General features: G+C 42.4%; 9 protein-coding genes across 15 annotated transcripts; 2 read left to right on the top strand and 7 right to left on the bottom strand.

The window, feature by feature from the left end:
• The first annotated feature begins 28,620 nt into the window (after positions 1-28,620).
• On the top strand, positions 28,621-30,826 carry LOC111216797 (inner ear-specific collagen-like). The gene is made up of 4 exons (XM_022738412.1): positions 28,621-28,954; positions 29,571-29,651; positions 29,738-29,818; positions 29,895-30,826. Exons 1-4 carry the CDS (start codon positions 28,621-28,623, stop codon positions 30,824-30,826), a joined length of 1,428 nt encoding a protein of 475 aa, XP_022594133.1.
• A 3,639-nt stretch (positions 30,827-34,465) lies between these two features.
• Positions 34,466-44,314, bottom strand: LOC111216843 (S-arrestin-like). The gene is made up of 16 exons (XM_022738468.1): positions 44,275-44,314; positions 43,932-43,991; positions 43,374-43,434; positions 42,529-42,573; positions 40,970-41,169; positions 40,554-40,613; positions 40,057-40,124; positions 39,823-39,958; positions 39,338-39,422; positions 39,146-39,218; positions 38,737-38,874; positions 38,514-38,591; positions 37,234-37,248; positions 37,042-37,094; positions 36,275-36,284; positions 34,466-35,438 (listed from the first exon to the last, which is right to left on the bottom strand). Exons 2-16 carry the CDS (start codon positions 43,977-43,979, stop codon positions 35,345-35,347), a joined length of 1,164 nt encoding a protein of 387 aa, XP_022594189.1. The 5' UTR covers positions 43,980-43,991; positions 44,275-44,314; the 3' UTR covers positions 34,466-35,344.
• A 2,204-nt stretch (positions 44,315-46,518) lies between these two features.
• atg16l1 (autophagy related 16 like 1) lies at positions 46,519-66,615 on the bottom strand. Of its 3 annotated transcripts, XM_022738454.1 has the most exons (21): positions 66,454-66,615; positions 64,659-64,770; positions 64,040-64,133; positions 63,340-63,445; positions 59,095-59,168; positions 58,897-58,966; positions 57,130-57,311; positions 56,983-57,048; positions 56,817-56,903; positions 56,091-56,150; positions 55,923-55,967; positions 52,610-52,712; positions 51,688-51,793; positions 50,797-50,867; positions 50,588-50,659; positions 48,777-48,897; positions 48,510-48,615; positions 47,830-47,979; positions 47,566-47,613; positions 47,344-47,445; positions 46,519-46,812 (listed from the first exon to the last, which is right to left on the bottom strand). In XM_022738454.1, the coding sequence occupies exons 2-21, from the start codon at positions 64,762-64,764 to the stop codon at positions 46,719-46,721; spliced, it is 1,863 nt and encodes a 620-aa protein (XP_022594175.1). In that variant the 5' UTR covers positions 64,765-64,770; positions 66,454-66,615; the 3' UTR covers positions 46,519-46,718. The 3 variants fall into 3 exon arrangements, with proteins under 3 accessions (XP_022594175.1, XP_022594177.1, XP_022594178.1); XM_022738456.1 differs by lacking the exon at positions 55,923-55,967 and having other exon boundaries at positions 52,610-52,715; XM_022738457.1 differs by lacking the exon at positions 55,923-55,967.
• Positions 66,616-67,500: 885 nt separating this feature from the next.
• LOC111216841 (papilin-like) lies at positions 67,501-84,867 on the bottom strand. The gene is made up of 11 exons (XM_022738465.1): positions 84,260-84,867; positions 75,915-76,085; positions 72,847-72,906; positions 72,297-72,371; positions 71,249-71,272; positions 70,041-70,202; positions 69,823-69,876; positions 69,509-69,676; positions 69,381-69,422; positions 68,484-68,592; positions 67,501-68,289 (listed from the first exon to the last, which is right to left on the bottom strand). The coding sequence occupies exons 1-11, from the start codon at positions 84,681-84,683 to the stop codon at positions 68,199-68,201; spliced, it is 1,380 nt and encodes a 459-aa protein (XP_022594186.1). The 5' UTR covers positions 84,684-84,867; the 3' UTR covers positions 67,501-68,198.
• Positions 84,868-85,396: 529 nt separating this feature from the next.
• LOC111216851 lies at positions 85,397-87,856 on the bottom strand. Of its 3 annotated transcripts, none has more exons than XR_002664935.1 (3): positions 86,906-87,160; positions 86,449-86,731; positions 85,397-86,232 (listed from the first exon to the last, which is right to left on the bottom strand). XR_002664935.1 is itself a non-coding variant. In XM_022738477.1 (3 exons), exons 1-3 carry the CDS (start codon positions 87,049-87,051, stop codon positions 86,226-86,228), a joined length of 426 nt encoding a protein of 141 aa, XP_022594198.1. In that variant the 5' UTR covers positions 87,052-87,160; the 3' UTR covers positions 85,397-86,225. The 3 variants fall into 3 exon arrangements, 2 of the variants coding, with proteins under 2 accessions (XP_022594198.1, XP_022594197.1); XM_022738477.1 differs by having other exon boundaries at positions 86,459-86,731; XM_022738476.1 differs by lacking the exons at positions 86,449-86,731; positions 86,906-87,160 and adding an exon at positions 87,587-87,856.
• A 1,438-nt stretch (positions 87,857-89,294) lies between these two features.
• Positions 89,295-98,012, top strand: ppp1r14a (protein phosphatase 1 regulatory inhibitor subunit 14A). The gene is made up of 4 exons (XM_022738483.1): positions 89,295-89,649; positions 96,998-97,078; positions 97,157-97,189; positions 97,723-98,012. Exons 1-4 carry the CDS (start codon positions 89,443-89,445, stop codon positions 97,858-97,860), a joined length of 459 nt encoding a protein of 152 aa, XP_022594204.1. The 5' UTR covers positions 89,295-89,442; the 3' UTR covers positions 97,861-98,012.
• A 3,130-nt stretch (positions 98,013-101,142) lies between these two features.
• Positions 101,143-104,968, bottom strand: LOC111216796 (transmembrane 4 L6 family member 1-like). The gene is made up of 8 exons (XM_022738411.1): positions 104,925-104,968; positions 104,191-104,362; positions 104,026-104,073; positions 103,099-103,275; positions 102,871-102,939; positions 101,528-101,682; positions 101,246-101,438; positions 101,143-101,184 (listed from the first exon to the last, which is right to left on the bottom strand). The coding sequence occupies exons 1-8, from the start codon at positions 104,966-104,968 to the stop codon at positions 101,143-101,145; spliced, it is 900 nt and encodes a 299-aa protein (XP_022594132.1).
• A 7,905-nt stretch (positions 104,969-112,873) lies between these two features.
• rnf168 (ring finger protein 168) lies at positions 112,874-125,448 on the bottom strand. 3 transcript variants are annotated; one of them, XM_022738462.1, is made up of 8 exons: positions 125,190-125,448; positions 121,600-121,788; positions 120,297-120,492; positions 119,874-119,944; positions 119,431-119,586; positions 118,360-118,451; positions 114,822-114,891; positions 112,874-114,472 (listed from the first exon to the last, which is right to left on the bottom strand). In XM_022738462.1, the coding sequence occupies exons 2-8, from the start codon at positions 121,762-121,764 to the stop codon at positions 113,837-113,839; spliced, it is 1,386 nt and encodes a 461-aa protein (XP_022594183.1). In that variant the 5' UTR covers positions 121,765-121,788; positions 125,190-125,448; the 3' UTR covers positions 112,874-113,836. The 3 variants fall into 3 exon arrangements, with proteins under 3 accessions (XP_022594183.1, XP_022594184.1, XP_022594185.1); XM_022738463.1 differs by having other exon boundaries at positions 125,370-125,448; XM_022738464.1 differs by lacking the exon at positions 125,190-125,448 and adding an exon at positions 121,946-121,992.
• Positions 125,449-126,084: 636 nt separating this feature from the next.
• LOC111216828 (zinc finger protein 708-like) lies at positions 126,085-140,457 on the bottom strand. The gene is made up of 6 exons (XM_022738443.1): positions 140,165-140,457; positions 138,256-138,457; positions 137,145-137,629; positions 132,370-132,433; positions 129,148-129,913; positions 126,085-127,890 (listed from the first exon to the last, which is right to left on the bottom strand). The coding sequence occupies exons 1-6, from the start codon at positions 140,285-140,287 to the stop codon at positions 127,101-127,103; spliced, it is 2,430 nt and encodes an 809-aa protein (XP_022594164.1). The 5' UTR covers positions 140,288-140,457; the 3' UTR covers positions 126,085-127,100.
• Positions 140,458-141,575: the final 1,118 nt, after the last annotated feature.

Below are 141,575 nucleotides of genomic sequence, written 5' to 3'. Positions count from 1 at the left end.
TGACAGCAAGCATCAAGGAAATCTGGGCTTCCATAACTCCCAGGCAATGCCACAGGCTGATTGCCTCAATGCCACGTCGCATCGAGGCAGTGATTAAGGCAAAGGGATTCCCAACCAAGTATTGAAGATTGACATATTGTTTTGAAAGTACCATATTTTGATTGATTTGATGTGATCCTAATTTCTTTCTTTTTTTTCTGCAAAAACTGAGAAGTAAATGGTGATTTCTTCACAGTATTCTAATTTTTTGAATTCCTGTTTTCGTGGGTTTTATGAGCTGGAAGCCCAAATTATGTAAAAATAAACAAATAAATACTTGAAATCGTTTAAATTGTGGGCCCTGAATCTATAATCTATGAAAGTTTAACTTTTTGAATGGAATTATGGAAATTAAACAACTTTTCCATGATATTCTAATTTTTTGGAAAGGGTCTGTATATGCTCAAAATTTAATGTAGGATATAAACAAAAATAAGCTGCAATGACAGGGAAGCTGTTGCTTGTGTTAGAGGAGTAATCAAATCAAAATCATCATTAGGCTGTCAGGCAATGAGTGACGTCTGCCGACAGGTATGATGGGATGACTGACAGCCGCACGTCACGACAGTGAGGAGAATAACGGTAGTGTGAGTTATGGTATTACAGATATCCTTAATTCGATTATTCTTAGTCAAAATGAACATTTCAGATATCCACAACTTCATTCTTCCTAGGACAAAAGACGTCACTTTTTTTCCATTCATGTGTATGGGGTTTCTCATTACAGATGTCTTTAATTCAATTGTAGATAGCCACAATGTCAAATGTGGATATCTGCAACTAAATAATGCAGTCGTAATTACATTTTGACTACTCAAAATGACAGTTAAAGTTATCTGTAATTCAGTTTTTACTTGTCAAAATGGAATTACAGATATCTGCAATGACGTCACTGAAATACATCCGACTCGTCACACATCTATAAAGACAATTCAGTCTGTAATTTAGTTTTAACTAAGTGTCGCTGCGTCGAGCAGTGGGTCACACCAATCCAAATTCTATTTTAATTGCCTGACAACGCCACCTTGGGAATTTCACCCGAGGAATTATTCCCCATTAACAATAATGGGACACAGGTTCGTTATACTTCAGGCAAGAGACATGAGTCCAAGTACTTACAACAAAAAGTATACTTTATTTCAAAAATACTCTAAAAGACTTTAAAATCCAACCATACAAAAAAACAAGACAAAAAAAAGGGAATATGATTCAGGAGCTGAGGCCTATGGGTGTGGGCAGGAGCTAGTGAGAGGAGTGGGGAGTCTACCAAATACAAAATAGTATTAAGGTGAAAATAATCAGACACTCAAACACACGTGGCAAGCACACACACAATGTGAAATCAACCAAAATCCCAGGACATGGCACACAGAAGGAAGGGACACCACCACCCGGGTCACCAGCACCACCACCGGCCTGCAGCAACTGAAAAAGAATAACAAATTACTACAAAAATAATCACAAAATAAACATACAAAATGAGAAAAATGGGCAGGTAACAACTAAACTAAAACTGCCCGAAATGAAATAAACAATATAAAAAAAACACTCGACACCATATTGCCACAGTCCTATGCACAACCCAATAGCTGTGTAAGGCAGCTGTCAGTCACCGCAGCCCCAGCAGCAAGCACCGCACAGCAGTAAGAGCGGGAGGGAGAGCGTGGAGCGGCCGACCAACCAAGGCCGAGCCGGTAACTGAGCGAAGATGGAGAGAGCGGAGCAGTCGACCAACCAAGGCCGAGCCGGTAACTGAGCGAAGATGGAGAGAGCGGAGCAGTCGACCAACCAAGGCCGAGCCGGTAACTGAGCGAGGATGGAGAGGCCTGCAGCAGCGCAGACAAACAGCAGCAAACACAGCAAAGGAGCAAGCCAGCGAGCAGCTGTGAACACGGAACAGGACACAAAGCAAGCAAGCAGGAGACGAAACAGCAGCGGCTCAAGTCAGCTGGTGGTGACGTCACACCACCGGTGGATTCTGCCAGCTGATGAGACTTCTTAATATTTTTAAAAAAACTAAATTAGCATCGCTAAGCTAAAATTGAAGAATTGTGGGAAGCAGCAATAACAAATGCTTACCTTTTTAGAGTTCACACAGGCATATGGAGAGTGAGGGAGAGACGAGACCCGCATGGCTACCGGCATTCACCTGTAACCACACCAGCATTTAGCCAGCAGAGACGACAGCAATGGCAGAGAGAGAGAAGGACAAGAAGAAATCAGCTCAGCAACATCTAAGCTACTCGAGACATCTTGTGAGCCAGTAGCGGCCCCACCCAAACTGTGGCTCTGCAGTTCGGTGGGCACTAGTTTTCCGACACCGAAGCAGAACGAGGTCGCCTACCAGCATTAGATGGGGGCTGTAAAGGGAATTGCAAGCGAGGAGGAGCACGCACTCCATCACAATCCCTCGCAATGTGACCAGGCTGATTGCAGCGCCGGCATATTATGGGGCCAGTACGAGGTGGACGACTGCGCTGCTGGAAATTCTGCAACTGAGCAATGCTTTCAGTTAGTTGACTGAGCTGCTCTTGCTGACGCTTTAGCATCTCTCTCATGTCATCCATCTCAGACACTGGGAGTCAAGAGACAGCACACTGGGGGCCACCTTTAACACCATACTGGACACCAAACACTGAGGGGACTGAATTACTGCGGCTCCTCGCACCACCAGGTAAACCCTCATGCTCCCACCGGATTGCCTCTGCCCTGACATCAAGCAAGGTGCTATCAGGCTGCCTACGCACTAACTGCTTCATAAGCAGAATTAAAGTTAATGATATTGCAAACATCATTTTGACTCATCAGAATTGTTGTGCATGACGTCGCTCATGCGAGGCTTCCCATTAATGGAGCAAATGAACTGGAGGAAATGAGAAGAGGCTTTCCAATGGATATTTTCCCAGCAAACAAATCATTTGAACAGTGTTAGCAGAAGAAATGGCGGTTGTTCTTGTGGATAAGATAATTAGAAAATGCCATGAAATAGAAGGAGCTCATAATCAAGGAATTTGTGGGGAACGAGAGCTTTGTTCACTTCAGAGTTGTTCTAGAAATTGATGTCTTATTTAACATGTATTGTCTCCAGACACCCGCCTACGGCAAGCCCCTCCTCCTACTTGCCATAACTTCTGACATAATTGCAAAATCGTTTTGACTAATTAAAACATAATTTATGATATCTAAAAAGGACAATATAGATATCTTTAATTGATGGGAATCCAAGACGCCAACTCTGAGAATTAAATTGTAGATATCTCACACTGGAAATATGGTTAGTCAAAATTTTGTTGTTGATATCTGTAATGTTGATTCCGGGTTGTCAAATTTAGCCATTAAATGTTAAAACGGCTTGCCGTGTTGACTGCGATGTCGTAGACCTCCTATGCTGTTAAATATTTAACACAGTAACATTACTTTAGGATTGTTTTTACGATGATTGTATTAAGTTTAGTGTGTAGTCATTTTATACGCCTATGATGTGAAGTTTGCTTTATAAATAAAACGTATTATTATTATTATTAGGCCTAATATTATTATTATTAGTAGTATTAGTGGTATAGCAGTGGCCTATTCATACAGAACTATGAATTTTGAATGATCAATGTGTTAAGAAAGATTGTCCTATTCTCTCTCCTATTGTATTTTGTATATGTATTTTGTGGTTAGTTGACAACTCTGCTGACTTAGTTGCAGTCTTTGCCACATTTATTACATTATTTATTGTGACAATGTAGTTTGTATTCTTTTTATTTAAAAGAACCATAATAACACTAATTAAAGTCAATTTAATTTATGCTATACTGTATATGACTATGCTAGTTCTGCCCTCAGTAAGAGCACAAGGTAAGACTATATCATCAGTTAGATACGAGTTGTCCACTTTGTAATACCCTGCACATATAGGTTAAAATATTCCTTCTATATCATATAGTGCTTATCACTAAATTACCATCGTTTTTGTAATGGCAGGAGTGCGCCAAGGAGTGGCGCTGTGGGACTGTGGAGTCAGTGTGTGTTCAGTAATGTTAAGCTGATGAGGGTGTTAATAAAAGTTACAGAGATAACAGCACGTCGTTGTTCTTGAGTTATAGTAATAGAGACCAACAATACATGGTGTCAGAAGTGCTACACCCATGACGGATTGAGTCTGATAAGCCCGTGAGGACCAGTTTGACCACTTTGCAGAAGTTTGGTGAACGAAGGTGCGTCACGTCAAGGCTAAAAACAAGAGGCTAATCCACGGCCGGACAGTGTTAGCTGACAAGCTAAACTAATCCACCGTCAAATCTGCAGTGCCACTATGGAGCAACTAGTGACTTTTTCCCCGCCAGAAGCGTTTGATTTTGAACCCAGCTCGTGGCAAACATGGATCAGAAGGTTTGAACGCTTCAGGACAGCGTCTGGTCTGACGATATCTTGAGTTCCCTACCTCTAACCCCGGTGCAACTGAAAGACTATGAGGCGGTTAAAAAAGCTTTTGATAACCACTTTGTCGGAGTACATAATGTCATATATGAGCGGGCAAAATTTAACAAAAGAAGCCAGGAGGTCGGAGAGAGTGCAGAGCACTTTATTACGGATGTCCATAAGATGGCAGAACACTGCAACTATGGGGATTTACGTGAAGAAATGATCCGTGATAGGATTGTTGTGGGGATGCGCGATGCTGGTTTGTCGGAGAGACTACAATTAAATGCCAAATTGGATCTGGCCACAGCAGTCGCACAAGTGAGACAGCACGAAGAGGTGAAAAAGCAGCAAACTGTTTTGCGATCAGCTGATTCTCCCGCCCACATGGATACAGTAATGCATAATAAATACAAGAAAAATAACTACAAGCAGAAAACAAATCAATATCATGCCCAAACCTCACACCAGTCTACCTCTGCCCAAGTTAAACCCTGTGGAAAATGTGGAAGAGCCACAAAGCATTCATGGAGTAAGTGCCCAGCAAGGGATGTCGAATGCAGAAAATGCCACAAAAAGGGACATTTTGCAGTTGTGTGCAGGTCAGCTCAGACCCTCCATTCTGTAGAGGTAGGGTCGGATGCAGCAGAGGCAGTATATTTGGGGACAGTGGCTGCGCAGTGTCCACAGAAAAGACCTAGATGGAAAGAAAATCTGATAATAAACGGGGAGTCTGTGTGTTTCAAGATAGACACAGGGGCAGATGTCACGTATGCCACGTCAGATGCCTTTGTATGGCCCTAATAACTTGCCACTGGACACCATAGGACAGGTGGATGCAGTTATAGAGAGGGGAGACAGAAAAATTGAGGAGACAGTTTTTGTTGCTAGTGACCTAACCATGCCACTGCTCGGCTACCCAGCAATTGTGAGACTAAACATGATTCCCCATCTGAACAGCATTGAAGATGCAGAGACATTTTTCCGCTCAGCTTACCCGGAGGTGTTTTTGGGGTTGGGACAACTAAAAGGGGACTACAAAATAAAACTTAAAGAATGAGCACAGCCCTTTGCCCTCTCTGTCCCTCGACGGGTGGCTCTTCCTCTAAGGAGCAAAGTCAAGGAGGAGCTCGATCGGATGGAGGAGATGGGGGTCATAGCACGTGTAGAGGAACCTACTGAGTGGTGTGCAGGTATGGTTCCTCTTGTTAAACCGACAGGAAAACTGCGCATCTGTGTGGATATGACACATCTCAATGACAGTGTGGAAAGGGAACAGCTCATCCTGCCTGCAATGGATGAGACGCTGGCAAGATTGGAAGGAGCCACAGTCTTCACAAACCTTGATGCTACATCAGGTTTTTGGCAAGTACCCCTACACAAAGACTCACAACTGCTCACAACTTTTATCACTCCGGAGGGCAGGTACTACTTCAAAAGGCTGCCTTTTGGAATAACATCAGCCCCAGAACACTTTCAAAAGAGAATCTCTCGGCTAGGGATCGACCGATTATCGACCGGGCCGATTATCGGCGCCGATATTCAGCATTTTGACGCATATCGGCATCAGCCTTTTTTTAAATTCGACGGCCGATAAGAGATCAATTTAAAACTGGATTATTTTGGCTCTGATGCAGCCGCGCCTCTCTGTCTGCTGTCACTGCTCTGTCTCCAGCATTGTCCCACCCACAGCACCATCTGATTGGTTACAAGCAGAGCCACGGTAACAGCCAATCAGCAGTGAAAGCTGTGCATGCACAGTGCTTACACACACGGTGGAGAAGGTCCGGAGAGCAGATACTTGTTTTGAAGGTAAGTTAAGGCAGCAGAGTTTCCCGAAATTGTAATAAACATCCCAGTCCTCTACAACTGACAACTACTAGTAACATTACTGTGAGCCCATTAACGTTATATAAACATAAGCGGCAGCTCTGCTCGCTCGCAGTCCCTCCAAACGTGCCTGTTAATCACTTGAAACAAGGTTGCTGATAATATCGATATGGAAATAGTCTGTGATAGTAGAAGTCTCTGTGTGTGTGTGTGAGTGAGAGAGTAAAAACCTAATGAACTCAATTCAGTCCAGTTTTATTGCAGGGAAGCTCGTCGAGGTGAAGGCTGGTTAGCTTTTAGCGCAACGTTAGCCCACCGGTCTGCTTTCTCCTTCTCTGGCTCTAGATGCTCAGCAGACTGTAGCAATGGGGAGAATGTCTGTTATGGTGGAGAATAGTGTGTGTTTGTGTGGAAGTCACATGAGAAACTCTACAACTCACGACTACTAACGTTACTGTGAGGCCCAATACGTTAGCGGCAGCTGTCTGTGCCTGCGATAAACACTGATTATTAAAGTGAAGATGCTGTAGGCTATTTAGTGTTTTTAATGTTTTAATCACTTGAAACAAGGTTACTGATAATATTGATACTGAAATAGTTATAAAAGTAAGAAGTGTGTGTGTGTGAGAGAGAGAGAGAGAAAAAATCAGTTTTATTGCAGGGAAGCACGTTGAGGGGATGGCTAGTGAATAGTGTGTGTGTGTGTGTTTGTTTGTGTAAGCCACATGAGAAGCTGCAGAAACTGACAGCAAGTACCGTCTGTCTGAGAGAAAACTGTAGGGTAATAATGGCTGTTTAACTACCAAGTACTTTACCTTTTTCTGTGTTGATTGAGAGATCCCAAGCAGCAGAAAATGACATATTGTTAGATGAAGTGTGTCCTGAAGCTGTCTTTGATAGTTTCTTGTAGAGAGGAGCAGGATATTGCTGTTCAAGACTTAAGACATAATGTAACTGCATCATAAAGCCTACATGAACTGCATGGTGTTCAGGGATGAAGAGTCTCTCTTATTGCTATTGTACTATTTTTTCAGCTATAGTTACATTAATCGTTAGTAATGTAGCAGCCTAGTTTTGAATGGCAGGGTCCCTGGTATCACATGTTGTTAAAATATAACATTTACATAATAGAAATCAACTACAGGCTTCCCAAATGCTGTTATAAATTAAACATGATGAGTTGAGCATATGTCAGCATGTGGCCCCACTTTTAACTCTCTCTCTTTTTTTCAAACCCTTATTGCAGATGGATAGACTTAAGTTTAAAAGTGCAGTATGGAAGTATTACACTCAACCAACACCAGGGAAGGCAGTCTGTAAGACATGCAATGAAGGTGTCAGCATGGGAGCAACAACGGGGAAGTTTGTATTATTCAAAATTTTCACGCCAATATTTTCCCTTTTACTGCAAATAAATATCGGCTCCAAATATCGGTTATCGGCCCACTAATAATCGGTATCGGCCCTGAAGAAACCATATCGGTCGATCTCTACTCTCAGCTCGTTGATGGCATTGATGGAGTCCTCTGTCACGCTGATGACATACTCGTGACAGGAGGAGACCGTGCTGAACATGATGACAGGCTGCACAAGGTGCTGACAAAATTCAGAGAGGCGGGGCTGACTCTGAATGACAAGTGCAAGTTTGTCATGAATGAAATCAAGTTCCTCGGGCACGTTGTCAATGCACAAGGTATCAGAGCAGATCTGGAGAAAATCAAAGCAATCTGGGATATGCCAGAACCAAAGAATGTGGCAGATATTCGCCGCTTTATGGGCATGGTCAACTTTGTGGGGAAATTTTCTCTACGTCTCCCTGAACTGACAAAACCACTCCGAGATCTGGAGAAGAGCGACGCCAGTAGGACATGGGAGGCGCCTCAAAGAAAAGCTTTCATGGACATAAAGAAAGAACTCAGCTCGGACACTGTGTTGGCTCAGTATAGCCCGGCACGGGAGACAAAGGTGTCAGCAGATGCTTCCTCCTACGGGCTGGGGGGAGTGTTGAAACAGAAACAACCAGATGGCTCCTGGAGGCCGGTTGCATGCATCTCACGGAGCCTGAGTGCAGCAGAATCAAGGTATGCTCAAATAGAGAAGGAGGCCCTTGCAGTGACCTGGGCATGTGAGTGGCTGTGTGGATATTTGTATGGCCTGGACTTCACAATACGCACAGACCACAAGCCCCTTATCACACTCCTCAAGTCAAGAGCATTGGATGACCCAGGATACTCAGATTCCGGCTGAGACTGCTCAGGTTGAAATATGACATAATACATATGCCAGGCAAGGATCTGATAACCGCTGACACATTGTCGAGAGCACCACTGCCAACAATGCTCACCAAGGCAGAAGAGGACCTGGAAAAAGAATGTAAGGTGTACGTTGACAGTGTGATAGCCCAGCTTCCAGCAACAACTACAAAACTGGATCAAATCAAAGAGGCTCAAAACAAGGATGATACATGCAGACGCCTCAGTGGCCTCATAAAAAGGGGATGGCCAAATCACAGGCGACAAGTCCATGAACTGTTACTTCCCTATTGGCCAGAGCACTCAGATCTGCATGAGGCTGAAGGACTGATTATGAAAGGTGAGAGACTGCTTATTCCAGACCACATTAGACAGGATGTACTGCAGAAACTTCACCAAGGGCATCAAGGAATCAAAAAATGCCTCGCCAGGGCAAGAGAATCGGTCTGGTGGCCAAGTATCACATCACAAATAAAGCAGATGGTGGAACGATGTGAGACCTGTGCCATGGAAACCCCAACACCAGTTCAACCACTTATCACAACAAACTTACCAAGCAGACCATGGCAGAGAGTGGGAGCTGACCTCTTTCAGTGGAGAAATGGAGATTATCTGGTCTTAGTTGACTATTTCTCCAGATACATAGAGGTGTGCAACTTGACCAGCAGCACATCAGCCAAACAAGTGATTGACAGGTGCAAAGCTGTCTTCGCGAGGTTCGGGTGCCCAGAAGTTCTGATCTCAGATAATGGCCCACAATTCTCCAGCCATGAGTTTGCTCAGTTTTCAATCGACTTTGACTTCAAGTACGTGACAAGTAGCCCCAGGTATCCACGCAGCAATGGAGAAGCTGAAAGGGCTGTAAAGAATATTAAGTTACCTCTCAGCAAGGAAGGGGACTTTCACAAGGCTTTGCTGTCGTACAGGGCTACGCCCCTCGCTCAAGGGAGCTCCCCAGCACAACTCATGATGGGGAGGAGGATCCGAACCCCAGTTCCCATCTCAGCTGGACAGCTACAGCCACAGTGGCCAGATCTGCAGTCATTTAGGGAAAAGGATGCAGCCCTGAAAACACAGCAGCAGCAAGCCTTCAACCAGCGACACCGTGCACAGACTCTGCCCACTCTGACTCCTGGGCAGAAGGTTTGGATCATGCCTTCAAAGACGCAAGGTACGGTTGTGTACAACACACACACACCACGCTCTTATGTGGTGGATACACCTGGGGGACAATTGCGTCGCAACCGATCTCATCTGAGGGTGGTGCTGACGTCACAGGTCACCCGGTCAGGGAGAGTGGTTAACCCTCCAAATAGACTGGACATTTGAAAAAAAAAAGAGAAAAAAAAAGAAAAGAGGGAGAATAACAGTGTTTCTTTTTATGTTCTGAATAATTCATGCTCCTAGCTGAAAATGCAGTTCTTATAAGTAATTGTGCAACAGGTTCTATTTGAGTTATCAGAGGAGTGAAACCCTTAGCTAAAAGGGGGAGATGTAATGGCAGGAGTGCGCCAAGGAGTGGCGCTGTGGGACTGTGGAGTCAGTGTGTGTTCAGTAATGTTAAGCTGACGAGGGTGTTAATAAAAGTTACAGAGATAACAGCACGTTGTTGTTCTTGAGTTATAGTAATAGAGACCAACAATATAGTTTTTATTACTCTAAAGAGTATAATGTGCAGATGAAAGCAGAAAAAGGCTGAAAGTGATAAAAGTGATGATTCATGTTTGAGAACTTTGTTCTCAAAATTTAAAATAAACATTTTTGAGGAAAATCTGTTGCATTTATTGACATTGTTTACCTTTTATTATCATTCTCTGTAGGTTTTGATTGCTGGGTACACTTGAGATGTTTAATTTGAATTTGAGAGTTTTTCATGAATCAAGCCTGTTTTCCTCTTCAAGTGTAACACATTGATGCATCTCCTTGGATCATCTTACTTGGATCATCTTAAAGGGCTTGAATTCCCCCCATCGTAGTTTGACAAAATAGGGGCCCCCCAAACAGCATCTTGCATAGGGTCCCCAAAAAGCTAGAAATGGCCCTGATTATTCAGGTTAAACACTTTATGTAATAAAACATTTTAAAAGCATTTTGGGTGCAGATCCATCTGCCATACTCACAGGCCTCCAAATGCTAATATGAACCACTAAGATGGAATGTGTGATCTCATTGATAACTGTTTATGCTGGGCGGAGGGAGGTGGTGTGGGGATCCTGATGCTGAATCCTGAAATATTAGATCTGGGTTTAATCAACTTTAATGACAGACTTCACAGACACAGTTACAGTGTAGTTAGGACTGGGATGTTTGGTTTGAAGACAGAAACCAGTTATTATAGAGCTTCATTCATTGACTTTAACTGTTCTGTCTTTGTTCCTGACTCTGTTCTGGGTATACAGAAGTTTGTTCCCTTGAATCCTGAACATCGTCATGGAAAGAATGACAGTTAAATCTGAATGTGAATGTTATAGTGTCACAGTGTGTTCAGGGTTGGAGATGCTGCCCTAAACTTTTCACCTCCTCCCTCTGTTGAGCAGATAAGACTCAGAGGATCTGACAGAGTCTCATAGGGTGTACTGGTTTCACTAGAGGCTGAGATGGTCTCAGGTGGCCTCACAGGAGGCTCAGGTGTGAGGTGACAGCAGGATGTTGCTGAGGGTCAACGTAAGTCAGAGAGCAGTGAGGTTAATATCTTGGGAGAGAAGAAGTCAGTACATTGTCCTCTTATGTACAGAAAAACTGTGTGTGTGTGTGTGTGTTCAGAAACAGGTCAGGAGAGGGGTGTAGGTGTCCAGTTTTGTTTCTCTTTACTGGGATCTATTTTCAAAGCCAGGAAGGAAGCAGGGAAAGTAGTAACACACACATACACACATACACACACTGACACACACTTGGTCTGTCTCCTGAGCTGCTGTGACAGTTTCTTTTCCTCTGGGATCAGTACAGTCACATCTCAAAACCTTATCTTACATAACAGAGCAGCAAGGCTGTGAGAAGCTTATGAAAGAGTTGTAAATTGTGTTGAGTTCAGCCTCATCAGGAAACACTGATGTTGTTGGTGAGTTCTGATCATCTGATCATCACCTCTGTGCAGTTTGTCTCAAGTGACAGTGACTGGGCGTTTTTATTTTGAAAAACAGTTCATTGACATTCCCATTTTAATTTTGTACAAACCACATACAGAATAGGTGCCCAGGTATTTCCGCTGGTTCCCCATGAATTATGGTCACAGTCATTCCCACTCCACAAACATCACCTTGGTCTTAGTCAGATTCAGCTCTGAGCAAGAGCCATCTGAGAGTAGAGAGCGCAGCACAGGATCGTTCTCTTCCTGACCAGCACCGTCTGTGTTCTCAGGGCGAGGACCTCCATCATTAACAGGATTAACTTGTGAACGTTGAAGCACTTCAAAAGTTTTTAGCCATACTCTGAGGGTGTTGAAGTCAGATGAGAAAACCATGAACAGGAGCCAGGGTCATGTGTTTGGGCCCTCAAGGTGTTCATGGGCAGTGTTCAGTACGACAAGTTTGGTATCATCAACACCTCTCGTGGGATACACAAACTAAAGAGGGTCCATGCAGCTGTGGCGTTGGTGATGTGGCTCAATCCTCTCAGAGGTCTTCATGATGAGAGAGGTCTGAGGACTGAGGTCTGTGGTCATTCAGGACCTGGGGGCTGCTCTTCTTAGGGAGGGGATGATTGTGTTTCCATTAGTGTAGGACTGCAGCAGTATCTATCTGCTGATGGCGTCTGCCGTTTGTGATTGATGATCTTTGTCGAAGCTTGTGTAGAAGTAGTTTAAATCAGTGGTTCTTAAAGTGGGGTGCAGGGGCCCACAGGGGTCCTTGAGGGGGTTCCTGAGCAAAAAGGGGAATAATTTATTTTCACTATATTTCCGTCCATAAATAACACAATGACAGAATGTGTGATTATTCAGGTCAAACACTTTATGTAATAAAACATTTTAAAAGCATTTTCACCTGCCACACTCACGGGCTTCCAAATGCTAATATGAAACACTAAGATGGAATGTGTGATCTCATTGATAACTGTTTATGCTGGGTGATTTGAACATCAATTACCTCTCCACAAATTGCCATTTGAGGAAAAAGCTTCTTGCAGTAGCAAATACTTGCAACATAACCCAAATTGTGAGCCAGTCATATCGTTTTTGTACCCATTTTTCAGAAAGGTACCCTGTATGGTACTAGTATGATCCTTAGGCTGATAACTGTGGACCTTTGTTTCATTTTAAAGGTAAAATCATTGCGGACAGCAAAGGGTACATAATTGTACTTTTAACAAGATGAAGGTACAGGCAGGTAATGCTGCAAGTCACTGATCACAAAATCTTGATTTAAATAGAGAGTTGGGTTTGTTGTAATAAAACAGGTGACAATTTCCATTCTATTCTTGGTCTTGGAATAATCTTATCAACTTCATTAACAACATAGCTGGGTGTGCATTTCAGTGATTTCAGTTGAGTTCAGTCTTTACATTGTTATAATGGTTTTAATAATGTTGTAGGGTAATGAGGCAGACTTATAAAGCCAGTTTTAAAACACTGAATGAACTGAATCTAATACAGTATGTTATGAATTAGCATTTTGTAAGTGTACTTTTACTGAACTTTGTTCTTGCTCTGTGTTTTAAACCAAAATGAAATTTTGCTTGGTTGCACTCAGTGATTTGAGAATGGCCTGTTAGGTCTTATGCTTCAGCTTAATATTGAAAAGCTTCATGTGCCAGTTCTATCAGAGCAATACGTTAAAATGCACTGAAAATTGATTAGTTTACATGTTGAATTTTTTAAAAGATGTAAACTGATTGCCAGTTTTTTAAAATAAAATTTGGTCAATAACTGTAAATGATTTTGTCTCTGAATTTAGGGGTATGTTTTTGCCTCAGAAAGGTACAAAATGACATGTCGCTCAAACTGTACCTTACAAGTTACTGATTCTGGGGGCACCTTGGTGGCTCACCTGGTAGGCCGCATACCACATGGGTTTAGTCCTCACTGCAGCGGCCATGGGTCCTATCAAAACAAAGGCAAAGATGCCAAAAAAAAACTTAAATCAATCAAAAATATCAAAACAAATTACCAATTCTGCACTGTTGGGTCTGAGCTCTACCTCATGAGCTGGACACCAAATATGTTGGATTTCGGTTGTCTATCAATTTATTGGCTATCATAAATTAAGAAAATATTAATATTAAAAATATTAATAGTAAATAACACCTTTAAAATTAATTAAAGCCCTCGGGGCTCCAGCCTAAACTAATAGGCAAAATAGCCAATATGGTTTTAGTCTCAATTTATTACCATTAATCTGGAATTCTGATTAACCATTAGCTTACTATAACCAAATTACCATATCAACAGTAAGTTAAAGTTGAAGGATTGGAATTCCACTTGTATCAAAGGCTTTTATTTTGAAGGCATGTTTAGGGGGCTCCTTCTTCCTGTTGCAATCACCCATGTAATAGCCTAGTTAGCCATATCGCCTACAGCCAAGCAGACAGACCTTTGATACCTTGGTACACCTGTGAGAACCCCCTTTTGTATTTCGCCTGGGATTAAGGTTGTTTTTGGTTGAACCTGCTGTTATTGGGACACTCCGAGTGTTAAGTGGATGCACAACGTGAGTACGGTTCTATGTATATTGCGTGTTTTTTACGACGCACCTCGTTAACTCCTATAGGTGTATTTCTCCGTTGAGATGTGACTGATGTCTGTCTTGTTTAGTCCTGTGCAGGAGTATAAGGTAACTTCTGTTGGTTTGGACAGTTTGTGTACTGTTAGTTAACGGTATGTAACATCACCGCACTTCAGGTGGTTAATTGCTTGGCGCTCCGTGTGAGTGTTTATTCTATATTTGTCTTAACCAGTAGAGGATACTATTGGACCGGCTAACTCAGTATTATGGTTAAATATATTACTGTTGATTGGTTTATGTTAGTATTGTTGCTGTGTATGTACAGGAGAGTATTGTGTATATTTTTCTGTTTATGTGAAACATTAGATTATTATTAAGATGATGATGTATAATATGATTTATTACTGTTATTTCAGAACTGTGACAACACTGAGTGTCCAATAAATCCTCGCAGACATCAGATCTGCCAGCAAAGACGTGATCTCCTGTCATCATTCCTGTGTCCTGACCGACACCGCATCTTGTCTGCTCTATAACCCTAAACGAGCTAGCATTAATCCTTACCTCTCAAACATTGGTCCTTCGAGCCGGATACAGCCTTCAAGATGCAGTCAGATGAATACCTCCTTGCTGATGTGAGACCCAAGCATCAGACACGTCTACCTGCCAGACCCCAGGATTACGATGTGGACTACATGAGAGATCGCCCTCAAGACTCATCACGGTGGAGACCACCACTCTCTCCCCCTCCTCCAGAGCTGGTTGCCCCCCCCCCCAGTATGGTCCAGCTAATCCGAGTCACCTTTACTCACCTCAGCCTCCCTTTGGTGGCCCCCCTAGGGATGCTGCTCTCTACGAGACACCTCAGCTAGCCCCAGGTTGCCCCCAGAGGAGAAGCCCAGCTACAGAGATCCTACCTGGAGCTCCCACCTCGGCCCAGTGGAGCTCTTACAGAGACCCCGCCCTCTATCCTGATATCAGAGCCATCCAGGAAGAGAACGCAAAGCTGCTACAGACCCAACGCGTTTTCCAGTCCACCATGAAGGAACTCCACGAGGCACGGAGCGAAATGAAGGAGCTGATTGATGTAGCCTGCTCATTGAGAGAGGATATGGAACGGCCTATTCGCTCAGCTTCAAGTCACAGCAGCTACAGACCTCTAGGAGCCAGTGCTGCAACATCCCAGCCCAATCTCATCTTACTACAGCCTGAGGAAGAAGCTGAGGAGGACTGGCCTGCTCCTCCACCCTGGCCTGAACCTGAGGATAACCTGCTGACGGATATGAGTGGTCTCAACCTGGGGCAACAAGACACACAACGGAATCCCCCTCCTCACAGTTCGCCAGATTAAGCGCAGTCGACCTATAAGCCCCCTATGTTCGCCTCAGTACATTATCAGTCCACCCATCCTACCCCTTCTGACCAGGCCCTGCCTCATCCCCTGGTGCAGCCCTCTCAGTTACCCTCGCACCCTGCTCCTGTTTACACAGGCTCAAGACCCCCAGTACTGCCACAAGCAGTCCCTCCCCCAACAGCCACCAGGGCGACGCCCAGCTCTCTCCCCAATAACCACCCTGTACAGGCTCCTGTGTCAGAACTAGTGTATCGAGGCCCCAAACCTACAATCCCCAAGCTCATTCAGCCAGACCCCAGTGAGTTCGCTAGACTCCGCCTTGCCTTGGAGAATCTACTCCCCCCAGACTCAACTGAACTCTTCAGGTACCAGATCCTTGTGGATCACTTGAAGTTGGAAGAAGCTATGCTAATAGCTGACACTTATCTCAATTCACCAACCCCCTACACTGACACAATGAGAGCTCTGTACGACAGATATGGCCAGCCTCATCAGCTAACTTTAAAGAAGATAGCTAGTGTCCTAGAAGCTCCTGAAATCAGACGTGGTGACTCTGCAGCATTTCAGAGGTTCTCTCTTCAGATTCAATCCTTAGTGGGCTTACTCAAGACCTTAGGCCCAGAGGGAGAGATTGAACTCAACTGTGGCTCCCATGTAGCCCGTCTCCTGACCAAGCTTCCAGCGGAACAGAGAGCTGATTTCCGTCGCCATCAGTTCAAGCAGCCTGGGACCTCGCACACCCTGCACGATCTTTCAGAATGGCTCAGCTACGAGTCCTGGTGCATGAGCTTTAACAGCCCAGTCAGCGCAAGAACCAACAGAGAAAGACAGCCTCCCAGGTCTGATACTTGTTCTGGGAAACACACGATTCCCAGGCGGTGACGGTCCTACACGGTCTTGGAGAGCCGGCTGAGGACGTCTCTGCGTCCAACCCAGTGAAGAAAATACCTCTGAGGAAAGCTTATTGTGCCTACTGTCAGAGTGGTGAACATTACCTCAGTCAGTGCAATGAAGTTGCCAAACTCTCTAAAGAGCAGCTCAAGGAGTGGATTTAAGTTAACAAGCGGTGCTGGCGCTGTGCGCGGAACCACCAAGCAGCTCAGTGCACGCTGAAGAAACCGTGCAGCATTTGCCAAGGACAACCCCTCCTAGCTCTTCATGAGATAAACCTGAGGCCCGAGAGAAGCAACAAGGAGGCTCTAAGGAAGGAAGAGAGTTGCCTGACTAGCTCTGCCTCTGACTCACTCTACCTCGACCGACCTGTAGTCAGCAATCGGGTCATGTTAAAGGTCGTTCCGGTGCTTCTACGTTACGAAGGGCGTAGTCTCAGCACCTTTGCTCTGCTGGATGATGGTTCAGAGTGGTCCATGCTGTTACCAGCTGCAGCCAAATCAGTGGGAATGAAAGGGGCCCCAGAAGATCTTCCTCTGCGGACGGTCTGGCAGGACATTCAGGTACTCCATGGACATAAGATATCCTTCCATTTTTCTCCAGCTGCCAACCCTAAGGTTAGCTATAAGATCGATGGTGCCTTCACAGCTAGCCGACTCAGCTTAGCCCAGCATACTTACCCCATAGAACAACTTCAGAAGAAGTATAAACCCCTCCGTGGTCTCCCCATACCTGCCTTGAAGGACGCCAGGCCATCACTCCTTCTCGGCTCTGATCAGTCGCATCTCATCACACCAGTTGAACCAGTCAGACTTGGAGCGCCTGGTGGCCCTGCAGCCGTTCACACCCGGTTGGGATGGACCCTCCAAGGTCCTGTCCGTTCCATGGGGCGGCCAGCTGACTCGGTACAGTGTCTCTTTACCTCCCTCCCACCACAGATGGATGAGTTGTACTGCCATGTCGAGAGGCTCTGGCAGATGGACACTGTACCTCACCGACCAGAAAGAGAAGTGACTAGGTCAAAACAGGACCAAAAAGCGGTTGCATTGTTGGACGCCAAGACAGTCCATATTGAGGTCGATGGAGTGAGGAGGTATGCTGCACCACTGCTTCGTCATGCAGCCATGCCTCCCTTGAAAGCACCTAAGGAGTCAGTCATGGTTCTTCTGCGGAGTACGGAGCGGCGACTCCTGAGAGATCCTGAGCGAGCCGTGATCTACAGAGCAGAAATGCAGAAGCTCATTGAAGCAGGTGCTATTCAGGAGGTCACCCAAGAGAAACCACCTGAAGAGTGTTGGTACATTCCCCATCACCTAGTCGCTCACAATGGGAAGAATCGGCTCGTCTTTAACTGCTCTCACCAATACCTCGGGCAAACTCTAAACCAGTACTTACTGCCTGGCCCCACCCTTGGAGCTTCCTTGGTGGGCGTCTTACTGAGGTTCCGGGAGCATCCCATCACAGTGAGTGGAGACATCAAGGGGATGTTTCATCAGGTCCGCCTCCTTTCTGAGGATCGCCCTCTACTGAGGTTCCTGTGGCGTGACCTGAAAGTGGATGAGCCCCCAAGAGTATTTGAGTGGCAGGTCCTGCCCTTCGGGACAACCTGTAGCCCCTGTTGTGCTACGTATGCAGTGCAGCGCCATATTACCAATCATTGCCGGCCTGAAAACATCCTGAGGTTCTCTGTCGACCACTGCTTCTACGTTGATAACTGCCTACAGAGTGTGCATACTCCAGAGGAAGCCAAACAGTTGATTGATCACCTTAGAGATCTTCTGTCTTCAGCAGGCTTCGAGCTGCGGCAGTGGGCCTGCAATGAGCCGAGCGTCCTGGATCACCTGCCACAAGAGGCCCGATCACAGAGCCTAGACCTGTGGTTGACACAAGACAAGGCCAATCCTCAAGAGTCGACCCTGGGTCTCAGTTGGAACTGGGAGAGGGACTCCCTGAGCTACAAGCACCGGCCGGTGTCCTATGATGTTCCAACCCTGAGGAACATCTATAAGGTCCTAGCTTCGCAGTATGACCCCTTAGGTTACCTGTTGCCTTTCTCCACCAGGGCAAAGCTCATCATCCGGCAGCTGTGGGATAAGCAGCAAGGTTGGGATGACTCAAACTTACCTGCAGCTCTGCTTCAAGCCTGGTCCAACTGGGAGGATGAGCTCCAGTTCTTACCTCCCCTCACCTTTCCTCGAGTATATGTGCCCGGCGACTTTGGCCTTGAGGCTGTCACTCGTGAAGTGCACATTTTTGCAGACGCTTCAGAACAAATTTATGGCGCCGTAGCCTACCTGAGGACAGCGACCAAGGGGGGCCAGATTCACCTTTCTTTCATGCTTGCTCGTTCCAGAGTAGCCTCCAAACGCGTACATTCCATCCCACGCCTGGAACTGTGTGCCGCTCTTGTAGTAGCACAACTCACCAGTCTCCTCACCAAAGAACTCACCTTGGAAGTGGCTCACACCACCCTGTGGTCTGATTCTACCACAGTACTTACCTGGCTCCATTCTCAGTCCTGTTGCTTCAAAGTGTTTGTCGGGGCAAGAGTGGCCGAGATACAGGATCTGACGGAGAACTGTACCTGGCGCTATGTGGACTCAGACCAAAATCACGCAGATGACCTGACAAGAGGTAAAACTCTGCAAGAGCTTAAGGAGTCAAACAGGTGGTCTCAGGGACCTCCCTTCCTGCTACGGAGCCCAGACAGCTGGCCAGAGAGGCCCAACACTGAACCCCTAGAGGGTCACGCAGAGCTTCGAAAGACTGCCTTTTGCGGAGCTACAGTCACCTTGTCTACTGACGGTGGGCCAGATGATAAAAGATACAGTTCCTGGCAAGGACTCATGGACGACACTGTCAAGGAGCTACAGGGAGCGACCCCCTCTATTACCCCGACCACAGCTGAGGATTATCAGCGAGCAGAAACCAAAATTCTGCTGAGATCTCAGAAGCAGTCCTTTCCTGAGGACTACAAACTCCTGGCTGGAGGGAAACCAGTGTCATCTTCAAGTCGCCTACTCACCCTAGCACCGGTCCTCGATCCAACCTCTGGCCTAGTAAGAGTTGGTGGTTGGCTCAGACGGTTGGAAGAGGTTGATGTTCCCCCACATCCTGTTGTCCTTGATGCCACTCATCCAGTGATACATCTGCTCATCCAGAAGTATGACAGTGATCTGCATCACCCAGTCCCGAGCGAGTTTTTTCAGAGCTGCGGAGATCATTCTGGATCATCAGAGGGCGAGAGGCAGTCCGTAAGCAACAATGGGCCTGCGCTGAGTGTCAACGTTGGAGGGGCCAGCCCTCTATTCCAAGGATGGCTGACCTTCCAGAGGCTCGCCTCAGATTACACAAACCCCCCTTTTACTCCACTGGCGTGGATTGTTTTGGGCCCATGATGGTGAAAGTAGGCAGAAGCCAAGAGAAACGCTGGGGAATCATCTTTAAGTGTTTGACGACCAGAGCTGTACATCTGGATCTCCTTAAGAACATGGATTCCGACGCCTATCTGATGGCATTGAGGCGGTTCATTGCCAGAAGAGGGACTCCTGCTGAAGTGTGGTCAGACCAAGGGACCAATTTCAAAGGAGCCCAACGAGAGCTCAGAGAAGCCTTCAAGAACATGGTCCCAGCTTTGCAGTAGCAGCTTGCCCATCAAAAGATCAAGCTCCACTTTAACCCTCCTGCTACTCCCCATTTCGGTGGAGTATGGGAGCGGGAAATTCGGTCAGTCAAGTCAGCACTTCTTCCTGTTGCAATCACCCATGTAATAGCCTAGTTAGCCATATCGCCTACAGCCAAGCAGACAGACCTTTGATACCTTGGTACACCTGTGAGAACCCCCTTTTGTATTTCGCCTGGGATTAAGGTTGTTTTTGGTTGAACCTGCCATTATTGGGACACTCCAAGTGTTAAGTGGATGCACAACGTGAGTACGGTTCCATGTATATTGCGTGTTTTTTACGACGCACTTCGTTAACTCCTATAGGTGTATTTCTCCGTTGAGATGCGACTGATGTCTGTCTTGTTTAGTCGTGTGCAGGAGTATAAGGTAACTTCTGTTGGTTTGGACAGTTTGTGTACTGTTAGTTAACGGTATGTAACATCACCGCACTTCAGGTGGTTAATTGCTTGGCGCGCCGTGTGAGTGTTTATTCTATATTTGTCTTAACCAGTAGAGGATACTATTGGACCGGCTAACTCAGTATTATGGTTAAATATATTACTGTTGATTGGTTTATGTTAGTATTGTTGCTGTGTATGTACAGGAGAGTATTGTGTATATTTTTCTGTTTATGTGAAACATTAGATTATTATTAAGATGATGATGTATAATATGATTTATTACTGTTATTTCAGAACTGTGACAACACTGAGTGTCAATAAAGTGTCAATAAATCCTCGCAGACATCAGATCTGCCAGCAAAGACGTGATCTCCTGTCATCATTCCTGTGTCCTGACCGACACCGCATCTTGTCTGCTGTATAACCCTAAACAAACTATCATTAATCCTTACCTCACAAACAATACTTAAAGGCATTTATTTACAATGGAGCAGAATAAAACACAATGTCTAATCTAGTATATACAGGTGTGTGTATGTGTGTGTGTAGGTGTATGTGTGTGTGTCTGTGGGGACACAGACAAAGGCAAGATGGCCGATTCAAAGTGATCACTGTGACCACATGACCTGAACAACAAAGACTACTCAAGATGGCGGTAAACAAAGAAACTACTCAAAATGCCCGCTGAGACCTGGGGTGTGTGAGAGGGAAGGTGTGAGTTTCTTTGTTAGCCTAGCTCATATAATCTAAAGGTACCAGGTAAGACGGAGGAGGTTAGCTTCATGCAGGTTCTAGAACTGAGACATACTACTATGTGTGTGAACATACGAGTGCCTGATTAACTGTATTACTGACCACAACCTAAGCAAACATTACAACAACCAGACATCAATCAACAAGTACATTAACAGAGTTAAGACTTCTGCTGCTTAGCTATGCTGTGCTGTGCTATGCTGTGTTGGGAAAGGTTAGGCCCAGTCAGTTAACGTTACCCAGTCCTTGGAACAAACAAAAGGTCCTTTCCAGTGTTGTTGTAAAGTCCAGTGAGTTGGGAGGCTTCCTGGTGGAGTAAAGTCCTGTCTGGCTGTGTTGCTTTGCTGTTATCTCCTTTGTTCTCCTCACAGAGTTAGCTGTTCCCCGCTAACTCTGCTATGACTCCTGTTCCTTGGAAAATCAGCTGGCCTTGTGTCGTAGCTGCTGATTCTGAAGAGAATTTGGTTCACTCTCAGTTAATCCGAAGCAGGTCGCTGCTGTTGAGAAGAGTGTTGCAGGCTGCTGTGAGCAGGCCGGGCGAGAGAGCTGGTTTCTCAGGTAGCAGAGCTGACCTGGGCTGGGGCCTTGTTGCCCTTTGAAGAGCCGAGAGCAGAAGCTGCTCTCCAGAGCAAGCCAAGAAAGAAGAGAGAGAGAAGAGGGCCAGAGATCTGGTTTTGTTTGGTGACACCCTAGGGGGTCACATGTCACACGCTGACCCACACTGGCTGGCCAGTAAGGTCCGTGCGGGGAAGGGTCGTCCCCAGGTGTGAACGGTGAGGAACTGTGGAGTGTGAGTTCCTTTGTCCAGTGGAGCAAAGAAACATCTGGTCTCTTGAATGATGAGTCCCAACAGCACCTTTCCAGTGGGTATATTTTTGTACCAGGACATAAAGGTAAATTTTTCACTAGGGGTACAGAAATTTTCTTTTAGAGGTCCCAGATAAAAAGGTACAAAAATGTATCAATGTTCAAAGGTACAGTGCTGTACCCTGCTAGGGCTAGCTGGAGCAACAAAGCCTTTGTATATTTTTAGGTCCATTCCTGTACTTTCATTTCTTATGCAGAGTGTTAACAAATAAGTCTGGTGCAAAGTTAGCACTGTTCAAAAACTGCGTCTTCCGCCATAGGTTGCAGTGATCACAACTTGGTTGCCATGAAAAAAAACACCTAAAACTGGAAATAGGATCACACTCCATCTGTCTTTTAAGAGGTTTAATCAAGACCTGTATGTGATGGATGTTAAAGATGAGCAAGATCAATCAGGCTGCTTGAACGATAGGGAAATATATCGTAAATTGAGGAATAAGGTTATCAAATTGAATAACAATATGAGAAGAGAATATTAGAAACAGAAATCAGTAATGCAAGAAATGACAACAGGAAAATCTGGAAGACCTCAATGAAATCAAATATGTATGCCACTTATGTAGATTATGAGGGTGTTTATGTTACAAAGACTCAAATAAATGATAATAGAAAAACTATTTTACCAACTTTTTCATTAACAAGGTGGAAAAATTAAGAGATTTCATGATTCCATTGCAGACCTCTATATCATATGACTTGGTAAGGAACAATATGATGAAGGAGAAAAATTTGAGCTCAAACAAGTGCAGGTTGAAATTTTGTTAAACCTTTCTGATGATACATCTCCAGGTATTGCCAATATGGAGGGTCAATTACTTAAGGTTTGTCTGTCCCTATATGTCGTACTTTTAACAGATGTTTGATCAATTCTGTGTTCCCTGTACTATGGAAATAATCCAATGCATACAGGGCTGGTCACTTAACCAACTCTGCTCTGGTTCACATAATGGATAACTGGTTAAAGGAAATAGCCAAAAAAAAAATGGTTGAGTCTGTGATGCTTGATTTCAGTACTACTTTTGATGTTATAGACCATGAGCTGCTGATAACCAAATGACGGGGCTATGGTTTCTTACCAACTGTTCTATCTTGGATGGAGGGTAATCTGTCCACTCTTATTTTCATTTTTCACCAACCATTTGTTGTATGCATTAAAACAGGCAAAAATAGTACTGTGTAACGAACTAAATGAAACATTAAGCAATTAATTAAATTCTGTGTCTGATTGGGAAGGGGAAAATAAGATGATTTCAAATGTAGCCAAGACAAAGGGCATTGTCTTTGGCACAAGAAGAAATCTGGCTAGGGACTCCCAAATAGATTTACTAAATAGATACTAATGCAGCAGGTTAGGAATATTTAATTACCTGGCGAAATAATTGATCACAGCTTAACATGGTCAGACCATATTAATGCAATTACTGTAAAAATAGGGAAGGGTAATGCTAAGACGCGTAAATGCTCCCTCTATGTAACACCATCAGTTATGAATCAGGTGACACAGGCACTTGTTCTCTTACATTTAGGGTACTGCTTTGTTCCAGCTCCAGTAAAAATGTTTCAGAACCACTGGTTTAGATCAGGGAGGTCTTCCTCAGTCTTCCAAGCAGCACAGACAGATGTGAGGTCTCTCAGGAAGTTAGCTGCTGCCATGGTCCTGATCCCCTGCCAGGTGACCTGCAGGATACATGTTCATCTCCCTCCTCAGGTGTTTTTTCTCTAACGTGGATCCAGTGAAGAACAATCAGGTGTTCTGTGACCCCTGTTTATTGTTTGGTGAGAATGACGTTTTCTACACATAGGATACATAGGATGAGACAGTACTAACCTGTTCATTTAAAATACGTCCCAGTTTGTACATTCAAAACACCTCCTCAGCGTGTCCACTGGGTTATATATACACCACTCTGTTCTCTGTACAATTGGTCTATAGTCAGAGTCCCTGGAATAGAACCATGTGTTGATGTCATCACGTCATTGGTTTTTCATGGAGCAGTTGTTAAAGTCAGCTCCAGTCTATTCACTTGGCTTTGAGAAAAATGTAAATGAGAATAAAAAATAACTGCTGGATAAAAAGGATGGAGTGACTCAGACTAATTAATTAACTCAGGACTAAACAGGAGTTTAAAGCAGCAACGTCTCTGCTGCACCTGCACAGGTTGACAAGACAAAAGGTTGAGGATGATGTGTCATAAATTCTTAACTCATCAATGTTTAATGTTTAAGATCTGAATCTGAACTGTAACATGTACAATACTATACTATGTAAAGTACAGCAACAGGAAATGGAAGTAGTTCAATAAAGTACAAGTTGCATGCAAGTTACATGCACTTGCCTCTTCCAATGTATAGGCTCCATCCGTGTCCTGTTTTGTCCTCGAAAATATCCCAGGTGGAGCGGAATTACAACATGGGTAATCAGTCAACTTGGCGTTGGAGTGGAGACACTGGTTAGATGGGGCGGAGCAGCCTTTTCTGGTATGGACTGACCACAAGAACCTGGAATACATTCAGACAGCCAAGAGACTGAATTCCCAACAAGCCAGCTGGGCTCTGTTTTTTTAATCAGTTTAACTTTGCTCTGTCATATCGTGCTGGGTCCAAGAATGTTAAACCAGATGCTATGTCCCATCAGTTCGAAGTGGACCCCTCTAGTGACTCTCAATTCCACATTCTGTCCCCTTCTTGACTGGTGGGGGCAGTCACGTGGAACATTGAAGAAAAGGTCTGCTCTGAGCAGCTGAGCATACGTAACAAGAGGCAAGCTGACCGCTGTCTGACCCCAGCTACTGCTTACAGTGCTGGACAGAGGGTTTTGCTGTCAGCTCAAGACCTTCCTCTTCGGGTGGAGTCTCGTAAGCTGGCTCCTTGGTTTGTGGGTCCCTTCTCCAAGGTTAACCCGACGGTGGTCTTAAGCTTCCCAGGCCCTGGAGAATCCACCCCATGTTCCATATTTCCTGTGTCAAGCCGGTCAAGGAAAGCACCCTGTTTCGCTCCTCCAGAACCACTACATTGATGGGGCTCCTGACTTTACGTTGAAGCGCCTGCTGGCAGCGCGTCGCCAGGGTTGCGGTCGGTGGTACCTGGTGGACTGGGAGGGGTATGGTCCAAAGGAGAAGTCTTGTGTTCCCTCTAGGGACATTCTGGACCGTACCCTCCTCGATGATTCCTGACATCCTGATTTAAGTTATGTTTTCTGTTTCTTGTCAATTTTGGTTTTTCACTACTTGTTTTATTTTGGCGTGTGTCAAACCTCACCTCTTGTTCTCCGTGCTCTACCTACTGTATTTTTGACCAGTTTACTTTTTTGACCAAGAGTTTAGCCTTAGCCCATTGGATTTGTCTGCCTGTTCTGATTGATTACCCGTGTACCGACCTTGCCTGAATTAAAGACCCTGCCTCTGATCATTTGTTTCTGAGTCGTGCATTGTGAGTCTTAATCCTTCTGTTCTGTCAGTACTGAAGTACTGAACTACACTTTAGTAAATGTACTGAGTTATTTCTGAGGGTAATATGAGTTTTATTTTGCTCTGTGGGTCAACATCAAAACAAAGGTCAGAGCTGCAGTTACAATTTGACAGTAACAAACATCTGTCTCACCTGGTTCAGGCTCCACCTCAGTTATGTGTTCATACAGTTTGTGATGTGTTACATGTGACACAACATGAAGCAGTTAATACGTTTATTATTAAGAGGAGTTTACAGTGTGAGACGTGAGGTCTGGTTTAAACTGCAGCTCACAGATCAGTCACCATGTAAGTCACCTTGCTCAGGTGACTTACATGACCACACTATTCCACAGGTGACCTACATGAATCTTCCCATCCTAATTCCCAGGACTCAGCACAAATAAAGTCACACCTACAGACTGTGTCTCTGTGCAGTCGGCCCAGTGGATCCATACACAGAGGGATCACAGTTACAGCTGTGCATTATCAGGTCCTTGAAATCCTAACCAGGTCATCTGAGACCTGAAAGAGACGCTGCACAGACAACAAAGACCAGCAGGATCCTGTTCAAGACTTGCAGAGGACTCACAGGAACATTATAGCGCGTGTGTGTGTGTGTGTGTGTGTGTGTGTGTGTGTGTGTGTGTGTGTGTGTGTGTGTGTGTGTGTGTGTGTGTGTGTGTGTGTGTGTGTGTGAGAGAGAGTGTGAATCACTGCTGTTCAGAAATAAAACAGTGAGAGAGCTGTCGTTATCTTCGTCTCTCTATGTCCTTCACCTCATCCACTGAACAGGGGACAGACAGGTGTGTTGAGATGGTTCACCAGTGATTAAAGGAATAAACCACGACCCCCCAGCCTTAGGTTCAGGGGGTAGAGCAGGTCGTCCACTGATCAGAGGTTCAGTGGTTCGAATACCAGCTCCTCCAGTCCACATGTTGTCCCTGGGCAGGACACTGAACCATGATGTGCCCCAACTGCTTCACATGAGAAACGTCTTAAACACAAATGTAAAATGTCTTAAAACCATATGTGCCCCGAATGGTTCACATGTGAAACATCTAAAAAGCACATGTGAAATGTTTGAAAACCACATGTGCCCCAAATGATTCACATGTGAAATGTCTGAAAACCACATGTGAAATGTTTAAAACCACGTGAAATATCCAAAACCACATGTAAAACGTCTGAAAACCACATGTGCACCGAATGCTTCAAATGTGAAAAGTCCAAAAAACAACATGTGCCCAGAATGCTTCACATTTGAAAAGTCCAAAAACCACATCTGAAATGTCCGAAAACCAAATGTGACATGTCCAAAACTCACATGGGACACGTCCAACAACCACATGTGAAATGTCCAAAAACTACATGTGAAATGTTTGTAAACCACATGTGCCCCCAAATGCTTCGGATGTGACTTAAGGGATCATTGGTGTGTGAGTGATAAAAACATGCAGTATGAAATGTGAATGTGTGAATGTATAAATGTATGAATGTGTGAATGCTCATACATGTGTTAATGTATGAATGTGTGAATGTATTAAAGTGCAAATGCATGAATGTGTGAATGTATAAATGTGTGCTTGAATGGGTGAATGTGAATGTGGGAAGTGAAAAGCTCTGTCTGTCAAACAGTGATGATGATGATGATGATGATGGTGATGGTAATGGCAATGATGATGATTATGATGATGATGATGATGATGATGATCGTCAGTGTCACACATGATATGAGAGTATGAGAATGGTATGTGTCGGTGTGTGTGTGTATGTATGTGTGCATGTATGTGTACACTGTGATGTGACACCTGTGTGTACTATTGTAATGAGGTCACAGTATGCAGTAAAGACAAAAGACAAAACAGGCCTACTTTTTACTCAACAAAGACACACACAAACCTACATGTGTGGGTGGGTCAACAGGTGTTGAGGTGGGTGGAGTTTGTGTGTTTTATTAGCAGCTGTGAGTGTGACAGGTGAGATCAGCTGCAGGTGAGAGCAGAGACGAAAGACAGATTGAAGGATCCACCGCTTGGTGAGTAACTGAGACATCTTTAAAAAAATATTTAACGTTGGAAAAAAGGAAAAATTCTTTTTAATAAACAGGAAAAATGGGTGAAAATCTGAGACTTAAATAAATTACATTAAGATGAGCGAATGGAAAATTTACTATGTTTATTATCAGAATGTGTGTCACGAGCAGTAATAATAGTGTAATGTTGATAATATCAATATGTTCATTATATTCGTGGAAAAAGTGTAAAAACAGAAAATCTCTTATAAATATAAAATATTCTCTGATTGTTTGAATTCATCATTGTCATTTGATCAAATTAATCATGATAATAAATGATGAGCATAAGAATACTGAAGCTTTAGCGTCATCTCTCATCCGTCAGGAAATATGTGAATATTTTTAATTGTTTAGACATCAACCTGTGACATGAACATTTCCTTAGTGGAGTTTCCAACAGGTTGAATCACTTTACATATTTTAATATATTGATTGATTATAACTTATTGATTGATTATAACTTAAATGCTGAAATGATCAGAGCTAAGGTCTTTTTATTTCTTTGTGGAAATGTTAACAAGTAAAATAAATTAGTTGTACTTATCCTTTAAAAAAGAAGCACTGTCCCTTTAAGAACAGCAGTAAATGGAATAAAACTGTTAGACTGTTAAACTGTTGTTAAATCAATATGTTCTGGTCAACTTCAATGATAAATTGCATCTTAAATATATTTCATAGATTACATATTTCTGAATAAAATCATTTGCTTTTGCAGCAGTGCTAGGACACATAGACAGTGTGGTGTGTTTAAAATATACATCAGTAAATAGAGTAAATGTTTGGTGTGAGAACATTCAGACCTGGTTTAGAACATGATCCAGTCTCTGAGCGGTTTGGTTTTTAATCAGGACTAGGTCTATGTTCATCACACAATGATGATGATGAAAATTTTTCTAAATCAGCTGACATTCACTGAACTGAGGTTATGGAAGGAAAGTAGGGTGAGTTAATGGTCCTTTAACATCTCTGCAGACTGACCATGCCGACCTTTCCTCTTCACTTCCTGTTGATGGTGGTGTCCCTCCCCATTGTCGTGGCGATGCCTGAGCCCATCTCCCTGGACAGCTGGGAGCCCCCCGTCCATCCTCCTCCTACGGTCTCCTACCCACCCATGGATGGCCCCGGACGCAGTTTTCATGCTCAGGGAGACAATATAACGGAGCCGCCAGCCGGGGCCATGGAAGCCTACTGTCAGATGCTGCTGCAGGGCCCGGTGCCCGTCCCCTCAGACCAGATCCCCTGGTTCTGCCTCTGCACACGCTGCCAGAGCACCCAGGGGCCCAAAGGAGACCGCGGAGACCGGGGACTGCCAGGTAAAGACAAAATAATACACAACTCTGCCGATACATTTTGCTGTGTTAGAGATTTAATTCATATTAATCCAGGGGCTCAGCAGGGGGTGGGTCCTTCCCCAGCTCCTCATGATCTCATGATGAGGACGGTCCTTAAGCAACACACTGAATCCCCCAACAAGGCTGCTGCTGCTCCCAATGGTCAGGCCTTTGATGGTCCCGCTCCCACTGGCACTTTGGATAAAAGCAGCTATAGAACAACAAGCCCTGTTAACAGGATCTGCTTCTCACCTCTGACTGGAGGTCTCTGATTCTTTGATGCAGATTCTGACCATCAGTGATTTAGGTCCCAGGAGGTGGTTCTGATCCCGGACCAGGATATGAAGTATAAAATAAGTGTAATATACCTTAAGTCCATTGGTGGCAGCCCTGAGCTTTTTGGTGCTTAACACTCTGGCAGTCAGAGTGATTTGTGTTGTTTATTACTTTACACTTGATCCTGATCCAGGACTGCTATCTAGTGTGATGGTTCTGGATCAGGATCTTGATAAATGAATAATCATTTACGGGAACATGACATGAACCCTCTGTGCTTACAAAAATTTCAGAGTTAATCTCTGTCCCTCTTTCCCATCAGGTAGTCCTGGTAGTCCTGGAAGAAGGGGGTTGACAGGGTTCAGAGGCCCTCCAGGTTATGTGGGCAGACCAGGGATAAAAGGTAAATGGCTTCCTGGTTCCTCATTCTACATATTCTGTTTCTACTGCAAATATCACTTTGACTTTTTCTGTGTGTTTGACCCTCAGGACAGAAAGGAGATGAGGGTGAGAAGGGACAGCGAGGACCCCCGGGACTGGTGGGACCCAAAGGAGGCCAAGGGTTCAAAGGTGAAGCGAGTACCTTCATGTTACTGGTTTCTCATTTTCAGGTCCAGTTCCTGACCTGGTTTTTCTTGACCTGCAGGTGACAAAGGTGATCAAGGTATGGAGGGTCGCCCAGGGTCTCAGGGTCCTAAAGGAGATGACGGAGTCTGTCCAGAAGCCTGTGAGTCCAGCCAGGGCCCACCAGGAATCCCAGGTCTACCTGGCCCTGCAGGACTCAGAGGTCTGCCTGGTACTTCAGGGATGTCAGGGCCGAAAGGCACTAAGGGTGATATGGGTGATCTGGGTCACCCTGGTACCCCTGGATCTGTAGGTGAGAAGGGGGAACCAGGGCCCCAGGGGGAGTGTAACTGTACAGATGGAGTAGATGGGAGTTCAGGGCAGAAAGGAGACAAGGGGGACAAGGGGGACCAGGGAAAGACAGGGCCTGCAGGGCAAAGGGGCCTACAGGGGGATATGGGAGACCCCGGGCCAATTGGGATAATGGGTCCTCCTGGTCCCTGCATGCCCAGTATCCAGTCAGCATTTTCTGCAGGGCTGGCAGCCAGTTACCCCCCACCCAACACCCCCGTGGTCTTTTCCTATGTTCTCTACAATGTCCAGGGGAGTTACGACCCCACCACTGGTCTCTACACTGCCCCAATCAACGGCACCTACGTCTTCAGCTACCACCTCACCGTCCATGAACGGGTCCTCAAAGTTGGCCTCTTTCATAATTTCGTGCCAGTTGTTAAAACCACAGACCCCAAAGTGTTAGGGACCACCTCGCATTCAGTCATCCTTTACCTGGCCCGAGGGGACAGGGTGTGGATTCAGGTGAAGGATTCAGTCACTAATGGCATGTACGCCGGTACTGAGGCCAGCAGCACCTTCTCTGGCTTCTTGCTCCACCCAGATACATGTGATATGGCCTTAGTTAGAGCCTCCATGCCCCAAATGACGCTACCTGAGGGCGGGTACACTTGGGGAGACATACCTGAGTCCACCTCACCTGCTGGTGGAGGATCCAACTAATGATCAATAAATGACCCATGGTCACCTAGAAGCTGCAAAAAAAAAGATCTTCAAACACCATTATGTGCTCTTCACACATCACAGCAATCACACAACAGACTGACAAGTAAATCATCACAGGCCACCATCAGATGAGTGAACTATGAAACTATGAAAACCAACCAACAGACTTTATCCCTGAGTATGGAACTGACCCAAACTGAGATGAACCACCAACCAACAAAAAGCAGGGCCAATGTCCCAGACATCAGAACTTAGACCCCATTACACGGAGGCAGAGAACCCATGCTTATGTTGGTTTAAGTTGTGATGATGAGGGTACGATTGAACACAGGTGACTCAGTCTGCTTCAAATAGACTAGTTTGTACAACATGCTATTAAACTACATCTACAGTCAGTGCTACTGACTGTAGATGTAGACTGTAGATGTAGACTGTAGATGTAGACTGTAGATACTGTTATGTTTCTGTGAGAGGTGTAAGAAGAAGTGATGCTGCAGACGGGGATGCCTCAGATTCCAGGAGACACACAGCAGCTTTTTTGCTACAGTTACTGAATTGCAAAGGTTTCCAGATGTGGGCATGAGATTCTGATTCTGACACAAGGATCAGGTCTCATTCAGACATGGTGGTTTCTGCTCGGTTCAGATTTGCAGGTGTGTTGATGTTGATGTTAAAGCACCTCCAGTCACATGAACCCATCTTTAAACTCTGGTCCCCTTCATGATTTTATTCGAGCCACTCTGATAACCCAGTCACTGCACTGGAATCATCAGTCATGGTCTCTGGTTCAGTCAGACGAAGATTAAACTCCTCAGTCAAAATTCAAGTGTCAACGTCCTGTTCAAGAGAGATGAAAAATATGGCCAATTAAATTAGCTTCAGCTGAATCATTTGTGTTGTGATTTTTGAATCTGTATCTTATTTTATTTTTGACAGTAGGTTCATGTTTAAACTTCTCGCTGTTTGTTTCATTGTGGCTTTTTTGTTTTTTATTTGGTCCTTTAAGACTCTGTTCCTTTGTATTGTCTTTGTGTTACATTGGAGTCATTACAGAGCCTGGTTCATGTTAAGTCTAACAGAGACTGAGTTGTTGATCAGGAGAACCTCCATACCTCTGCGGTTATAACACCCTGTGATGTTTTGTGTGAATCCTTTATCTCCCATCTTGTCTCTGTCTTTATATGTAAACTGCTGGGATTCCCAGCCTGTGTTGGAGCTTTACAGGCAGCAAGTCTTCTGAGGATCCCCTGACAGTGATCCTACAGTGCCAGTGTAAAGTGATATACCACCTCGCTTTAGATCCACCTGGCCTCTGCTGGGTGGGGTTTCCCTGAGGTATCTCTGTTCTCAAACAATGAAACAAAGAGACTGCAGAGTCCATCACGCCCTAATGAGTCAGTCACAGATGTTTCATAGAGAGGATCCAGCCTTAAACAGCTACTGCACATCTGATGTCTTGGTGTCCGTCTACTCACCTGGCATCCAAGGACAAAACTCAATTCAGGGCGTCCAAAGATTTTGATGGAGCTTCGTAGAAAGTTGATCAGAACCTCATCTTTTTGACCTTTGGAGACTCCGTAGGTTTCTCCTCTCATGGTGAAGAGCTTGTTCGTTTACACAGGAGCAGTGACTTTATGAACAGCAGCTCCTGCTCTGAACAGTGGAGCCTCTGATTGACTGGAGACAGACTGTAGGATCTGGCACTGTAACACCTCCAACAATACAAATGCCATTTAATTCAGAAACTTTAGTCAGCAGAAAGTTTTTGTTTTTGTTTGTGGTGGTTTTCTAACTCATGATTACTTGTTCTCTCTAAGAATAAATCTTCAATAAAACAGTGAAAGAAACCCTCTGGTGTGTGTATCACTGAAGGTACAGCAGGTCTGAACCAATAACATAACGACACACACTGATCTACAGCATGCTTTGTTTTCACCATCCACACCACGACACAGTGTAGAGCAGACTATGTTCCTTTGTCAGTCTACATCATTGACGACATGATGTGCTTATGTAGACCAGTGGTCCGAGGTTGTCATATCCTCACATTGCGTTAACATGTCAGTGTCAGCAGATGTCTGGTCATAGTTATTATCATATCTAGATTTGAAAGAACATAGAAATATAGTAATCATTATAATGTCTACAGTCATCAAACAGTTCTGACAATATTTGATTAGTTACTCCCTCAGTTATTAGTAATTAGTTATTAGTTATCAGTATATTAGTACCCCATAGTGGCACACTGTGGGAAGTGAAGTGAGTGTGGGTGTCATGGTTGTCATGGTGTACAGTTTTATTCTTGAGTTTGTTTGGATTTTGCCACTTCCTGATTTATTTTGTAGTGGTTTCCTTGTGTCTCAATTATGTACTTCCTGTCTTTGTCCTGTTTCCCTGCTTGTTGATTGTCTTTACCTCATATGGTTAAATTCAAGCTAATGGTTATAATTCTTAGAGTGGGAACTGGCTGATAAAGGATGCCCTCACTTATAGTTTGCCTGATTTAGCGGTTACTACACCTGTTGTCTGCTCTGTAGAGCATTATTACCTTGCAATTCAAGGCACAATGCTGTACATGTAATGTTGATTGTTCAAAATCTCAAGCTAACATGTCAGACTGGGTGGGTGGAGATTCACCTGTCAGAGGACAGGGGAGAAAATGGGGAGTTCCCAAAAGCACTGGGTGTGTACAACCAAAATCCCTTTCAGACCATGCTGCCATACCAGTAAGTTGTTGGAGACCAATGTCCTTTGTTTGATATTATTTATTGTTTATTTCTTTCAAATTATGTTCCTTCAATGAATCTTAATTTTTGAGTTCATGTCACCTGAAAATTGGTTGTTAGTGAGTCAAATTGTTTTAATCTAGAAGCAGAAGTAGTTAAGTTGTATCCTGTATTTAATTATGTTTTTTGTTAACAGGATAAGCAGAACCCTGGTGAATGAAGGAGAGATTCCTTTTTTTCCTTTTGGATGCATTAATAATGTGAGGTGGTTTAGTTACCCTTTCTTTATTATTCTGTGGTATTTACTTTTTGTTTGCTGTACAGAAGATACACCATCCATCCTACCATCATTTCCTGAATTTCCTGAATAAATAAATGGTTAAACAGCTCTTGGTGTTTAATGTGCTTACCAGTCAGACGTTATATGTTCCAGTTGGGTCATAAAGCATGGGTTCTTTGCACTCTTTTCACATTGGTGCAAGCATGTAGCGGTGAGCTAGCTAGTATAAGGATATTTAATATCTTCTTTATCCCTATAATTTTGTTTTATACATATTTGTACATTCCACTACTGTCTTATTTCATTATTCCAGAAATTACACACATACACACACACAAGACTGCTGTTCATTCTTGCTGGTGGTACAAGAAAGACAGTTTGTTGAGTTCAGCTCCTGGATTGCCAGTGTTTTCATTCTGACCAAGGAAGAATCAAATATTACACAAACCCATCAGTACTTGATGCAACCGTGCTTTACACTCAGACTCGGTCAGACTCAGTCAGACATAGACTTACAGTCTGGCTTTTTCAGATTTACACTGACATCAAAGGAAGTCATGGATTCTTCTACCAAAACAAACACATTTATAATACACAGAAAAACACATGATGTTGAAACTGGTAGTACATTTTAATTAATAGTTATTAATATGACATTTAGTTTGTTTCAATCTGTGAAACAAAGAAAACACACATTTCTCTACAACAGAGTTTGTTTTATTCTCAGACAGGAAGCTGATTACTATCAGTTTAAACTAGACAAACTTCTTCTGTTGACCTGTGACCTCTGACCTGTAATAAATGGAGACACGATCAAATACTGTTGTAAAGCAAGTAAAAATGGGTTTCACTACAGAGTCCTTCACATCTGTTCTACCCACTACTCTGTTTTAAGGTCAGAATGAGGTCAACAGATTGACTCGAAAAAACAGGATCATTTACACTGTTGTTCTACTGCAGCAGTTACTTCACCACAGGGCTCATTAACAGTAAAGGAACTAGACATCCGAATCGTTTCTGTTGATCAGAGACTCCCTGCTCTGTTTGCTTCGTATCAACATGCTGTGATGGAGCTAGAGCCTCAGGTCAGACACAGTTTGGTCAGTGACATGTTGCTTTAACAGTCAGTGAATATGAGTGACAGACCAGGACAGGACCAGGACCAGGACTAGGGTTTCTGTTCTGGATGGAGGCTGAACATCAGAGACCCTGTGGTTCTGAACAGAAACACAGCAGCAGCTTGTCAGGATACGACACTGTGTGTCTCTCTCCGATGTTGTCTGTAAAACATGACTGGTGCGTCCCACAGCACCACAGAGCCCCCTACAGGCAGACTGCACTACAGTCACACTACGACATATCAAACATCATCCTGACGATTTAACTGAGGGGAGTGCTAGAGGAAACCTTGCTAACATTACAAACCATCAAGTCTTTGGACTAAACTGTGTTTGTCTTCAGCTCTGGACAGTGATGGACAGCAGGGACAGGGTCTGAGCGGTGGAGGTTTCAGGCCTCGGTGGGAGATTCATCGTCGTCTCCGTAGACCACACCCTTCAGGTAGGCTCGTTTAAACTCCTCAAAGACCATGTCGTCTGATTCACTGTGGCACAGAGAGACAGACAGGCAGAGAGACACACAGACAAACAGACAGAGAGAGAGAGACAGACAGACAGGCAGAGAGACACACAGCCAAACAGACAGAGAGAGAGAGAGACAGACAGACAGGCAGAGAGACACACAGCCAGAGAGACAGACAGCCAGAGAGAGACAAACAAACAGAGAGACATACAGGCAGAGAGACACATAGGCAGAGAGACAGACAGAGAGCGAGACAAAGAGACAGACAGCTCATTAATCACTCTTATCAACAGACAGGCTAAAGCTCTAACACAAGACTTTACTTAGAGTTTTCTAACACAGCTTCACACACACACACACACACACACACACACACACACACACACACGCTTTTATGCTCAGTGACGCATTTCAGTTCAATGTTAAAACAAAATGCTGCTAAGTAGCAGAGTACATTTACCCAGTTACTGTACTGTACTGAGGACAGACAGTGTGTTTGAGTTACTTGTACTGTAGCTGAGTATTTTCTTTTCATACAGTTACGAACAATCGACTGATGTATTAAACAGTGTCTTCACAGTCAGACCTCCAGTTGTAAATTGTAAGTAGCAGGTGTAAAACCTTAAACCATGACCCTAACAAACAGTAAAGTAGGTTCAGTGTTTGTTAGGATCATGGTTGATTATCTTGATTTTTTCCACGTGACAAATGACTTGTTATTTGTTAAAGCCTGTTGTCAGGTGATAATGACTGAATAAAGAATTATACTGCCCCCTGCTGATCTGAAAATCTGACCCACAGACAAACAGGAATCTAGTCTGGAGTCAAACACTGCCAGTAAAGTAAAAGTGACCTTACCCCTCCTTGGCTGAAGACACAGTTCACACAGGATGTGAGCAAAAGTGATGGAGAGATAGAAAACAGGTTATTGATCCGGATCAATTACAGATTTTCTATTAATAAAATCTGACTGATGTCTCAGCCTGGAAATACTATTCAGTGATCTTTTCATATCTGGAGAGTGATGAGTGTGTCTCCACACACACACACTGGTGTCTCACTTAAGGCAAGAGCGTGTGTCTGTGCGTATGTGTGTGTGTGTGTGTGTGTGTGTGTGTTAAGCAACTTGTTGTGTATAGCTGACAGCAGTTTATCATCTAAACAAAGAGTTGCGTCAAATCCTCAAGATTAACATCCACATAACTGCTGATCAATACAGATTATCTACACACACACACACACACACACACACACACACACACACACACACACACACACACACACACACACACACTTGTACCCTGTGAATGTTTATGGTCTCATCTTACTGATGTTTGTAATGCATTCAAAGACTCTCCAGCATCAGAAGACAACAAGTTCTTTGATGGCAAACTGTCCTTGAACCCATTAGCAGTGACAGCAAATTAGAATATTCCTGTTTAGCTGTAAAAGCAGACCCAGGTCAGCTTCTGATAGGACATTTTGAAGTGAAAGGAGAGGAGGACGATGAATGATGTCACGACTGTCCACCTGACTTGGTGGTTGATGTGTGATGAAGTTGAAAACTGCTGATTGTAAAAACTCTCACAGGACCTGAAAACAGCCTTAATAAGGGTGAGGTGTACCTGGTTCAGGTTTAGGATGCATCAGTCTGAAAGGAACCTCCAGAGACACCTCACTGTAAGACACACACACACACACACACACACACACATGATTGAGACATTTCCACGTGGAAATAGATAGATAGACAGACAGAGAGACAGACAGACAGACAGACAGACAGAGAGATAGACAGGAGCAACAGGCAGATGTACCTGGATCCAATGGTCCTGTTGTCACCAGATACAGAGAAAAGAAAAGAAAAGAAAAGAAAGTTTCAGACTCTTTGAACAGTTTGTTTGAAATGATTTCATTTGATTAAAATGTTTCTACAGTTGTATTGCTGAACAGACATCTACTGAGTGAACTCACAGTGATGGCATAGTGAGGTAAAGATGTAAATGTATACCAATAATCATCTGTTCGAACAATTTCAGTCTGGATTTCGCCCACTTCATAGCACAGAGACAGCCTTGGTCAAAATCACCAATGACCTGCTGAAAGCAGCTGATTCTGGGCTGTTAACCATACTTGTGCTGCTTGATCTGAGCTCAGCCTTTGATATCATTCTCATAATATTCTTCTAGACAGGTTATCATCCATTGGCATCACTAGCACCCCTCATACCTGGTTTAAATTCAAAGAATTTGGTTCCACCAGTGTTCCCCAAGGCTCTGTCTTAGGCCCCCTTCTATTCATAGGCAGATTTAGATACGGGCAACATGGACAGACGCCCTGTGCTGCCCACAGCACTGCTATTCTTGTACATTTCTTAGTCACATCTCACATTGATTACTGTAACTCTATCCTTTCTGGTCTTAGGAGCAAGAGATCCCACAAACTCAAACTCCTCCATAAACTCCAACAGGTTCAGAATGCAGCAGCTCGAATCATTACCAGAAACCCTTCAATAGAACATATTACTCCTGTTCTCCAGCAACTGCACTGGCTTCCTGTTAAACACCATATTGACTTCAAGATTCTGCTTCTCACTTTTAGTCACTTCACAATGTAGCACTGCCGTATCACTCTGATCTACTCCACAGCTGCACACCTGCCTGTACTCTTTGTTCTTCCTCCTCCAGTATCTCTCTGTACCTCCTGCCCGTCTCACCACCATGTGGTTTAGAGCCTTCAGCCATGTTGCCCCTCGACTCTGGAACTCTCTTCCACAAGACACCCGTAAAAATTGATTCTCTTCCTGTTTTCAAATCCCATCTCACCTTTATCCTTTTACTGTGTATTGTAAGATGTCCCTGAGTGCCTTGAAAGGCACCTATTAATAAAAAATATTATCATTATTATTATTATTATTATTACAGCACTCATGTTTGCTGTGAACCTACAGATTCCTGTCACTGAGACTCTTCTGAAGAACAGCAGCTGAACCTGTGACCTCTGACCTCTCACTGAGACCATTAACATACAACCAAAGCAGCTGAGGGAACGTCACATCATTGACTGTGTTTACACTGACCGACTGCTACGGACTCACCCAGTCGCCATCATCCGAACCACCACCTTATAGGAGACTAGTATCCCCTGGACCTCCTTCAGGACCTCCTGCTTCACACTGAGACAGAGACAGAGAGACAAAGAGAAAGACAGAGAGACAACGAGACAGAGAAATTTCTGTCAGATTAATGTAATCGTCATCAGATCAGTGTGTCTCTGTTTGTCTCAGTGTATGTCTGTGTGCGTGTGTGTGTGTGTCTCACATGCTGGATGAAGCCAGGTTTGTGTCCTCATGTTTGAGTCGTCCGTCCAGAGCGAGTCCTCTCCTGTCTTTGTTATGGGCCAGCAGAGGGTGTAGGATATAGTCCTTCTTCAGAGTGGTACCAGAGGGAACTGAGTCACTGCAGACACACACACACACACACACACACACACACACACACACACACACACACACTTTACATTTTCACTAACACACTTCACTTCTGCTCAGTGTCCTTAAGTTACATTTCCTGTCAAGTTTCCTGTTTTCTTTTAAATTCTTTTTTCAGAATAAACACAAACAGACAGTGTGTGTGTGTGTGTGTGTGTGTGTGCGTGCATGCGTGCGCTATGGTCGATAGGCTATGATGTGTTTACTGCTAAAATTTCAAAAATAAGTGTCAGACTCACTCTGTCTCCTCTTTGGCCACTGACTTCACGTATTTGTCATTTGAGTAAAGAACAATGTTGGTCACCTGCTCCACTAAACACACAGAAAACATGCTCATCAAAGGTAACATAATATTCTCAGGTGTAACCTGTATGAGCACTCATGTGACACCACTGAACACACGTCTCAGAAAACAACACGTATGACCTTACCTGACACACTGATGTCTTTGATGTTCCTGCTGGATGAGTTGGTAATCTCAACGTTCGCTTTTATCGGCTCACCGTGGTAAAACGTCTGCAGACAGGTGACACAGGTGAGACAGGCAGACAGGTAACAAGAAGTACAGGCCGGTACACACAGGTACACAGAGATAAAGACACGTACAGACAAGTAAAGACGGGTACATACATGTACACACAGGTACAGACAGGTACACACAAGATATAGACAGACAGGTATTTCAGCCTGAGTTCAGCAGGTTTAGAGACTGACGGTTTAACTGACTCCACCTGTGGATGATCTGGGTCTTAGACCACAGGGGTCTCTGATCCAGCCACCATGAAGCTGCTGTGAAGGATTCAGGGTAACCAGTCTGAGTCAGCGGAGCTGCTTTTGTGGTCTGCAGACTGGTAACAGCAGCCATGTGATGGAACTTATCTTACTGATAAACTGACTGATCTGAGGACAGTCTCACCTCTTTGGACAGACTCAGCTTGATGTGCAGAGGTTTCTCAGACATCAGGAACTCAAAGGTGGTATCTGCAACTGGAACCAGTTTACTGTTCTCTGGACTGAACTGGATCTTACGGATGCTGAGACGAACTGAGCTCCTGCAGAGAAGATAACATTCATGAATCAACACAAACTGACTCCTTTACACTTTTGACTTGGATTCATTTAATAATGCTTGACTCTTCTCTTGACTCACTCTTTGTCAATCTTCTCATCCTGGTTTTCACCACAGAAAGCTTTCACCTCAAATTCCACCGCACATTTCTGTCACAAACAGACATGAAACACCCCAGTTATCTGGAGGACCCAGAGCAGATCTTTCACATCAGTATCCAGGTTCTGGATCTGAGGTTGTTCAAGGTTTTACTGAGCAAGGTTGAACTGTCTGTGAAAAGACCTGATGTCTGTCTGTCCATTGAGATTGTTTCTTGATTATATGATTAGCTCAAGATGACTAATGATGCTCATATTTAACTATGCTGAGGCAATGACAAAGGTTCTTCACTCAAAGCTCTTTTAACTGGAGCCACGAGGTAAAGGAGAACATGAGCACCTTGAAAGAAGATGTAATGACGTTGTCAGAAAATGTTGGGTCTAAAACTGCAGCAGTACCTCAGTCTCTCACTGGAAGTGATAAAGCTTTGATTTGAAACAGCTGATGCTTTAAACAGACTGAATATGAAGACAAGTTACCTTCCCTACATCAGATGGTCCAGGCTGCAGAGCCACAGAACACGGCAGGTTGTCTGGAAACTGAGACACAAACATAAACATCTATTAAAATACTCATTGATAGTGTTGGAGCATTTTGCTGACCGCGCCCTGCTTGCATGAGGTCGACTGAGGATGGAGCTGAGTCTGAAGGTGAACTTATGGAGGTTGTATGGATAAGTGGTTTTGAGCTTTGGCAGGAGTTTCCTTGGCAGAGTGTCTCACAGACCAGGTCAGGAGCCCAGATGAGAACAACTGCTCCTTATGTTGAAGGGAATCACTTAAGGTGGTCCAGCATCTGGACAGGATACCAACTAGACTCGCTGCAGCCCCTCTCAGAAGGAGCTGAATGTCTGGGCTGCCATGACAGATGCGTGTCCTGATGTTGAGTTCCTCACCTCAAAGAAGAAGGGGAAGGCGTTGTCTCCCAGCTTCCGCAGCAGTTTCTGCTGGATCTTGGTGTGAGTCAGTTTCTCCTTGTCCTGCAGCTCGGGGTAAACCTGCCGGGTCACCAGGAACAGGTCCCTCCTGAAGGCCACCCCCATCACATCCATGTCCTGACGGCCGTACCGAAACGTGCACGACAGTATCACGTACACTACAGACACATAAAGGGGTCTTATTAAGGTGTGCACCACCACAAATCTCAGACTCTGTTTATCCCTACTGTGACAACCCTCTCCACACACTACTTTTCTCTTGAAAGACCCGGTTGATAAAACAATCTTTTTGTTTTAGTAGTTTATTCACTTTCATGAGTGTTTGTGTTTAAAGACAAGAACAAAGAGAAACTCCTTCCAATGTCTGATAAACTAATCATTCCAGCTCTTCTGTGAACATGAGTCAACTGCTTGATGGAGATGAGCAGCTGGTGGAGCTGATTCTCCAGTCGCTGCCATTAGACCACAGAAGAAGAAGATAAGCTCATTAATAGAGTCAAAGCCCAGGTGATGAAACCATGTGGAGAACATGATGGAGATCTGATGTTTCTGTTTGTTTACTGTGTTAAAGTGAGGATGGTTCAGCCTCCTCATCAACTCCCCACACACAGCTGATGTAACTGTGGATGAACACGGGTCATTCTTTCTGCTTTCACAATTCACAATCTAAATGTCCACAAATCATTTTTATCATCTGAAAGTTCAGGTTGTCTGATGACAGTAGAGGATCCTGAATCTGCAGAAACCAGTTGAACCTAAACTCTGTAATAGTATGAGAGTCTGTGTTTTGTTGAGCTCACAGTAATTTAATAATTAGAGTGAGGATCTAAAACCATGATGTAGTTATTTTTTAAAAAATCTGACCATGAGGAGTAGGAGTCAGAGCTGAGCCTGGACGTCACAGGACAAAGACACGATGATGACCACAGTGAAAGAGTTATTTAAGATAAGCTGGAGGGTTAAACCAGGGGATCAACTTGAGTCTGGTGACTTTACTGAAAAATGAAGTTGTGCATCATCTGCACACAATGACAGACGAACCCCAGTTGTGAGTATTGACAAAGTAATTAATCTGCTGACAGAACAGCAACATTAACCGTGCAGATTGAAGGGTCAGTTTGTAAAAAAATTATCTATGAGAATGTAATTGACCTAAAAACCTAGACTAGACATGACTCCTCTTTTCAGTTTTTATAGACAAGGTCACTTTGAGATCTTCATCATGTTGTTGTAGGAGGTCACCTCCTCTCCTAACACCCTAACACCCTAACACGTATAACTAGCTCTTTACCTGCACTTCTTTACCTGAGCTCCTTCATTTATTTAACACATGTAGTACTTAGTCCTTAGACCAAGGTCTCCTACTGCACTGAAGCTTCAGTGATGTCGCTCACTGTAAGTCTATTTGGATAGAAGTGTCTGACAGATGAGTAAAGGTAAAAGTGCTTCAAGCTACACAACAGATCAGGATGCTTCAGCAGAGAATAAAGGCAGGTCAAAGGTCAAAACGCACTGACCTTTCTTTCCTTTGAGCTGCACCGGGTCAATCATGATCACTCCATCTGAAGAAAAATAAAGAGACACTGTAGAGGCCTGATCACAACATCTGTCTTCAGCTGGAGCCGCATCTACTGTTCCCAAGATTCACACCATCACATTTAAAGAAACCACTTAATGCTCTGCAACTAAGGAAAACACACGCAAAAACAGAAATGTGCTGCAAGTAGCACAGATGAAAACACACTTGTTCAATTCTTTTAACTGTAAAAGTCACAAAGAATTGAACAAATGCGTTCCAATCAGGTAAATCACTTTTTAGCATCCCCTGGAAATACTTCTGTTGTCATCTGTGCTACTTGCAATGCGTTTGTGTATTTGCATGTGTTGTGAGTATTCGCAGCACATGTGTTGTCAAGGTGATGAATCTGTTTTCTGAAGTTGTTTGTGTTTTGTCTATTTTCATGTGTTTTGTTGCAGTGCATTGAGCTCTCAGGGCCACCTTACAAAAGCCACATTTGTTGATTTGAATTTAGGGCTCTGGTTTCACTTTATAAACTAAATTAACCACATTATCAGAAACAAAAACTGACAGGGTAACTGTTACCCTAGCTTAGCATAAAGGCTGGAAGGAGGGGGAAACTGTTACCCTAGCTTAGCATAAAGGCTGGAAGCAGGGGAAAACTATTTGCCTATCTTCATTAAAAAGAGAAAAAAACACCATCCAGCAGCTCCAGGTCTGACTGACTGACGTGTTGTGCTGTCGGCTAATGAACTAATCGCAGATCCCTCCCACAGCCAGAGTAAAAGTGATCTCCATCTTCAGGAGGATTTTCAGGTTCAGTTTGTTTCTGTCAGAACTCACCAACTGGATCCACAAAGTCACAGTGATCCACAAAGTCTCTCTTGGCCATGTAGACGGCCACCTGGGGAGGGAGGAGGGGGTCAGAGAAGGTGTGGTGCCTGGCTCAAAGGTACTTCAGTGGTAGAAACATCTGTTTTATTCTGCTGGTCTGGGACCTGAACCAGAATCTTCTGCTCAGTTTTCAACATTGTCACTACCTGAAGACCTTTCCCAGTTTTTTGTTTGGCTGTTACCAGATCCTTAAAACATGCGTAATGTGTAGTCCACGTACACATAACAACACACACTGTATGTTCGCAAAAGACATAAAATGACATCAGTGAAAAATAAATAAAGATAAAATAAAGGACTTGAGTAGTTCAACTGTTTTGCAAAGTTTATCAAGAAAATAATCCAGCTGCTGTGATCTGGAGAATATGGGAGTTTAAACCAGTAAATACAACATGTTGTTGGGTTGATAAAAAGATTCAGCATCACTCAGTAACAATGTGGAACAAGAAGGTGGACTCCCAGTCCAACACCACACCCCACCACACAGACTGTTTCTGCTGGACTCACCGACTTGTCACGGGAAACTTTCTTGAAGACAACGTGTTTAGGACTCATGGTTATCAGGACCTGCAGCACACAATTATTCAGACATGAACTCATGTGGTTTCTCATTATCAAGTTCACATCAGTCTGTTTTATTAACCGACCAGCTCTGGACAGTTTTATGAAAACAAAATCTTCATCAATGCAGCAAGACCAGAATGATCCGGAGCTAAATGTACCTACAGGTGGTCTAAAAGTCTGAGACCACTTCTGACCCACTGTATGAGCATGCGTGTTATTTCAAGACAGACTTGAAAAAATGTGAACTGCTCCTTTAATATTTGTCAGACAGAAAACAGAGACTGACCTGTTGCAGGAGTGATGATGATGTTCAGAAGCAGCAGGTTTCAGCTGATCAGACTGACTGAGCTGCATTTATAATCTACACACACACAGCCTGGTCAGCATGCTGGTAATTACTGACTTAACACACACACACACACAGATAATCCTGCAGCAAGACACAGAGTAGGACGATCTCAGACTGTAGTGCAGTTTCACTGTGGACATGTAAAACACGATGAGAACTGAAAGATGTCTGACACTAAACCCTCCATCTGGTCTCTGAGCTGCAGAGTCACGTTTCCAAGGAAATGCAGTTGACAACTAAGCCACTACATCTGCAGATGAAGACCATGTGATACTGTCAAAAGCAAATAAGCAGGTAAGTGGGCGTTGAGTTGAGTTTTTTTTTTTTTACTCTGGGATGAATGTCAGGAACCAGTGACTTAACTATAAAATCCTGAGGAAAACTAACAGTCCTCAGTTGTGTCAGTGCCCCCTACAGGCGACAGTGCTCATGACAGACACACAGTTCATAGCTACAGCTCTCCACAGATGTAGACATCTGCTCGATGGGCCAATGAAAAAGGCTAAACCATATCTTTACAGTGTTGACTTTTCAATTAATGTCATTTTCCCACTGAAATAAACTAAGCTAACACTACTGCAGCGCAGTCCTTTGACCTCGTTGCTCTTAGTCACATGATTTCATCACTCATGTTGTTCATGTTGTCAGCAGTAAATGAAACATGGGAATCATGATTACAATATAAAGACCAACTGTTCTGTTCTTTGTGGCAGATGTTTTGAAAGGCAGATACTGCTGACCCTTTCCATCACTTCCACTGCTTTACTTTCACTTTATCCCATTCCCATTCCCTTTGTGTGAAAATGTGATATGCTTTAGTTCTCATCTTCTCTTCAGTTAAACTCTTACTTTTGGCTGCACACAAGTATTTTTTTCTTAGGAAGGTTCCTAACTCAGTGAAATGACCTGGACGTAGAAGAGCTGAGTAAAGGAGCTTCAGTGCTTCCTTTCATATTTCCTTTAGCAGAGGAATTTTCTCTACTTAAATGCTTAAAAATGTAAAAAGCACATATGTGAGGAAACCATATACATATGTGAATATAACTTATTTTGATCACTTGCTCAGTTCCTTACTTTCATTTAATGATTTTAATATCTCAGCTTTCTCAATTTGTAATTTCCTTTCATGTCATTTTATTTCAACATATCAATCCTGTTTGCTTTATTTTGTGGTTAGTAAAGGAGGATTTATCTTCCATGTGTTATAAAGTTAGTCAAAAAAAGTGTGAGTGCAGTCAGATTCTCGCATCATGATTGTCCTTTTCTAAGTCCTTATAATTTCTCCTTTACATCTCTCCTTTGCCTCATGTTTTCCGTCAAGGAGAAGAGGTTAGAGAGATTATTTTGACTTTTCAACCGCAGCCATCGTCTCCTCTCTGGTTGTTGCTGGTGGTATTCTGACATGTGACCGTTCTATCACATGATCAGAAGGAAGACAGTCTCTGCTGAGCTGATAAGTTCCCATTAGTCAGACTCAGCAGTCTGTCTGCTGATATCAGCAGTTTACACACCTCAGCGCAGGTGTGTGTGTGTGGGGGGGTCTGATCAGAATCTCACTGATCTCTACAGATAAAAGCTGGTCTGGTCTCATTAATGTGTCTGAGACAAACATTTCAACCTCAGGGCAATTCTGACGTCTCTCTGGAGGAGGTGGTAAAGAAAGGAAAGTCAGTTAAAACTAAACAATGTAAAACAAATAAGGGTGGGTGGGGTAGAAGCAATGAGCCGAATGAATGTGGACAAGTGAAGCACATACATGTCTTTATTTTCACCTTTTCTACTCTGAACATCTCAGTGGTTTTCTTCATCAAAGTGCTGCAGGACATGAATTAAACTCTGTACCTGCTGAATGAACACACTCCTCTGTCACTGAGCTCCAGCAGCTGAAGATGTCTGACACCTGCTGGACAGGTTAGTGTTTTTCTGCATCAAACACACAGACACACACACACACACTGGTGAGGATGGGTCAGGTGAAATGTTTTCCTTTGTGTTTTAACTGCAGACGTCCTGCTCACCATCAGCTGTTACAGAAGACTTTATTTAAATCCTCTTTCACATCAGCAGGTTGACGTTTGTGTCTCAGTAAACTGTGTAAGGGCAGTTTGTTTCTCACTGTCAGAGAAGTAAAACACTGAAGAACCTTAAAATGTCTGAACCCAAATAGAGAACAGGTAAACATGTGATTCAAGCCGTTTTTATGTTCAACATGAAGGCAGACAAGAGAGCAGCAGCTCTCAGCGTCTCATTTCTTCTGACTGACACATCTGTCCACAGCTGCAAGCTCCAAACATTTCATCATCCAGCTGCTGATAAACCATCCTCTCACTGGACAGAGTCTCTGTCTCCATTGGTGTCCAGCTGGAACACAGTTCAGCCAATCACATGTCGGACCACAGGATGGCCTTGCTGCCCTTCTCCACACTGGCCACGTAGGCTCCTGAAGGGGACCAGGACACTGAGTTGATGGCAGAGCTGCAGACAGAAGAGGACAGATTCAACATTTGTTTCATTTCCAGCCTTTAAGTTTAGTTTAAACAGACACCATCATTAAGCACCGATACACTGTACAAGCATCACGGTTCATATACTTACCTGTGAGCACCTGGAGGATTAAACACTGGGGGCAGATCAGGGCTGAATTCTCTCAGGTTTAAACATAAACAGAACTGAACAGATCTACAGCCGAGGATGGATGGATGGATAGGACTGTACCCCTTCAGTAAAGAACTATCACATCATCAGTTTAAAAGACAACCTGCTGATTCTTTAGTCTACTGACAGAAGTGAAATCAAACAGCTGTTTTAGAATGAGATGTGTACAGAGGTCAGAGCTCACAAACTGTTCTCGTCCTTTATGTTGAGTTTCCTGAACCTCAAGAAAATATAGAGCAGGTCTCTATTATTTACATTTCTTACCATGTGAACTCATTCATTCCCTCTGTGACTCCCTGTTGTGTTCTGTGTGGTAATAGCAGACTGTTCTGGAATTAGTTTTTTTCTTACTTGTGGTTCCGGTCAAGAGTTTTGTCCACTTTCCCCGTCAGGACGTTCCAGATATACAGAGCTCCATCAGCTGATCCTCCAGCCAAGTAGCAGCCGTCCGGGCTGAAAGCAAACAGAGGTCAGTGACGTGTCACTTGAGTTCAGTTCCAGACTCCACAGTCAGCATTTAAAAAGGTAGACAGTTTAAGTGTCTCAGTGTTCAGTGTTGAGTGTTGAACCCACCTGAAGGTCACTCTGGTCCAGTCAGCTCCACACTTGAAGCCCTGAGCACTGAACACACAAACACACAGTTAGTACACCTGAACCACACCTCATTGGCTCGTTAAATAGGCTGACCATCACTCTCTTATATCAAGGTCTCAGACTGAATGTTTCCCTGCAGGAGGAGGACACATGGGCAGGTGTGATCTGAGAGGATCCACTTGCTGGAACATGACAAATCAGGACGAACACACCTGAACGGCTGACAGGTCAGGACGAACACACCTAAATGTCTGTCTGATAGAGTTGGTGCGCAGGTCAATGATCTTGATCAGGTCGTCTCTGGAACAGGTGAGCAGCTCGGTTCGGTCGTGGTTCAGGTCCAGAGACGTCACTCTGCCCAGCAGCTCCAGCTCCCGCACTATGCTCTCCGCTCTGACCCACAACATGACACAATGACACAACACACAGGAGAGAGACAGAACCACACCGTCAGTACTGAGAGGATCTGTGTCAGTACAGGGTCAAAGGTCAGCACAGACGTTCCACATGTGCCTGCAAACGATGACAAGAGATTTTATCATTACCAACGTTTATATTTTCCACATATATTTTACTATGAAATATTTATTAAATATCAATATGTATAGTTATTTAATTATTTGTTATTTGATATTTATGAAAAATTAATATTTACTAAATCCAAACCATTAACATTAATGACAGAATGAAATCTAAAATTCATCATCTCAGAAAATTATTGTCATGTGTCTAAATTTTCATATTTCACATGAGCAAACCCGATTCTCACCACTGAAGACAATCAGTTGAAAGCTATGGAGAAGTCAAGTGGACCCTCAGTGTATTAGTATACACAGTAAAGAAGTTGTTTCCTGTTGTTTCGGCTGAATTTAAACTGTCAATGTAATTCTCCTCTCTCGTCAGCAGTCCGTAGAAACTCTTACCTGATGTCCCAGAATCGAACTTTCTTATCAAAGTGTCCACTCATGACGCACTGCTCCGTACAGACGATGTCGTTACAGCTGGAACCAGCGAAAACCGTCTTCATACCTGCACAGGTGACACAGTAGGTGACTGAGCAGTCAACAGTAAGTGAGGTCACTCAGACCATCTCTGCTGCACAGTCATTGACAGAGGCTTAGAGTCAGCTCTGTCAGACTGGATCCATAGAAACCAGTAAAAAACATCGCACAAACCAACCAATCACGTACAGACTTTGCTGCGGAGGTCCCACAGTTTGAGCGTTCTGTCATAGCTCCCAGAGACGATTCGAGCATTGTCCAATAGGAAACGAGCCGACAGCACCTTCCCACTGTGACCTGTCAGAGTGTGCTGTAGGGGAGACACACACACACACACACACACACACACACACACACACACACACACACACACACACACACACACACACACACACACACACGATTGTGACACTGGGATACCATCTGTAGAGAACATGAGGTAATTCTTCCTGCCTCCAAAATAAAAGCCCCAAGTCTAAACAGAGGAAATCAGTGAGGTCACAGGTCACTGCATGCAACAATAATATCGAGACCGTTAGTAAAAGACAACCACAGACTGAAACTAGTTACAACTATTGACTAGCAGGTAAATTAAATGTATTGATCTCTCCCAATCATCTATGTTGGTTCACTGATCTCTCTCCCACTTTGCCATCAGAATTACTGATTAAGGTTAGGTCACCAAACACTCTCTGTACTTGTTCTGAAACCAGTATTCTTCCTATACTGCCTGTTGATATTCACATGATGTCATCATAAACCCATGTATCATATTGAGCTGTGTTTATATTTTAAATTGTTCTGCCTCCTGATAAATTCCTGATCCAGTAATCTGGTCAATTATTATTAGAAAACCAACAGATGAAATCAGGAGATGTTCTGATGTTTTTATCATCAGAGTTTAAAGCACAAGTTTAGTGTCTTACTCACCTCATTTTTTTATATAGATATATCTGTTTTTTGTGTGAGGACAGGTGTGTTACTTTTGTGAAAACATGTAAAAACTTGATGCTGGTTTCTGTCCGACAATGTTTACATTCAGTCACTTTCTCTGGTCTCAGTAGCAGAGTGAGATCATCTCTCGAACCCCACCCCATCAGCCTGACACTCCGTGCTGATTGTTTCTGTTGGATGTCAGTCACGCTGAGCCTATTGGATCTTTGTATAGACTCGCTATGACATGACGTCTTGTCTCTGTCAGCAGCTGCTGTGACCACCTTTGCACCACTAGAGCATGATGGGGGCAGAGAGCAGCGGCTGGTTACTAAGGGGGAGGAGCTGAGATTCAGACCTTTTACATCACATCACTGACCAGCAGATGGTCGCTGGTTGCACGACCCCACACACACACACACACACACACACACACACACACACACTTTCTGATCAACAGCAGACTATGGAAAAGTTCGGGTGTCTTGTTTATTATTGATCTTAGTCTTTTCCCTCCTCTCTGATCAGGGGACTTCACTTCAGGGGCATCAATGATTAATCTGATCTGAAATATTTTTTATTGAAAAAGGTTTTAGAAAACTTCTACAAACTTTACCCTTCACGTGTTATTTTTGGTTCTCACTTGTTCTGGATTAAAAGTAATGAGTCTTAATGAGATGGCTGTTTTTCGTTTCTCGATTTACATCTTTTTATTTTGTGGTGTGTACACATGATGACACTCCGATGTGCATGTCCACAGACATTAATGCTGTGTCCTGTTGATCCTGTGACTATGAGATCAGCAGAAGCACAAATAAACCACTACCACAGTGGGGGAAGGTGCTGTGGTCTGACCAGTGTGTAGTGACCTCCTCCATCGTCACCAGTTTAGTTGTAGCCACGCCACAGTGTTGTAGTGGCTGACCACTCTGAGAGCAACCCTGCTTCATGTTTATGTTGAGTGAAGACGTCCTGTTATGATGATCTGACCACAAGCTCATACACGTGGCGCTCTACCTGGACATGTGAATGTAGTAAAAGGTCAGCAGTCAGGTGTTCACACTCACCCTCAGTCTGTAGTCGTCCACAGTCCAGATCCGACTGGCAAAGTCATTAGAGGCAGCAAGCAGGTACGAACCCTGAAGACATAGGTACAAAAACATAATAAAGCAACAGGTCGGAGTGTTAAAACAGACACAATGATACAATAAACACATCCTACACACAACAACACAAATAAACAGTAAAACCATTTGAAGTGCAGCTGCAGACTCACAGCGCTGTCGAACTCAATGCTGGTGATTCCTGCGTTACTGCCGGTCAGAGCTCCTTTAGGCTCACAGTGACCTATACACACACACACACACAGAAAAATAGTCAGAGGTCAAAGTGTTGCTCAGAGGTATAAGGACAACCTGAGACACAGGCTGTCTGTACCAGTTACATCATGTTTATTAACATAGTCCTGAACCAGGAGAAAATCTCTGCACAAATGTAAAGACACAGACCCTAGAAATGTAGATTTGTGTCAATGCTGCAGGATTTAAATGTTGATATGTTCTGAATGTACATTTACTATATACACTGCATTTATTTATTTATTTTTTAAATGGATAATGATGATGCCTTTGTGAGTGGTGCAGGTTTACACATGTCGTTTTAAAAGAAAGAGTCCATGTGTCATGTTGTTGACATGGAAAATGAAATCCTTGGTAACAACATGACAAAGTTTTAAAACCAGGAGGTGAGGAGGTTACAGTTCAGCTGATCGTGTGACTTTACACAGTTTCTCACAGGTTGAATGTTGAAGAATGTTGAAGAAATTTAAGTTCCAGGATAAATTTTGATATAACTGAATCAGATCAAATCCTCAGACCAGTGTTGAGACCCAGTGAGCTCTAAAAAACCCACACTGCTGCACTGAGGCCACTCCAGTTGACAGGGTCCACCCATTTCAAACTGAGTCAGTCTCATACAACAGTGACTGATAGAAACAGTCTCATTAAGGACGTCCCTGGATTACGTTACACTGTGTTTTACAGGTGTAGGCCACCTGACCTCACATTCATGAGACATAGTCTATATGAGTCAGTTTCATGTGCTGTGATTTTCTAAAGAAAACTTTCCGATGTGTGAACACAGCTCGCTGTTGTCATGGAGACTTTACCTGCAACAACCTCCCACAGCTTCACCCTGCGGTCCATCCCTCCTGTAGCCAGGAGACGAGAGCCAGGGCTGAACCTCACTGCATTCACTTCACCGTCATGGGCTTCCTGAACGAGAACACGCACGCGCGCACACACACACACACACACACACACACACACACACACACACACACACACACACACACACACACACACACAGAGTTTAACACTGAGGTGGTATTAAAACATCGCAGTGAAGAGTTTCTCTTGGTCTCAGGTTGAAAACTTGAGATCAGCTCCCTCCTCCTCCTCAGCCTGACGCTCCGTGCTGATTGGTTCTGTTGGATGTCAGCCATCACACTGAGCCTATAGGATCTATGTATAGACACTGTGATGTGACTTCCTGTCTGTCAGCAGCTTCTAGGACCACCACTGCACCACTAGAGCATGATGGGAACAGAAAGAGTGAAGGGGCTGCTGGGAGCCAGGGGGCAGCAGGAGAGGATTGTGGGAAATCAGACCTTTTACTGTTCATCACTGACCTTTGACCTGAGTTCAGTCCCTGTTCTAATAGCTGGGAAACAGCACGTCACTGAACAGACCTTTCACAGTTTAACAACCATCAGCAGCAGGAACTAAACAGCGCACCCTACCGTTTCTGCTGTTTCTGTTCCATGAGACTACAGCTTTAGTGTGAGGTTGTGTGTGGGTGTAAGTTGTGTGTGGGTGGAGGTTGTGTGTGGGTGGAGTCCATGTGTGTTGAAGGAGATTCATGAAACCACTGACAGCACAGTAATACTGATCAGAAAACAAATCTGTTTCTGTTATCAGGGATCAGTACACCAGTCCAGAGGTCATGTGTTTCCCAGCTGATCGTTCTGAACTGTTCTCCCAGTCAAACCATCATGTCTGTTCCACTGGTGAAGAAGCTGAGGTACTTACAAACACGTGCAGAGCTGTGGACGGGACTCGAACCTCTGCACACCCTCCTGACGGGGCCTCTGTGTTTTCAGGTGAAGTGCTGAAAGAGTTGGCGGTTCGACGCCTGCTGGGAGAGAGACCACAGTCACCGACAGTCACTGACAGACCATGATGTCAGAGGTCACTGAGCTGGCCTCTGACATCTGGAGGTAACATCAGCCATAACATCTGTAGGAGCTGAATGATGACTGCAGCTCTGAAGAGGACTGGTGTGATTATAAACTGCATACATCAATACATGTGTGTGTCACATGCTCTGACTGTTGACGTATCACAGACTGACTTGATGTGTCACAGACCTACTGTTGACGTATCAGTTAACACCAACATTATTACACTTTAAGCTTCAGGAAAATGAGCGGAGCAGCAGAGCAGTGAGCAGACTCTCAGTATCTACATTGGTCACAACACATTCAACTCAGGTCACAGCAGAAAACTTGTTTTCCCTTTTCTCTTCAGGAGGTAAACAAATCTTCATCTTGTGAGAAAGATTAGATGTAACTACAGATGTAAAGAAATATGTCTGTCAGAAGCATGTCATGTAATATCCAGATGTGTTTGACAGTTTACCACCTACACTAACCAATCTGCTGAAACACTCAATGAGTGAATGCTTTCAATATGATACAAAAAATATCAGCAATACAAGTCCCATGTTAATTATTCACTTGGTTCAACCTCAGTTCTTAAAGGGGACCTATTATGCTTTTCTGAGTTTTCCCTTTCTTATAGTGTGTTATATAGGTTTTTCTGCATGTCAATGGTCTACAGAATCCCAAGGATCAAAGTTTACACCATAGGGAGAAACTCTGTCAGGGCAAAACCCAAATTTCTCCTTTGTATGAAACGCCGGGGTCCAGACATTACTTCATAGTCCTACTGACATCAATAATTCTCTTGGTGCTGCACATGTGCGCGCTGGACACCCCCTGCAAGCTTGGCACGCCCCCACACAAGGCACATAAGTACTTATAATGAAGAGTTTTCTTTAGTTTTGTAGCTATGCTGAAAAGACACAGTGTTCTCAGTTGCCTGGAGGAATCTACTTCATTTTTTCTACGGTTCGCCACTGCTCCGAACATTATAGTGTGAGCCCGCACTGCAAGGAAGACTGCTTCCGAAACCACGCACAGTAGCAAAGATAAAAATGCTTAAATGTTTGTCAGTATTGACATGTTATACCTCGTTAGCTCGGATAAATTATCCATATTTTAACTGTGCATTAACTTTGCACACTAAAGTTTAATTCATTCAGATTTACTGACCAGACCTGACCAATCAGAGCCCCGTGTGTGTGCCCCGTAATTGGTCAGCTTCAGAGGGGGGAGGGGGGCCTTAAGAGCCCTGAGCTCTGAAAGAGCGTTTCATACAGAGGATGAATAGAGTACAGTAAAAAGTGTACAGAAGAAGAACAATTGTCTTTTCAAAACACTGAAGCATGTAAATCTATTTCAGTTGACACCAAGAATGAAATAATGAACAATAATAATGGCCATTATAGGTCCTCTTTAACAAACTGAATGTTCATGATGTGACATCTGATGTTGGTGTGACACACTAATGTTTAAATCAAGACAAGTTCAACAAGCTCTCCAGCAAGGATGTTCAATAAGCTCCAGTTAATATGGACCAAGACCTGGACTCAGCTAGGTTCATGCTGTGCACACATCAGAAGCTCTGCAGCAGCTATCTAACTATAAACAACCAGCGATGTTTGGATCTGACCCCAGTCCACTTCAGTTTTCAGTCCATGTGCAGTCCAGTGTGAGAACGGATGATTAAAGTGAGACCTGGTCCCAGACTGAGGGGAACTCTACCAGTAGCTGACAACACTGAGTCCTCAAGGACGGTTTGTCTCAAAGGAAACCTGAATCTAATGACACCTGGCTCCAGATAAATCCTCCTTCAGTTTGTTTAAACTCAGGTTACAAACACAGTCGGAGCTTCAATATCAGCTGATCACAGTGTTGCACTTCATAATCTACAATCTAAAATCTAGTCTGGTTTTTAGTTAAACGAATCAACATCAGCACACCACAGTTTGTGTGAGCCAGATTAAACTGTGATTTTATCAAGTTAAAACCCAGGCTCAAATGTTCACCTATCAGTACTGATCAGTGAACAGAGCTGTTCAGGTGCAAATCACTGCCGTGAAATGGACTTTTCAAACATCTGATACTCTGTTTGTCAAACTCACCCAGGAAGAAACAAACAGGTTCTAACTTCAGTTCAGACACAACATTGGAACAATGTGAATCTTTGTTCACACTGTTAGAGAACTGAATGTGAATCTCATAACTCCTAAACCTGCAGTAACTGTTTGGTCTGTAAACACCTGAGCTGAGAAAAATACCTGGTTCTTCAGCTGTGATACTTTTAAATTCAGTCAAAGTCAAGTAAAGTCAGTGGCTGCTGCACAGACGTCTGCCTACAGGGCTAGAGCTGTGGACCTCGAGGGCCCAGATCGTGACGGTCCAGCTGTGGCCTGTGAGGGCCCAGATGTGGTCTGTGAGGATCAACAGGACCATGAAAATTACATCATGTTGTTACGGGGGTTAAATCAGAACAAAAGCAGGAACAACAACACCAAACTACAGCCTCTTAAAAACTGGTTATTGATTTAGTCTTGGGATTATTGCCAAGAACAATCACTTCACTACAAACGTCACTGTGTTCACACTGCCAGCAGAATGATGAACGGTCAGCAGATGTTCTATTCAGAGCTGAATGTCTGACACGGGTCACATGGTTAACAAGGTGAACTGTTCCCTGTGCTGTCCGCCAATCACAGGAGAGCTTACTGAAGGATTAACACTGGACTTTACAACCAGAACAGAATGCAGACACATTCAGAGGCCCGTGATGCAGCTAGAAAGTGGGACTGCTTTAATGAACCATCACTGTTGATGAGTTCAAGGAAAATAGGATGTCTCACTGATGGACACAACTACCAAAGACCAGAGCTGTGTAAAACTAATGTCCTTAAACATTTTCCCAGTCTGTCTGAATACAACACTCGCATGTCCAAACTGACCCTTTCTAGTGTAACTCGAGGGTCCAAAACCAGCCGGACTCAATCTCTCTCTCTCACACACACACACACACACACACACACACACACACACACACACACACACACACAAGCACATGTGAGCATTGTGTTGATATGGACTTGGAGAAAAAAAAATGGCTGCACCCACAGTCAGTGACCTGTAAATCAAAAACTGGCAGTGTGAACAGGTGAACACACAGGTGAACACACACAGTCCTTCACCTGGAGTGTGGTGGGAGGAGTCCAGGCTGAACACACTCAGACACTCTGCAGACAGACACAGACAGACAGACAGGAAGATAGACAGGCGGTCAATCACAACATGGACAGTCCAGACCCCCCCAGAGACCAAGACAGAGACAGAGACCAGATGACTTTATAGCTACATACCCAAATATGTTGGAAATGGAGTCGAGCAGACCACCAGGAGGAGGCTGGGAGATTTTCTTACTGCAGAAACAGAAAAGTAAAGTAAACTTGGTCAGTGTCCAAGTCCACTGATGTCTGTAAATGTCTCCGTCGTCTGTCCAAAACCCAAAGACATTTAGTCACTGTCAGAGACAACCTGAGACAACAGATTGTAGCATCAGCTGGTCAGCCGGCTCGGCCGCTGTGTTCATCATGGAGAGGTGAGTCTGTAGAGGGAAAACCTGACCTCAAGGGTCAGTACTGACAACAGAAAGAAGCTGACGTTTGTCTCTAGATTTGTCACCAGGTGTTTTAATGGCTTTAATAACGACAACTGAAGGTGGCTGAAGAGTCAGTTAATGTAGAGACAAAGTAACCAGTTGTCAACAGTGCAGTCTGTAAATGCCCCTTGATGACATAACAGCAACTGTATGTGCCCAATTTTTTTTTTTGTTTTTTTTTTTTTTAAACAGACCAATGGCCAATAGTAAAACTCAGCAAAACACTCAGTCGACCAGTGGTGTGATGGTCTCGTCTACAGGACTGTTGCTGTTCAGCCAAAAAACTCTGGTGATGTGTTGATAGTTTCACTGTCTGAAGGACATTCAATGGGTCAAATGAAAAAGAAAAGTGAGTCTGAAAAATTAAAACATTTCTAGATCAGTGAAGAAAAACGCAGCAGTGAAACAGAACAGGTACTGGTCTCACCTGGGAGTTCTGCTGAGTGGTCTGTTTGGTGAGGTCTCTCCTCCCCCCTTCCCTCCATCCTCAGCCAGAACCTCGATGTCGTCGTCCCTGAGGAGAGAAACACCTGGTCAGAACCGACTCACCTCAGACATGATACAAACACAAGCCGGAGGTTGAATCTACTGACGGGTCAATGGGCAGAGGCTCTTTGGCAGCATCAGCCAGCTCCTTCTGCAACTTGGCCTGTCTGCGTCTGAAATCAGATAGATCAGTCAGAGGAGTGAGATCAGTCAGGGGGGTAGACACCTCCTCCTCCTTCAGGTGTTCACTCTACCTGCTGTCCTTCTCGTTCTCAGCGTTCAGCCTGTTGGCCTCCTGAGCTTTCTCTGCCATCCATCGAGACACCAGCTCCTGGTTGTCCTCTGTTGTTTTCCTCAGTTTCTCCTCCAGAGCAGAGAAAGTGATCTGCAGGGCATCATACTCATCCTTTAGCGTCTGGTTTGCCCTCTCCAGGTCCTGCAGGACACAGGAAGATGGACACAACTCTGGGTTCCTGAAGAACATAAACCTGACTGGGAGTGACAGAACGCACATACTAAGGTTCAGTCAGATCATTATACACTTTACCATGATATATGTACTGTCACTGTACTGTCAACACCTGATGGTCTGAAGTGGTCTGGACTGGTCTAAACTGACTTCATGTTCATGTTCTGATCAGATGAAGGTCTCAGGTTGAAAACTTGAGATCAGCTCCCTCCTCCTCCTCAGCCTGACGCTCCGTGCTGATTGGTTCTGTTGGATGTCAGCCATCACACTGAGCCTATTGGATCTCTTTACAGACTCACACTGTGATGGCACTTCCTGTCTGTCAGCAGCTCCTGAGACCACCACTGCACAACTAGAGCATGATGGGAGGAGAGAGCAGGGGCTGCTGGGAGCCAGAAGGCAGCAGGAGAGGATTGTGGGAAATCAGACCTTTTACTGTTCATCATTGACCTTTATCAAATTCCTTGACCATCATCTTCATCAATGAGCTTAACGCATATTTTATTATGAGTCTCTGAACACTGAACAAGATAGATAACTGCTCTGTAGTTGTTCAATCCCTCGAGGAGGGAGTGCTGTCTGCCTTGTATTCATTTACTAAAAAAAGTCTCTCGGACAGGAGCCGGCTCCCATTGTTCACTTAAAAGTCAACACATCACTAATACGTACCTTCACTGCTCTGCTGACCGGCAGCGTAGAGCGTCAAACACATGGCACTCCTGATATTTAATGCCGTAATATGTCAACAAATGTTTCAGCATGTTGCTGGTGTTTACACCATTGCTTGAAATCTTAGTGCCACAGACACTGCACGTTTTGCTGTTAGCGTCATTTTGTGTGAAATTAAGCCACAATTCCTCGACTCCTTCGTTGTTGTTCGCGCTGACTGCCTCTCGCAAAAGTGTGATGTCATTGTTCTGCAAGGCACATGGAACTAAGTGGAAGGCATCGATAGATCGATCGATCGATGAACCTCTCTGTTCTGCAGCACAGTGAGATGAGACGTTTGCTGCAGCTGCTTCTCTGTCCTGCCAGAATGTTGTGGAGAGGATGGTTGGTATTGTCTAAGATGGCCTCCATCTTACATTGCATGCGTCTCTCCACAACAGTCATGAGTGAGTCCAGACTCCTGCCAAGCACAGACCCAGCCTTTTTTACCAGCTTGTCCAGTCTCTTTGTGTTCATGTCAGACATGCTGCTGCCCCAGCAGACTGCAGCATAAAAGAGTACACTGGCCACCACTCCTCAGTGAAGAGGAAACATGAAGAGGAAACATGATGCCCTTGGGGTGCGCCTACACTCCTGTGAGAAAACTGGATGTGATCCTAAGTCTGAACTGGATCTGATCCTGAGTCTGAACAGATTCCAGATCAGGTGAGCTGACTGACCCTCCACCTGCCAACTCCATCTACTTCAGTTACTTTCATTAAAGTAAAACTGTATTCCTGCATTTCCCAAAATGCTTTGAGCAGCCGCCTGACAAGTGGATGCCTCCTGTTTTCAACTTAAGAATCCCTGAGGCATGCGATTTGTCCAGGTGATATATTCCTACCTGCAGGTAGTTCCTCAGCTCCCGACAGTCTCCCTCCAGGTTGGTGATCTGCTGCTGATACTCCAACATTCTGAAAACACACAACAATAAACTTTATTCAGGTTCCTAAGCGAGGACACCTGCTGCAGGTGAACTGACCTCTTCTCAGGTGTCACACATACACACGTACAAATAGAGTGTGTGTTTATAGACACTGACTTGGCCTCGTTGCTCTGGATCTCTTTGTCTTTCTGTTGAATCTGGTTGTTCAGTTCGATCACACTCTGAGCCAGCTGCGGGACAAAAACAGTCAGTGATTTACATGTTTCCAGGACTTTCCAGGACCATGACCCAGCATTTCCATGACCTGAAACTTCTTCACCACCTTCTGCAGATTAGAAATGTGTAAAACAACAGAAGTAAAAATACTCTGATGACATTTATTGTGAAAACAAATAATAAGCTGCTGCCTAACAATCAACCACACAGTAGCTGATATTCTGAGTTTTAGTCAAACAAGTTTTGATTGGTTGGTTGATTGCAAACAATAAATAAATAGCTCAAACTGCACAGGAAGTGGCAACACTGAGTCACAGACATTGTTTACACAACTGGTCTCTGTGGATATTAGATGGTTATGTAGGGAATCCAGAGTGTGGATCACTGAGAGGCTACAGACGTGACTTTCATTTGAAATCTGAGTGTTTATTGTGGCCGCTCGCCCTCATGTTATATAATCCGATAACACACATTTATCTGGGCTAAGTGTTAAGGTGAACTGAGGAAGATAAATTACTTCACTTACTATATGTTACTTCTACTGGTGTCACTTTGAGCACGAGCTTATAAAATGTGTATTTTTAAAAGGCTCATTATTAAGATTTTGTATTTCTCTGCAATGTAGCTCAGTGTTAGCAAGCTACCTATAAAATTTTCTCCGCCCTGGACTCAAACAATTTTCTGATGCTCCCACAAATTTACATTTAACTAATTAAATTAATTTCATAAAATGTGCAACGACCATTATCTTGGATTTTATTCCAAAACAAAACCTCATGTGTCAGTCAGGAAATTAGTTTCTCCTGAGGACGTAGGTGTTTGTTGGACTGACCAGAAAGTTCTCAAAAAATAACAATCACTGAGGAGGTTTAATTCCCAAAGTCATTCAAACATTATACAGTGGCAAGAAAAAGTATGTGAACCCTTTGGAAAGAACTGGTTTTCTGCATCAACTGAGTCAAAATGTAGACAAACACAGTGTCCCTAAATTATAATCTTTTGTGTCTTTAGTGAACACGGCCATTAAACGTTCACAGTGCTGGTGGAGAAAGTAAGTGAACCCTTGGATTTAATAACTGGTTGACCCTCATTTGGCACCAATAACCTCCAACAAGAGCTTCCAGTAGCTGCTGATCAGACCTGCTCAATGTTCAAGGGGAGATTGGATCATTCTTCCTTAAAGAACTGCTTCAGTCCAGACAGATTCTTAGGATGTCTGCTTTGCACGTTTCTCTTCAGCTCATTGCACAGCATCTCTGCTAGATTAAGGTGTGGGCTCTGACTGGACCAATCCAGAAGGTGGAATTTCTTTGAAGCCATTCTGTAGTAGATTTACTTTGATGTTTAGGGTCATTGTCCTGTAGCGTCACCCAGCTTCTCCTGAGCTTCAGCAGCTGGACAGTCACCCTGACATTATCCTTGATGAACTTGAGAATTCATTTTCCTCTCTGATGTGGAGCTGTCCAGGTCCAGAGGCAGAAAATTAGCCCCAAATCATGACGCTCCCTCCACCTGCTTCACCTCTGGGATGATGATGGGATGTTAGTATGCAGTGGTTTTCTACACCACACACATGGTGCATGTTTTTTCCCCAAACAAGTCAACCTTGGTGTCATCAGTCCATAACACATTTCCCCAGTAGCACAGTGGAGTGTAAAGCTGCTCTTTATAAATTCAGGGGCATAACAACCATGCACCATGATGTGTGTGTGGTGGACTCATGAACAGAGATGTGAACCAGCTGCCTTCAGCTGTGACTCTGAGCTCCTTTGTTAACCTTACAGAGCTACTGTGTTCTGCCTTTGGAGTCATCTCAGGTGGACGTCCACTTCTAGACAGAGTAGCCACAGAACTAAATCATCTTCATCTATAGACAGTGTGACTGTGGACTGATGAAGATCTAAACTCTTTGAGATGACTCTGTGACCCTTTCAGCTTCATGCTGATCAACAATTCTTGATCCCAAGTTTTCTGAGATCTTTTTTGAGGCCTGGTTCACGTCATCTGATGCTTGTTGTGAACAGCAAACTCAAAATGTTTGAGAGTTTTTTATGAGCCAAAGTCTCTAACCCACACCTCCAATCTTGTTTCATTGACTGGACTCCAGGTTTGATAACTCCTGACTCCACTTAGCTTCTGTTGATGCCATCAGTCAAGAGTTCACATACTTTTTCCAGCTACAATGTGGTAGTTTAAATGATTTAGATTTGAATGACTTCTGGACAAGGACAAAACAATGACTTCTTTTAAATGATTGATAATTTTAACTTGGATGAAGATCAGGGCCCGTATTCACAAAGCATCTTTGGGCTAAAAGTAGCTCCTAACTTGCCGATTTAGGAGAAAATATAATAATAAAAAAAAAATGGGCGCCTCAGTCCTAACTTTAGGACAAGATAGTCCTAACTTTTTTTTTTTTTTTTTACTAAGAACTATTCACAAAGCCACTTAGCGCTAAAAGTAGCACCTAAGTCTGGGAGAAGTTAGAAGTAGTGGAGAGGACTCCTAACTCACTAAGACCAAATCACAAAGGATCGTAAAAAGGAAACGATGCTGAATTATTTAAAAGATACCGACTCAATCACAAGAGAATGATGGTCGTTGTGAAGTTAGTTACAGATGCAATAACATCTCCTACCAACCGAAAACCGATTAGTGTGGAAATTAAGTGTTTGTCAACGCTGCAGTGGTTGGAAACAGAGAAAAGCAGATCTATTCAAACAATAAATGTGCTCTGACCCTGACATTATAGGATATTTCATACGAAACAGGAAAACAAAATCTCACCATCAACACACAGGTTGTATTGATGCTGCCTGTACAGTTGTAGACATTGTTGTACAGTGTCCAGGATCTACACACGAGTCATGGATCTGAGTGGAGAGTGACCTGATCAGCTGTTTGAAAGGATCATATTCCAGCTGGATTTTGCCTGATGGGACACCAGGGGAAATCTTCTCACACCTCAACCCACAGCCGGGACCACAGGGACATTACAACACTACGCTACAACAGACTGTGGCCAATGGGCTGCCACTTAGGTTGGGTTAGGTCATCTAGGACAGGTTTTTTTTTGGAGAGAATTGAATGTTTTCATAGTAGAATTAAATTCTCCAGGGTGGACACAAACCTTATTAAACAGATGTATTTTGGAGAATGCACTACTTTTGTAAACGGCACCGAATCCGTTATTATTTCATTTGTATTATTTTATTTCTGTATTCTTTTTTTTTATTATCATTGCGGGATGTTGAGCATGCGTTTTCACTGGCACAGAAAGCCTTTCATCAAACAATTGCTGTGGTTCCTGCAAGGGAGCTAATCCATGAAAATTGACTTCAGCCATAGCAACAGAGTTGAACTCTTAGCTCAGGAGTTTTTGCTTTTTCTTACTAAAAGTTGGTCTCAGCAGCACTGAAGAGGATTTGGGAGAAAACTCTCAGTTAAAAACTTTTAGCGTGACACTAAGTATTCTTAGTGGTGAGATAAAATGCTTTGTGAATATGGGCCCTGATCACACTTTTGGACAAAATTATACATAAATGGAAGCAATTCCAAAGGGTTCACTTACTTTTTCTTGCCACTGTATATTATAATATATGATTTTATGTGAACTGAGTGTTTCTGTGGACTTTGAAACCACATGCAATGATTTAATAACCTGTTGGGACAATTATCTAAATACATGAATTTACTGACGTTAACAGGACAGTTCTTCCCAGCTGTATTTATCAATAATTCATAGAAATATAATTGAGCAATAAACATGACCTGGTCTCAGATAAACAGCAGAGAATAGACGGATGGATTAATCAGTGAAAAATCAATGAAGCTGACTTAATACCCTACACTTAAACTTAAGAATAACTGAAGTTGATGGCTCTGACTTAAACTCCCCCTGCAGCACAATGTCTACCTGATGAGACAGTTTACAGCAGGAAGCAGAGATACTCAAACCTCTGTCACATCAACATCACTTAAAAACATTCAGCTGCAAAGATTCACTGTTAACTGAACTCCTGTCTGTCAAGTTTCAATACACACATGTTCCAGGAGGACAGGTGTCAATGACATGTTTCAGTGGGACAGGTGTTAATGACATGTTTCAGGATAGGTGTTAATGACATGTTGTTTCAGGACAGGTGTTAATGACATGTCTTCATGTGTGGACTGAAAGTGACTGACCTCTCCTCTCTTCTTGTGCAGCTCTGTCAGCTCCTCCTGGTGTTTAATTCTCATCTGAGCCATTTCCTGCTGCAGAGCTTCGCTGCGATTCGAGTCTGCACCCGAACTGAAACACAGGACAAGGACAGGTGAGGGGACATGATACGTGAAGTGCCCACCCTTTTGTCATGTCAGACGTGTTTGACATTTACATTTTTATGCAGACTAACTGACTGGAGGAGAGTAGGTAGATACAGGAATGTATCACTATCATCAGGTAAAATGGTCGTCAATATCCAGTGTGTAGACTGGGGGATTAGAAGTTAGATAGGTCACATGTATGTGCATAAAACATATAACCTCTTTATTCATCATCCCACCACACCAACAATTGTCCAGAGTTGATAACAGGAGAAAGAGTGAATACAGAAACAGACGGCGCTCTCAGCAGGTAGAGTCCTCTTACACTGTCTGGTCCTGCTGAGAGCCGAAGACCAAGTTCAGTTAAAAATCACTGACAGGAAACCTGCAGCACAGACTGCAGCCCGCTCATTTGTTCAATTATTATTCAGTTGTTTTTTCCCCCCGATCACTTCCATTATGCCCAGTACAGGTGATATAGGACAGACAAGGTGGAGGTGAGTCCATTATTGACTTCATGTGGACACTTTGGAGTCCCTTCTGTCTCCCGTACCTTGAGCTCTGCCTCAGAATGTCTCACCTGGCTTCGTGTCCTCTCTGGACGTCATATTTGTCAGTCTGGTATCTCTCTGACAGAACAGTCTGCAGGTCTGACTTCTCCAGCAGACGGTTATCTGAAACCAACAGAGCTTAGCTGTTAATTTGTTTGAATTGAGAGTTTACACTGGAGCCTGACTACAGCTGTGTTTCTAACAGGCTGTGACCAGTCTGACCAGCTACACCCAGCATGACTCATCACTTTACACCAGTAACTCTCTTAATTCATTTCCTAGAAATGTTCCTAAAACTCAGCTGCACTTCAGGTGTTAATGACTTTGGTCCTAATTAGAAAGGACTTGAAGACAATGTCAGCTGTTTACACAGTAGGATGTTATGATGAACAAATGTATCAAATTCTTACAGTGAATCAAAGAACAGTCTCCACAACCCCACCTGTGTCCACTGTCACCTTCACTTTCTCTATCAAGTAACATGTAACTGTTTCTGTGGAGTGATTATCCCTAAATCCAAACTGCACTGCATGTAGCTGGGAAGAGCTGTTGTTGAGATGATTGCTAATTTATGTCTGACAGTCTGATTGTACATGTGACAGTATATCTGACAGTACATGTGAGGGGTGTGTGATGTGATGGACTCACACTGGTGGATGATCTCCTCGAAGGCTTGTCTCTGCACTTGGTCTCTGAGCTTCAGCTGCTCTGAGATGTGTCTCTTCCATGTACACTCCACCCGCCGCTCCGCCATCACCACCTTACACCACACACACACACACACACACACACACACACACACACACACACACACACACACACACACACACACACACACACACACACACACACACACACACACACACAAACCAGTGTTAAGGTTGTAGTTTGTGCTGCTGCTCAAAATACTTTATCCAAACTGCTTATATGACTTAGGGTGGACAAAATATTAGGAACACCGCTGACAGTACAGCCTCTGTAATGACTGCCCAGGTGAACCAACAACTATAAAAGTCTAAAGAGAATCGTGAGAAGGAGGATTGATTACAGGACTGTAGACTAGACCGACTCTGAGCTGGGTGGACCTGGACTGGACAGAGTGCAGTTTTGTTGTTGTCAACGATGATTAAGTCACAAAAAGAGTCTGCAAATATGTTCAGAGCAGCAGGAAGTTGCTGTTTATAAGTTTAATTATATTTTTTCAGCTTCAGCTTCTGTAATGAGAAAAAAGAATGAAGATTTATTCATTTTTAGTCACTCTACACCTTTTCATATCAGCTTTTCTTTTTATGATCACACTGTAGTCTTTAAGTTTGTCCTGATGTTTCCAGTGTTTATGGCCTGTTGGATCATCCTTCTCTTACAGCAACAAACTCACCTGGTATTGAAAAATATTAATCATCTTTTAAACTGGGGTCATTCAGACCCAAATTCAACAGGAGATAATGAGGCCTGTGATTTCAGTGTGCACGTCTGTAGCACTGAAGGATAAACTACACAAAAATCATAAGTCAGTTTTATATAGTGAGAAAAGGCCACAGAACTATACCTTGGAGGCTCCATATACACAGTAGAGTACAGCGGAGCAGAGTAGAGTACAGAAAAGCTGTAACATCCCAGCGGGGCAAATTGTGTTACAGGCAGCAGTCAACAATAGTAGATACACAGAAAACAACACTCAGTAAACTCAAATACACACAGGTTTTAACAGCAGCAATGGATTAGAATTTTTACCGGGCTGTAGGTGCACAGTTAACAGTTTGTTATACAGTGGCAGAGACACCACCAGCTCTCATCCTTACTAACTCACAATGAATGGTTTGCACAACTGAATTATTGTTTTACTCATTTCAAATACATCAAGTGAAGGTTGTCTGTTTCCAGCCTCTGAATTATTTTGTCATAAATCACAGTGACTGAGGGTTTGATTGTTGGACAGAACCAGACAGGTAATCTACAGGCACAGTCAACTGATTGTCTATTAATTATCAGCAGATTACCAATGTAAATGATCATGTATATTAAGTTTAAACCTCGACACTGAGAGTCCGCTGCTCAGACTGACGGAAGTCAGGATCATTAAGGTGAGTAACCCCGGTAATGTGGGACAGGTAAACCCACGAGGCAAATAAAAACATCTTCGGTTACAGTGGTGTTAGCATCTGTTAGCATTAGCTACTAAAGAAACAGCGACACAGACAGAAGACCCTGGGCTAACAAGGTAACGGGCTGAAAGAAGAAGGTGGTTTCTGATTCGACTCTGTCTAAATTAACTCGGTTACATGTGAATCATCGTGTCTGCTCCGCTGAGTCTCTGTGTCACGGTTCTAGTGAGGTGTTACCGGACAGTTTCCCGGGACACAAACACCCGTGACTCGACATGTTAGCATGCTAACGGAGCGGCTAGCTGCAGTGCTTTAAATGAGATAACAATAAAACTTACACCAACCAACGGAATCCCGGGTTGTGGCTCGTTTCCTCAGACGCCTCTCCGTTAACCTTGGTGCTGCTGTTTCGGCGCTGTCGGTGTTAAACGGTTCCGTTTGTCTTGCTAACCGACATCAGCTTCTTCCGCTAATTCGCTCCAACTTAGCGCCATCTTGGCTCCAACGGCTCACTTCCGGGAGGGCTGCACGAAAATACGGTCGGGTTTAAATAAAAGCCAGTAATTCAGTTCTGTTTAAATGGCAATTTCAGTTTATTGAGATTCCAGATTTTTACAGGTATTTATATTCCGATGTTTTACCGCTTAAACACGAAGACTCGTGTGTTTTTAAAAGTATTTTTTATTCGTTTCATCAGCCAGTTAATTAATGACTCTGCTGAGTAAAAAAAATAACTTTATTTTTATAGTGATATATATTAACTTTACATGGAACAACCCTGTTTAATGCTCGCATCCAAACATGATGGAGGAACATGTACTCATCAAAGCCAAGACATTTTGGAATAGCGATCAAAAACATTTGCAGAAATTCCTGGTTATTCAATTTGCTTTTACAGTCTCAGTGTCGTTTAAGTAAACAATTAAACTATCAATAGACCTTTTATTAAACCTGGTGTTGTCTTTTACGGAGTGACTGTATGTTATGGTAGTTCAGGACCAATAGGGGGCACCAGTACTATTGGTATCGTAGATACTAACGAGTGATGAGAAGTTGTTCCCCCACGTTGGCCAGCATGTAATGTTTCTGCAAAGCTTTAGGCAATAAAGCCAGTTCAACTGAACACGAGTCTCTGCCTCTGATAATTGATATCTGAAGATATCACGGTATCAGTAATAAAATAATTATTTAAGTACAGTCTGAGATTATTTAAGATTCGAGTATTAACATGATAACTGGTCTATGATAGAGTAGCTGATGAGTGGTAACGCACCGACCGTCCAATCAGAGACTGTTAATGTAGCTGAGGCTCAGGCTGAGCTGCAGGTACAAACACCTGAGACTGACTGTCTCAGCTGCTATATGACTGATGCACGTTAAAACCATTAGAGATAGAAGAGTTTTATTTGATAAATGTGAGTACACTCAACAGGTGAGACAGTTTAACCTCAGACTCGGGTACAAATCACAGCCCAAATCTAAAACCAGCATTACACATTGTATTATTAATGAATCACATTACACTCAAAGTCAAACTGGATAGACATTTTAAAAACCGCTTCATTATGTGAACATTTAATCATTTTTAGGTCTGTAAAACAGAAATACAACAGTCACTTTCTTTCTCTGACATTCTTTACACGTATCAGCTGTTAAAAAAGTTTTAACTCCACCTTTCAGTTCAAATCCAAAAAGGTTTGTCCTGTTTGTTTCATATTTCATCCCATAGGCTGAATAAAATAAAAGTAAAAACACTTCCTGTCACATCTGGCACTCTCCAGGTGCAGTATGGGAAACTTCGGCTCCAGTGTTTCTTGTAACTTAGTTGTGTTGCTAAAATCTTCCCCCTTTCTTTACACATTTAGGATTTTATTAAGAGGCAGTTTGATAAAATATTTAATTGTTTCATTCATAAAATATAATAAAATGTCAAACTACAATCATGATAATCAGAGTTACACCTTCATGTTATTGGTTTATCCAAAGATATTCAATTTACTGTGACATTTAGTCCTATATATATATATATATATATAACTGTCTCCAGACCCTCTGCCCGCCCAGGTGAATCCAGGGTCTCTCCTCAGGCCTTGTCAGGTCTGGGACTCTCTGGGACAGTCAGAGACTCCACAGAAGACTGCTCATCTGGATCTGGAAGGAGCTCCTCCTTATCACTGAAGAAACAAATACAAGAAACACTTTATAGAAAATATCAGTGTTGCTGTCTCAGTACAGCTGAATAGACCCACACAGAGAGAGTGGAGGCCACACAGTCCTGCCAGATGTTTCATGTCGTTTATTACTGATATGCTTTACCAGCAGGTATCAGGTCTGAGGCAGGTGTTACACACCAACAGGTTAACCTTACCTGATGGAAGACGGACGGCGGGACAGACGGTGACGTCTCAGCGAGATGAAGACGAGCGTCACCAGGAGCAGAGCTGAGATGGCCGCAAGGGTGATGAGGAGGAAAAGGGCTGGAGGAGAAAAGATGAAGGTCAGAGGGCTGTTTCATACAGGAGGCACTTATTGTGAAAAGCCTGTCTGAAACAAAATGAACCAGAATCAGTCTGAGTCAAGTCAGGGACACTGTTTTCTTCATATAATCTGAGCTGAGAATTAATCAGTGAATGACTGTAATTGTAACATAATGTGAAAGATCGGTCTTTTGTTTTATAGTAAGGAAATGCTATCAGCAGTTACCTGGGTTACCTGAGGTAACCGCCTCAACAATGTTCATAAGTTTTATTTCAATAATATTAAAAGGTGCAAATACACACTGACTGGAATCCTGTACAAGTACTTTAGACTAATCCTAACCCAATCTGATCTGAGGACAGATTTTAATGATGATAAAATGACAAATAATGTCAGAGTAATCTGACTACTGCTCACAGATCAGCAGGAAAGAAGAACTTCACACAGGGGCTTTTCTCCGGGAGGCCAAGGGAAGCCAGGCTTCCCCTGTTTTATAGATTTTAGTTGACATTTTAATAAAAATGCTCTGCCTCTGTAAATATTTTGTGCTGTAGTTGCCATTCCTTCTCTTCCCCGTTCTCATTTAGGTAAACAGTGCCCCTCTAACTGATGTGTTAATTTGTGGTGAAATGGTGGCTGTGAGCTATAAATGCCTTCTGTAAACTAGAGAGCATGTGTAGGTAAACCCAAGTGAAAGCTAGTAGCCTATAAACATGCGTGTGCAAGTCCTGCATCTGTATGATACAATTTTGTGTAAAATGATAACATCAGTTCATCTGAAACCCACCTGGAGCTGAGTTACGAGTTTTACCACGACTGTCCAAGGAGCCTGAAAGAGAAGAACAACATCAGCACAGATGTTACATCAGAGTCAACATGCTACTGGAAATCAAATTAGGAAAGTTTCTTCTTCACCGTCTCTGCTACAGCGGCTCATACACTCCTCCACAGTGCCGTAACTGTTCTGATTTCCACGGCAACCACCATACATGAATGACTGACAAGTGCCTGTGTTGTGGTCGTAATAGAACTTTGGAAAGGCAGCACGGCAGGGACCGGGGTCAGGGGTCGCCATACACTTATCTGAGACAGAGGTACAGAGACGCATTGATACAAAGACACAGAGACAGACATTATTAATTAGTCATTAACTGGAGTTTGTCCCATCTGATGCATTCATATACTTCTAGTCAGAACTTCAGATGTTAATGTATTGAACAGTTTCTCACCTTTGTATTCGTCATCATCAGCTGATGACTTCTTAGAAGATGGCAGGACCGACACTGACAGAGGAGAGAGTCAACATCTCTAATTAGTACTAAACTCTTGACTCTGTACAGTTACAGACAGGTGTATGTGCCTTACCTGTACAAGTATAGACAGGTATAGATAGGTGTGTTAGTTACCTGTACAGGTATAGACAGGTACAGACGGGTGTGTTAGTTACCTGTACATGTAGCCATGCAGTTCTCCTTGCTGATGTAGTTGTTCTTGTTTCCTCTGCAGCCTCCGTAGATGAATGGCTCACAGTTACTTGTCCGACTATTGTAGTACCAGTGCTGAAACGCTGCCCTGCAGGGACCTGCCTGAGGCTCCACCTTGCAGTGCTCTGATTGGACAAGAGGACGCAGACAGGTGTGTTACATTTGTCCAGACAGTATCTTGTACTCACTTCCTTGTTATGTTTTCATACAGCTGCTGACAAAACATCTGGAATCTTTCTCAGACCACTGGTTAAAATATATCAACACATTTTCTACAGTTTGTGAATGTGATGAAACATCATCCAGTTAAAAGGAAACAAGACAATCTCACTGCACATCTGCACATCGTCACTATAAACACAGGTGCAGGCAGGTCATCAGGTTTGATGATGAAAATCAAGGTTTAGTTGTGAATCCGTTTCTGTTACTGAAAACTGAAGGAGGAACGATGGACAAACAAGTCAAAGCTGAAATGTAGATCCAGCATTCAACCATTGTGAAATGACCCCATCTTCATGTCTTCATACTTTTTGGAACTGCTCCAAGCTAGCAATTTACTGTACTTCTGTGTTTAATATACTTTCAGAGGTCCTTCAATTCACTATAGACTGCTGTTCTATTATAGGTCTCTTTGGAGGACCCTATAATGTCTACTCTTTGAACGAGCCTGTGACTTCTTGGCTTCTTGACTCTGTATGCTGCTTGCCTGTCGTCTAATTGTACTGAATTGTAATTCCTCCAAATCATACAGTGGATCAAGAATATCTTACATGAGGCTAAAAAATGAGGCTCACCAGGTAAATCCTGTAATATCTGGAGACCTTTTCTGAGATATGTAGCAGGGGAGCTAAAGTTCCATGAGAACCTTGAGTGCAAATGATTATAGGATAACAGTGTCTGTATATCAAATGTCCTGCTCTGATGGACCCTGAGAACTAGGATAGTCTCTCTTGAACTTAATTCTCTATTTCTTTTTCTTGTCCTTTCAATTATTTATTTTTTTATATTTTAAAATATATTGTACTTGTTAACTTGCTGTATTTATTTGTCTACTTACTTTGTATGTGGGTGGATGTGTGTGTGTGGGTGTGTGTGTGTGTGTGTGTGTGTGTGTGGGGGGGTATTTTTGTATGCTCATCATTTAAAAAAGAAAAAAAAAGCTGAAACGTACCATCGTATTCACCAGCAGACATTCCTGTAGGAGAGAGTAAAATGTCAGTGTGACCACATTCATCATGTGACCTCGTTCTCATACTCCTTTCTCCCCTTCATTCTTTCCCTCTTTGAACATAACTGGCCCCCTCCTGAGCTGTTATTTATACTGATTTCCTTTTTATTCTTATTCATATATTGTTTTCACTTCGTATACAGTTTATTATTACTATCATTCAGCCTCTGTTCTGTCGTTGTCTCTCCTCTCCTGTCCCTTTGTCTAGTCTTCAGACACCTGGGCTCTGTGTAATATAAAAGCTCAGGTACAAACTGCAGAGACAAACTCATCTGGAAACAGTTCTGTCATTAAACTGATGATGGATTTATTTCTGCAGGTCACCGGAGCTGAATGAAAAGAAGCTAGTAGTGAGTTTAGTGATATATAATATTCATTAGTATCAGTGTGTCACAAATAAACACTAAAAGAGAAAAGTAGGCCTGCACAATGAGGAAATTTTTGGATTTGAGGATGGCACTGTTCAATATTGTGATTACGATGTGACTTGCGATCAATAAAAAAATATTGTGGTGTGCATGTACAGTTTTGCTGAGTGAAGCTGAATGAAGACCACAGACAAAGGTCACTATCGGTCATCTCATCCGTTTTCCTACCTCTGCTGCAGGTATCGTTGGGCTGCCGTTTTAAGTTAACAAAAGTTTGTGGTAAATGAAGCTGCAGTCTACACACAAAGTTTTCCTTTTACCTTGTTCATATTAGCTTAACGTTAGCGTTCTGCGCTCGTGTAAAATAAACCGCGGTGGATGGGAGAAGTGGGAAATATAGCTTTTCTTCGTGTTTAAATCTTGGAAACCTTGGAAACCCGATGTGACCACATGACGTGTGTAAATACCATTATCTTTTTATTGCACATGTTCATATCGCGATGATGATGAAAATGAGATTAATCGGTCAGCACTAGAGAAAAGTCTTATTATCATAATCCCTAAAAAATTTGTGTCTGATACAGTAACGTTGTTTGTGAAGGTGTGTCCAGGTGTGATGTTACCTGTCTCCTGAGGGTGAACAGACTCTGTAGCTGCAGGTTCAGACTCAACTGGACCTTCAGCATCTTCAGACTTATCTGGACCAGGAAGGACAAGACACAGGAAGTGATGAGGTGAAGTAAAGCTACAACAACTTTAAGGCATCAGAATATAGAGATTTAATAATTGGTTTATTGACCTGTGTAATCAGTGACTGGTGTATTGATCTGTATAATCAATAAACTGTTTATTGATTTGTATAATCAATAACAGATTTACTGATCAGTATAATCGGTATATAAACCATATCCTTATACACTGATAATACAGATAAACTATGACAACTATCAGCTGTACAACAGTAGTGAAGCAGTGAAACACACTGAAGCACAGTGAAGTACAGGGAAGTACAGTGAAGTACAGGGAAGTACAGGGAAGTACAGGGAAGTACAGGGAAGTACAGGGAAGTACAGGGAAGCACAGGGAAGCACAGGGAAGTACAGGGAAGTACAGGGAAGCACAATGAAGCACATCAGTTCCACTACAGCGGTTCACAGTAAAAACAAAATTTACTTGTATCGAAGGAGAGAGCCATTTGAGGAGCAGGAGTCGAGTCGTCAGGGAGAACTGAACCTAAACACACACACACACACACACACACACACACACACATATATACACAGGGTTATATAAATGCAGTATCTTCTCTCTTGTTGTTTTTTTCTCTAAATAATAATAAAGATGTTGAACTGAAAGATTTTTAGCACATTTGTGGTGTGTGTGTGTGTGTGTGTGTGTGTGTGTTTTACTCCCAGCTGTTCTCAGATTCCTGTGAAAGAATCCATCAACACACACACCAACAGAGCTGTCACTGCACAACACTGACACACACACAGACAGAGAGAGAGACACACACTGAACACACACACAGGTCATCCTGCATCAGGAAACACAAACAGGAAGTGATGACAGTAAAATGTCTGAACTGATCAGTCTGTTCCAGGAACTTTTGGGATGAAACACTGAATGTGTGTGTTTGTGGTTCAGTGTGTATTTGGTGTGTGTGGTTCAGTGTATGTTCAGTGTGTGATTGTGTGTGTTCAATGTGTGCGGTGTCAGGTTGCTGTGGCCAGACCGGTTCAGTGCAGTTTGATCCTGAAGACAAACAATTACACCTGAACACACCTGTACAGGACCTCAATGAAAAAAATCCTGATTTTATTTACATTTGTGGTGTGTGTGTGTGTGTGTGTGTGTGTGTGTGTGTGTGTGTGTGTGCATGAGTGAAAGAGAGTGAGCGAGAAAGAAAGAAAGAGAGAGAGAGTGGGGCACGGAAGGGTTAAGCAAATTGTTGTGATGTGCAGGGATGTGTCTTATAATGAAATAAACTTTTATCCATTTTGAAACTGTGGGACTTATCAGACTGTGTCAGAGGACGTCAGTAGAGTAGGCGATCCTTCAGTGTGACCAGGACACATTCATGTTCACACTGCTAAAAGAATGTGGCCACATGTGGCCCAGACCACCTCATACTGTGGTCTGAGTGATTGAATCTCAAATGCGTCCTCAATGCATTTTGGGTGCTGAACTGGATCACCCAAGACGGATTTTAATACCAGGTCTGAACAGAGCCAGAGTGTCTGAAAAAAGCATCATATTGTCATTAATAATGAAAAAGGCCTTTGATGAAAGGAAACAATACACAGATTAATCAACTGTGATGATAAGTTGTTTTATCACTAAAAGACACAGGAAGTCTTTTAGACAGTCTCTCTGTCTGTCTGTTTTTTTCTTTACATGCTCCATCAGGCATTTCTTACTTGGATGAGCCAGGTGGTTACATGAGGATTATGTTTGATTTCTCAAGTGCATTTAAAACCATCCAACCCCCCATTCTTTAAGACAAGCTGGAAGGGATGGGGGTGGATCGCTGCTTCACGTCCTGGATTGTGGATTACTTGACAAGACGACCACAGTACGTCAGGCTGGGTAACTGTGTCTCAGTCCAACAACTGAGTCCAACAACTCTGAGTCCTGCCACATCCAGAAATACTCAGATGAAACAGTATTGTGGCGCTTATCAGGAACGGCAGGAAGAGGAGTACAGGGATCTGATGATGGCCTTCAGTGAATGGAGCGACAAGAACTGTCTCCTTCTGAACACCTCCAAGACCAAGGAGATGGTCATGGACTTTGGGAGGTCTAGGCCCACCCTTCAGCCAGTCAACATTCGAGGGAAGAACATTGAGGTGGTGCACACTTATAAATACCTAGGTGTGCACCTGGACAGTAAAATGGACTGGTCTCTGAACACAGATGTCATCTACCTCAAGGGTCAGAGCCGGCTCTTTTTCCTCAGGAAGGTCAGGTCCTTTGACGTCTGCAGTGAAATGCTGCACATGTTTTATCAGTCAGTGGTGGCCAGTGTACTCTTTTATGCTACAGTCTGATGGGGCAGCAGCATGTCAGACATGCTGGTAAAAAAGACTGGGTCTGGCTTGGCAGGAGTCTGGACTCACTCAGGACTGTTGTGGAGAGACGCATGCAATGTAAGATGGAAGCCATCTTGGACAATACCAACCACTCTCTCCACAAGATTCTGGCAGGACAGAGAAGCAGCTACAGAAGCAAACATCTCATCTCACTGCGCTGCAGAACAGAGAGGTTCAGGAGATCCTTTGTTCCCACTGCCATCAGGCTACACAACACCTCAGCCAAAGGAAGTGAACTAATTTAATTATTGTTGTTTATTTATCATTAACTTTTATTATTATTATTATTTTTACCACCAATGAGCTACTGGACAAATGGGTTTCTACTAGGAGATAAATAAAGTGTCTATCTATCTATCTATCTATCTATCTATCAGTATTAAAATTCTTTACTTGGGAATCTAAAAAATTCTTCTAAGGTTTGTGTGGAAGAGGAAGAAGACTGGAGTTTGTGTAGAAGAAGAAGAAAATGAGGTTTGTGTAGAAGAGGATGAAAGGAGATGTCCGTGTGTCTATTTTAATACATTTTAATTAATTCCTCGTGCAGCCCTGCTGGCAGCATCAGGCTCTGTGGTGCAATGGGTAGTGCATTTAGCTTCTAGTTAGCACTGAAGAGTGATTCAAAGGTTGTGGGTTCAAGTCCCACCAAAGTCGATGCTTTGGTGTTAAGGTGAGGACAACTGACAGACTCTGAGCTGCAGGCAGTTCCTTCCTCCTCATGGTTTCTGCTCTGATCTGCATTGTCAGCTGTGAGACCTTATATAGACAGGTGTGTGTCCAATCAGCTGACTTTACCACAGGTGGACTCCAATCAAGGTGTAGAAACATCTCAGAGATGATCCAGAGAAATGTGGGAACCTGGGCTCAACTCCAAGTGTCATAGTAAAGTGTCTGAATACTTATGTCAATGTGATATTTTTGTTTTTGCAAAAATGTCTAAACTTCAGTTTTCTCTTCATCATTATCAGTCAAGTGTTGACTGATGTAGACTGTTAGAACTATTGTAGGACTGATACCACATCTAAACAGCTGCTGATTTATTTGTTGTCAATTGACCAGTTTATTCATTCACTAATTGTTGCAGCTTTAATGAATGAGTCCTTCACAGGTCAAACTGCTGTGTGTTCAGTGAGACCTGACGACTGTTACCTGTTACTCCGCTGCAGGTGGCCTCACACTCCTCCTGAGAGTCAAAGTTGTTTGCGTTGGCCTCACAGCCACCGTAGACGAAGCTGCGACAGCTCTGATTCATCACATTATAGTAAAACTTTGGGAATGCCGCCCGACATGAGCCCACTTTCTTCGGCAGACGACAGCGAACTGAGAAGAGACAGAGACAGAGGGAGCGTTAACACCACCTGATCCTGGACCAGTGACTGCAGTGGTGAAACTGATCCTGGACCAGTAACTGCAGTGGTGAAACTGATCCTGGACCAGGTCTGTGTTGCGTATAGGGTATTTAAATTTGCCCACTCACTTGCATCTGTTTTATTTTATAAATAATAGGCACTTTATTTCTTATCTTTACAGATACAATTGAAAAAATGCATTCAATTGAAAGCATTTTTTATTTTTTTTATTTGTGTGCCCTCATAGTTTATTTCCTTATTTTGTTGCATTGTGCTTTTTTACTGTATATTGTTGGTGGACATTGGGGTAATGGCATATTTTTGGATGCAACCATCAGTAACCCTAATGTAGTTCCTCAATGATTTAAGATGTTATTTTAGTAATCTGTGTGATCTAAGCCGTGAAAACACATTAACCAGGAGTGTAGGGACTGTGATGATTGGTGGTGCTGGTTAATTAGTGTGAATGCTGTAGCATTGTTATTCAAATCTTTATTATCATTATTATTATTATTATTATACTTCTGCCTTTTTGCAGTCTCTAACTACACCTTCATACTTTGTCCTACAGAAACCGTTCAACTATCAAAACGTTCGGCTTTTTCTGGAGATTATCGGATGCATTCAACCTTTCAGCTATTAAGCTTGTATTCATCTTTTTGATATCCTCAACAGTTTTTGAATCATCAGTTTTAGTTTTATGCTTTTTTTCTGATCATTTTTGAGTTTAAATTGGTGTGTATTGCACTGAATGTTCAGAGCTAGAGTGGATGACATCATCGCTAGAGTGGGAGAAGCTCTAAAATGTATCTGGAAAAAAATGTGTGTAACTTGTCCTTACGGCCACATACTTCAGTCTTCATGGATAATCTCTTCCTTAATTGTACACAAATTTTTCCTGTTTCATACAAAGTGTATACCTTATCACAGAGACTAACAGAATTTGAACTAGGAGGCTCAAGGTGATGGGAGTCCCCTCCAACTGTCCCATAGACTGTAATACAAATTCAGGAGCTGATTTCAGGAGAAACCCAACAGACAGTAAAACAGTAACTTGCTCCTGTTTCCACATTTTTGGCTCTAGAGACACAAAAACCACATGGACGTGTTCAGGAGAGTCTTGTGGCTCTTGTTGTTAATTTCAGTTTGTCATTCTAACTGATACAGAAAAACACATAAATACAGACAAGCGGATAGGCACACAGACAGAAAGACAGGTAGACAGACAGATGGGTAGATAGATAGACACACACACACACACACACAGACACACATACACACACACAGACAGAAAGCTGTTTACAAGTTAGCACTCATTGAGGTTGACAACAGTTCAGATTGGACAGAACAACAGTAAATATAGCAGGAGACATATTGAATTTAACCTGCTCCACTGGTGTTATACTTGAGATCTTCCTTTTACTTTATTTTGGTTGTTAACTACTCCTGCATACTTTGTGTTACATAAACCGTTCAACTATCAAAACGTTCAGCTTCTTCAGGAGATGTATTCTTTCCTTAAGCTTTTTGATAGTATTCATAACCTTTTCTGCAAAATCTTTGAAATCCAACATACTTCAGGCATACTTTCAGATACAGGACTTGATTCAAACTTTAAACTGTTCACAAGACTTTCAGCTATTAAGTGATTATTCAGCTTATTGATATATTAAAGTTTCTACTGTTTAGGATGCAGTCCATCTTTCTGTTCAAATCCTTGAAAACTTCAGCCTCTTTGAACTTTAACTACTTCAGCATACTTTCAGCTAAAGACTTCATTCAAACTTTAAATTATCCACAAGACTTTGAGCTATTTAACTATTATTCAACTTTTTGATATCTTATACAGTTTGTCATTCATCACAGTTTTAGTTTTAAGCTTTCTTCTGATCATTTTTGAGTTTATAATGGTGTGTATTGCACGGAATGTTCAGAGCTAGAGTGGATGACATCATCGGTAGAGTGGGAGAAGCTCTAGAACTCCTCTAAATTCTGTTTAACTTGTCCTCACGGCCACATATTTCAGTCTTCACACATCACAGGCTTCCTAAATAGTAGACAAATTTGTCCTGTTTCATAGACCTTACAGAATTCAGATCTCTGTGATGTTTACAAACACAGCCACACAGACACACACACACACACAAAGCTGTTTACAAATTAGTGCTCATACAGAGAGATTACAGTTTAGACTGGACAGTACAACAGTAAATACAGCAGCAGAAACTGAATTTACTTTGAGCTACAACAACTGTTCAACCATCATAGTAGCTCTCCAACATACTGCAATATCACCACACCACACACACACACACACACGACAATCACCACCCCCACCCCTCACCCCCAGCACCCCATTTTTGTCACTGAAGGTAGGCTAAATAACAGAAACACCTCTGTATAATTTAATATACATTACATCCTCCACAAAGATCAAGTGAATCAACAACTGTCTAAAACTATTTTAATAATAAATTGCCAACTGAGTATATTAGTAATTATCAGGTGCACACACAGGCTCCAAAGTGCATAACTACAATTAATTGGTTGATTTTGTTGCTGTTCTCACCAGGGAACTGATATATCAGGTAACCTTTAAGATGTTCTTTAATTTTATAGTTATATCATATATTATTATTATCACCCTATAACATGTTTTACCCCTCCATCCCCATTTTCAAATGTGACACAGTAACACATTTACTCAAACATTTTAACTGACTTACTTTGTTGTTTTATCTGAGAACATGTTTACAGTGATTTACTTCTACTGTTGTCTTTTCACTAATAGTAGTGACGCCGTTCACGTGGTGACGTGCTGACATCAGTGTGGTGTCCCATCTCCAGTCAGTTTCAGTTACTGGTAGAGTTTAGTGCTGCTCTGTCTGAACACAGTTAATGTTACCGTTTTCTTCATCACAGTGTCTAACTACCTGCTGTACATTTAAACTTACACTAGTTCTGCTCCAGCACCCAGAGCTCTCTGCTCCTTTTAGAGCTCAGTTGTTGTTTACATGCTATTCAGATCTGCTAGCTACTTTAGCTTAGCAGTTAACACTAGCTTCTCTCTCTCTCTCTCTCCCTCTCTCACTCGCTCGCTCGGTGTGATGGTGTTGCAACTTCAGTGTAGAGGATTGTAAAAATGTATTACATCTTCAGCGATGTCTGCTGTCTTTAGGCACAGCTCCACTCGCTAACCGGAGCTACTGTAACTGCAAACTCTAACTGCATCCTTGAAAATGTTCCTCAAAAAAAGTCAGACAGGCTCTTTTAAATCCCACAATTTCGAACCTTCACTGCAGCCCTCTTTAAAAACACACAATCACCGACCGAAGTGTCTCACACGGAGGCTCAGCAACTACAGCTCAATATCTCTACTGCGTCTGTGTGTGCGCTCTGTGGTCATGTGACATCGCTCTGAACAGGAAGGTAAACTTGTCTGACAGTGTAAGAGGAGTCAATCGCCTTAGTGGTCCTACTCATTTTTAAAAAACCCGCTTATACCTAACCTTGGTGTTTTTAGAAGCTGAAAAATGACTACAGCAGTGCTGTCACTGCCGTATGCCATGTTTTGACTGAGACATAACAAACCAACATTGCTCGCCACACATGCGTCTGGGAGACTGTTGCTGGTTGATGCCATACAGAACCTATGTGAGTTAAATTAACCACAGTTATCGGCCACTGTTATAGTGATAATTAAAATTTAAATGGTAATACTAACCGCCTGGCATTTCTACCATGATATAGCGTGAAACCGGCAACCGTTTCATCTCTATTAACTAAATTCTGATAAAAAGTCAAAAAAAAGTCTCAAAAAAACATATTTGGCTCCCACACACAGGCTCCTAATTGTTAATGGCAGGCTGACATAACAATTAAAACAAAATAAACAAAAAAAGGAGCCAAAAAATGTTGATACACCAAATTACAGCCAAGTACAGTACAGACAAAAATCAAACAAAGTTTTGTCACCGGCCTTTCAATGATGTTGGCTTTAGTCTGTAATCTCACAGAACTCACAAGCCTGTGTTTATCTGGGAAAACCTCCAGAATCATGCCAAGTAGCCAAGAACCACTAGGAGCTGAAGAATCCATGATCACCACAATGTCTCCAGCTATCAAATTCCTTTTTCTGGTTCCATCTTTGCCTCTCTTGAAGCAAGGCCAAGTCCTCCTGTACCCATCTCTTCCACAAAACATCTGCGATATACTGCACTTGTCTGCATCTCCTTCTCACATACTGATCATGAGGCTCGAACACTCCAGGTGGCAGAGCTGGTTTAAACTTTAAGAGAAGAAGATGTTTAGACGTGAGAGGGTCCAGATCATTGATGTCATCTGACGTCAACTCCTTGAATCCTATCATGATTCAAAGCAGCAAGAGCCTCCTTCAGTTCCCTTTCCGCCCCGATTAAATTGGTACCATTGTCTAATGTTAGGTATGCCACTTGTTCTCTCCTGCATATAAAACGCAGCAGAGCATTAATGCATACGTCTGTGGCCAATGAAACTTCTTCCTTCAGATGGACGGCCCTGCTTGCCCTACAGGTAAATATAACTCTGTATCGCTTACATGTTGTTCTTCCTCTCCTCACTTCAACTGATATAAAGTAATCTACTCCGCTGTTGGCAATGGTAGGAGATCAGGAAGGATTCTCACCTTTGGAAGATCAGCCATTTTTTGTTCCACTGTTCTTCCATTATAGTGTCTACAAAAGCTGCATTCAGCCATGATCTTCCTGACAACTGAATTAGCGTTGGTGATTCAAAACCTCTTCCTCACTTTGGATAGTATGAGAGTCTGTCCACCATGGCCCAGATTTTGGTGTACATGCTTGAGAATAAGCATAGAAACATTCTGCACCTTGGAGAGAATGAGAGGATGCTCAGCTTCCTCAGTCATTGCTCCTCTGCGCAATCTTCCTCTAATTCTCAAGAGTCCATCCTCCAAAGTTGGGTCCAGTCAATATATGACTCACTGTTGCTGCCATGGATGACAACGCAGAATTTTCTTCACTGCGTTTCTGTGACTAACAATAGCAAATGATGGTAGCCTCTGCTCCCAGTAAATCATCTAGCGCTAAAGTACTGGAAGCCACTGTGACCCTTTGTCAGCCTGCCTCTAACTGTTGTGACTGGTTTACTTTGGTTGGTTATCCACAGAAGCCTCCAACTGTTTTCTCAGGCGACTCTGGTCCAACAACATAAACTTTAACCTGAGAAACCAGGCAACTGCTGTCTTAAGCCTCCTCCAGTCCGAAAAGTAGGTAATGAGCTGGTCAGTAGGACTAGACACGTCGGACACACTAATGGCATTTACTGTTGCCTCTGTTCTGGCCTCTTGGTCATTAGAGTCCACTGAGAATTCCAACACAGTTGTAGGCCAATCCTCCTCATGCTTCCAAAGAAATGCAGGACCTTCAAGCCACCTGTTGTTCTTCAAAAAGTCAGAGATCTTCATTCCCCTCGATGAATCATCATCTTGATTGTCTTTGGAACAGACATGTCTCCACTGTGAGGGTTCAGATGTTACTCTGATGGTTGAGATTCCCTTTGCCACAAACATGTGAAAGCACCTGTCCTCATTATTAAGGACCAAAATACTGATTCCTTCAATGGTTCCAGCTGTTCCAGCTGTTCCAGAGCTGTTTGCCTTATGATATGAATGAGTTTCTGTTGATTAAACAAACAAATCAAACTATCTTTAGCACAACATAGGGCTGGGCAATTAATCGAATTTTACTTTCGATTACGATTTTGGCCTCCAACAATTATAAAAACAAGATAAGAGAGAAAAACGATTGTTGTGCCAGATTCTGTTTCACAACAAATTTCATCCCCGCTACAAAATCCATCCAACGTCATTGGCTCCGCTCTCGTTACTGAAGAAATTAGGAAAATAGATTTTGGATTTGTTATTGCAACATAAAAGGCAGCGCTCTCTATCAGTTTTCTACCGACTAGCTCGTAGCTCATCCGTCGTTGCGTCAGGTGTTTTGTATGCTGCAGCCTGGAGCCCACACACAGAGCTAACTACATCATACGAACATGGGTTAATGATGAAAACTGACCATTATCCAGCTGCTGGTTCTGGATGTGTTCTTAAATTCAATTTGAAATGGACAGGGCTCAGATATATTTAACTTATATTGTGTATAACAGGAAATACTACATCGCTTTTTGTTTTGAAATGAGAAATCGTACTGAATAATCGTGATCTCAATATTGATCATAATAATCGTCATTATGATTTTTGCCATAATCGAGCAACCCTAGAGCAACAGTGCTCAAAAACTGTTTGCCCTTCTGGGCCAAACACCTGACGACAACAGGTGCATTTTCTAACTATAGACCTGAACCCCCCATATAATAACACAGTGACGCCCAATGCACACAAAGTGAATAACAACTAAAGTCTGGTCATTCTAAACAACATATATGGCTCCTACAATCATCGATCTCTTTCAATAAATTCCTTCTTTGTTTTAAACTCCAGATTTTGTTGTTTTTTTTGTTTTGTTTTGTTTATTGTTTGACCAACTGTATTTTTCCTTCAGCTACATTTAATGTATGTGTTTATCTTTATTTTGAAGGTTGTATGTGTGAATAAACAAACTAAATTAAACTGAACGTGTTATTACATTTTACTCTGAATGATTCAACAGTAAAATTAGTTTTGTTCAGTTAACTCATGTAGTGAGAGTCTTCATGTGTTCTCAGTTGTTTTCCTCTCAAGTGTCATGTTCACAGGTAGAAACCAGTCTGACCAGTCTGACCTGAAGCGCTCAGCCCTGAACACAACTAAAGCAAAGGTTGTATTTTTTCTGCAAATACCTAAGAAAGGTGCGTTTCCTTATACCTTTGTCATGACTCATGATCTACCTGGACAAGTGTATTCTAGGTGGGAAATGGTTTAGAACAGTGACATGTGACTGTATTTGTGCTCTGACTTTCAGAGAACAGTCACCTGCATGGCCACAGCTCACACAGTACACTGTCTTTCATGTCAACAGTTACTGATTATTAATCAGCAGCATCACTTCCATCTGGCAGTGAAGCTCAGCACTTCCTGCAGGTGTTTCACATTAAAAGCTTTCAAAGCGATTGGTCTGACACAGCAGCTAAAAGCCATTAAAATCAAACCAGGAAAAGAACAGACCACGTCCTTGGAGCTCCTGGAAGGCTGCTTTTAAAGACCTGTTCCTCATAAGGACCTGGTTCTCATTAGGACTCTAACGAGGATCTCCGTGGAGGCAAATTAATTTTATGATTCATGTTCCGGTCATTTGTCTTTTGCATTTTGCTTTTAGAGATGAAAACAACCAATGAGCTGAAAGATCAAATAGCCATAGATTAATCAATACATTCAAATAGGGCTGGGGAATAATTACATTTAATTAATGAAGACAGCAATAATGTCAATGAAGTTATAATTCAGTTGTCCCCTCTGTGATGTCTTCACACTTCACAACACATTCTTGTTCTGTCAACTGAAAACTAATCATTAATGACAATGACATGAACAGTGGGGGTCAGCAGGGGCCCCGGGGCCCCTCAGGAGGTGAATCCAGACCTGACTTATATGAAACCTGAAAACCAGTCAGTCACTGATGATGAAATAAAACATGTTCCTGTTTCTCTTCAGCATTGTCTACATAATGAGATAATTCATCAGTTCATCTTTAATGAAAACATCACGTCGTGTCACGTGACTCCTCCAGACTTGCTTCAGACAATATGTCAGACAATATCAGAGGGAAAGCTACAAGAAGCCTTGGACAGAAGTTAACTACAATTACCCCCCCACCCCACACACACACACACACACACACACACACACACACACACACACACACACACACACACCTCCTCCTCCTCCCCCCACCTCCCCTCTTCAGTTTCTGTACCCTGCAGAGTCCAGTCTTAAGTCTCTGTCCTAATGCCCTCTGACATGAACCACGTGATTTAAATGATCACACAGGTTCTCACTACAAGGATGAAGTCTGATGAGAAATTGTGTGTCTTATCTCTGATGATATGATTATCTGATGATCCGACTCGGCCAATAATCAATAATCATACCTGTTAACGTACACACTGAATGATTCACACAACAGTTAATGAGTAGGGTCCGGGTCTTACTGTTGTTGGTCTCGTTGGTCCGTGGTTCCCAGGAGCCGTGGAGCGGGACGATGTGCGGCTTCTCCCCGCGGGCTTCCCTCTTCACCCTCCTGCGGTAAACCTTGAACTGGGAGCTGGGCTGGAGGACACACACGTCCCGCCCCTGGCTCTCACAGCTCACCAGCAGGCACTGTGGCCCACTGTCCTGCGGGTAACCCACCAGGGCCAGGTCACAGTTCGGTTCGTTGCAGCACGCCGCACGGCAGCTCTCCGGGTCCGTCACCTCCACCAGCTGGCCAAGTTGGAGCACTTTGACGCCGGGAGACGCCAGGTCCAGACCCTGATCCGGATCAATGCTCTGGTCCCAGTCACAGTCTAGAGCAACGCCAGACCAGACCAGGAAATAGAGCGCCAGTACACTGAGTCTCAACCTGTATTTGTTCATCTTTCTCCTCTAATATGGATCTGAAACTGGATGTAGATATAGTTCCAGTTCAAGTGTCGGACGCTGTATTTCCTGGTTTTAACTTTATGTCGCGTCAAACTGCGTCTGCTCCGCGGGAACGACGAACCACTTCTGTATTAGGTGGCTTTTTGTTGTCGCAGGTAAAATTACCTGAGCGACAGGTGCAGCCACGCCCACCCGCTTACGTCACACACACACACGCACTCTCTCTCTCTCTCTCTCTCTCTCTCTCTCTCTCTCTCTCTCTCTCTCTCTCTCTCTCTCTCTCTCTCTCTCTCTCTCCAGTATTACAGTTTTTCTCAGTCGCTTTGGTACATTTCTCGAATCATCCTCGACATTTGCAAAACAGTAAGTGAATTTCTCAAAACAATTCGTACAGATAGAAAACACCATGGATTACCTGCAAAAGCCAGTCTCTCAAAATCCTTAGTTCATCTCTCAAAAGTAAATATCTATGTCAATGAACATGTCACCGCCATCAGAATGACAAGTCCTTGTGTTATTGTGTACGGATAAGACAATCAAATTGCTTAGTCATGTTGTCAATATAACAGTGTACTCTGGAGGGATGTTCTGATGTAAACTATGGCTAAAGTTTTGATGACAATTATTGTAAATTGTAAGTTACACCTTAGTGTATGTGGGAGATTGATTGCAAGAGACTGGACAAGATTCACATTTACACTTTTACTGTTTGTACTGTAATTTGTTGACAGACCATGTCATTGCGATACAGAAAAGAAAAAGACAGCACTACATAGCACAAAGAAAAAAAGAAAAAAACAAAAGTAGAAATGTGAACATAGGACAATCTCCTTAGGGAAAACTGTACATGCAGTGCTGTAGGAATTACAGTGCAGTCTTCCTACACCTCCTGACGTTCCTGTCTGTTGGGCCACAAATTCTCATCCACATCACAACGAATATCTTCTCTTGCGATGCAGCGTGGAAAGAATCTTTTAGAGTGTCTTATCCAGCCTCTGCAGGCATCTGCTGTGATGTCATCACACGCTGTATCCATGGCAGCCAGAGGGGTCATCTGTGTATGTGGCTGGCGATCATATACTTTCCATCTCCATGCTGAGAAAAATTCCTCAATGGGGTTAAGGAATGGGGAGTAGGGTGAGAGGAACTCCATCAGCATCCTGTTGTGGGTCGCAAACCATTGCCTGATGATGTTGGAGTGATGGAAACTGACATTGTCCCAAACTATTACGTACTTTGGCAAGTCATCTCCAATCTGACCCCTCTCTTGTTCAGGGATGAGATCCCTGTAGAGAGTGTCTAAAAAGGTGACAAGACGCTCTGTTTTGTATGGCCCAATAATGGGAATATGCGTTAGCACACCATTCTCAGAGATAGCAGCACCCATGGTTATGTTCCCGCCCCGTTGGCCTGGCACATCAACTGTAGCTCTGTGGCCGATGATATTTCGACCACGCCTTCTGCGTTTCGTTAGGTTGAAGCCAGCCTCATCCATGTAGATGAAGTTGTGCGGTGGTTCACTTGCTTCCAGTTCCATTATACGCTATATCCAGAAGACACAAAATGAGTTTTATGAATTACATGCATTTTCATTTTGGACAAGATACAGTTACATCAAATGTATACAGCACATGTTGCATCTTCTTTTCTACAGCCATAGCAAATGTGTAAAGGTCACACTTACTGTACTGTATATCACTATACGATGTTGTGCTGTTTACTGTGAGGTACAGTTACTGCATGCTCATACATGTTTTACCTATACATACTGGTAGCGCAGCTCCTTCACTCTTTCACCATTTCTTTCAAATGGAACAGTGTACAGCTGCTTCATATTCATTTGGTGTCTTTTCAGCACCCTGTCAATGGTTGAGTTGCTGACTGTTTGGATGTTTTCAAAGATGTTGTTGTCCTCTATAATGGCACTCTTTATCTCCCTTAGTCTTATGGCATTGTTTTCTACAACCATGGTGCAAATAGCCTCCTCCTGTCCAGGTGTGAGAAGGGGCCCTCTGCCACCCCTGTGAAGTTGTATTGCAGTCCTATGTGGAAAAAATATAGTAATGCAAAACACAAAATTGAGTAAGATAAAATGTCACTGTATAAAATATACTTACTGTATATTGTAAAATGCGAGTGGAATACTGTAATATTGTATGAAGCATTATAGAAAGTATACAGCATTACAGTACAGTTCCTATTGTTAGATTACATACCTGTTCTGTCGACGAAAAGTCTGAATGATTGAGGACACAGCTGTTCTCCCAACATTTGGCTGCACCCTTCGACCAGCCTCGGCCATTGTAAGCCCATGATTGAGAACGTGGTCTACAAGTGTGGCTCTTATCTCATCAGGACACATGTCCTCAGCCTCTTCTGCCTCTTCCTCTGTTTTGCCTCCCAACTCCTCCGCCACGCAGCCTCACTCCTCTTCCTCTTCTTCTTCTCTCTGGCTGTTGACCCCGTCCAATTCTTTGTCCTTCCATTGTCAGACATTGTAACATTGTGTTGTGCTCCGGCTATATATATATATATATATATACTTGCCAGTTGATGGTTCATGAGATGCACCTTTGAGCTATTTCAAAAAACTGGTTGATCATTTGTTGATCTAATGCTTCACACATTTCCCTTCTTTAGAGAAAGTCAAGATTCACCTTCAACAGAGACCCATTATAATCCATTTTGATCAACATGACATAAGCAGTTGATAATGTAGGAAACAGCAGAGAATTGTACATAATCATTTGCATGGATGTACCAAAGCATTTGCAACTTGTTCAAAGAAATGAGAAACTGATGTGAAGATTGAACAAGTAGTTTTGAGAATTTCAATTCTGATCTGAGAAATGTACCAAAGCGACAGAGAAGAACTGTAAAAAAAAATCTTCAGTCACCATGAATGTTTCCAAATGCATCAGGGTGGAGTTATATATCTGTCACGTGTCTGTAGTCGCAGCCATGAAGTCTGCGTCAGGGATTCTTCCAGGGTCACCTTGGCTTCTCTCTTGGCCCTGGCTCTCTGAGTCCTGTGTGGAAAACAATTTTTCTCACTTTCTGAAAGAAGTTTCTCAGTTCAGGTGATTTTTATTTTGTGATATTGGCTCAGAGGAGACAGATGAGTCAGCTGAGATGACCAGCCGCACATCAGTGATAATCCTTCATGCTCACATACGGCTGATCAGACATGATGACATCACTGTTACATCATCATTGCTCTGCTCAGGCTCAGACGCAGTCACATGCTGACCTCATCTGCCAGGTGACCAAACAGAGATAATAACAAGTGTCAAATGTTGAACATAACTCTCGCTCAGGAGGTCATGTTTTCACCTCTGTCTGTTTGTCTGTCTGTCTGTCTGTCTGTCTGTCTGTCTGTCTGTCTGTCTGTCTGTCAGCAGGATTTTGTAAACAGTCCTGAACGGAAATTTGCACTGTACGTGGTGGAGAGAAGGATTAGGGCTCAGAGAATAACTCAGATATGAATCATTTACTGTGAATCTGGATTTTTTTTCTGGAGTCTGGTGGGTGTTGTCTGCTCTTGGTGGAGGTCTGCGCTCTAAATGAATGTGGATTGTGCTCTCTGGGAGGTTCACTAGTGATGTCTCTGTTTTCATTGCAGCTTTAGCACGGACACACCTACAGCTCACCTGTTTACCACCAGGTGCCGCAGCTGCTTCACTCTGTCAGCTCTTACATGTGTTCTGGAAACAGGAGCGCTAGGACCCTGCAGTCCTCTCATGCTGCATTCATGTCTACTTGTAAACTTGTACATCACATAAAAAACGTTTGCTGCTGCTTAAAAACCACTTTTGGTTTTAACTGTATTTATTTCACAGTGTAACGAAGTGGGGCTTCACATGGCTGCTGATGTAAAATAATCAGTGTGTTTTTTCACTTTTTCATCCTCTTTTCACTTATAAAATCGAAGGAACAGAAAACCAGTTGTTATCTCAGTCATTGTCTTACTGTGTCCATCACTTTAATCTGTTATTATCAGTTATTATTGATTATTATTTTTAACAGTCAGAATCATCCACAAAACAACAAACAACAGTAGCTGATTTGAGATTTGTGATGTGCAGTTTTCTCTAACAGACATGGTGACGTCATACAGGAAAGAAGCCGAGGCCAAGTTGAAACACCTCAGATCTAAAATATAAATGTTTGCAAAAAATGTTTTATTGCAGAACAGGAATTAACAGTGTGATGCCTCTGAGGTGACTGGTGGTCACCACAGGACTCGCTGCTGTTTAAATCAAAGACGGTGCACACGGTTCATCTGTCCCAATCTCTGTCTGGATATAATAAATCCCGACAGCACGTGAACGCAGCAGCAATAGCCCTGCTCCGTTTCTGTCGGTTTCAGTCTGCACGCGACACAGCGACTGTCGTCTGGTTTGCAGACAAGCCTCTGTTTTTCTACTAGTTTTTTCTCTGCGTCTGTGGATTCTTTATTGTTCTAATCTAAAACAAAATTTTACGCGATTTTTAAAGGAATAAAATGGGATTTTACTATCATTATTATTGTTATAATAAGTAATAATAATTATAATAATTATATTTATTGTTTTTTATTATAATTGTTAGTCTTTCTCTCTGACTGCAGCAGATTTCCTTTTATCCTCTTGATTTTTTTTGTCTTTCATTAAAAACAGATTTTTTTCTTAAATCAGTCTTTTGAATATTTTTTTTATTTTTGGATTTTTTCGGGGTCTCTTTGTTGGTCTCTGTCCGGGTCTGTTAGGCCCAGATGGCGGCTCACCGGGTGGGTCGTAGGGTGAATAAGGTGTGCAGTAATCAGTCACCAAGTCATGCCAGCGGCGGGCGGGACCCGGGTCAGAGTCTGCAGCGGCGGCAGGCCCGGGTCACCGTCAAATACAACCGCAAAGAGCTGCAGAGGAGGCTGGATGTGGAGAAGTGGATCGACTGTGGACTGGACGAGCTCTACAGTGGGAGGGTGAGTAGTACAGTTGGCTACAACTGCAAAATACTATGCCACCAGTAGTTCGTGGTACTGAATTACTGCAGTACTACAGCATATTATACAAGAATAATACTACTAATATTCCAATATTACTCCTAACACTAGAGTAAGTACTACTGAAAGTACCCCACTGCTGCTGCTTGTGGTACTGAAGTACTGATTGAAGGATACTGTAACTTTATACTTCTACTGGTGCTTGTAACTGACCCAGGATCAGAGTTTTCATGATTAATGTGACTCATTATAATTTAACACAATTAAATCAACATGTTAGCTGAGCAGAGGTCAGGACATGGATGGATTATGAGAACATGTGCCCCAGTGTACAGACAGGTAAAAGTCCCCCCACCCTTTCAACTGTAGGATCCCAGAACAGGAGAGACACAAAACACCTGCATGGAGTGTAGTTTTTTTTCTCTTCGAACATATAGCAATATTAATATACATAGGAACATTAAACATTGAAAGGCTATAGAGTGCCATGTCTTTAACCCAGATTAGCATCCTGCAGTATACTGAGTGTTAACTGAATGTTAGCATGATGCAGTAACCTGAATGTTAGCTAAATGTTAGCATCCTGCAGTAAACAGTTTTACTAGCGTAGGGACTGTATTGTCAAACTCTGGTTAAGTGCTACACTTTCATGCACACACCATTTCATCAGGATGGAAGACAATTGTTTCAGAGCTAAGCACACCTAATGAACACACCTTTTTACACCATGGATGCCATGAACGCAGCATTTTTGTTGCAGGGAAGGAGTCAGCCTCATGGAGCTCTTCAACATACAGCTAACTGTTAGCAAATCATGATGTAATAATGAGTGGGACAGAAGTAAGTGCTGAAAACACATGCAATATTATGATTATAATTTTAATTATGGTGAAAATCAGGACAATTTGGTTGAAAACTGAACGTTAGCTGAATGTTACCATCCTGCAATTAACTGAATATTGGCTACAGGTTAGCCTGCTGCAGTAAACTGAATGTAAGCTAAAGGTTAGCATCCTGCAGTAAACTGAATGTTAACTAAAGGTTAGCATCCTGCAGTAAATTGAATGTTAGCGGAATTTTAGCTGAATGTTAGCGTGCTGCTATAAACTGAATGTTAGCTAAAGTTTAGCATCCTGTAGCCAACTTATTGTTAGCTGAATTTTAGCTGAATGTTAGCATCTTACAGTAAAGTGAAGGTGAGCTGAGTGTTGGCGTCCTGCAGTAAACTGAATGTTAGCTGAATGTTAGCATCCTCCAGTAAACTGAATGTTAACCTAACGTAGCTTGCTGCTGTAAACTAAATGTTAGCTAAAGGTTAGCATCCTTCAGTAAACTACATGGTTAGTTAAAGGCTAGCTAGCTGCAGTGATTCACTCTGATGTGTAACCACTCTGAGTTGATCTGAGGTGAGATCATCGTGGTGTGAAAACATTTAAAAACATTAACATCACAGAAACAGAAGTATAGCGCATCAAGATTTTAAGTTCTTGTTACCTAAACTAAACCAGGGTTTAACAAGACTTATTTTTTAGAATCATCTTCTAAAAATGTCACTTAAGACTTCATAAACTGTCATAATATAAAATAAAATAGTCCATAACAGCTGTATATTTTCCCTCTGGGAGTAGGCAGACAGATACTTTGGTTTTTAGAAACCCTTTTAATACCAACACCAACAAACAGAAATAATCTGTTGCCAGGCACCATGACATTAATATCACAAACATTCTGAATTAGGGCAGACAGATTATTATTAGATTATTTCAGATGAATGTTGGAATGATAAAATAAAATAAGATAAGACAAGATAAGGTAAGATAAAATAAGATAAGAAGATAAGATTAGATGTACCTTTATTGTTCCCCTGTAGAGGAAATTAAAATTTGACACAGCAGCACAAAAGAAAAACAGTGCAAGGGAAAAATGAAATTAGAAAGAGAGAGTCTCAGCAGGGCCTTCACAACTATGTTGTTGTTTATCAGACAAAAATGACCATACTAGGTCTGACATGCGGTTACTGGGAAGTTTGCTGGGCAGAAGTGATTCCTCCCAGTATCTGTTTGTTGGACTGTGACACAGAGGAGATTATTTTGAGGCTCAGTGGAAACAGCCAGAGCTATTCAACTGGAGATTTAAAGGTAAAGCAGAGGAAGAGTTAAAAGTCATAACAAGAGCTGACAGCATGAACACTGCTGCGGGGGAAAGAGTGTGTGTCTCTGTGTTACTCTGAGTGTGTGTTTATGTTTGTGTGTAACTAGTACAGCTCAGCCATGCAGATGCATGTGCGTGTGCACGTATTATCTAAACTCCCACCGAGAAGAACCAAGCGAAGCAGCTGTTTATCTAAATATGGACACATTACAGTCAAGTGTGATTCATTGATGTTGTTTTAATTGCTATGTTTTTGTGTAGGTGATTTTCCATCAGGTCGTTACTATGACAAGGATTTGGTGAAACAGTTAAAATGATTATATCGGGCCCATGCTATCTTAGCAATAATTCTGATGTATCTCATCCCGAACATGGACACAGTTTTGTTACACAACAGCATTTGCACTGCTGTGTGTTTCAAGGACAAAACATGAGACGCTATGTTGATAAAAAGAAGGTTGGAAAAGATCCTGTGGCGTAGCGCTCTTTCTGCCTATGAGACCATCTGCATTGTGATCGAGCAGAGGGCACTCTAAAACTTCACTGTCAGCCTGACCTATGTGGTTGACATCATTAAACTACACAGATAGTAACGTTACCTTGGGTTTTTTTTAATTGGAGGACACTATCAAAGCCGTCCTGAGCAGACAATCACAACACCAAACCATCTGAGAAGTAGAGTGTGGAAGTACGATTTTACACCATGGATGTTTGTGGACTTTGGACAAAGCAGCTGTCTTACAGTACAACAACAACAAATGTGTGGACTCATCCCAGGTGAAGCACCATGATGATGAGCAAAGTTTGACTGCCGACTATACACACTCAGCTTAAGAATATTGAATAGAATATACAGAATATTTTCAGCTCTTTATCTTCCCGTCAAAACAAACTGAAGTTTACATTTAAACATTTAAGCGGGTATTGGATTGTTTCAGTGGGAATATTTAAGGTGTCCAAAACACGCTTTTTCTGCTGGTCCTGGTGCACAGCAGCTCATCCCTCTGCTAGTGTTTCCTGCTACCTCTACTAAATGGCAGTGCTGATCTAATATACTGCAGGTAATACACTGCATGCATGACTACCTCACACAACCCCATGTCATATAACCCCAACTATCCCTTTAAAAAGCAGAGTATCTGGTGATAACGAACTGTGTGTGTACTAGTCAGTTATAACTGACCGTGTGTGTATATGTCCTTGTAGTTAAACTGCAGCCTGTCTCTGGTTCTTTTCAATGAAGGTAAATACAGTGATGTACATGTGTAGTGGCACTGCACTCTGTCAAGGCTCTTCTCAGAGGCTGCAGATTAACAACATGTTAGTCATGCTGCCTTCAGAGGCTACAGGGATTGACTGAACTGAAGAAGCAGCTTTTCATACAGTATAAAACAGCTATGGAAGAAGATACTGGAAGAATCACCCATGTAGTACATGCTCAGGTCTCAGTTTACTGATATTTCTCAAGTGGAAAAAACAAGATCTGGTCAGCTGTTTAACAAGGGTGTTGAATAATGATCAAATAAATTACCAGCAGAGGGATCTTGCGGGCAGCCTTTTCTGTAGCAGCCGTTAGAGCCCCTGTCTCATCAGCAGTGAGCTGTCACAAACTTTCCACTGTCCAATCCCTAAAGTGTTAGTCTAGGAGCTTAGGCGCTTCTTTGAGCCTCTGTAGGTTTGAATGAGAAATATAGTTGGATATCATCTGTAAATAAATTATATTAAATCTGTTTATAAGCTGTCCCAACATCAGAAAATATAAAGTGAATAGCAGGGGCCCCAGACTTGAGCCCTGCAGGACCTCACAAGTCAGTGGAGAGGAATCAGTTACAAAGTCTCTGATACCCTTTTTCATCAAAATTAGCAGTTATAAGCAGGTTTTTTTTTTTTTTAAAAACTCGGGTTAACCAGCTAATACAAGCCAATTGACCTCTTTTCCACTGCCAGTTGAGTTTGCTTTTCTCTTCTGTTCAGACTGAGGACACACAACTGCAAGGAGTGATGTCATCACATGCCCTTACAGAGCACACACACAGAGGTAGTGTGAGCGTCTAGCCGCCATGTAAACTGGTAAAATAGATCTTTTACATCTCGTCCCCGGGTTATTGCTCATGTAAGAGTGTTGGAGCCTCCATATGAGATGCTTCAATCACTCAGTCTTCCATCCCCGGAGCTGGAGCTGATAAATACCTGCTTTTACTGCAGAGTCATTTGACCCGGGTGTGAATGCTGATTGAATGATTTTGACCAGTGGAAAAGGGGGTTGATAGAGACAGTGAAACTTCTGTCAGCGAGATAAGATGTTAACCAGTCTAATGATAGACTTGATACACCCACACAGTCAAGTAGCCTCTTAATATAATGGTTTACTGTGTCAAACAGAACAATCAACTGCACCAGTGGAAATTTAAATATCATCAGAAATCAGCAGTGAGCTGTTTGAACATGTCTGATAAAGATGGAGGAGCAGGATTTAGGTCAGGTCTCTTTAAAATGGGCTGGATAGTCACAGTAATGAGTCACATGATCAGACTGTTTACATGAGCTCCACCTCTTACACACACACACACACACACACACACACACACACACACACACACACACACACACACACAGTAACATTGTGTATGAGATGGATCAGGTTACACACACTCTCCATCACAGTGTTTCATTATCACCATCTCCCTTTAAAATAAAAAAAACCTGGTTGGTTGTGTTACTGTAGTTTTTATCAAACTCACACAGGAGGAAATAGTGCGTTCATCAAGGACTAGTTTCAGTGGCAAATTGATCCAAATGTGTTGAACCAATGACCAGAGCATCCTGTTTCCTGTCATTTAGAGAACATGGTCTGTTCTCATTCAAACATCATCTCTGAGGAGTTCAAGTGTTCATTACTGTAAGTCGTCATCAGGAGGAACATTTACTGTGGGAGCAGCTCTCAGATCTGTTCACATTATTAATCACATGCATTATCATGCACATTTTTTATCTTACATCTGCAGGGATGTGTCATTCTACTATCTTTGTGTAATTTAAATATATAATTAATATATATGATATTTATAACAATCATGTGTGTTTTATGTGTATGAGGATGAAATGATAGGAAATTTAAATGAAAACAAAATGACTGGAACAGGAAATAAATTCAGCTGCTGGAAGAAACTGAAAATATATAAAACTGAGGCTTTAATGTCAGATAGTCAAAGATACATGGGAAGTGATTAAATAGCAGCTTTATTCCTGTTTTTTAAAACCACTGAAACAAACAGAAAAATGTTGGAACATTATATCTAATGTTTAGATCAAATGCAAATAACAGGCAAATCCTAGTCTCAGCGATAGACATAGTTTCAGTGTTATTGATCAGAACTAGTCATGTTGTCTTGGTGCTCAGAGGTAACAATCATTTTACTGAAGCAACACATTCATGAACAGCAGCAGAGTCACAGTCTGGAGGAGATGGTCCAGGTTGCTGGAGGACTCGAGTTCAGGGCTGAGAGTCCTGTCTGGGTCAGACAACAACAGCTCCCTGGTTCAGGTCAGTTGAAGATGGTGGTTTAGGTTCAATGTAAATATCATAAAGTGAACTGTTTCTGTATTAAACCAGACCAGGATCTTTAACCTTAACCAGGTTCTGTGAGGGTCTGAACAGTACCATCACTACAGGTTGTTCTGTCAGATCAGATATTCAGGTGGAAAACAAACAAATATTAACGTGTCTGTGACAAACAGATGAATTAACAACACTTCCTTACGATGATACAGAACAACACTACAACAGTAAGGGAGGTGATGTTTGTGTAGAGTGTAGTACAGTGTAGAGTGGTTACTGCTGTAACTCTGATCCTCAGCTCCCCTTATCAGAAAACATTTCATCCCTCCTCCCTGCATCCATCCATTCATCCATTCATTTATTCATCCATCTGACTCGTGAAGTGTTTTAAAACCCACTTGATTTATTAACCCGAAGCTCCAAGGAGGGTGGAGTTATTGACATGTCAGAGACACTGCATTAGAGGAAGGTTGATGATGAAGGGGGAGGGACTGGTTTGTCTTTGTGTTTAGGTTCAAACATACAGACACACACACAAACACACACACACACACACACACCCACACACACACACACACCAGCCACGCCCTCCCTGAAACACACACACAGTCATTATACTTGATTAATATCAGGAGACAAATATTATTATTACTTTCCTTCTCCTCCCCCTTAGAACAGTCTAATGTACGTCAATGCAGTGTGTGTGTGTGTGTGTGTCTGATCAAGGCGTGGTTGATGTGTGTGCTTGGTGATAAATAAATAATCAGATCTACCTCTTTGGTTCATTTCCTGTCACAGGCCCCATCTGGACACATACACACTTACACACACATACACACACACACACTGTATTGTTCCCATGTCCCTGTGTTGTTCCTATGTCCCAGTATTGTTTCCATGTCCCTGTGTTGTTCCTATGTCCCTGTATTGTTCCCATGTTCCTGTATTGTTCCCATGTCCCTGTATTGTTCCCATGTCCCTGTGTTGTTCCTATGTCCCTGTATTGTTCCCATGTTCCTGTATTGTTCCCATGTCCCTGTATTGTTCCCATGTCCCTGTATTGTTCCCATGTCCCCTTATTTCTTCCATGTTCTTGTGTTGTTCCCATGTCCCTGTATTGTCTCCATCTCCCTTTGTTGTCCTCATGTCCCTGTGTTGTTCCAATGTCCCTGTACTTTTCTGAAGCCAATCCCATCTGAGACTGAGCGAGGGCGGGGTACACCCTGGACAGGGCACCAGTCCATCACAGGGCTAACATATAGAAACAAACAACCACTGACTATGCAGCCAACAGGGGGTGCTGCTGTGACAGGCCGTTACACTCATTTCCAGCTCCAGGGCAAAACTAATGGCAGGAAAGTGCATCAGTGTCACATGTTCATGTTTTTTGACATAATTTTCATACTTTTCCTCCAGTGTTTTATCCTGATTCTCAGATTCCAACACATGTGACATGTGATGCACTTTCCTGCCATTAGTTTTGCCCTAGAGCTGGAAATGAGGGTAACGGCCTGTCATGGCAGCACCCCCTGCAGGCTGCATGGTGTATTACAATCCCTGCAGCTGGTCCTGGAGACTTAACAGCAGCAGTAACTGATATTGTCTGATGTTGTTTAGGAGGAGGAGATGCCAGAGGAGGTGAACATCGATGAACTGCTGGACCTGAAGACAGATGAGGAGAAGACACACAGACTGCAGGTAACTCTATTATTAATGATAGGTGAATATGTATGTCGTCCTCTCTGTGTCTCATGTGTTTGCTCTCTGTGTTCACAGAACATCCTTCACTCCTGTAACAACAGCACAGAGGTAAGAACCCCAGAGCGGCTGCTTCCACTTCTCAACTACAGCTCTCATTTAACTTCACTGATGCAGCACGTTCTGTTCAATCTGCTTTTCGCTCTGACAACCAATCACAGTTCTGTGGTCAGGGTTAAATGAGGGGACGTCACCCTGTGTCACACTTCATCCAGCCTGAGCATGAAATGCATTTTAGAGGAAACATGAGACTCATGACTCAGTCCCACACACACCATCCTGCTGCTGCAAATACTCAATACAGTACCAAAAAGTGAATTAATCCACCTCTGAAAATAGTCCTAACCCTAACCCATCCCACTAGCTGTTTTAGGAAATTACTGAGCCTTTTTAAAACATTAAATAGATATTGATGAGGTGTTTATAAAGATTTCTATCTTCAGTAGGATGCAGGAGGTTTGGAACTGAGAGCCACAGACCCTGACTGTTGGTTTGAGTCTCAATTTTCAGAAAGCTGCTGGTGTTTAAGTGTGTGAGTGTTGATAATAGCCAGACTCAAAAGCATGTATGTCTCCACCTGGCAGGTGTTCATCAATGAGCTGGTGTTCAAACTTCAGGGTTTACAAAAGCAGGAGGATCTGCACAATGATGGCATCGACCTCCCTCAGCTCCACATCTACCCCAGCCACTCTGGATCAGGTGACAGGGAGGTGCTGCACTGAGACAGCTGGTTCTCTTTCTCCTGGTTCCTGGTTGTCCTGGTTCTCTCTCTCCTGATCCCTGAGGTTCTCCTGTTTTGTACATTTGTAGCTATCATTTACACATCCTGTATTGTTTGTACATCATATGGAATAAATCGCAGTATTTGAAATGACTTCTGTTCTTGAAGGATCGTTCTGATTTATTTTCTCTTCTTATTCTGTGAGTCACAATGTTCTCGCCACAGTAACAGCTAAGATCTGAAATGGTAAATTTGAGAACCCATCAGTTTTCAGGCTCAATCACAGCCACCACTCAGCTGCAATACTTTCTTGTTGCCTCTGGACCACACCACAAGACTAGAATCCAAACCCTGCACAGATCATGCATGAGGTTTCAGACCTGTTGTTCCTAACCCTAGTGTAACCCCTTCCCAGATTCCAGTCTTTATTCATCAGTTTTTGTTATGTTTTTAATAAATCATCATTAAGGAGCTCCAGGGAACCAGTGGTCTAAACTCACCCAGCTGGTGTGCTGGACCTACTGGTCCTGCCCCTCTGAGGGGGTAACTTATCTTAGGGCTGCAGCTCACTCTCAGCTGAGGGTGTAACCGCATTGTTTCTGGTTTAACAGCTGGACATGTGTGTTTGCAGTGTCTATTCTGAAAGAGGTCACAGCATGAGGATAGTTACATCAATGCTGATCGGAGGTGGAGCTTAAAACAATCGTGTCATGTGACCTCAGAGCCAATGACAATTGTACCCTATCACTCTGACAAGAGAAGCCAGATGTTAACAGATGTTAGCAGGATTTTGCCCAGTATAAAAGATAGAAAGATAGATAGATTGAGCTCATTGTTGATAATAATAATAACAGTTAATAATAAATAAACAATAATAATTAAATTAGTCCACTTCCTCTAAGGATCCCCTGAACCTCTCTGTTCTGCAGCGTAGTGAGAGACAAGACGCGCGAGAGAGAGACATTGGCTGTGCTTAGACCTCCGAAAGTCCATGACCATCTCCTTGGTCTTGGAGGTGTTCAGAAGGAGGCAGCTCTTGTTGTTCCATTCACTGAAGGCCATCATCAGATCCTTGTACTCCTCTTCCTGCCCGTTCCTGATACATGCCACAACAGCTGTGTCATGCAAGTCTTTCTGGATGTGGGAAGACTCAGAGTTGTATTTGAAGTCGACCGTATACAGGGTGAACAGGAACAGAGCCAGATCAGTCCCCCATGGAGCCCTAATGCTCATCACTGTCTCATCAAGAGTCAAGAGGCCCCAGAAGTGAAAAGTGTGTATTTCAAACCTCACTTACTATCCACATTAAGTTTATTGTCGATGTATGTGAAAAACATTGTCATTACACAAGTACGCCTCAGAGCTGCAGGGTCAGGGTCTCATATTCAAAAGGAACAAATTCACCCAAACCTAAAATAAGAAGCAAGGACCAGGCGAGTCTCCAAAACGTCCTTCAGTAAAGAACTGAGATCACACTGAAACTTTAGTTTTTTATTATACGCATATCCATGTATATATCTATATCTATTTTAAAACATTGTGCATGAATAAATATGAATAAATAAACAGTACAGAGGAATGACTGAATGAATGTGAGGTTTTCTGTTTATACTGTTGATATATTGATCACACTGAGCCAGGCAACAATATCTGAGCTCATCAGATATCTGATGAATCTGTGAATAATAGGTTGAGTCTTATCAATAACTCTGACTGAACAGTTTTTCATTATAATTACTTCTTTTCCTAACACTCACATGGTACTTATGCTGCTTAGTAAATCATTGATTAATTAATTAATTAATTAATAATTCATAATTAATTAATTCTGAAAATAGTACCTATTAGTTACTGGATAAATTAAGAAATGAATGTTCAGAGCTAGAGTGGATGACATCATCGGTAGAGTGGGAGAAGCTCTAGAACTCCTCTGAAAAAATTCTGTTTAACTTGTCCTGCTGGCCACATATTTCAGTCTACACACATCATGGCTTCCTCAATAGTAGACAAATTTGTCCTGTTTCATAGAATGTGTCTACCTAAGCACAGAGACTTCCAGAATTTGAACACGTGCCTCAAAACGATGGGAGTACCCTCCACCTCTCCCATTAACTGCAATACAAATTCAGGAGCTGATTTCCAAAAAAAGCAGAAGTGACATTTTTCTGTAACTTGCTCCTGTGTCCACATTTTTAGCTCGAACCAGCTCATTAATAGACTCTTTGATCTCTGTGATGTTTACAAACACAACCACACACACACACACAGACACACACACACACACACACACACACACACACACACACACACACACACACACACACAGAAAGCTGTTTACAAATTAGTGCTCATAGAGAGAGATTACAGTTCAGACTGGACAGTAAATTCAGTAGCAGACATTGAATTTACTTTCAGCTTTCAGCTACAACAGCAGGTCTCAGGTCTCAGCAGGTGCTACTAACGCAGTACCCGAGCAGATATGGACAAAGCTGATTCTTATTGGCTAATTGGAAATTAGGTTGTGAAGCCATCAGTGTGAGGTTATTTTGGCCAGTCGTGACAGCTTCAAAAGGCTTTGTGAGGGACACCTGCAGTGACTGAGGTCAGTGTCAGGATTAGTCTCTACGACATGAATGAAACTGAAAGTAACGTCCTTTGTACAGATTGAAACGTGAGGAGTGAAGTACACGCACCAAGCATCAGGCACATTCAAAATTTCTCCAGGAATTTTTAAAGTTATTGTTTAAAGTGCATCAGTGCTTTTTAAACTGAAACGTTTCAGCTTTAATAATTAGACCCTCAGAGGAACCCGCCAAAAAAAAAAGATTTTATGAAGTTTCTGTCACAGCTGATGTCCGTATTCAGGATCCATCACTCGGTGTGTTAAACTTAAACTGGACTGACCTGTAACACACACACACACACACACACACACACACACACACACACACACACACACACACACAAGATATTCAGTGGGTATTTCTAAACAACATCTCGATACATAGCAACACAACGTCTGTAACATTTGACAGAACATCTGGGTACACAGACAAACACTGACAAAATTAAATAAGAATAACAAGATATCTTTACACTAACATAAATGTGACCTTTGTTCTGACATATGAACAAATTAAGGTTTTTTCTCCATAACATAATGAAAACAAGAGCACACACGCTGAGGACCCTCACTGTCCTAGACCTAACTCTAATCTGGACCCCAATCTGAACCCTAGACCTAACTCTAATATGGACCCTAATCTAGACCTTAATCTGAACTCTAATCTGAACCATAAAACCTCATCTGGACCCTCATAGAGACCTTTGAAGGACAGAACACAATAACTATCCATACAGAGACAAACGTGTATTAGCTCACAGACCTTGTTGTGGCAGAATCCTTGACCAACGATCAGTCCCAGCAGTGAGTTGAGGATGTTGGCTGCACAGAGGACAGTCTGCAGTGCACTGGTGCCCCCCATCACACTGAACAGAACTACATTCCATTCAACTACAGCTCGTGGCTGCAGACATACTCCAGACCACAGAGTCCTGTTGTACAGATACCCTGAGTGACTGAAACACCAACAGAGACCAGGGACAGAGATTCAGCAGGGACTCAAAACAGCTGGATGATTAATAATCTGTGTGTTTGTGTGTCTCACCTGTCAGCCAAGGGTTTCAGTGGGACCCCCCAGGTTGTACCAGTGGTGGTGTTGTAGAGACAAAGGGGGCCCTGAACAAGACCAGTGGCACTGACCAAACAACAGCTACCAGCAGCCAGCAGACACACACAGGAGTATGCCACATGAGACAACATCTGTATACAAAGAAATCCGCTGTAACACCTGACACATCTCGATGCACAGAAAACAGCTGTAACACCTGACACAACATCTCGATGCACAGAAAACAGCTGTAACACCTGACACAACATCTGGATACACAGAAAACATCTGTAACACCTTAGAAAACAGGTGTAAAACCTGACACAACATTGCAAAAACTGGCACACCTGTAACACCTGACACAACATCTGTGACACCTGACACAGCATCTGGATACACAGAAAACAGCTGTAACACCTTAGAAAACAGGTGTAAAACCTGACACAACATTGTAAAAACTGGCACACCTGTAAAACCTGAGACAACATCTGGATATGTAGAAAATAAATAACACCTGAAACAACATCTGGATACACAGAAAAAACATCTGTAACACCTGACAACATCTGTCACAAATGCTGTGACAAATGACACACCATATGGATACACATGAGACATCTGTATCACCTGACAAACAACTGTAACACCTTATTTATCTGTAACACCTGACTCCATATCTGGATTCAGAGAGAAACATCTGTAACACCTGGCAAACCATCTGGATACAGACAGACATATATTACACTTGACACAACATCTGGATACAGTGAGAAAGAGCTTTAACCCTAATATCTGCCAACAAAGAGAGAGAAACATCTGTGACAACTGATGTAGCAGAGTCAATGATTTGACTTTCCATTACTTTACTATTCAATTTTTGTTAACATTTAATGATGTATTATTATTCATTAATTTCAATGACTAATTTCCTATGGGCCTGGTTTGTTGTGTATAACATGAGCCCCCACTGCTGGGCACCTGCAGACTGGAGCAGGATGCCCCACATGTTACATAATTTGTTGAGCTCATTATGTTATTGATGACTTTGCTATATTGATTGTAGTTTAATATGTTTTTATTTTTTTTAGTTTAATATTAACTCTCTTGTTATCAGAATAAATGGCTGGTTGGCATCTTAAACAATGATGATTGTGCCTGATTCATCACACAATGCAAGAGAGAGTACACAACTGCAACACTGACACAACATCTGTACCATTTGTAACATAATTCACCAGCTGCTGCGATTTAATAAACCAATCACATTTTCCACCATCCGAGGTGAAACAACAGTCTGAATAAAGCAACTGTAACAAAAGTAGGGTGCACCCTCAACTCACCTGACTCCTGAAAGCACAGCAACCTCTGGTTCTACTGCTCTGAACAAACACTCGAGCTCCCAGTAAAACCTGAAACCAGACATGAAGTCAGTAGTGACAGCAGCAGTTCAGCTTTAATCTGACTCAACCTCAGAAGAAAACAACATGTACATGTGACAACACACAAATACAGTGTGAAGGATGTATGAGGAACATAAGTCACATCACATGACACAGACATGTATGTACCAGGAAGCCTGACCCCCACAGGCCTGTGGCCCAGGTGGCCTCTCTAGTCACGTGACCCTCCAACAGGAAGTGGATGTTAAGTTCAGGAATCAGCAGAAGGATGTTAGACAGCATGCAAACTATCGCCATTGGAACCAGAGACATGCCGACACACAGCAGACATCTCGACACACACATCTGTCAGACATCGAAGAGTTAAACAGGTTAACTAGGAATAGGAGTCTCATCTTCATAAATGCTTGTAAAATCATTGGTATTGATAGAATATTTCCGTATAGATGATTCTGTGATTCTGCCTGTTACTTAAGAGCCAGAAACCGACCAATTAGCTTATAAAGTGTTTAAGTTTCACAAGTGATCAAACAGACACAGCGTTAACAACACAGAGCTATAACATTAATACTGTTGGAGTTCCTATGGGCTCTGTTGTTGGTCCTTTATATTTCTAATATACATGTTAGTTTGAAACATCCTGATTTATTTTTCCATTAACCATCCCAGCTGTTCACACAGACTGTCCTTCCTAAAACACGACTTCCCATACTTTGTTTGTGTAGTGTTTACCTGTGTGCTTGTATGGATTTTCTAATCTGACGTCTCTATGTTTATGGGTTAGTTCAGTTTAGATTAACAGAATAATTTGGTTAAAGCTGCATTCATTAAACGTTCTGGCTGCTTTGCGCCAAACACAATTTGGAATTAATCCCTGTATGAATGTTCATAATGTTATGAGTTAAAATCTCATTAATCAGCAGCTGAAAATAACATAAAGTAGAATCTTTGAACCTTAACTAGCTCCTGAGGGAAATATCTGGCTCTTTAGGTGCTAAATGCTAAATATTTTGTCTTGTCTTGAGTGTCTCTGTGCGTGAATCATTGTCACATGCTGGTCTGGAGAATGAGCAATAATAAAAAGAGTTCACTCACCATGAAGAGCTGCTGCTGAACACACTGATGATCCAGTTCAGACTCAGTCTGAGGAACAAATGTTTATAAACTTCTCAACAGAGGCACAGACACGCCTACACCCATATATGGAAACAAGAACCACCCTGAGGTAACAAACAAACCTAATCAAAACTCAGCAAATACACACATACTCTGCAGGTAGGTCAGGTGTGTGGGTTTCTGCAGCACTGGTCGGGCCTCGGGGTCCAGGTGTTCCCTCACGAACCAGATCTGTGTAAAGATCAGTATAGTAAGAGACAGATGATGTAAAAGATAAAGGCAGTGCATCAGCTGCTCAAACTCATTCAGGCTTATTCTGAAGAAAGGGTTTTTCAGCAGAGAAGAAGAACAGACAACAACAAATAAAATAATAAACTGTCTCCCAGTGAGTAAACTAAGTCTCTGTGGAGAAGCTTCAGTGAAACCAGACCTGTGTGTACTCTCACAGCTCAGTTTGTTGCTGAAGTTCGGTTCAGGATTTATCTGGATCCATTCTCCTCCTGAGTGGATCCTCTGACCGTGGTGAAAAGTCACCATTTTAAATCCCTGTACAGGTTTTATGGGCATGAATCCTTTAGAGTTTGAACTGGTACAATGCTCCAGTACAAGAGCCAGAATGCCTCAGATCAGCAACAGGTAAGGAGGTCATAGGTCAATGAGGCAGTAAACAGTGGCTGTGTCCAAATACATCCTCAATCCTATACACTATGGCTATACAGCTAATGATGCTACATCTACGAATGATATTTGATGATTAAATATTACTATATTTCGACATCAACCCAGTCACGAGCAGAGTGTTAAGACCGGCCTACTGTGAGTTGCGCTGTAGCTGAGGACCTTGGTTTAAACCCAAGCAGCTGATATTGCCTGCTAACCTGACGACGCAGCTCTGAGTGGGACCTCTTGGAGGCAACGTCATCATTCCCAGGATAGCAAGCTCTGCCGATGTATCTCAGCTCTGGTGGAGTTTGCCAACAGACTTTCTGTCTTGGGCACTCTTGATCTCTAAATAGGCTTCTTTGCAGGCAGTCATGGGCAGATGTGTTATCTGCCAGCTTCTCTCACGGGTTGATGCAAAATAACCTCTAATGCACTTCACTTGCTGGATAAATTTAGAGGAGGCTGGTGTAGGCCACATGACTCTAAAACTGTCAGAAATCTTCAAAAAGGAAAACATGGTGATAATTAAAAGTCACAAAAATGACTCTCAGCAACTCTGCTGTTTTGGTTCAGTTGGTTTTGACTTTGATTATAAAAAATTCACGTGTGGACAAAGAGAATGTTACTTGGAGCGCATGGAACAGAAAGAACAAAGGAGCAGACGAACGATAAAGTGCAATATGGCTAAAGCAGTGGCTAAAAGCCGATAGCTAAGAGCTTGTAGCTAAGAGCAGATGGCAAAGATCAATGTGTGAAGTGATCACAACTGTTTTATCCCCTGGGGGCTGGTGCACGTTTCAGGGTCGTTTCCCATCTTCTCCTTCGTTTCAACTTGGAGAAGAGAGTCATTTTCCATGGAACTTTTTAATTGTTTAATTCTAGAGTTTATCTATAAAACTCGCACTTTCGTCTTAAAAGTGGTAAACTGATAAAACAACATAGTAAACATTTCCTAAAGCTAATAATAAATGAGGATTACACAGCAGTTCTTTGAATTAACCCTTTGACTATAATAGTACTAATAAAGACGGATGTGATGTAGTGTGTGTCACCTTGTGTGAAGGGTGATGACAGTATGGTCACATGAAGGACATTGTCTTAAACCTACATGTTACATTTCAACCATTCTTGAGGATTCAAATCTGGGATTTACCTATTACATGGAAACATCACATAGGTTACAGAACAGTTAGATATTTCATTTTCTATTTTTCTCAGATCTGTGTCTGTGAAGAGAGTTCTGCTGGTCACTGCTCAGGATTGGAATGTGGGTTGCAGTTTAAGACTCTTATCTAGAGAAGGACAGAGGGAAAGGGGGAAAGACTAGTTTGTGTGTGTGTGTGTGTATTCATGCATGCATGTTTCAAATTGGAGATTTTAATTGTTTTCTCGAATTTGCCTGGTCATCCATTCATTGATCCTCTGGAGCTGACCCTTTGACCCTTGGTCTGGTTGTGCATCTCTCTGACATGCTAAAAGCATGGTCTGTTTGTGAGAGAAGGGTCCTTTGTCTTGATGGTGGGAAGAGTAACAAAGTGTCAAATTTGGGTCCATAACTCATGTCCTTGAATTGAACACAATGAAATTATTTTGACTGTTGCCAGACCAGGTATGTCCGCTACAGTAGTGAACAACCGATGGTCACTAACCAAGCAATATATACAGTACAATACACTATAATCATAGGATGATGATGAGAAAGCAGTGCCCCTCTGACTCTGGACTGACTCAGTCTGAACTGTTTGTTCACTTCATCTTTTTCTCTATTTTCAGTTCTTCTAAAATCACTTCTCTTATTTTAGATCATCTGTGAGTCACTCGGTTGGCATTTGGACAGCCAACACTTATGGGAAACATGCTCATGTCATCCAAACACCCAAGTGCTGCTCATGGTGAGAACTGTTTGTTTCTCTCTTTAGTATTCTAAGGTCTTAACCTGACTCTGTAAAGAGCCTTGAGATGAGGTTTGTTTTGATTTGGCGCTAAATTGAATTGACTAGAAGCAGCTTGTTTAGTCCACACCAGAATCTAATCAGTAGTAAGCTGAGACCTCCATCCCCGACTGAACTTGGGCTGAGACCGTCTGAAAAGGTTTTTGTCTGTACCAGAGTTTGCATCAAGGATGCCTGAGATCTGTTGATTGACCAACATAAACAAATCACAGAGGAGTTTGTTTCCTCTGAATCTCACAACAATGAGACCGTTACAGACATTTAACATGAACAGTCTATAACAAACCACAGTCCAAAACCCAGAGTCACAGGATGTCTCATAAACCATAACACAGTGGGGACAATTACACCAGATCCACGCGGATGGTGGTTTGATGAGCTTCAGGCATAAGCATCAGTCACATGACCACAGAGAAACCACAGAAACCTGAGCGTGATGAACCTTCCTCTGTGCTGTTTATCCACATTTATCATCATTATTGTTATTACTCGCTGCTAACTCCTCCCATGTCTTATTTACTCATATTTGATTAACGATTGGGTTAGTGAGCTGCAGGTGTCTCATTCAGCTCAACATGGACATTGTATTTTATCTTGTTGTTGTTGTAATGTGTGTCTCCATGTCTTTATAAGGTTTTTTAGTTTAGTTTATTTTGAACATGTGCGAGTAACACAACAAAGTAAACTGAAAAACAAACAAATCCAATAACAATAGTCAAAACAAAAATAATAATGTTAACCCAACATGTCCGAAAAGGAGTAGGATGAAGCATATGCTTATTTAAACCTACCCCTTCTCCACTACTTATTTTAACATGGTTTTGCATGGGCTTGCCACACCACCTTTGAATTAATTCAATAAACTGACAGTGGCATTGGAACTACAGAGACCATTAGAGGGGGCTGTTAGATGCACCACATTTGGACAAACTGTCAGTAAAGGGAAGTAAATATTTGATTGACTAACCAATTACAATAAGGGAGTGTCCTACATATCCCACCTTTAAGACACACCTCACACATTAAGTCAAACCAGATTTGTAATCATATTTGAGAAATAAATAAAAATAATACACAATTAACAGATAAATAAATGTCTGAACAGTGGACCTCGCTTCTGTATCACTGCACTCGTGTTTCTGTTTCCTGTCTGGGTCTGAGAAGCTGAAAATGATCCAGCTGATTAACACAATCATCTACAGAGAATAGAATAAAAACTTTGAGGTACTGGACTGTTCAGAGCTTCACTCTGGAGTCAGATGTTGGGATTTTCAAATTAAAATTAAATAACAGAAGAAGCCAATATTTAAACCTTGAAGCTGTATGAAGTGTAGCGGACTGAACATCTTTAAAGGTGTAATGTGTAAGGTCGTGCTACTTGCTCCACCTCCATAGGGGGCAGCATTTCACCTGTTCGCCCGCGTCCAGTTAATCATGTTGTTTTCCCCAAGTTCCTTATAATTAATTTGTGTGCATTTATTGTTGACATTTTTGAACTTGTTGATAGCACTGAAGCAAATTATGAATACTTGTAATACAAACAGTATGTTTTTATTTACCTATAAAAATATGAAGGCAAGGGGATACTGCATGACACATGGGTGTCAGGTAGCAGCATAAGGAAGGGATGATGACATCATCACAAAGGCAGAATCAGAAAATAAGGTTTACTGCAAGATAGTTATTTTACTTACAAGATATTTGGCTTGGTGTAGTATGCAATAAATGTATTTATAGGAAATAATAAAAAGGTAAAATACTGCAACAATCAAAAAGATAAATATACATAGATAACAGTGTTAATGAAAATGATACTACACAAAAATTCTATACCTATGTAAAAAAGTGCTGACAAAAATCCTGCTGAGCAGGATGTGCAAAAGATCACAGTATAGACAATATCTGTTATGTGCAGGGATAATACTCCAAGGTGTTACTGTAGTGTGGTTGTTGATGATTGATGAGGCCAGGCGGAGAAGAAATCTCACCCAGTGAACCAGCACCTTGTCTGGACTGGAATTCTGTTCCTGATACAGAAAAACATGTGATAGGACAATTTGTTTAGCTCATACAAGTTCTTTACATTCAAACATGTTAGGTCTGTTGTGTGTGTATAATAAATTGTGAGGATAGATGTGAATATGCAAAAATAAACACAGTATGAATATTATGACATGNCAGCACCTTGTCTGGACTGGAATTCTGTTCCTGATACAGAAAAACATGTGATAGGACAATTTGTTTAGCTCATACAAGTTCTTTACATTCAAACATGTTAGGTCTGTTGTGTGTATAATAAATAGTAAGGATAGATATGAATTCCAAAAATACAGTATGAATAATGGCATGAACATGCTGAAATATACTATATACACACACACTAGATAGATACTTTTATTCCCTAGGGGATATTCATGTGTCCATTAGCTCTTTGTTGATAATGATAATAATAAAAACTGTTAATAAATAAACAATAATAATTAGATTAGTCCACTTCCATTGGCTGAGATGTTGTATAGCCTGATGGCAGTAGGAACGAAGGATCTCCTGAACCTCTCTGTTCTGCAGCGCAGTGAGATGAGATGTTTGCTTCTGTGGCTGCTTCTCTGTCCTGCCAGAATGTTGTGGAGAGGATGGTTGGTATTGTCCAAGAAGGCCTCCATTTTACATTGCACGCATCTCTCCACAACAGTCATGAGTGAGTCCAGACTCCTGCCAAGCACAGACCCAGCCTTTTTTTTTTTTTTTTTTTTTTTTTTTTTTTTTTTTNTTTTTTTTTTTTTTTTTTTTTTTAAAACCAGCTTGTCCGATCTCTTTGTGTTCATGTCAGACATGCTGCTGCCCCAGCAGACTGCAGCATAAAAAAAGTACACTGGCCACCACTGATGATAAAACATGTGCAGCATTTCACTTCAAATGTCAAAGGACCTGAGCTTCCTGAGGAAAAAGAGCCAGCTCTGCCCCTTCAGGTAGATGGCATCTGTGTTCAGGGACCAGTCCAGTTTACTGTCCAGGTGCACACACCTAGGTATTTAAAAGTGTGCACCACCTTAATGTCCTTCCTTCAAATGTTGACTGGCTGGTGTTCAGAAGGAGGCAGTTCTTGTCATCCCATTCACTCAAGGCCATCGTCAGATCCCTGTGTTCCTCTTCCTGCCCATTCCTGATAAACGCCACAATAGCTGTGTCATCCCAGTATTTCTGGCTGTGGCAGGACTCAGTTGTATTTAAAGTCCGCCGTGTACAGGGTGAACAGGAACGGAGCCAGAACAGTCCCCTGTGGAGCCCCAGTGCTGCTCACCATTGTCCCTGAGACAATTACCCAGCCTGACGTACTGTGGTCGTCTTGTCAGGTAATCCACAATCCAGGACGTGAAGCAGGGATCCACCCCCATCCCTTCCAGCTTGTCTTTAAGGATGGGGGGTTGGATGGTGTTAAATGCACTTGAAAAATCAAAGAACATAGTCCTCATGTAACTACCTGGCTCATCCATCCAAGTAAGAATGGGCCCGGTGGAGCATGTGAAGGACGGCATCATCCACTCCAATATGTTCCTTGTGGGCTGCTCCAAGGTATTCATTGTATGCGATGTGAGGGCCACCGGTCTAATCAGACTAGTAACAGTATGTACCAGTAACAGTATGAATATTATGAAATGTAAATGCAAGGAAATGAAGAGTAAACAACTAGAAGTACGATAAAAATTCAATGTATGGATATACTGTGAAATACATAACCAATATAGGCAGTGGTATAATTGCATTATAAATATTAATTATGAATCAGCAGTATGAACATGTATACACTGTGGAATGGAAATAATCAGTGGTAAGTGGTGCAGATTGGAGCAGGGTGAAAGTTGAGGGGAAGAAGCAGATCCTGAACTAACTCACCTAGACCTTCACTGTGTCTGTACAATCTCTGCCGTTGGTGTTTGTGGAACAGGGGGAGGCGGTGTCTGTACCAGCTAAGGTCCTGATAAAGAGAGGTTTACTGAAATCTCAGAAATTTCAAGGCCTAGTGAACGTTCAATCCTGCCTGATCTCATTAGAGTAATGTAACATGGTGAACTAATCGACGTGCATTCACTTGGTCTACTGGATCCATATGTGCTGAGGGTCACTAAGGGGAGAATTGAGGGAAAGCCAAACAACGCCACCTGGGGAATAGCACCCCAGGAAATACTACTGCAACCTTCAATACTAGTTGAAAAATGGATAGAAAGGCACAAATTCATTACTGAGGAGGCAGAGAAGTGTTTTCAAAAGTAAACCAGGGGTTTTATTTGTAATAATCTAAATAATCAATGTAATCAAACAGGCAGGGACAGGAGCTGCTGAAAGAAAAAGAAATGAAATTTCTTAAAACCAGTAAAGTGGATAAAATTATTACAATTAACATTAAAAAGGCCTCAATATCAATTCTAAAAAATGACAGTGTATTCTAAGTATAAAATCTAGTCCAAAGTAAACTAAGCACAAGAACTAAGGCGAGGCCACTTGTGGGGAGGCAGACTACACTGAGGAGTGTCCAGGGGTGCAACCACTACTCACCTTAGGCGCAATACAGCAAATCCTCACAGCAAAATGGTGCATTCTATATTGTGTCCCCGTGCAATTACTCACATGCAAATATGTGAAGGGACCTCAATACGGATGCCTAGCCTCCCAACAAGAGGGCACTCTGCTTCTAAAAGAAAAGAACTAAACACAAAAATAAAAAAAAAATAAAAATAACAATGTAACCCAGTTGGCTTAACAAATGCAAAATATCTCAAAATAACTCAAGGAAAATATGTCAGAATCAAACAACTTAAACAAAACAAACCATGTGACTAAAGAAATACAGGACAGGCAAAATAAATCACAAAAGGCCAACAAAAAAGGGCAAAAATAATAGACTATGGCAAATCAAACCATAACTAAATTAACACTAAGCTAAAGGCTGACTAAGGGCAAAACAGCAGTGGTTATGTGGCAGGGGAACCTGGAAAGGGGGGAAAACTACAATCAGCCAGGTTAGCCATACTGTGTATCAAAAATGCACTTTAAAACCACAAACCAACTCACCACCTCTGGTATGGGGCATTAACACAAACCACTGGTTATTCTGGGCAGGGGGCAAAAACGGACTTCTACACACGTTGAACCAATTCTTCAAACAAAGGTAAGCAACTATAAGACGCAGTTAAGGTAGAAACGTGCATACAGAACTGTTTTTTCCACATACCGGGGACACCAAACACCATCAGCCACAGCAGGGACAGATCAGGAGGCAGAGGGAACACAGGTGCATTATATAGCCTAGCCCTGATTAGGGGAGTGGCCAGGGGAGGAGTCAGGCCAAGGCTGCATTCACTCACCCTACACGTCCAACACTACACATTTACCTGCACTTAGGGGAATATTCCCCACCACACATACAATCTCAATGTACAGTCAAGCCTAAAGTTACTGACTTAACTAGCTGAACAGCTGGCAGGAACACCCTAAAGTCTACTAAACCGCTCTAACTGCTGTCGACAACATCAATATCATACATTCATGCCACTTGAAATGTTTGTCGGTATGGTTTGTCATTTTTTGCACTAATGATACTTTTTGGCCAACATTAGATGTTACTCACCAGTCTAAAAGAAAAGTTGTGAGCTCAGCATCAGACCACATCTCTTTACTCACCCAGAGCTGTCTCCAGCATTGGAAAGCAACACCAAGATTTACTTGGCGGTTTCCTTCTTTTCTTTGCCGTTGAACGTGGTTTCTTGTCCGGAACAGTCCTTTGGGATGGAGATAAAGATAGCTTTCCAGGAACTTCAGCCATGTCTGTGTTTCTGTGATGCTAGTCAGGACCTTTTCTTTTTTAATACTCAGGAGCTGTTAACTTAAAGCTGTGGAAGAAGCTGCTCTTCTTTGTGGGACTGAGGGCAGACCAGATCCCTCACTGACTCACACAGCATCTAGTGTCAAGGTGCTATTACAACACAGGCCTGGACGCAGCTAGTTGGTTAGCATGCTCATTTCAGTAGGTATCTCTGAAATACAATAAATGGAGGTCTTGGTCATGAGATCATCACTGTGGCTCCTTCTCATACTGTTGATCATGTTCATTTTTTAACATTTTAAACAAAAATTCTGGCCAGATCTTACGCATTGCACCTTTAAGTAAAACAACATTTGAACTAAGCATTCAGATTGAAACACGTTAGACTGAAGCAGTTTATTTTTATTTCTAAAACTTCACAAACATCGACTGATCAACAACAGCTGATGATAATCTCAGGCCCTTTTTTTTACTCTGAACAGATCAACAGTCTGTGGTCAAGCAGCACCCTGCTGTAATTGTCATCACAGCTTTGTGTTGAGATGAACACTATCATCACATACACAAACAGTGTGCTGCCATCCATCACACACAACCTGAATGCAGCATGAACACACTGATGTTTGTGGACAGTACTTAAGTCTTGAATAAAGAAAATAAGAAAATAAAATAAAAAAATAAAAAAAGGTACTGGTGTTTAAAGGCTGTTCTTTGTAACATCAGAGCTGAGGGGCAGACGAGGACATACGTCTTTAGTTTCACTCTGAATCCCTTCTCTCTATTCTCTGATACCTTTCTCTCACAAAGAAGCTTTCAAACAAAAATATATCAAGTCTAGAATAGCCCTGTTTACACGCTGAGGTGCAGGGTCACCTGAGAGATAGACCTCATACAGCTGAAGACTCCAGGTTAAGTAATAATGCAACATTAGATCTCTGCAGCTGGATCAACATCTGGTAACCAGGTGGAGGCTGTTAGATCAGGTTAATTGATGGCCTTTATGTCTTGGAAAACAGGTTGAACAAAATGAGATGTTGGACATCATGTTAGTCTTCTGATTTGTTTTTGGTTTGACAGTTTATAACCAAGTGAATAACCAGTAATGGACTGCAGCCTTTGGTCAGCTGCCCACATACTTTTGGCCATGTAGTGTCTCCAAACAAAGTCAAATGAAAGCAGGGTTCAAGATGACAAATTTCTGTTGGCACTTAACAGTTAATATTTTCTAAAGTTTTCTAAGAAAAGAAGAATAAGTGAGGCGGTTAAACAGAGACTGAGACCAGCAGGAGGAGGTCTGGACTGTTCAGTGGTGGTAGAGACACACCAGGTCACAGTACAGAAGGAGAGTAAGGGTTCAGCTACTTAGGCTGGAGAACATCTCAGTCAGGGTAGTCTGTTTACTGCCTCTGCTGGTGGGGCTGGAGGAGGATGAGGGAGTCTTTGTAGTCTTTAAAGAAGGTGAGGAGCTGGAGGTGGAGGACTTTGAAGACTTCCTGGAGGGTCCGCTGGGGATGTTGGTGCTGGCCTCCACCTTCCCTCCTCGGTTCCGGCGGAGCTGGTAGGCATCTGCAGTTCCTTTGCGTCTGTCGGTGGCTCTCTGTTTCTCCTCCTGGTCTAGCTCCTTCTGCAGGAGCAGAGCAAGTCGCCGGTCCTCCTCCTCCTGTTGCCGTCTGCTCAGCTGCTCCGTCTCCCACTCAGCCCTTCTCTGCAGGGACAACCCCTCCTCCTCCAGAGAGGAGGAAGAGGAGGAGGAAGGTAGCGAGTGACAGTGACAGTGTTTGGTGATCATAACCCCCTCCTCTGTTCTCTCCAGCACAGAGCTCTTCCTCTTGATTGATAAAGGTCTTCCATCTCCCATCAGCTGACTGCTGGGAGTCTGATCCTCCACAGAGTCCAGATGGAGCACTGGAGGCTCTGACCTGTTTGTCGGAGCGCCATAATAATCGAGCTTAGGGAGCTGCAGCTCCTCCTGAGGGAGGAGAATGTTCTCCTGAAACAACATCAGGATGAAGAGTCAGTGGTGTCAAAACATTCTTCTCTCAGCAAGTGTTAATTTTTTTACAGTGTATTGTTAGGTTTAGTCTCAGTCCTACAAAAGGTCTATGTCAGTCAACGTGAACATTTTTATTTACAGTCGATGAAAACAATGAACACTTTAGTCTTTTTTTTTTAATTTTTTATTTTTAATCACCACCATCAGACCAGTTTAATTATCACTTCAGTTAACACTTCAGTTTATGTCATACTTCAGTTTAATTAACACTTCAATTTAATAACGCTTCAGTTTAATAACACTGAGCTGAGCTATAACAGAAACATTTTACCCAGTCTGAACTGACCTTGTTAGCCCTGAAGCTGGAGGCAGAGCTGCAGTCTGAGTTTGTTTTAGATGGAAGAGGACACAAGAACCTGAAACACACAACAAAAACAACCATCACTTCATTAGCTGAACTTACAGACACACTTAAAAAGGTCCCTGGAGTTTTAGACCTCTGATAGCTGTTTTTCTATCAGTCTGTCCACCATTAATTTGTCTCATGCACGAGGACACACATGCTTTTGAGCGATGCCATATGCATTCCCACTGATTGTGTCACTTAACTGATCTACAGGTAATTCAAGAAACGTAGCAATACATCAACGGAGGTAGTATATAAGAAGAAGCTATCACTATCACCAGAGAGGTGTGGAAGGGGATGAGGACCATCTCTGGCTATAAAGAGAAGAACAGCCAGGCAACATCAGGTGATGTGGACAAGGCCAATGAGTTCAACCTGTTCTACAACAGGTTTGACACAGCCTCACCTGTTCTCTCTACCGCTGCTTCAGCTGCAGTGGAAAACATCATGTCTTGTTCCGGTACCTAAAGTACGGCAACCAGCTGAGATAAATGACTACAGACCGGTTCATCCTCAGCTCAGAGTAAAATCTATTAACTGCCCATCTTTATAATAGAGCTGGGAGATTAATCTAATTTTATTTTTAATTACAATTTCAGCTTCCAACGATTATGAAAACAAGATAATCGAGATAAAACGATTATTGTGCTGCATTCTGTTTCACAACAAATTTCATCCCCCCCTAAAAAAACCATCTGATGTTATCGGTTCTGCTCTCTGTACTGAAGAAATTAGGAAAATAAAATTCCTATTCTATTCCTATTTTTCCTATTTGTTATTACAACCTTAAAGTTCTCTTGCCCATTCACCAACTCTCTGACGACGCATTTTCACTATTCCATATGTTGAAGTTCAACTGCATCTCTCTCTCTGACCCTGTGTGTGAGGGGCAAGCAGCTCCGTGTCTCTCTCTCACACACTCACTCACACACTCACACACACACACACACTCTTAGTGACAATGGTGGAGAGCTCTAAGGGCCTGATTTACTAAAGCTTTGCGTGCGTAAAAACGTGCGCAAACGCGACAGCACGCGCAAACACATGTTGATGCTGATCTACCACCGAGGGCGCACCGAGGATTGCGTCTGTCAGTCGGGCAAAATAACACGCGCTATCCATTTTGCGTTTCTGCCTTCATGAATATGCAATATAGGCGTGCCTGCCAGAACGCGCAAAATATCGGGAGGAGTAGATGCAAATAGAATCATTTTGCGCACGCAATGTGATTTACCAAACCTGAAACTAATTGCGCTGATTATTTTTGCGTCTATATTTAACACGTTTGAAAGTCAAGTCTTAGGCTGCCTGGCACAGCCGTGCGCACAGATGGCTGCGGTCATTGTTGCAAGGAGGCGGCGTAGGCACGACAGGCAAGGGAGAGAACGCATCTTTTCTGTTCGTGTCACTCTTTTTGGAATGGCAGAAGAAAAAAATAATCGAGACATATCGGTTATCTGGCGATGCCATTTTGGAGCTTCTCCGTGAAGTAGGAGCTGATTTGGATCCAGTCACAAGGAGGAGTCATGCAGTGCCTGCTATGAAACTCACAAATGTGCTTGTTTGCCTCTTGTACCAGCACCTCCAATTCCGTGGCTTCAAATTTGCTTTTGCGCTTCCGTTGGGTCTGCTCGTTTGCATTCGCCACGGTGAACACCCTTAACTCGCGCAAAGTCCTCATTTAAATAGGGTGGGCTCAATCACTTTTGCACCTGTAGTCAATTGCGCTGTTAATCTAAGTAAATCACCCGCAAGCCCCAAACAGGCAGCACGCGCAATCTATCCGTGTGCGCACGCAATTTAGCGCTCTTTATTTGGGATCTTAGTAAATCAGGCCCTAAGTGTTCAAAAGTGTGAAGTGTTTTACCGACTAGCTCGAATGGGATAGATAGATGAATCATATGTCCATTATCTCATTGTTGATAATAATAATAATAATAATAATAATAACAGTTAATAATAAATAAACAATAATAATGAAATTATTTTATCACTTCCTTTGGCTGAGGTGTTGTATAGCCTGATGGCAGTTGTAACAAAGGATCTCCTGACCCTCTCTGTTCTGCAGCGCAGTGAGATGAGACGTTTGCTGCAGCTGCTTCTCTGTCCTGCCAGAATGTTGTGGAGAGGATGGTTGGTATTGTCCAAGATGGCCTCCATCTTACATTGCATGCATCTCTCCACAACAGTCCTGAGTGAGTCCAGACTCCTGCCAAGAACAGACCTAGCCTTTTTCACCAGCATGTCTGACATGCTGCTGCCCCAGCAGACTGCAGCATAAAAGAGTAAACTGGCCACCACTGACTGATAAAACGTGCAGCATTTCACTGAAGACATCAAGGGAAAAATGATGCAGCTCTGTCATTTCTGGTATCTGTGTTCAGGGGCCAGTCCAGTTTACTGTCCAGGTGCACATCTAGGTATTTATAAGTGTGCACCACGTCATTGTCCTTCCCTTGAATGTAGGTGAACTGTAGGGGGTCTAGTGCATGTTCAACCTGTGGCCTCAGAAGGTGGAGAAGCAGCCGCTCCAGGGTCTTCATGATGTGTGATGTGAGGGCCACCAGTCTGTAGTCATTTATCTCAGCCGGTCGTCCTACTTTAGGTACCGGAAAGAGACATGATGTTTTCCACAGGACTGGGACCCTCCCTGTTTGAAGGCTTAAGTTAAAGATCCTCTGGAGAGGCTCAGCCAGCTGGGCTGCACAGTCCTTTAACAGCCTCAGATACACACCATCCGGGCCTGTTGCCTCTCCATGACGTAGCCTCTTGAGCTCCGCCCTCACCTCCTCTGCTGTAAAGGACAGGAGACTTGACCCAGTGTGGAGGGAGTTGCAGCTGCAGTGTCAGGTTGTGGAGGAGATGCTGTAGGAGAAGCTGCAGCTGAAGCAGTGGGAGAGAGAACAGGTGAGGCTGTGTCAAACCTGCTGTAGAACAGGCTGAACTCATTGGCCTTGTCCACATCACCTGATGTTGCCTGGCTGTTCTTGTCTTTATAGCCAGTGATGGTCCTCATCCCCTTCCACACCTCTCTGGTGTTGTTGTGCTGCAGCTTCCTCTCTACTTTCTTTTTGTAGTCCTCCTTCTCCTGCTTTAATCTCCTCTTCAGCTCATGTTGCACACACCTGAGCTTCTCCCTGTCTCCTCCTCTTTCTGCTTGAGGAGGGTCTTGATGTTACTGGTGATCCAGGGTTTCTTTGGAAAGCAGTGTACAGTCCTTGCTGGTATTAGTGTCCATACAGAAGTTAATGTAGTCTGTGGTACATTCAACTGTTCTATCAAGGTCAGGGTCCTTGCTGTTATCATTTTCCTGTGACTCCAACAGGACATTCCAATCTGTGCACTCAAAACAGTCTTTTAGAGACTCACTGGCCGAACATTCATGGATTATATTAAACATGAAAACTGAATATCTAAGCTTAATGTCTGCAGTCTAACAGAATCAGTGAACCTGGTTCAGGTTCTGAAGTTGACTTACTTCTCAATCTGTCCGGCGCCGACCTCCTTCTTCTTCTTGGCTGGAGTCACTTCAGCAGGATGAAAGTTTTCCTGAGTGACTGGAGCTGAGTTCTGCAGGAGGAGCAAAAAATAAAACAAGGATGAGGAAGAAGGTAGGAGGACAGGAGGAAGAAGAAGGTGAAGACAGAATGAAAGACAGGAGGAAGATGAATTGAAAAACAAGAAGACGATGAAATGAAAGACAGGATGAAGAGGTTTAAAAAATAAAGGTCACACAGTTAAACTAGAATCACCTCCTCGTGGTTGTTTGCCTCCACCTCTCAGACTAGTTTCAGATTACATCCCTGTTTACCCAGAGTCATAGAAAATATTGACCATTGGTGTGAAATTTTGTCATAATTGCTGTGAGAAGTCTTGGGTAATGGCTAAAAGGTGTTTTGTGATGTCACACTGACCTCTCAGCACCAAAATCTAATCAGTTCATCCTCGAGTCCTAAAAAATGTTTGTGCCAAATTTAAAGAAGTTCCCTTAAGGCGTGACTGAGATATCACATTCACGAAAACGGGATGGACAGACAGACAACCCCCCTGCTTTGACTGTCGCCGGCGTGGAGGCATAAAAACTGGACAAAGTGATAAGTTAAAAACCTGCTGTAAGGAAAGACAACATTAAATTGTAAAAGAGGAGAGGAATATATTTAAACTACATACTCTAACTGTAATTGGAGGAATTTGTCTGTCCACTGTTGATTTTCTCAACAACCGCTCATCTGATTGACATCAAACTTTGCTTCAATGTTTCTACATGCTAGGTGAAGGAAAAGGCGGAACTAGACTACAAAAGGCAGAGCGGCACCTGGACAGTTTACCACGTGCACCATGCAGGAAAAAGGATCCAGCCCCTGGTGACAGCCACTGTTTGAACAAGCACCGCACCAGCGATGTGATAAACATCCTTCACAACTCTACTAAATGACACTGACCTGTCATCTGTCAGTGAGTTCATTTATGAAATGATGAATTGATGTCATCCTTTCCTTCTCAGCAGCTTCAGAATAAAAACAGAACCTGAACCATCATCAACTCTCACCAGCTGGTTGTTGAGCAGTCTGGCCAGCCTCTCGTCGTCCTCTCTCCTCCTGCTCTCCTCCTGCACCAGCTCCTCCTCCTCAGCCAACAGTCTCTGGATGTACTCCTCACTGGCCCTCCTCTCCTCCTCGTCCAGCACCCGCTTCTCCTCTGTCAGCTGAAGAGACACAGATGTCCCTATCAGTGTTTTCACTGTTGATTCATCTGATAATCGTTTTAATAGATCCAAAGATAATCAGTCAACTGTGACAGAAAACTGAAACTCTTATGCCTGATTTTCTTTGATGTGTGATTACTTCTTGAGTACACCAAACATCCCTCTGAAACACAACAGTACAACAAACTGTTACATAGCAGTACTGTCTGGCTCGATCCCTGCTGTTGTCTCGACCTTCACTGTCAGACTGAGAAACTCACAGAATGGAAAATAGAGGCAAAACTCACTTTAGAGACCTGGTCCTCGTATTCCTGCCTCAGCTCTCCAGGCCGACTCACTGTGGGAAAACACACTGAGACTACACACACACACACACACACACACACACACACACATCACACACACCTCACACACACCTCACACACACATCACACACACACACACAGCGTCTGATTTATTTCCTGCAGTTTGAGCTGTTCTAACAGATATTTCAACATGGCTGCTGTCAGAGGATCAGTTTCTAACTGTGTTTATGTTAAGTGTTGATGTTAGCTTAGTGAAGAGCTCAGTGAAGAGCTCAGTGAAATGTCTCAGGTCGTGTTGGTGCAGTTACAGGAGGACTAAAACATGGAGACTAAGTTAACACAGCAACTACACCAATACAAACTAAACACGTCACCCCTGCAGACTGTCAGTATTATGGGATGTACCTCCCGGGTCACCCTCGTCCTCCTGCCCTGTGAGCCGGCGTTCACACTGTGAAGGGAAGCAGATCTGGATCTGCCTCCACAGCTGCTGGTTAACCAGCGTGTTGTTCCTGCTGTTCAGTCGGGCCCAGGTGGAAACTCTCTTCCTGCACATGGGACAGCATAGAGTGGTTTTGTCCACCGTCTCCAGGAAACAGCCCTGAAACAACAAAGACGGAGACATCTCGTCTTCATTAACATCACCAACATCTGCCCCATAAAGATCCATCATTTAGATCAAACCCTGTTCTGTCAGTTGACGTGTTGTTTATTCATTGTGAGACAGAGAAACACAGATCAGTTAAAATGACTGTGTGAAGTGTGATCTTCACTTTCTCCTCAATGGTGTGATGATTTTTATTTCTGTCAGTGACAATCAACAAAGACAGAGTGAAGCAGAGTGAAGGTAAAGACCTGCAGCATCTGACGACTCTGCTGGATCTAACGAACTGCGATCAGATGATCGTTTGTTTGAAGAAGAGTGTCCACTCAGGATATTACAGAGTGATGTGTCTTCACTCACTGACAATCTTTGGCAGAGTCCAGTCAGTTGCTCAGAGAGAGGGTCAGAGGTGAATTGAAGAATTATTGAAATCACAGAATGGTCAAATGTAACATCCAGATCACAGGAGATGTTTCTTTGATTAAAGTAAAACGTGTCACAACATGTCATCAGAAATGAAGCAGTGTGGTACTACAGAGATGTGAGGGAACATGTATTTGGTACAGTGCCAACAAAAATCACATCATCGTCATCTTTATATTTTACATTGAAGTCATGACTCATCACAATAACTGCCAAACTAATCGCAGTATGATTTTTTCATATAGTTCAGAGAGAGCACATTAACCAACACACTCAGGTTTCACTGGACCCTTGAATGAGCTACAGCTGTTAAAAACTACCACTGATAATGTCATCACTTTAACCAAGGAAGCTGCTGACATCACCAGACCAACCTCTGAGAAAATAAAGATTACATAAGAAATTTGTTAATGAATCCGGGTGTTTTTCTAACTGGGGGGTGGGGGGTGTTTCTTCATGAATTGGTTATAAAATGTGGTCTGTTCCTCATCTAAGTCAATGGTATTGTAATCCCAATGTGCTTAAGCTAATACCACATAAACAATGATAACCTTTCATGTCTTTATTATCATACCCATTACACATTCACAGTGGTGCTGGAAAAAAGTAAGTGAACCCTTGGACTTAATAACTGGTTGAACGTCCTTCGCCTCCTTCTGACCAGGATTCAGTATGTGTTACCTTGCAGAAGGTGTGTGTACAGGGAAGTGTAACTGGCTCCATGAGGATCTCCAGACAGACAGGACAGCGGCAGTCATCCAGAGACAGTGGACCTCCTCTCCTCACCCTCCCCTCCTTGTCTGACACAGAGGTCGCCTCCATGTCTGACACCAGGGCCATTGTCATTCTCCTCTGTAGTCAGTCACAGCTCTGCAGGGAGGAACGAGGACTCAGATCAGCCTGGAGGAGAAACCTGGGTCACAGACTTCACATATAGACCACATTGAGATAAAAGCTCAGTCCTGGTCTACTCTTTTAACACCAAATTTAGCATGTATGTGGATTTTTGAAACACAGGTAAACCTACTAAAAAGGTGATTGACTCCTTTCCCCACTGGCAGTAGATGAGTTTCTGTTTTTCTGCTGTCTCACGTTCAAGATCACAAACGTGCCATAAAACACTGAGTAAACAGTAGAAAGCAGCATAGAGGCCTGTGTCTAAGTTACAGCACAGAAGAAAGACATTATATATACATATACACACACACACTTAAAGTTATGTTAATGTTTAATCTTGCAGTGTCAAGTTTCCATCACTGCTGACCGAGCTAGAGCCAATGAATACCTGTGACTACTGCAGTCACGTGACCCGGGACTGAACGCTGATTGTACCCTTTCACACTGGAAAAAAGACATATATTTGTGTTTTTTGTCGACTGTCAAAGGGTCTTTACATTTTACTGAGGCCACAATGACTGGTCACCACAATGGAGTGTCACACGTGCCGTCCATCAACACACACACCTCTGGATCAACAAATTGAATTTTAATACAACACACTAAGGACATAGGTGGAAGCTGTAGGGACCAGTGAGACCAGTCAGCTGACAGCTGTCCAGGTGTATAGTCTAGTGAACAGCTCTCGAGCCTGTTACATGCCAACCTGAGTCCATATTTGTGTGTTATATAAACATCAGGTCTATGTTTTAACTTGTGATAGCTGCTGATAATGTGATGGTTTGAGAACTACACACACCTGAGGCCTAAACTACAAAGCAGGATTTGAGGTTAGCAAAGTAACTTCAGGTTTAGCTGTGGGTTTTCAGTTCTTTGATAGTGGTTCACTTCACTTAAGTCTTACAATCATTCAATCTTACATTAACATGCTTGTTTAACTTAATGTCTACAGTCTATAGATGATCATGATGATTCAAATCCATAACACCATAATGAAGCATGTACCACACAACAACTTTTGAAGTCAGGGCTCACCAACAAAGTATTCAAGAGCAAAACTGCCAGCACATCAAACCCACAGACGCAAACAACAGCAGACCGTCATTCCCACTCAAATACAGGCCCACACAATGCTGTAGCAGAACCAAAAACACTATCAACCTAACAAAGAAGTGGGCAGATATGTTACCACCATTCAATATCTAGGCCTGTGCCTGACTAACATTAAAGGAATAGACCACAATAAACATTTCACATCATCTCATTCAACATTCCATATCGTGTACTGTATATTGTACTGGCCCATATATCAAAATGAATGGAAAAGATAGGATGCAGTCTATTCGCTCAAAAGCCTAAGCTAGAGTGAATCCCATCTTTTCCATTAATTCAGAAGTGAAAACATATGAATTCTATGGAAAAGGCCCTATAGAGTATGAATGAAAATAGACTATTTTCAAAGTTAAAAAAAAAAAAAAAAAAAACAGTTGACAAAGTTCGATTTTTGTGTGGTCTATGCCTTTAAGGAGTAGCTAGGGTAATGTTTCAGTCCTTAAAGTAGTATGACCTCCACCTGCTTGCTTACTGTCTTTATGACCTCCCTCGGCTTCCTTAATGCAATAACACATACATTTAAAAGTCACCATCACCCATATTATCCTGCTCAGTATTAAGCCTGCATGACAACCACAGAAAATACACACTGAATTATCATCTCAACTTACTCTTCTTTTGGCACCAAAAAGTATATATAAGATCATCATAATATGACCTCTCCTGCTTATGTTGACTCTGTGAATGAAATCTAATCTGAGTTCAATAAAGTAATTATGCCTTTGAACTAATATAATACACAGTAGCGGAAGAAGTATTCAGATCCTTTATTTAAGTAAAAATACCAATACAGCAATGTAAAAATACTCCTTTACAAGCAAAAGTCCTGCATGAAAAATCCTAAATCATATTTAAGTAAAAGTACATGAGTATTAGCAGCAAAATGTAATTAAAGTATTAAAGTAAAAGTCCTTCTGACTGATGTATTATTATACATTACATCATTAGATGATTGATAATGAAGCATCAGTGTGTCAGCAGCATGTTACTGCTTAAACTACTTAATATACAGTTTTACAAACAGGGTCACCAGATAAATCTGAGGGGTTAAAGATGCCTAATCAGAGAGGAAAGAAGAAAAAAGTTTTGGTTCACAAATCTGTTTTCAATTTAGACTTGTTCTCTAATCTTTGACTTTTGGTGAGATGTTTGATCATTTCAACATTAATGGAAATTACAACATATGAGAAGTTTGGAGGGGAAAAAAAAAAAAATCAGTATTTGATGAAGTGTTAACAATTCAAACATCTGGAATAGGACCCCGATTAAACACTGCTTTTCATAAGATGTAAGAAGCTAAAAAGTTGAAATGTACTTAATGACTTTCCACCACTGCTAATACAATTACTAAGCCTTCATCACACATGTATTTTAATATTGTTCAATTACAAAACCAGATAAAACTCCTAGGTGAAAACCAAGAGGGTGTTTATTAAAGACCTAATACCAAAAAGGTAAAAGACTGACTAAGCCACCACAGCCACACAAGACTATTAACATGAAATAATAAACTCTATATTGATGTCAAAACTTACCTTTACAACAACTAATCCCTCACTGTCTCACTGCTCATTACTGAGCACCTGTGTTTGCCAACATTAGATATTGGTAATAACATTGGAAATGAATGGGCGCTATCAGCTAGCTAACATTGGTTAGCTAAACTGTAACTTGAGGCAAAGGTTAGAAACAAGATAATGTCAGCGTTCATCTGTAGATACTTCACACAATCTAATCTAACTCAGAAAGTGTGTGGGTAAGACAGTAATGTGTATTAAACCAATTGGATAGTTTGCTACCGACACTTACATTTACCATCACTGTGGCACAGGAGTAAACACGACTTAACATCAGGGTTAGTAATTGTAATAGTTATAATTACAGGTAAGAAAAATATCTAGAGGTTGCAACGCCGCGGTGCTGTTGTTAGTACAGGCCGCAGGAGTTTGTGGATAATACCCGGAAATAACACACACGGTGTTTGTGGTAAATACGTCGTTAATTCAAAAATTCTTGCTCAGTCTGACGTTTTTTAAGTTAAAAGAGACAAACTGCAGAGTTTGAACTGACAATTGATAAATAGTTTCGCGTGTTTAGCAACCTCAATCTCGGATCAGCTTACAGCCAATGGGGCTAAAGGTTTAGCTTCTTTAGGCCACTGCTTCTGACGGAGCTAAAGTCCGTTTATACTTCACGGCAAGTTAATGGGCCAGATGTAAACGCCTGTCCACTGGTCCTTATACTGTCTCTGTAAAACTCACCCGAGCTCCGTTCCCCTGGACGTCTGTAACTTCAGCTGATACTAAAGTTAGCTTCAGGCTAACCATCAAACTGCAAACCGTAACAACAGCCCTTTGGACAGGTCACAGCTCCGCTGGGCAGCTCACTGTGACACCACGGGGCTTCATGTTTATAGAGTCTTGTGCCTTACAGAGACTCACCGAAGGCTAAACGGGTTTACCGGAGGTTAGCCTGTTAGCACCGAATACCCGCGTGAATGAACAGTTCGTACAGAGCGCTTGCGCCACACAATCCTGGCGCTGCCAGCTGGAGTAGGGTGTTACTGCAGAACTGGTATTGCAGGGACATACTATTGCCTTAAAGACTCGTACATTACAGCTCAAGTCCAGAGAACCAGCAAAGTGACAGGACATGATCAACATTGAATATGTGATGAATTGAAAATCACCACTGAATCATCAGAATGGCCTTTTATATTTACATTAATTTAATCCTTGAGTTTATAGTTGCAGACTTTCTCCAGCTTATTAAAATGAAACTTTATTTGCTTTAATCAAACTGTGGTAGTGTCGTTTTTTGTCCTCTCATCCAAAACTAAATATTTAAAATCTGACAAACACGATGATAAATGTGTAGTTTTATAGACACCTCATGTTTGAATTCATGATTTGTCTCTTTCTAAAATCTTCACACAATATAACAAGTCAGTTATATTACATTTCATTTCATTGTATATTTTTCCCGTTAATGTAGTTATTATGTCTTCATGATTATAAATGAGAAACAGTAAAACTACAACACTGGAGATGTGTGATTTTCTGCTATAAAAACCAAATGTTTTTATTTTCCATTCTGATCCTTTCCATTTTCTGTAAAAAATAAACACATTAGTAAAGAGCAACAGTGACTGATCGCTCAATGCAACACAACACACTCAGCTTTATTTTTCAGATGGACTGTATCAGTGTAGGACGTACTTGTGTCATTCAACCTTTAATATGATTTTTAAAAAAGCTGTGAAAACAAAATTCAGCTGAAACAAACATGGAAATGTGACATGAGAAAATATGAATGCAATAACAGATTCTATGAACAGTCACTTCACTCTGATCTTCAGTGTTTGAAAAAATGCATATGATCATCTTTTACTCCATCATCAGGTTCACTCTCCACCAATGACTGTATCTATCAAAACATAAATGTACCAATCAAATGTCTGGAAAATCACCCAGGAGAAGTGGATCAGTCCAGGCAGCAGCTCGGTTGCAGTACACTTGAGAAGGATGTCTATGAACCAAACTCTATTCTGAAAAAAATTTGTTTATTGCTGCATGAATGAAACAGGGTGCAAAGCGTTAATTTTGTCATTTTCAATTCTTACAGATTTTCAGCAAAACGCAGCAACAGTTCTTGATGTCAGCTGTAGTGTGAGTGTTCAGCTCAGTTTACAGTAAACTCTTCAGAATCAGGGTGAAACCACAGACCAGTCATCCCTAAAAACAAGATGCTCAAACTATAAACTATTGTCCAGCCAAGGCTTTGTACTTCTGATTTCTAAAATTAGTTGTCAGTTTTTTTTTTTTTTTACATATTCAAAATAATAAATCCCTTAAAAAGGAACATGTTTGGATTGTTTCAGTTGGATATCAGACACTTCACATCTGTGCATTGAATACTAGGAGGATGGATACACTGTTGTTGACCAAGAAATAGTTTCAGCAGTGAGTCTGTGAGTCAGATCTGTTTCCAGTCTTGATGCTAAGCTAAGCTAACCACTGACTGCACTGAACACAGACATGAGACTGACGTCGACCTGCACGTTTCTCTTAGAAACAAAGAGAAGATGAGTAGAACCTTACTGATTCTTACTGATTGTTTGATCTTTAATGACCTTTTTGATCCTTATTGAGTTCTAATAAAGATGTCATGAGTTACTGGTTTGTGAACTCCTGTGTCCAGGGGAACTCATCCCTGTGTTTTCCGCGCTTGCTGCAGGACTCGAGCGTGCTCAGACTGTCGTCTCCACAGCGGTGTTTCTTGAGCTGCCGGGAGTCAGAGAAGCCCTGTCTGCAGAGGTTGCACGAGTACAGCTTCACGCCGGTGTGGATCTGCATGTGAGACTTGAGCTGGTTGGACTGCCTGAACTTCCTACTGCACACCACACACTGGTAGGGTTTCTCTCCGGTGTGGACCAGCAGGTGGCGGTGGTAGTTCTGCGGCGTCCTGAACTCTTTCCCACACTGCTCACACCTGTGAGGTTTGACTCCAGTGTGCAGCAGCTGGTGCTGCTTCAGCTGCGACGAGAGCAGGAAACCTTTCTGACAGACGCTGCAGACGTACGGTCGGTCGCCACTGTGCTGCCTCATGTGGTACAGGTACAGGTGTCGCAGGTGGAAGGACTTTCCGCAGGTGTCGCAGGTGAACTCTTTGTTCTCTGCGTGGCTCTTCTCGTGCGTCCTCAGCGTGGTGCTGCTGCTGAAGCTCTTCAGACAGATTTTGCAGCTGAACAATTTGACCCCGGTCGGCCTCCGTCTCCCCTGCCCTGCATCCTTCCCTCCTTCTTTACTGTCGTGAACAAGCTGCTGGTGTTTCTGCAGCTGACAGTTGTAGAAAAAAGTCTTCCCACACAGATCACACATGAATGGCTTTTCCACACCATGAACCAGCATGTGGGTCTTCAGAGCCCAGGTCCCTGTGAACCCCTCCCCACATTTATCACATCTGAGACACAAAGACAGAAACACAGGATGTTAAAGGTGGAAAGTGAGTGAGAGTGAGTGTGTTTCAGAGTGTGAAACTGTAATCTTCTCTTTCCTGTCAGCTCTCTACACTCCACATTAACAGCAAACATACATCAAAGAGAAATACATTTACAGATGGAATTAGTAAAAAACTTTTTGGCTGGACCGCAACAGTGTGAGTGCGTTCGTGACTGACTGACTGACTGACTGACTGACTGACTGACTGACTGACTGACTGACTGACTGAACTTCTACCACTTCTCAGTGGAGTGCCGAGCCACAGTCTACCAAGCCGCTCTGGCTTCCCCGCTGCTCGGAAGAGAGATCCACAAGACTGTCTTGCTCTTTTGCGCTCACGGCTGCCATGGCCTTATCACTGTGTCTGGTGAATGGGTCTTCTATCCAACTGTACTGTGCATCTGGGATGGGAAAAGTATTCGCACAGCTGGGTCTTTAAACCTTGCAGGTGCTCTTTAATAGATTTGGTCACGGTGATGGGAAACTGAATCTTTTCCTTTGACTCAAAATCTGTCTCTCTTAACCCACAGCTCCAGTTTTCTAATGGTTGCTTTGACTTTATTCTGGACATTAAATATGTTCACTGCTGTTCCCTGGAGGCCGAGGTTAATATCGGCCAGGTAACCCAATATACAAAATCTCTGAAGCAATGTGCCAGTTCAAACTTTGTGTCCAGAAAAAAAACCTGCATCTCATCACATAACTCAAAAAGTCAACTTCTTCTTTTTCGTTTGACAGGGAGAGGTCATTTGTTGATTCACCATCTGTCTCTTAACTCTCTTTCCATTTAATTCTTCCTGTTGCAAACCAGCTATCCATTTCTATTCTCCATTTTTTTCATGGATGTGACCTTATAGTGCGCAATCAGACTGAGATAGCAAACAAGTACAGGTGGGGTCCGTCAGCAAAGGGGTCAGGTCAGCCACAACATTAAAGTTCTAATCATTGGCTCATCAACGGGACAAACAAAACACAAATACCAAAAACAAAACAAAAACAATGAAAGGAGTTTTTAAAAATGTTTTTAAAGATTATTCAGTTTTAAAACATTTAAAAACAGGTTTCATATTTTACATTTTTTTTTAAAATCATACTCTTTCACCAGAACTGTACTGTTTTGTAAGTGACTTGGCGGCCCACTTGCAATACCTTTGCAGCCCACATCCATTGTGTTAAGTTGTGTTGTGTCATGTTGGTTGTGTTGTGTTGTTGTGAGTACCTGAAGGGTTTCTCTCCGTTGTGGAGGCGCAGGTGTCTCTGGAAGTTGTACTTTAGTCCGAAGCTCAGCCCACAGGTCTGACACATGAAGGGTTTCTCTCCGGAATGAACCACTCGGTGCTGAAGCAGACCCATCCTACACTTGAAGGCCTTGTCGCATTCGCTGCATTTGAAGGGCCGCTCCTCTGAGTGTGACCTCTTGTGGACGCGCAGGTTGCTGGCAGTGGAGAAGCTCTTCCCGCAGGTCTGGCAGGGGTACGGCCGGGCGCCAGTGTGGACCGTCTGGTGCTCTCGGAGGCTCTTCTTCCTGGTGAAACTCTTCCCACAGACGTCGCACATGAAGGGCTTGACTTTGGCATGCGACACCTCATGATAGCGGAGGGCGCTGGAGGTGGTGAAGGTGCGGTCGCAGGTGTTGCACTTAAGCGGCGTCTTTTCATGGCGATGAGATGCCTGGTGGACTCGGAGCTGCCGCAGCAGTCTGAACTTCCTGTCACATTGGTTGCAGCGCAGCAGCTTGTCGGGGTCGTTCTCCTGAGCCTCTCTCAGCTGGTGGCTCAGCTGGTGTTTCTGCAGAGTCTTGGCCTTGTAGAAACCCTTATCACAGGAGCTGCAGGGGAAAGGTTTGAGGTGGCAGGACACATGTTTCCTCAGCTGGTGTTTCTGATGGAAACCTTTGTTACAGAGCTCGCAGAAAAACCTCTTCTCTTTATACAACTCCCGCCTTTTCCTCCTCTCCACCTCCTTCTGCTCCTCCTCACTCAGACCTGCAGAGAAACAGGATTTACATTAAAACAGACTCAGAGCCAGGAAACAATAATTAAAACATCACCATAAACAAAACCTGGTTCATTTCTATCAGTTCACTATTGAAAATGTTACTTTAATCTCCCCCCACCTGGATGAGATACACTCATTGATCACTTTATTAGGAACACCGTACTAACACTGGGTAGTTCCTCAGTTCTTCATGTCATGGATCCAGCAGATTTTGAAAGTTTCCTCTGAGACTCTGCTCCATGTTGACATGATGCATCACATCATTTCATTCATGCTGCCAATCTGTTCTACCACATCCCAAAGGTGTTCTACAGGATTCACGTCCACCAGCAGCTGGAACTGTTGACACAAGACAGGTTGGACGTGGTCTTCTGCTGTTGTAGCTCGTCCACCTCAAGGTTGGACGTGTTGTTCACTCTGAAGCTTCTCTGCTCCCAACAGCTGTTGTCTCTTATCAACACAGAGCTGCTGCTCACTGGATGGTTTTGTTGTTGCTCCATTTTGAATAAAAACTCTAGAGGCTGTTGTGAGTGAAAATCCAGGAGCAGTGTCAGAAACACTCAGACCAGCATCTGACACCAACAATCATGTCACAGTCAAAGTCACTGTGGCACATTTTTCCTCGTAAAGAAGCTCCTCACATTGATCTGCTGCTGCCACGATTGGCTGACTGGATAATTACACAAATAAGCAGATGTACAGGTGTTCCTAATAAAGTGCTTCACAGGACTGTTGGTGCCCCTCTAACAATAATTTGATTTCTTCACCTGACCTCTGCGAACCATTTAAGATATATATATTTTTTTTTACTTAAAATAAAAAACAAACAAAAAACAAATCAGATCCCAGACTGACAGCACCCGCCCTCACAATTCACCTGTCACACACTTCACCTTCATCTTGCCCTTTGGATGTGGTCCCTGCAGGATTACTGAAGGAGACTGTGCTGACTATTGGTCCTTCCATTTTATCAAGTGTAAACAAACTCTGTCCCTGCATATTTTAAAAACTGTTCATATCAAACCTCTCCTTAAAAAACCCAAACTTGGATCCTACCACTCTGGAGAACTACAGACCTGTCTCTTTATCCAAGAAAATGTTGTGTTCAAACAGTTACAGTTAAATACATTTAACAAATAATAATCTATTTGAAATATTCCAGTCTGGCTTCTGATCATTCCACAGTACTGAGACAACTATCCTTAAAGTTTGTAATGACCTTCTATTGACCGAAGATGAAGGTGATTGTCCGATCTTAGTTTAGACATCATTTTCCACAGAAGACCACAACATACCCATCGACGAATTGGAGAAGTGGGTAGGAATCACGTCCTCTCTATCTAACAGATGCTTCTCTGTCGATGGCTGGCTCTGTCTCATCCTCTGCCACCGTACCCTACGGTTAAGTCCTCAGTCAAATCTTGGAGTAATCTCTTGAGTTTTGAACCCCAGGTGAGGAAAGTTGTGCAGCAGTTATTATCATAAACAGCCAAGGTTAAGTTTTTCATTTTATCCCCAGATCTGGAGAAACTCATCTGTGCTTTTATTTCATCCCACCTCGACTAATGTAACTCCATCAGCTCAGTGAGAAAGTCTGAGATCCTCTGGTAGTTCAGAGGAAACTAAAACCAAAGGAGACGGGGCTTTTGCTGTCAGGGCCTGTAAACTTTGGAACAACCTTCCAGAGGAGGTCAGACTCTCAGAGTCAGTTAGGTTTTATTTCACTTGTTTCTTTATAAATATACCTGGTTTTCTCAAACCCACTGAGGAGTCTCAGTTGACCAAGTTTTGATTGGTCAGTTGGTCCCAGTTAAAAAAAAAAAAAAAAAAAAAAAAAAAAATCAAACTGCACAGTCACAGACATTGTTTACACAGCTGGCCTCTGTGGATATTAGATTGTGATGACATGTCAGCAGGAAATCCAAAGTGTGGATAACTGAGAGGCTACAGAACGACGAGTGAGGGTGACACACACACTCTCACACTCCCACTACAGGGTTTTTGTTACAAGTTCATAGGTCTGATATTTGTGTGATATTTTGAAACACATCACTTTCAGACTGGTGGTTACTGCGACACATTCAGAATCATTACAGCTTTGCTTGTGTTGTTTACAGGCACAAGCTTGTAAAATATGTATTTTAAAGGCTCATCATTAAGTTTTTGTATTTCTCTATAATGTAGCTTAGTGTTAGCATGCTACATATAACATTTTCTCAGCCCTGGACTTGAACACTTCTCTGATGCTCCCACAAATTCACGTTTAACTAATTCAATTAATATCATAAATGTGCGACGACCAGTCTACTAACAGCTTGAACTAATGACCACCAGTTGACCAGAAAAATCTTTGGTCGGGTTCAGCCCTAGAAGAGAAATACATCTAGTTTTGAGACCCTCTGAATCCCACTCAGTAAAATGTGATGTCCTCTCAGACTCTTACCTGTCTCACCTGGTTGACTCTTTTCACCTTTCTCTTCAACAGTTTCCATCTTCATCTCTGACTCCTGAAAACAGAACAGCAGTGACTCTACTGTTACAGGTCTTAACCACTAATCACACAAACACAAGTCCTGTTTTATAAACACATCTGTTACAGTTGCAGTAACAAAGACAGAGCATGAACCATTGATTATTGAATGGTAATCAACAGGAGGTTCAACAACATTGACTGATCATTATTATTTATCATATCATGTATTTATATATGATAATCAAGATTACATTTTTCCCAGAGCGTTGCCGTCGGGAAGTTTCCTTCTCTGGGATACAAAGGTATGGGGTCAGAATCCAGACAACTGACATTCTTCTTTGGCTACAATTTAGAAATTCTTTCATTAGCCATCCAAATCCTTGCAAGCTGCTGTGAGTCTGTTCACACCTGCAGGTCTAGTTCTTCTTATCAGAGCAAAGCACCTCCTCTCCTGACACCCTAACATGTCTAACTAGCTCTTACTATGAACTTTCACTGCACTTCTTTCCCTGATCTCCTTCACTTACTGAATAGATGTAGTACTTAGTACTTACACCAAGGTTTCTACTGCTCTGAAGCTTTGGTGATGTCCCTCACTGTGAGTAACTTTGAATATATGAGTCTGTTGAATCAGTAAATGCAAAATTATTTAAATGTCACTATGGCTGATATGATTTGTTGATTGACAAAAAATAAATACTATAATAATGAATTTAAAAAAAAAAAAATCTCTGGTGTCACTAAAGTGATTTCAATGTGTCACCTTGAACTGTGATCAGCATTTCTCACTATTCTGACATTTTACAGACTAAACCAGTCATCATTTAATCAAGGCAGATTGATCAATACTTATATTAATCAGGTCACCTGATTCCCTCTCTCAGTGACAACTTTGCTGGTATTTAAATAACATTAAAGTCTCATACAGATGCTATTATTTTGATTTTCGGTCCATGTGAATCCAAGCCCTCACTTCCTGCTGATTTTTCACATTAAGAGCATCCCAGGAAAAGGGACAGCTAATGGCCTTTCAGCAGACGTGACATTGGCTACTGGATCGCACTGGAACTTCCCATAACTCTCAAAAGACTGGACTGGAAGAAAGATACCTGACGCGTGTATCTATAATGATCATATATTAATGTTTTTAGCATTAATACACACTGCTTTTCATCACATATTTTTAAGAGGAACAGGAGAGCCCTTTAGCTATAGAGCTACAGAATATTTTTACAGTTTTTTACTATATCAGGTAAAAATGTTTTACTGCTGAATTTCCCTCTGTCTCATTTTATCTTGCAGCTGTTATCTGCTGGAAACATATAGAAAGCACTATGACTGCCAGTATCTCACCATTCCATTTGTATTTGCCAATTTTGTTCCATTTTCTCCACGATGATTAATTATTTTTCAGTATTTCAAAGTGAACAAGCTGTTCTGACCTGGACCACATGAAAAGATAAAATGATGTGGATGTAGACAGAAGACGTCATTTCCACACTGTAAAAACTTCCTACACATTTCACGCATTAAAGACACCTCCACCAGTGTTTACCAAGGAAGATAAGACAAATCCATAAGGAATTTGTCGTTAATTAATTAATTAATATAAAAAGAACTAAATGAAATCGGTTCAGAAATGTAAACATGCTTGTTATCCAGAACTGCAGCGCCCTGTTCACACTATTTGTTTGTTTGTTTACTTGCCAGTCTTGTCTGGATGGTGAGACAACAGCAACAGGTGAGACAACGACAACAGGTGAGACAAAAGCAACAAGTGAGACAACAGCAACAGAGGCCTGTACTACGAAGCAAGTTCAACATATCCAGGATAACTTTTAGTTATCTGGGTTAACTGAACCTAACATTGGCTGTCTTGGACAACCTGTACTACGAAGCTGGTTATCAGCTGGCTCAGTTAACCCTGGGTTTACCTGTCCAGTTACGAGCGCGTTCATGTGAAAGAGTCAGTTGTTAATTATAAGCAACATTGTCTGAACCATGAATGAAGTTCTTAATATGTCTGAGAAGACATGCTAATACTTGCCGGTAAATTTGGTTATAGCAACGTCCAAAAGTGATAATCAACAAGCTGAAATGTGAACCATATAATTAAATGACTGTAATAAAAAAAATATTTCTACATCTAAATATAATGACTCTTAAAGTCAGAGTAAAAATATATTGTACATAAGTGCAAGAATTATCATTACGTTTGAGTATTTTCGCTCTTTTGTCTGATGATGAACAAACTGTTATGAACATGTGAAGCAGAGAGAACATTTAAAGTTAATGTCAGACTTTCTGCTGCAGAGAGGAGAGAAAGAAAAGAGGAGAGGACTAGTTGATGTCTGATGAGTCAGCCCGTCTGAAATGTTCATTTATAATCATGGAAATAATTAACAGTGTGTGGCTCACTGTTCTAATCAAAGACATCAGAGGTTTGGTTTTTATTTCCAGTTGTGGTCACAGAGTCTCCTCATGTTATTATGAAGAAGAGAGTAAAAGCTTCATCACTGTCAGGAATCCTGTCGGATTAAAGAATATCTGTTCAATTAAAATGAAGCTATAATAGTAATTATATAAGCTATTTATTTAGCATGATAAACACTCCGAGCATTTTTTTTAGAAGCTTTGTTTTAAAACCAGAGTGGACACATGGAAACCTCATACAGGAAAACTATTCCACTGATTTCTTACATTTTATATCTACTGCTTTTTATTATTGATCCCTTTATTGTAAACTCTTTTGTCCCCTCTTCTGTACTACAAAGAAGGATTTGAGGTTATTAAGGTCACTTCAGGTTTAACTCTGGATTTTCAGTCCTATGATGGGGGTTCACTTGTTACCAGAGTAAATCACCATGGTAACTTACGCTGAACTCCTAACCTGCTCTGACACAGGTTAACTTAGAGGATCAGATCAAAACCTGTCAACAGCCAAACTACTGACCAATCAGATAGCTGGAAAAACTGAGCCTACAATCCTACAGGATCCTGACAGGGACAAAAGAGTTTATAATAAAGTGATAAATAATAACAAGCAGTAGATATTTATATAAATCAGTGGAATCGTTTTGCTGTTCCAGCTTCTAACAAACGGAGGAGAGTTTATCACTCTAAATAAATATACAATAACTATTATAGCTTCATTTTAATTGTAAAATATTCTTCAATCCGACAGGATTCCTGACTGTATTGATGCAGAATAACAGAATAACATGAGAAGACTCTGACGATAGGTGGAAATAAAAACTAAACTTCTGATGTCTGATTAGAACAATGATCCGCACCCTGTTGAATATTTCCCATGATTTTAAATTTGATTTATAATTTTTAAACATTTCAGCCAGACTGACTCATCAGACATCAGCTACTCCTCTCCTCTTTTCTTTCTCTCCTCTCTGCAGCAGAAACAGCCTGACATTAACTTTAACTGTTTTATCTGCAGCTCATGTTCATAATAGTTTGTTCATCATCAGACCGAAGAGAAAATACTGAGTAAGGAATTTAATAATTCATCCACCTATTTACAATATATCCTTAATCTGACTTTAATAGTCATATTTACAAATATTTCCTTTATCCTAGTTATGTGATAATACATTTAACCTTGTTGACTATAACTTTTTGATGTGGTTATAACTGAACTTACCCTCGTATCAGTGTTTTTTCTAATATGATATTGAGTACTCAATATATGGTTGTGACGATGCTGCTTATAATTAACAACTCCGCCTCTTTCACAGGAACGCGCTCGTAACTGGACAGGTAAACCCAGGGTTAAATAGCCAGTTGATAACCGGCTTCGTAGTACAGGTTGTCAGGACGGTCAATGTTAGGTTCACTTAAGTCACATAACTAAAAGGTATCCTGGGTATGTTGATCTTGCTTCGTAGTACAGAGGCATGTACTACGAAGCAAGTTCAACATCTCCATGATTATAAATGAACATTTCAGTCAGATGTACTTCAGACTTTTCTTTTCTCCTCTCTGCTTTGGCAGCAGAAACAGGCTAGCATTGTTTTTACCTGCCTCACATGTTCATAATAGTTTGTTCATCATCAGACAAAGAGTGAAAATATTCACTCAGTAATTAAGGAAGTAACTTAATGATAATTCATGCACTTATTTACAGTATATACTCAGTTTGACTTTAATTATTGGAAAATATTCCTAACGTGTCTTTTTATTCCACTCATGTGATCATATTGTTCACATTTCAATTTTTTGAATATCACTTTAACCGCTGTGTATCCGCTAATTTACTGCCAGGTATCAGCGTTTCTTTTCATATCATATTAATAATTCATGGTTCTGATGATGTTGCTTATTATTAAAACTCTTCCTCTGTCACATGAACAAGTTTGCAGCAGGACAGGCAAACCCAGGGTTAACGAAGCCAGGTGATAACCAACTTAGTAGTACAGGTTATCCAGGACAGTCAATGCTGGGTTCAGTGAAGCCAGTTAAGTAAAAGTTATCCTGGTTATGTTGAACTTGCTTCGAAGTACAGGCCTCAGGTGAGACAACAGGTAAACCTGGAGGACCTGAGCAACTCACATGAACAGAAAATAAAGCAGATGGGGTTGAAACTCAATATAAAGCTGAGTATGATGATAACGTAATTAACCAACAGGTGCAGCTTCATGAGTTATACCTGTGTAAGAATATTTAAATCTTATAAGTGTGACACTGTTGTATTGTATTGAACAATATTGATCAGTACTGATTATCTGACTTACATCCACAGCTGGTTCTTCTTCATGTGTGGGCAGGTCCTCACTGAATGTCACTGATACACCTGTGAGCTCACTGGTTAGCTGATCATTAACCACAGGAAGTGATGTCATGTGTGAAGAGGACTGGATCGAATCTGGTGATCCATCAGTGTCTGTGGAGATCTGAATCGATTCTAAAACCACCTCAGTCTCAATGTCAGCCAGACCTTGACCAGGGGGATGGTCTGGTTTCTCCTGCAGCACCTGGGGGCAGGTGCTGCTCTGCCCTGCAATAGGTCCAGGAAGCGGCTGGCTCTGCCCTACGATTGGTCCAGGGAGTGGCTGGCTCTGCCCTACGATTGGTCCGGGAAGCGGCTGGCTGATGATGACCAAAGGGACCTGAGGGCTGCTGCTGCTGTGTGTGGGTTTGGTGGAGTTTAGGATGGCCATGGCAAGAGCTGCAGGGTTCGCAGCTTGCTGCTTGATGTCCAGTGACAGAGCGGGGCCACCTGTAAGATTCAGTTCATCAGGAAATACAGTCAGATAATGCATATGTCAAATTCAATTTCAGAATAAAAGTCAGATGATTACTATGTCAGATTCAATTTCAGAATAAAAGTTAGATGATAAATATGTAAGATGATGTGAAGGAAAATTATGAGTTTTACGTTTTGTTTGCACTGGGCTGTTGAAAAGTAATAAGATCTGTTTTCACTGTGTCTGTATTCTGGGGATAAATTCATAAAGTTCAGTTAGTTGAAAGCTCTGAAATAAAGTAAGTTAACCTTTGGCCTTAGGTTATTAACATGTGATTTAATTCACTTTTAGTGAATTTCATGTTGAACTGAGCATAATAATACAAATAGAAATGTATATTAAATGTGTATCTATGCATATCGCAAATTGTGATTTTTTTATACTATCTTCTTAATAGTTGTGTTCATCTATCTATCTACCTTATATTAAAAATAAGGTGCACATTTTAATATCTAACTAATGAATGTTTAAAGTGTTATATACTGTTATATAATAGTCATTCATATTTCCTTGGAAATTTCTGACAGTGATGCTTCAGAAATATTCTTCCCCCTCATGTTATGATACGTTCAGGCTCTCTGATGTCTAGATCACTGACCTGCTGGCTTGATCTTATAATGTGTCTGAGTTTGGTTCTTCTTGGAGTTGTTCTGGTTTTTCATTTCAGACTCCAGCCGTTTCACTTCGTCCTTCAGAGCTTCGGTTTCCTTCTCTAAATTCATGTACAGCTCTCTGAAAACTCCACAGATTTTACGAACTGCCTCTTTGGACATTACGTTAAGGACGGCGGTCAGCTGAATCTGTAAGAGACAAGACATGAGGTTTAAAAATAAAGTCCGTTCTGTGTTTTACCTCTGTATCTCTGGATATAGTATCAACCAATCAACTGTTAATCTGAAAAACACAGTGCTGCCACAGCGCCATGTCAGGTGCCTTTTATTGCCATTATCTTTGTAATAATGCGACTGTAGGTCGAATAGGAACAAGTAAACTCTCCTCATCCATTGTACACACACAAGAGACAACAATAGAGAGGTGAGGAGAGGGAAGTCAAGCTGCTAAGGGAGCTGGGAAGACAAAACAGCCTTTTCTCTGGAAAAAAGTGCTTTTTCAGAGGTGGCGAGGCTGGAGATAGAACAGGAGCCACATCGATGCATGCCAGCACATGCCTGGCCGCTGGCTGCAAGGACGCACATAGAGAATAATAAGAGCAGCTGTTATGACTCGCGCCATTCATTAGCAGTGTGTTTTGGCCTTTTCAAACGAAATGTGTTCTTATTTAAATTCTCCCCAAGGTCCATTTTTTTAATCTAGACCTGCTCTCAAACATGAACCAAGCTACAGCTGAAACTATCAGTCAATCAAGTTAGAAGGGGTCATAGTCTACAATTAACTCACGGCCCACTTGAAAATGTCAAAAATGTTGGCGGCCTACATTTCTGCTGTTGTTGACAGGTGATGGTAGCAACACTTTTAAGATCAGAATTTATAAATATTAAACTGTGATTAAGTGATGGATCGTCTCTAGCACTGTCACCACCTCCACAGGTGAAAGTATTTACCAATTAACATCAGCGTGTTTTTTGATCCTTCATTGCTAAGTAGACCTGTTAACTCTTTGCCTTATAACTCAGGTATGACAGCAACTCGAAGGTAAATCAGCACTGTGTATTTGCCTTTCCTTGTGTGTGCATGTTGATGTGTGGTTCTTTGCGTTTATAATTGTGAGGACAAATTTGGTTAAAAACCGTTATAGTGAGGTCATTTTGATGGGTCCTGCCAACTTTAAAGGGCTGTTGGAAGGTCAAGATTTGGCAGTACCTAACAACACCCACACATATACATTGACAGACACAAAAACACTATCACCACCTTATGGATATTAACTGTAAGTGTCTCAACTTGGCAACAGCTATTTGGAGACTCTATGTTAGACAGCTCTACTGCCACAAAGACCAATACACACAGGCACAATCAATATGTCTTCAGGAATTTTCTAGTTATTTAACTACAACCTGTCTAACGCCTCAGGTCTTTTGTTCTGAAGATCAAAGACCAGAAATCGTATCATTCGCTTATCCTCAATTTCTTTCTGACACTTTCTTAGTATTAATGTGATGTTGATTGTTAATAATAATCAGCTCCACGTGTTTCTATTCAGTAAGTTTCCACATTACAAAGCCTCCTTCACTTTTGTTAATTTTGTTTTAAAAAAACTTGTTTGATGTTGTCTGACACAAGATGGCAACCGACACTTTGTATAAGGTTCATTAGGTACAAAGTTGTGAACAGCAAAGTTATGTTGTCTGTTCAGTTTTACTGTACTTAAGTTCACACCGTAAGGTAATTTCCACGCTAAATGACACATTAACGCGATGTTTGCAGTTGTAACCGTTACAACCAAAGGAGGAAGTGACGGCGGATTTTCCTCCGAAGTTCGAGCACTCTCAGATGACCTACCCCCGTCTCCTCTAAACTGGCTATTTCGTTTTACCATCCATCCTCACCCGGGTGTTTTCGCCGTCGGTCCCGCGTTGTCCAAGTCTCTGCTGCCATACGGAGACCACAGCCTCCACCGCCGCCTCCATTATCAGCTCTGTCTGCCCGGAGAAAGTTCTCACCGCCGCCATGTTGGTCCGTCCCGTCCCGACGAACAACAACACTGGGTTTAACAGTTGGTCCGGTCAGGGTTTAACGGTGTATCCGTCAATGTAGGAGAAAGTGTGGAAACCAAATGGTCAGGATATTAGTCAGCTGTCTCAGTTTACATCCGGTTCACCGCCGTTCTTTCTTGCTCTTGTTCTTGTTCTTGTTCTTTTTTTTTTTTTTTTTTTTTTTTTTCCCTTCTTCTTCTTCTTCTGTCTTGACGGTTTCCGGGGGCTTAGATGCCTCGCGGCACATTGCTGCCTCTCACAGGTTGTGATTAGATTGCAGATCGGAATGAATTTCTAATCCTGTTGCAGTGATGACTTCAAATACTGCCTTCACAACTATTGACTCTCAGTGGGACTCAGCTCCTCATTATAACAGTCTTTAGGGTTAGGGTTGCTACTGTGGTGTAATATAATCAGTTTGCATTTAACCTGTGAAGGATGTCACGAGGGACGGGACTTCCAATTGGGAGTCATGTATGTTATGGTTCACCTGCCAAGAGTTCAAGTAAAAGTTCAGGGCCTGTATTCATAAAGCATATTAAGGCTAAAAGTAGCTCCTACCTTGCTGATTTAGGAGAAACTCCTAAATGTTGTCATGGTACGCTTTTTGACTTGCTTGTCTTGATTCCACTTTCTTTTTTAAGTCTGGGTGTATGAGATCCAGTATACACCTCAACTTCCTACCCATCATTGTCTCAAGAGGTGACAGTCCAGTTGTTGACTGTGGAGTGATGCTATAGCTAAACAAAGCCCTGTTTAACTTTGTTTCCACTGTATCACCGCTGCTTTTTTTGTGTGATGTGTGATTCCATTTCGTGTCATGAACTCTTTGATTTTTTCACTGACAAAATAATGTGCATTGTCAGACATAATCATCTCCGGGATACCATGTGTACTGGAACTATTTCTTAGACAGTTTATTGTGGCTGCTAATGTAGCTGAGGTCACCGGGTATACATCTCATCACTTTGCGTGTGCATCCACAATCACTAAGAACATTTTACCCATAAAAGGACCTGCATGATCAATGGGGAGTCTTTTCCACGGCTTCTCTGGCCATTCCCACGGGTGCAGTGGTGCACACGCAGGTGCCTTTCTGTGTTCTTGGCATGTGGTGCATGACTTTACCTTGTTCTTGTACTACTATGTGGGCTCCCCAGAGCACAAAGCCATCCTGGACACTCAGATTCATATTGTCTTTGTCTATAAGACATAAAGTCACTGTCCTGGTTATTTGGCCATCCTCTCATGACATACTCTGGAG

Source organism: Seriola dumerili, unplaced genomic scaffold (genome assembly GCF_002260705.1).
Source record: "Seriola dumerili isolate Sdu_G_001 unplaced genomic scaffold, Sdu_1.0 BDQW01000036.1, whole genome shotgun sequence".
Lineage (NCBI taxonomy): Eukaryota > Metazoa > Chordata > Actinopteri > Carangiformes > Carangidae > Seriola > Seriola dumerili.
Note: the sequence above shows the minus strand (reverse complement) of the source record. Positions and strands in the feature narration are given on the sequence as shown.

Excerpts from the sequence above, each read along its gene's own strand:
- LOC111216797 (XM_022738412.1), top strand. The coding sequence starts at position 28,621 with ATGCCGACCTTTCCTCTTCACTTCCTGTTGATGGTGGTGTCCCTCCCC. Across the intron at positions 28,955-29,570 it reads CGGAGACCGGGGACTGCCAG|GTAGTCCTGGTAGTCCTGGA; the intron begins GTAAAGACAAAA and ends CTTTCCCATCAG. Across the intron at positions 29,819-29,894 it reads AGGAGGCCAAGGGTTCAAAG|GTGACAAAGGTGATCAAGGT; the intron begins GTGAAGCGAGTA and ends CTTGACCTGCAG.
- LOC111216843 (XM_022738468.1), bottom strand. The coding sequence starts at position 43,979 with ATGAGTCCTAAACACGTTGTCTTCAAGAAAGTTTCCCGTGACAAGTCG. Across the intron at positions 40,614-40,969 it reads CCTTCCCCTTCTTCTTTGAG|TTTCCAGACAACCTGCCGTG; the intron begins GTGAGGAACTCA and ends TTTGTGTCTCAG. Across the intron at positions 38,875-39,145 it reads GTGGCCAAAGAGGAGACAGA|TGACTCAGTTCCCTCTGGTA; the intron begins GTGAGTCTGACA and ends GTGTGTCTGCAG.
- atg16l1 (XM_022738454.1), bottom strand. The coding sequence starts at position 64,764 with ATGGCGGAGCGGCGGGTGGAGTGTACATGGAAGAGACACATCTCAGAG. Across the intron at positions 52,713-55,922 it reads CTCCTCCCACCACACTCCAG|GCGTCGAACCGCCAACTCTT; the intron begins GTGAAGGACTGT and ends CTCTCCCAGCAG. Across the intron at positions 46,813-47,343 it reads ACTCTTGACCGGAACCACAA|CTCTGCCATCAACTCAGTGT; the intron begins GTAAGAAAAAAA and ends TTCTGTCTGCAG.
- LOC111216841 (XM_022738465.1), bottom strand. The coding sequence starts at position 84,683 with ATGAACAAATACAGGTTGAGACTCAGTGTACTGGCGCTCTATTTCCTG. Across the intron at positions 69,877-70,040 it reads CTGCATGGCTACATGTACAG|TGTCGGTCCTGCCATCTTCT; the intron begins GTAACTAACACA and ends CTCCTCTGTCAG. Across the intron at positions 69,677-69,822 it reads TGATGATGACGAATACAAAG|ATAAGTGTATGGCGACCCCT; the intron begins GTGAGAAACTGT and ends CCTCTGTCTCAG.
- LOC111216851 (XM_022738476.1), bottom strand. The coding sequence starts at position 87,607 with ATGCATTTGGAAACATTCATG. Across the intron at positions 86,233-87,586 it reads TGCATTTGGAAACATTCATG|CGTATAATGGAACTGGAAGC; the intron begins GTGACTGAAGAT and ends TTCTGGATATAG.
- ppp1r14a (XM_022738483.1), top strand. The coding sequence starts at position 89,443 with ATGGCGGCTCACCGGGTGGGTCGTAGGGTGAATAAGGTGTGCAGTAAT. Across the intron at positions 97,079-97,156 it reads AGAAGACACACAGACTGCAG|AACATCCTTCACTCCTGTAA; the intron begins GTAACTCTATTA and ends CTGTGTTCACAG. Across the intron at positions 97,190-97,722 it reads CCTGTAACAACAGCACAGAG|GTGTTCATCAATGAGCTGGT; the intron begins GTAAGAACCCCA and ends TCCACCTGGCAG.
- LOC111216796 (XM_022738411.1), bottom strand. The coding sequence starts at position 104,968 with ATGACGTTGCCTCCAAGAGGTCCCACTCAGAGCTGCGTCGTCAG. Across the intron at positions 101,683-102,870 it reads GCTGTGCTTTCAGGAGTCAG|ATGTTGTCTCATGTGGCATA; the intron begins GTGAGTTGAGGG and ends CTTTGTATACAG. Across the intron at positions 101,439-101,527 it reads CTGAAACCCTTGGCTGACAG|TCACTCAGGGTATCTGTACA; the intron begins GTGAGACACACA and ends TTGGTGTTTCAG.
- rnf168 (XM_022738462.1), bottom strand. The coding sequence starts at position 121,764 with ATGACAATGGCCCTGGTGTCAGACATGGAGGCGACCTCTGTGTCAGAC. Across the intron at positions 119,587-119,873 it reads ACGAGGACCAGGTCTCTAAA|CTGACAGAGGAGAAGCGGGT; the intron begins GTGAGTTTTGCC and ends GTGTCTCTTCAG. Across the intron at positions 118,452-119,430 it reads GACTGCTCAACAACCAGCTG|AACTCAGCTCCAGTCACTCA; the intron begins GTGAGAGTTGAT and ends CTCCTCCTGCAG.
- LOC111216828 (XM_022738443.1), bottom strand. The coding sequence starts at position 140,287 with ATGGCGGCGGTGAGAACTTTCTCCGGGCAGACAGAGCTGATAATGGAG. Across the intron at positions 138,458-140,164 it reads CCGACGGCGAAAACACCCGG|ATTCAGCTGACCGCCGTCCT; the intron begins GTGAGGATGGAT and ends TGTCTCTTACAG. Across the intron at positions 137,630-138,255 it reads TTATAAGATCAAGCCAGCAG|GTGGCCCCGCTCTGTCACTG; the intron begins GTCAGTGATCTA and ends TGAATCTTACAG.